The sequence below is a fragment of the Macaca nemestrina genome, chromosome 2, assembly GCF_043159975.1.
Source record: "Macaca nemestrina isolate mMacNem1 chromosome 2, mMacNem.hap1, whole genome shotgun sequence".
Taxonomy (NCBI): domain Eukaryota; kingdom Metazoa; phylum Chordata; class Mammalia; order Primates; family Cercopithecidae; genus Macaca; species Macaca nemestrina.
Window position 1 is genome coordinate 82,895,992 of NC_092126.1, and position 121,454 is coordinate 83,017,445.

Sequence of the window (121,454 nt, forward strand, 5' to 3'; positions counted from 1 at the left end):
GGGCGCGGTGGCTCACACCTGTAATCCCAGCACTTTGGGAGGCCAAGGTGGGTGGATCATGAGGTCAGGAGTTTGAGACCAGTCTGGCCAACATGGTGAAACCCTGTCTCTACTAAAAAATACAAAAATTAGCCAGGCGCAGTGGTGAGCACCTGTGATCCCAGCTACTCAGGAGGCTGAGGCAGGAGAATCACTTGAACCTGGGAGGCAGAGTTTGCAGTGAGCCAAGATCACGCCACTGCATTCCAGCCTGGGCAACAGAGCATAACTCCATCTTAAATAAATAAATAAATAAAAATTAAAGAAAAGTCTGATGAAAATGTTTTACCAAATGGAGAATATCAATAAAGAGAAAGTTTAAAACAAAAAAGAACCAAATATAAAATCTAGAGTTGAAAAGTACAGAAATAAAAAATTTGGTTGTGTGTGGTGGCTCATGCCTGTAATCCCAACACTTTGGGAGGCCAAGGCTGGTGGACCACTTGAAGTTGGGAGTTCAAGACCAGCCTGGACAACATAGTGAAATGCTGTTTCTACTAAAAATACAAAAATTAGCTGGGCGTGGTGGCAGATGCCTGTAATTCCAGCTATTCGGGAGGCTGAGGCTGGAGAATCTCTTGAACCCAGGTGGTGGAGGTTGCAATGAGCCAAGATCGCTCCACTGCATTCCAGCCTGGGTGACAAAAGCAAAACTATGTCTCAAAAAAAAAAAAAAAAAATTCACTGTAGGGGCTCAACACGAGATTTGAACTAGCAGAAGACGTAATCAGTGAATATATTCTGAAGAAGAGAGAGGGAAAAAGGAGGGAAAAAATGAACAGTACATCAAGAAAATGTGGAACACCATTATGTGCACCAATATATGCATAAAGGGATACCAGCAAGATAGAAGAGAAAAATAAACAAAAAATATCTGAAGAAATAATAGCTGAAAACTTCCCAAATTTGATGAAAAAGTTTAATGTAAACAAACATCTAAGGAACTCAGCAAACACTAAAGTAGGATAAATGCAAAGAGATGTAAACACAGACATGTCAAGAGCAAAATGTTGAAAAACAAAGAGAATCTTGAAGTCAGCAAGAGAAACATGGCTCATGTACAAGGGAACCCTAGTAAGATTAATAGCTGACTTCTCATCAGAAATGTTGGAGGCCAGAAAGCAGGCATTTCAAAGTGCTGAAAGAAAAAAACATGACCAAGAATCTTGTATTCAGCAAAACTATCTTTTTATTTATTTTTATTTTTTATTTATTTATTTTTTTAAGAGATCGAATCTCACTCTGTTGCCCAGGCTAGAGTGCAGTGGTGCAATCTCGGCTCACTGCAAGCTCTGCCTCCCGGGTTCAAGCAATTCTCCTGCCTCAGTCTCCCGAATAGCTAGGACTACAGGTGCACACCACCATGCCTGGCTAATTTTTTGTATATATATATTTTTTTAGTAGAGACGGGCTTTCACTGTGTTGCCCAGGCTAGTCTCCAACTCCTGAGCTCAGGCAATCCACCCACCTTGGCCTCTCAAAGTGCTAGGATTACAGATATGAGCCATTGCGCCCTGCCCAGCAAAACTATATTTTTAAAATGGAGACGAAATTAAGACATCTTCAGATAAGCAACAACTGAGAGAACTTGCTGTGAGCCAACACACCTCGTAAGAACACGAAAAGAAGTTCTTCAAGCTGAAAGCAAGTTACCTCAGACAGTAAATCAAATCTACATGGAAAAAGAAAAGAAAAAAATAACAGTGGTAAAGGTAATTATGTAAATAATTATGAGTGTGTATAATTACATATTTTTTCTCCTTTCTTTCCTTAACTCATTCACATATGAATATAATTGTATTTTTGGATCGATAACATATAGATATGTGACATATTTGACAATAACTTCACAGAGAAGGCAGGTAGGAATAAAACTGTATCGGTATAAGGAAATAATACCAGATGGTAACTAATCTACAAAAAGAAATGAAGAGCACTAGAAATGGTGAATAAAAAGGTTAACATAACAAGCTCTATAAATATATGCTTGCTTTCTTGTCTTGTCTTAGCTTCTTTAAAATACATAAAATTACATAAATAATTATAACAACTGTTTGGTTTGTAACATATATATGTAATATATATTACAAAAATATTAGCAATATGGGAGGGAGGAATCATTACATAGAAGTAATATTTCTATATCTCATTGGAATTAATTAGCATAAATTTGAGGTAGATCCTGATATGTTTAAAAAGTATAATCTAGGGCCGGGCATGGTGGCTCACACCTATAATCCCAGCACCTTGGAAGGCTGAGACAGGCAGATCACGAGGTCAGGAGATCAAGACCATCCTGGCTAACACAGTGAAACCCCATCTCTACTAAAAAATACAAAAAATTAGCCGGGCGTGGTGGCGGGCACCTGTAGTCCCAGCTACTCAGGAGGCTGAGGCAGGAGAATGGCATGAACCTGAGAGGCAGAAGTTGCAGTGAGCCGAGATCATGCCACTGCACTCCAGCCTGGGCAACAGAGCGAGACTCCATCTAAAAAAAAAAAAAGTATAATCTAAGCCCTAGAGCAGTTACTAAGAAAATAACTCAAAATATGTATGTTTAGAAAGTCATTGAAGGTATTAAAATCATCCACCAGAAAATATTCATGCAAAGGGAAGCAGTAAAGAGTAATAGAGGAACAAAAAACACATGAGACATAGAAAACAAAGAGTAAAATGGCAGATGAAATTCCAGTCACATAAATACATAAAAATTAAATGAATTAAATAACTTTTTTTTTTTTTTTTTTTTAAGATGGAGTTTCACTCTTGTTGCCCAGGCTGGAGTGCAATGGTGCGATCTTGGCTCACTGCACCCTCTGCCTCCCAGGTTCAAGTGATTCTCCTGCTTCAGCCTCCTGAGTAGCTGGGATTACAAGTGGCCACCATCACACCGGGCTCATTTTTGTAGTAGAGATAGGGTTTCACCATATTGGCCAGGCTGGTCTCGAACTCCTGACTTCAGGTGATCCACCCCCTCCTTGGCCTCCCAAAGTGCTGGGATTACAGGTGTGCGCCACTGCACTCGGCCAAATAACTTTTGTTTGTTTGTTTGTTTGTTTGGGACAGGTTCTCATGCTGTTGCCCAGACTGGAGTGCAGTGGCGTGATCTCTGCTCACCACAACCTCTGCCTCCCAGGCTCAAGCGATTCTCCTGCCTCAGCCTCCCGAGTAGCTGGGATTACAGGCACATGCCACCACGCCCGACTAACTTTTGTATTTTTAGTAGAGACGGGGTTTCTCCATGTTGGCCAGGCTGGTCTTGAACTCCTGACCTGAAATGATCCACCCACCTCAACCTCCCAAAGTGCTGGGATTACAGGCATGAGCCACTGTGCCGGGCCAAATTAAATAACTTAACCAAAGATGGAGATTGTCAGACTGGATAATAAAACAAGTTCCAATGGTGTGATATTATATATACAGGATATACACTTTAGATTTAATGATGCAAACAGATGGTAAGTTAATTTTTTTTTTTTTTTTGAGACGGAGTCTTTCTCCGTCGCCTAGGCTGAAGTGCAGTGGGGCAATCTCGGTTCACTGCAAGCTCCGCCTTCTGGGTTCACGTCATTCTCCTGCCTCAGCCTCCCGTGTAGCTGGGACTACAGGTGCCTGCCACTGCGCCCAGCTAATTTTTGTATTTTTAGTAGAGACGGGGTTTCACCATGTTAGCCAGGATGGTCTCGATCTCCTGACCTTGTGATCCGCCTGTCTCAGCCTCCCAAAGTGCTGGGATTACAGGCGTGAGCCACCGTGTCCAGCCAAAGAAAAAAAAAATTTTTTTTTTTTAAGATATACTGGCTGGGCACAGTGGCTCACATCTGTAATCACAGCACTTTGAGAGGCTAAGGCAGGCGCATCACCTGAGGTCAGGAGTTTGAGACCACCCTGGCCAACATGGCGAAACCCTGGCTCTACTAAAAATACAAAAATTAGCCAGGCATGGTGGTGTGTGCCTGTAATCCTAGCTACTCAGGAGGCTGAGGCAGGAGAATCGCTTGAACCTGGGAGGTGGAGGTTGCAGTGAGCTGAGATCATGCCACTGCACTCCAGCCTGGGCAACAGAATGAGACTCCATCTCAAAAAAAAAAAAGATATACCATCTAAACAGCAACCTTAAGGGAGCTGTAGTGGCTATATTACTATCAGAAAAGATAGACTTTAAAACAAAAAAATGTTATTCAGGTATGGTGGAATGCACCTGTAGTCCCAGCTACTCAGGAGGCTGTGGTGGGAGGATTGCTTGAGTCAAGAAGTTTAAGACTGTAGTGTGCTATGAGCGCATTTGTGACTAGCCACTGCACTCCAGCCTAAGCATCATAGTGAGTCTCCATCTCTAAAAAAATGAAAACAAAAAATGCTTTCCCTGATAATCACAAGTAAAGCTCCATCTTTCAGAGAAAGAAAACTTATTTATACAGTGGTATTGATGCAAATTATCAATATGTACAGATTCTCATAGCTGACAAAGTAAGCAGTAAGCCTCCTCTGGAAACAATGGTCACCTTCAAAGCATGCTATGAGGTCAATGAAGAAGGATTTTTCAAAATGCTAAGGAATCATGATCAAGAACATTTTCCATGTCTTACCTTTTCATTTCTCTATACATTTTCACTCCCTATATGACATAAATTTCTTTTTCTACAGCATTACAAATTTGTCACAAGCCTGCTAAATTTTCCACTAGAAATAACGTATATTCCATAGTTAATCCCTCCGTATTAAACATGCTGATGCAGGTCTCCAATTGGTGAAAACCTGATACCAAGTTTTCAATGGGATTTTTGTTTGTCTGTTTAAGAGATGGGGTCTCACCATGTTGCTCAGGCTGGCCTTGAACTCCTGGGCTCAAGTGATCCTCCTGCCTCAGCCTCTCAAAGGCTGGGACTACAGGCATGTAGCCCTTTGCCTGACTCAAGGGGAATTTTTAGTAAGAGTATATAATCCAAGTCTGTAGCAGTTGGAGGATGTCGTACCACGCTAAAATGTCACACATAACTGATGACTCAGTCCCCCAAGCCTATTTTATCATCGTAAAGAAAGCTATTTCTTTGATTATTCCAACTCGTTCAGCACCAGGACTGCTGTAGGGGCTGGATTCATGCTACCTGTAGTTGCAGTGTAAATTATGTGTCAGAGCCAACATCCTAGGAAAGTCAGAGACTAGGTTACAAGGACGATTCTTTCTAATCCTTGGTAAGCCAGTTTTTAACAGAATGAAATGCTCTTGGATTGACTGACTTGATTGGGTAAGTATTCATTATGCTCTTGTTCCATGCAAGGGCAGTCTACAAGGGCCTAGATATGGGGGCCCCCAAATAAGAAAAATCGGTTTTTCATCCTATCTTCTGGTTGACTTTCTTCCTTTATTATATTTGTTACATATGTTATTAAATTATTTCCATAAAAGAGGTTACGCTGAGCAGGTAACCAAATTCTTGTTCCCCAAAAAGACATGTATAATTTAGACGATTTATGCAATTAGAAGATGGGAGACTTAATCAGATAATAAAGTCTAGAACGTGAGAAAGCCCAGTCATTTCCAGGACCTTCAGATGCCCAAGCTGGATCCAGGTTTTCCACCCCAACAGCTCCAGGGAGCACGCTGGAGAGAGAGACTTCACCAACGGGAAGGCGCGGAACCCTACGCGCAAGGAACCTCAAGTCCCAGAATGCCATGAGGACTCCAAATCCCAGAAACCTGCACGCAAATCTATCCCGGGTGCCAAGTCGGCCGACCGCAGGCGTGACCAAGTTGCGAGGCTAGGGTGAGGTGTCGTAGAATTTGTCCCTACCATTGTTCCTCCAGGGAAGAGACTTTAGTGATCTAGAGCTGGTCATTGTCTCTTTCACAGCTCGCGTGAAAGCACCCCTTCTGGCCTGTTTGATGCCATAAGCAGCGTCTCCCATTCCCTCTGTCTCCTTTCTCTGCCCCCGTAAGGATGGTTCAGCCCGGCATTGAGGCTCCTTGAGCTGGCTAGATGGTTGCGCCCGCCCTACCCCGGAATGTGGGCCTTTGGAGCGAGCGAAGTGGGAGGGACCGACGCAGGAGGTGTCCTGGGCCCGGGCGGCTGTAGAGGCGGCGGCGCCTACGGGGAGTGGGAGGAGCCGCGCGGTTCCGGCTGCTCCGGCGAGGCGACCCTTGGGTCGGCGCTGCGGGCGAGGTGGGCAGGTAGGTGGGCTGACGGCCGCGGCTCTCCGCCAGGCGCGGGCGGCGGAGTCCCCCACGGGGTCCGGAGCGCCCCCCCGCACCCCCGGCCTCCAGTGTTGAGGCGGGGGAGTGAGGAGATGCCGACTCAGAGGGACAGCAGCACCATGTCCCACACGGTCGCAGGCGGCGGCAGCGGGGACCATTCCCACCAGGTCCGGGTGAAAGCCTACTACCGCGGGTGAGTGTCCTGGGGCAGGGCGGTGGGCGGGAGGGGACAGGCCGGCTCCACTCGGCATGGAGGAGGGGAGGGTGAGGGGCTGGAGGTGTTGTAGGCGGGTTGGGCTGGGCGGGCGGGCGGCTCCGGTGACTCAGGGCGAATGACGAAGTGATGGGGGTGGGGGCGAAGCAAGGGGACGCAGGACTGGAGGGGTACCCAGGTATGGCAGTGCGGGGACCCAAGGGGCCAGAGTAGGGTCCGAGGAGGAACCTAAGGGATAGAGTAGGTGCACCTGGTGTGGACGAGAGACTCGTCTACTGAGAGCTTTGTAGTGGCCTTGCATCCTTAAGTCTGGGTGTATTTGGGGTTGCGAGTTGAGGATTCCAAGCGGTGCTTTAGTTAACTCTGTTTGCTGTGGGGATAGAAAACGGGACTACTTCAGTTAGCTGGCCGTTTTGATTACCAGCAGGTCTAACGCCTCTTGTTCTCTTAGATATATCTTCATCCCCGTTGTGTTCACGTAGTGTATCTGCACTACCAGTATATTAGACATAGGGGTTGTATTTAAGAATCAAGTCGATGCGTTTTCAGGGACGTGCAGTGGGTACTTATGTCTCGTCAAGATTAAGTTGCATGTGTGTAAATCAAAATTTTGTGAGCCTTTCTTTCTCGGTGTTGTTTCAACGACTACCCGATAGGGTGAGATACTGCAAAGTGAGACTAGCCTAGTTGCAGTTTTAAATTCTCTGATCTTCACTCTTACTATGGTTACAAGAAAAAACCCAGTTCTGAGTTCATTGTGTTAAATCATTTTCTGTCAGTGACGCAAAGTGTCCCCTTCCTTTAAATTCAGTTGTGGTTTGAATTTTTTTTTTTTTTTTTTGAGATAATTATGTTTAGGAGCATTAGAAATGTGAAATGTTAGTGTGACCATAAAGGTTTGAGACTGAGAAGTCACAAAAAACCCAGCTACTATGACTTGCCTTACTGCTTGTCCAGGTAGAAGTAAATTGCTTTAAAAAACTCAAGCAGTGGTAGGTTGAAATTGTAGTGCATACTTTTACATTCCTGAGAGGATCAGTGAAGATAGCAAACTCTCAAACTGCCTCTCTTGTTTTGATTTCAAAGAAAATCTAAGCCCCTAAATGTTGTGTTGATTTGATGTAAGGACTTACTAGTTTGCTGCCATGAAGCCTCTGGCCTCTGTTTATTGTTAGCCTGACTGTATGCAGGAGTAGTTTATTGGAGTTATATAGGACAGTATGATACCTTTGTGTTTAAACAGGTAAAATTGAATAAGGAGATTTTGATTTTAAATCAGTACCAAGAAATCTGTGTATATTTTTTTAAAGTTTGTAGTTGTCACAAGAACTGTTTTGACTTGAGGATGGTCAGCCATGAACTTTGCAAGGTGAGAAAAAAGCTTCCTTTGCTTTTTTTAAAAACCCTTACTTGTAATTTGATGAATGAGATGTTTCACTTTATTTTATTTTGTTTTTGTTTGTTGGTTTTTGAGACAGGGTCTTACCCTGTTACCCATGCTGGAGTGCAGTGGCATGATCTTGGCTCACTGCACCCTCTGCCTCCTGGGTTCAAGCAGTTCACTTGCCTTAGCCTCCCCAGTAGCTGGTATTACAGGCATGCGCCACCACACCGGGCTAATTTTTGTATTTTTAGTAGAGACGGGGTTTCATCATGTTGGCCAGGCTTGTCTTGATCTCCTGGCCTCAAATGAAGCGCTCGCCTCGGCCTCCCAAAGTGCTGGGATTACAGGCATGAGCCACTGCGCCTGGCCCTAAGGCTTTCAGTAAATTCTTGGCTTATTAAATTGAGATCATCTTCTCCAATGAGTCTATGAAAGGTAAGAAATTAGTGCTTCTTTCTATTTTCCCATTTATATTAGTTTGACACATGTAAATAGGCCTAGTTAGTAAATGAAAATCGTTGTAAACTTCTCCTTTGAGAAGAAATCAAAGTCTTGCTGTACTTCATGAATTTAGATAGCAAATTATCTTAGCTTATTGCTCCAGTTATTAAAAAGAAGAGAATAAGGACATACAGCTTCTGTAGTGTTTGACTAAAAATTTTCGAAGACATTCAAGGTAACATTGTCTTCTAAAATCTGTGAAATTTTGCTGAGGCACAGATAACCTCTTGCCCATTGTATACTGGTCTTTGTTCAGTGAAAGCTTTCTAATGGTACCTTCATTTCAAGCCTCATTTAAAGACAGTATCAGCACTCTAAATTGTACCAAATTTCTGTCCTCTGAAATTAGATCTGTTAAGATTATGTGTTTGTATAGTCTTAAACTGATGATTGTGGTATTACATAGTCAGCTGCTCATTAATATAGATGAAGCTAAAATGAGTCACGGACAAGGATAGTTAATAAACAGGTTGGCTAACTAGAACACCTACCTGATTTTAAAATAGAAAATGCTTCCTTTATCCAAGAAATGTAAGAACATTCTGCATTTGAAAAAGTTTTCTTTTCTCTCCAATCTTCTGAAGGGCCATTATTACATAGCATTTCCTCTATCCCTCTACCCTTTTCTTTCTTTCTTTCTTTTTTATATAGAGACAAGTTCTCACTGTGTTGCCCAGGCTGATCTCAAACTCCTGGGCTCAAGTGATCCTCCTGCCTCACCCTCTCAAAGTGCTGGGATTACAGGTGTGAGCCACCGTACCTGGCTCCACTACCCTTTTCTAACAATATTTCCTTCCAGTGAATGTTGACTCATTTAATAGCCAGCATTTTTTAGTGAATAAATTGCCCTCTCTTTTCAAAGCTGTGTATAGTGTTGTTATTCTGTTAAGCTTGATCTCAGTGAAAACGTGTTATCTCTAGATCAAATAACATTTAATTTTTTTCTAGTTTTTATTTTTATTTTATTTTATTTATTTATTTTTTTGGAGATGGAGTCTCGCTCTGTTGCCCGGGCTGGAGTGCAGTGGCGTGATCTCAGCTCATTGCAAACTCCATCTCCCAGGTTCAAGAGATTCTCCTGCCTCTGCCTCCTGAGTAGCTGGGACTACAGGCGTGCGCCACCACGCCCAGCTAATTTTTGTGTTTTAGTAAAGACGGGTTTTCACCATGTTCGCCAGGTTGGTCTCGAACTCCTGACCTCAAGTGATCTGCCCACCTCGGTCTCCCAAAGTGCTGGGATTACAGGCATGAACCATCTTGCCCAACCAATTTATATCTAATTTTTAAGCAAGAGATTAATAGCACTGAAAATTCAATTTTATTGGACACCACATCTTAGTTAGATGCCTTTCTCATGGCCTGCACTAGTCGTTTCCTAGCAAGGAAGGTTTCCAGTGAGGGGCCTTCAATTATTACCTAGTGTTATTAGTTTGGAGGAAGAGAAACAGGTTTTGCTAATTAGTGATAAACTGTCAATGTATGTGCTTATCCTTATATAAAATTACTTGAAATTATGGGATAGACTTTACCAAGGCAACATCTGGACTGCTCGTAACTTTACATTATATGTGTATGGAAATTTTTGCAGAAAGCTTGTAAAAGTTCTTTTTAAACCACTGCTGCCAAGCAGTAATAACAATACAGAGGATTCCTTCTGTGCACATCCAGAAATAAAAGATTGTTAACTCTTTGCATATTTGGAATAGCTGCTTCAGTGAAGAAGTATGTAGAGTTTTTCTTACTGTGAACAAGTCTTGGCAAGACTTGTTTTTGAAAGAAATGCAAGATTATTTTAGAAATATACTTTAGTAATGGTTCTGAGGAAATACAAGTAGTATCTTGAGGGTTGGGGGGATGTTAGCTGATTGGTCTTGGAGCTTCAGCCATGGCACCTAACCCTAGGGCAGCTTATCCATAGCTTGGCCAGAGAGAGAAAAAAATAGAGCATGCTAGCCTGGTGCCAAAAAACCAAAACCAAACACAAAAAACCCTCAGAAATTTGAATGAGATAATATGGAGATAAAATTGGTCAGCACTGGGAACTGAAGCTGGAGTTGCAGAGAGAGTCTGATGAGGCCAGAACTGACAATGTGCAAATGAAAGTTGTGAAGAAGCAGAAACTGAGGAAGCAAAGGAGAAAGAAGCAACTCTGTATAGAAAAATTCTCCCCAGAGGTCCTTAGTTCATGATGGCTTTTGAATGCAACTCCCACCCCCCCTTTTACAATTTTAGTGTCTGTTGTTTTTTTTTTTATGATTGAAATGTGCCTACTTTAAACATGAATTTTAAAAATTCCGATCTTGCTTAAGATTTCAAATATTACCAGAGATTATTCAAACTGAGTTTAGTAAATATTGTTGAACATCTGTAATCCAGGCACATGATGCTGTCGTAGCGCAGAGAATGCAGAGATAGGTAAGGCTCTGCCTTTAAGGAACTAAGAGACTTGCGGAGGGAAAGACATGAGTTACAATAGAAACAATTAAATTTGAAATACGTATGTAAGGTATTTGCAGGAATGGATATTGGGGAGGAGTTTGGGATGATGGAAACCTCCCTGGAGGAAATGTCTGAGGCTTTTAAAGGATAACTAGGAGTTTGCCTGGTGAATAATGATGTTAGATGGGTGTTATAGGCATTAAACAACCACTAAGTTTGGAGAATTAAGATCAGTTTGGTTGTTAGTCTCATATTCATTCCTTATTAGGATATAAAGTATGAAGTAGGCACTGGTGAGAGATGAGGCCAAGAAAGTTCATAGGGGCTAGATTGTGAAGACCCTTGAATGTCATACTGCAGAGTTCAGACTTTTTCTCATTGATGAAAATTTTAAGTAAGAGAAATACATAATCAGATTTCCATTTTAGAAAGATAACACTTGAAATCAGTATGGGAGATGGATTGGTGATGGGTGAAACTGATTTGGAGGCTTTTGAAGTAGTCCAGGTGAGAGATTTTTTTTTTTTTTTTTTTTTTTTTGAGACAGAGTCTCGCTCTGTTGCCCAGGCTGGAGTGCAGTGGCCGAATCTCATCCCACTGCAAGCTCTGTCTCCCAGGTTCACGCCATTCTCCTGCCTCAGCCTCCCGAATAGCTGGGACTACAGGTGCCCACCACCTCGCCCAGCTAGTTTTTTGTATTTTTTAGTAGAGACGGGGTTTCACCATGTTAGCCAGGATGGTCTCGATCTCCTGACCTCGTGATCCGTCCGTCTCGGCCTCCCAAAGTGCTGGGATTACAGGCTTGAGCCACTGCACCCGGCCCAGGTGAGAGATTTTAAGGAGAGAGAAAAGAGTATATGGATTCAGTGGAAATTTTAAGGGGTAGTATCAGTAGAATTAAAGGTAGTCTTATGGGGGTGACGGGAGTTGGGCAATCATAGGTTTCTTGTTTAAGAGAGACTGGGGAGGCCGGGCGCGGTGGCTCAAGCCTGTAATCCCAGCACTTTGGGAGGCCGAGACGGGCGGATCACGAGGTCAGGAGATCGAGACCATCCTGGCTAACACAATGAAACCCCGTCTCCACTAAAAATACAAAAAAATTAGCCGGGCGTGATGGCGGCGCCTGTAGTCCCAGCTACTCGGGAGGCTGAGGCAGGAGAATGGCGGGAACCCGGGAGGCGGAGCTTGCAGTGAGCCGAGATCATGCCACTGCACTCCAGCCTGGGCGACAGAGCGAGACTCCGCCTCAAAAAAAAAAAAAAAAAAAAGAGAGACTGGGGAATGTGGAAGAGATCTGTGGGAGAAGTTAATTTATTGGCTGAAACAGTTCCCTGAATTTTGAGTTCGAGGTGCTTATGAGGTATTCAGGAGGAAATGTCAGAAAGAACGGAACAATTATTTATTGTCTGTCTGCTCTATGTTGCAAGCACTGTGCTTGACAGCTAACCTATGTAGGAATGTGACTGAGAATGATAATAGAAACAAAAATGACACCAGTGGCCAAATACAGATCACAAAGGCAAGGCACTAAAACTAAATATTAAAAATACAGAAATACAGAAAGAGGCTGGGTGCGGTGGTTCATGCCTGTAATCCCAACATTTTGGGAGGTCATGGTAGGTGAATCACTTGAGCGCAGGAGTTGGAGACCAGCCTGGGCTGAATGGGGTGAAACCCTATCTCTACAAAAAAATTAGCCTGTTATCCTAGCTACTTGGAGGGTGAGGTGGGAGAATCACCCGAGGCCAGGAAGTCAAGGCTGCAGTGAGCTGTGATTGCACCACTGCACTCCAGCCTGGGCAACAGAGTAAGACCCTGTCTCAAAAAAAAAATTTTTATATATACACACACACACATAAAGTTCCCCTGTAGTCTCTCACTCCCACCTTATTTTATTTTATTAGTTCATTTTTATATATTTAAAGGGTACAAGTGCAAATTTCTTTCTTTCTTACATGCTTATATCATGTAGCGGTGAAGTCTGGTCACTTGGTGTACCCATCACCTGAACAGTAAACAGTAAAACCTAGAAAATTACCTGTACCCGATAGGTATTTTTCAACCCTCATGCCCCTCCCACCTTTTGTAGTCTCCAATGTCTGTTATTCCCTCTTTATGTCCATGTGTGTCTTTTGTTTAGCTCTTGCTTATAAGAGATTATGTTGTATCCGGCTTTCTGTTTCTGATTTTTTTCACTAGGGATAATGGCCTTCAATTCTATCCATGCTGGTCTAGAAGACGTGATTTCATTCTTTTTTATGGCTGTCTCGCTCCCACTTTCTAGAGGTAGCCATCGTTAACAGTTTGGGATATTCCATATCATATCGGTATATTTATAAGTATAGATATATATGTGCATACACACACATAGACATACCCTTTCATTTTTCCAATAAATGAGTTCATATTTCCACACATGCATCTGCAACTTGATTTAAAAAATCATGGTCATCTTTCCATGCCAGGATAGACAGACCTCTTTAAAGATGGTAATATAGTGTTCTACAATTGTTGTTGTTGTTGTTGTTTTAAGAGACAGAGTCTGATTCTGTTGCCTACGCTGGAGTGCAGTGGCATGATCTAGGTCCTTTGCAGCCTCAACCACCTTGTCCTCCCACCTTAGCCTCCTGAGTAGCTGGGATTACGGTGCATACCACTAGGCTCAGCTAATTTTTTTTTTGTATTTTGTAGAGACAGGGCTGGTCTCCAACTCCTGTGCTCAAGTGATTCTCCTGCCTCGGCCTCTCAGGGTGTAGGAATTACAGGCATGAGCCATTGCACCCAGCCACCATAATATGTTTAATCTTTTTTCGGGTTGATGAACATTTAAAGTTGTCTTCATCAACTCACTATTTCAAATAATGTTGAAGGAATCTCCTTATATTTAATATATATTCTTGCAAATATAGTCAAAGATATGCCTATCTCAAAATTTGATATTGTTTCCCAAAAGAGCTTAATTTACATTCTTAACAGCAGGACTAGTGAAACTTCTTCCTTATATTCCCATTGCATGTTATCTGTCTTTTAAATTTTTGACTGTCGGATTGGCAAAAAAATGGTAACTTATTTTTACAAGTATCTTTTATATATTAATGATAATTTATATTTCTTCTGGATTGTTTATTCCTATTTTACCCATTTGCTGTTGTATTATTTTTCTTATTAATTTGTTGACAGGACATTGACATTTTGTTAAATTTGCCAGCGTTTCCCCAATCTGTTGCTAGTCTGGAGTTTTTTGTTTTTATTTAATCAAATCTGCCCTTTTTAAGAATTTCCTTGATAGTTTCTGGACTTGCTGTCTTAGGTAGATATTTTTCATTTAAAAATATTCTATTTTTCTTCTATTATGCAACTTTTTTTTTTTTTTTTTTTGAGACAGAGTCTCGCTTTGTTTCCCAGGGTGGAACCCAGTGGTGTGATCTCGTCTTACTGCAACCTTTGCCTCTTGGGTTCTAACAATCCTCCTGCCTCAGCCTCCTAAGTAGCTAGGATTATAGGTGCACACCACAACACCCACGCCACAACACCCAGCTAATTTTTGTTTGTTTTTTGAGACAGTGTCTTGCTCTGTCGCCCAAGCTGGAGTGCAGTGGCATGATCCTGGCTCACTGCAGCCTCTGCCTCCTGGGTTCAAGTGATTCTCCTGCCTCAGCCTCCCAAGTAACTGGGATTACAGGCATGTGCCACCATGCCTGGCTAATTTTTGTATTTTTAGTAGAGACAGGGTTTTGCCATGTTGGCCAGGCTGGTCCCAAACTCGTGACCTCAAGTGACTCACCTGCCTTGGCCTCTCTAAGTGCTGGGATTGTAGGTGTGAGCCACTGTGCCTGACCTATTATGAAACTTTTAAAGTGATTATCTTTTCAGTGAATCTGGTATTTTGGGGTTTAGTCATTTATAAGGTACTGACACAACTTTTTATTTTTCAAAATTTATTCTAATACCATTATTGGACAGATTGTCCTTTTATCACTGATTTGAAATGGTAACTCTGTTATATACTAAATTTCTCACAATGTGCATAGGTACCTTCTGTTGTTTCATTGATTTTAGGGGAGAGATCTATTTTTGCACATACCACTATTGGTTTAATTATTGTAGTATTATAGTTAACTTTGATATATGTTATGGAATGGCTTGATTCATTACTTAATTTTTTTCTTTTTTTTTTGAGATGGAGTCTTGCTCTGTCATCCAGGCTGGAGTACAGTGGCATGATCTTGGCTTACTGCAACCTCTGCCTCCCGGGTTCAAGCGATTCTCCAGCCTCAGTCTCTTGAGTAGCTGGGATTACAGGCAAGGCGCCATCATGCCTGGCTCATTTTTGTATTTTTAGTGAAGACAGGGTTTCACCATGTTGGCCAGGCTGGTCTGGAACTCCTTACCTCAGGTGATCCATCTGCCTTGGCCTCTGAAAGTGCTGAGATTACAGGCCTGAGCCACTGTGCCCGGCCTGTTCCTATATTTTATAATCATGTGCTTTTGTTAATGGGGTCTTCTCATAGACCTATTATATACTGTTTTCTTTTTGTATGTTTAAATTAAACTTTCCACCTTACTAATAATTTACCTGTCTTAGAATTTTTAAGGTAGATAATGTCATCTGCAAGTAGCAGTTTTGCCTCTTCTTTTCTATATCTTATTTATTTATTTATTTATTTTATGTTTTCTGAGACAGAGTCTCTGTCACCCAGCCTGGAGTGTAGTGGTGTGATCTCGGCTCACTGCAACCTCCGCCTCCCAAGTTCAAGTGATTCTCCTGCCTCAGCCTCCTGAGTAGCTGGGATTACAGGCACGCACTACCATGCCTGGCTAATTTTTGTAGTTTTAATAGAGATGGGATTTCGCCATGCTGGCCAGGCTGGTCTTGATCTCCTGACCTCGGGTTATCCACCCACCTTGGCCTCCCAAAGTGCTATGATTACAGGTGTGAGCCACTGCACCCAGCCTTTTTAATTTTTTTAATTTTTTTAATTTTTAAAATTTATTTTATTTTATTTTATTTTATTTTATTTTATTTTATTTTTGAGACGGAGTCTGGCTCTGTCACCCAGGCTGGAGTGCAGTGGCGCGATCTCGGCTCACTGCAAGCTCCGCCTCCCGGGTTCACGCCATTCTCCTGCCTCAGCCTCCCGAGTAGCTGGGACTACAGACGCCCGCCATCTCGCCCGGCTAGTTTTTTGTATTTTTTAGTAGAGACGGGGTTTCACCGTGTTAGCCAGGATGGTCTCGATCTCCTGACCTCGTGATCCGCCCGTCTCGGCCTCCCAAAGTGCTGGGATTACAGGCTTGAGCCACCGCGCCCGGCCTTATTTTATTTTTTGAGACGGAGTCTCGCTGTCCCCCAGGCTAGGGTGTAGTGGCGTGATCTCGGCTCACTGCAAGTTCTGCCTCCTGGGTTCACGCCATTCTCCTGCCTCAGCCTCCCGAGTAGCTGGGACTACAGGCGCCCGCCACCACGCCCGGCTAATTTTTTTTGTATTTTAGTGGAGACGGGGTTTCACCGTGTTAGCCAGGATGGTCTCGATCTCCTGACCTCGTGATCCGCCCACCTCAGCCTCCCAAAGTGCTAGGATTACAGGCATGAGCCACCGTGCCCGGCTGCCTTTTTTATTTTTAATCATTGGCTAGGATTTTCTAGACGGTATTGAATTGTAGCAATAATCTCTTATCTTAGTGAAATATAATAGAAAAATTTCTGTCAATTAAAGAAAAAAACTTTTAAAGAATTAAAGTTAGTGTTATTCAGAAATGTTACTGAGACCAAGTGCAGTGGCTCACGCCTGTAATCGTGCCACTGCACTTCAACCTGGGTGACAGAGCGAGACTCTGTCTCAAAAAAAAAAAAAACCTCAGCCAAAAAAAAATGGAACAAAAGAAAAAGAACTGTGATAAGTATTTGGCACTTTTTTTTTTTTTTTTTTTTTTTTTTGAGGCACATTCCTACTCTGTCACCCAGACTGAGTTCAGTGGTATAATCACGGCTCACTGCAGCCTTAACTGCCCAGGCTCAAGCAATCCTCCTACCTCAGCCTCCCAAGTAGTTGGGACTGTAGGCACGCACCACTATGTCTGGCTCATTTTTAATTTTTTTGTAGAGACAAGGTCTGCCTATGTTGCCCAGGCAGGTCTTGAACTCCTGTACCCAAGCAATCCTCCCACACTGACCTTTCAAAGTGCTGGGATTATGGCATGAGCCACTTTGCCTGGCTGCACTCATTTATTTTCATTTATTTTTCATTTTTTGAGTCAGTGTCTTCCTCCATCACCCAGGCTAAAGTGCAGTGACATAGTCACAGTTCACCGCAGCCTCAACCTCCCAGACTCAAGCTGCACTTATTTTTATTTAGTCTTCATGATAATACTCAGAGGCAGATGTGATTATCTCCATTTTTCAGATGATAACATTGAGACTTAGTAACCCACAATACAAAGCTGAGTGTGTTTTTTTTTTAAGAGACAGAGTCTTACTCTTTCGCCCAAACTGAAGTCCAGTGGCTCAATCATGGCTCACTGCAGCCTTGAACTCCTGGGCTCAAATGATCTTTGTGAGTAGCTGGGAATACACTATGCCTGGCTAATTAAAAAAAAATTTTTTTAGAGACAGGGTCTTGTTCTGTCACTCAGGCTGGCCTTGAACTCCTAGGGCGATCCTCCCACCTCGGCGTCCTGAGTAGGTGGGATTACAGGCGCAAGCCACCTTGCTGAGCCAAAACTGGGCCTTGAACTTCAAAGAGATTTCTCTTTTCCCCTTATTACATTGACAAAGCTTTATAACATTGCTTTTTTACTTTATTGTCAAATTCATATTTCATAATTGTTATTTTTGAGTTCACTATCTTTTTGATTATTAAAAGGTGGAAATTGCTTTATGACTTTTTTATAGTTAATAATTTGGGAGGTGATTCTTTGAGATTATATGAATACTTTAGTCCCCCAAAACATTTTGCCCAATGGTCTTACCATTCATGGATAATCTTGCCTAAACCAATTATTATAATGGTTATTGCAAATAAAAGTATTTTTTCTGAATAGTCTAATTTAGGAGAAAAACTTACAGTGAGGTAGCAGAAGGACTGAATTTGATTCTTTTGGGGGTTTATTTTTTAAAAGCAATTAGTCCTAAGGAAAAACTTTATAATAGATTCTATATTTTAGAATATAGGCACATTGAAAGCAGTTTGTCTTCTGAAACTCAATAGCAAAATTAAAAATGCTTAAAAAAATTCAGCTAAAACCATATCTAAATTCACCATTTTGGGAATCTTTGTGATATAGGAGACTATATTCTGTTGAAGATCAGTGGTAAAATAATTTGTGCTAATGCTGAAGTTAAACTAGGAAAAAAATCATGCATGCATAATTTGTTTTATACCTTTAGAATGTAATATCTTTATTTTGCAGCTCATTTTTAGCTTTGGTACTGTAACAAGGATCTGGTGATTGTGGAATGTTATGAACATAGTGGTTTCGCAATTACTGAGAGAAGTGTTTATATAAAACTCCCTTGAATGTTTTAGTTCCTGGAACTTAAGGAGTGGTAGTTGATAAAGCATAACTCCTTCATTGAGTCTCTGATGGGTGTCTATACTTGAACTTTTTTTTTTTTTGAAACAGAGTCTCACTTTCTCGCCCAGGCTGGAGTACAGTGACGTGATCACGGCTCACTGCAACCTCTGCCTCCTGGGTTCAAGAGATTATCCTGCCTCAGGCTCCCAGGTAGCTGGGATTATAGGCACCCACCACCAAGCCTGGCTAATTTTTGTATTTTTTTTTTTTTTTTTTTGAGACGGAGTCTCGCTCTGTCGCCCAGGCTGGAGTGCAGTGGCCGGGTCTCAGCTCACTGCAAGCTCCGCCTCCCGGGTTCACGCCATTCTCCTGCCTCAGCCTCCGGAGTAGCTGGGACTACAGGCGCCCGCCACCTCGCCCGGCTAGTTTTTTGTATTTTTTTAGTAGAGACGGGGTTTCACCATGTTAGCCAGGATGGTCTCGATCTCCTGACCTTGTGATCTGCCCGTCTCGGCCTCCCAAAGTGCTGGGTTTTTGTATTTTTAGTAGAGATGGTGTTTCACCATGTTTGCCAGGCACCAGCCTTGGTCTTGAACTCCTGACCTCGAGTGATCCGCCCGCCTCAGCCTCCCAAAGTACAAAGTATAGCACCTGGCCTATACTTACACATTTTTTTTTTTTTGAGATGGAATTTTGCTCTTATTGCCCAGGCTGGAGTGCAATGGCTCAATTGGTTCACTGCAATCTCCGCCTCCCGGGTTCAAGCGATTCTCCTGCCTCAGCCTTCTGAGTAGCTGGGATTACAGGCATGCACCGCTACACCTGGCTAATTTTGTATTTTTAGTAGAGACGGGGTTTCTCCACGTTAGTCAGACTGGTCTCGAACTCCCAACCTCAGGTGATCTACCCGTCTTGGCCTCCCAAAATGTTGGGGTTACAAGCATGAGCCACTGCGCCCAGCCTTATACTTACACTTTCAAGTATTACACAGATGTTTTAAAAGTATTTGTATGTTTTGATAAGTGTTTTTTAGCTTTTGAAAAGTAAAATTTATGTAAAAGCCTTGCTGTTTACAAATGTTTACCTATGTGTTAATTTTAAATGTGGACTTTGATAAGGAAGTTATATTTTCATGATATCCAGTGTAACTAATTTTTTTCCCACTTATTCAAGAAAGATAATTTTACACTTATTCTTTGACAGAGAAATTCTATAGAAATTTTCTTCTTCTAATTTAATTCCAGAATACATTCAACCCTATGCCCTCACACTAGTAGCCTTGAGGGTTCTTTGACAGAAAGATTGCTTTAAAGCAAGCAATTCTCTTTTGTCATTAAAATAAACTATTTTCTATTTTTATTTTTAAAAACTATTTAAAACAGTATAATTATTCAAGTGTATATATATGTATTTGATTTTTTTTTTTTTTTTTTTTTTTTTGAGACAGTCTCCTCTGTTGCCCAGGCTGGAGTGCAGTGGTGTGATCTCGACTCACTGTAACCTCTGCCTCCCATGGTCCCAGCCTGAAAAAGGATCCTTCCACCTCAGCCTCTTGCTAATTTTTTTTTGTATTTTTAGTAGAGACAGGGTTTCACCATGTTGCCCAGGCTGGTCTTGAGCTCCTGGGCTAAAGTGATCTGCCCAGCTCAGCCTCCCAAAGTGCATGAGCCACCATGCCCAGCTTGATATTTTAATTTTTACTTTAATGAAATCATTTACTGGAAGCAGTGCATGTTGATGCACACACAAAATGACTGAAGTTCATCAAATTGTCAAGCATTCAGTAATATGTAGATCATTATTTTTAATCATTTTCAAACTTAAAACTCCTTTTCTTTTTCAGGGATATCATGATAACACATTTTGAACCTTCCATCTCCTTTGAGGGCCTTTGTAATGAGGTTCGAGACATGTGTTCTTTTGACAACGAACAGCTCTTCACCATGAAATGGATAGATGAAGAAGGTGAGTGGTAAAGGCAGGGCTGCCTGTGTAAGCATTTTATTTAAGATCTTATTCTATCATTTGTTCTAAAAATATAATAAGAGTCCTAAAAAGTTTAAAAGGAAAGACTATTAGAAATTTGATGTCATTCTTATTTTTTCTTAAAGTATTTAAAAGAATACTGAAGAGTACAATCTTTGTTTTGCCCCTTTTATACCAAAATGATGTGAAATTAACTTGACTTTTTTTTTTTTTTTTTTTTTTGAGACAGAGTCTCTCTCTGTTGCCCAGGCTGGAGTGCAGTGGCCTGATCTCAGCTCACTGCAACCTCTGCCTCCCAGGTTCAAGCAATTCTCCTGCCTCAGTCCTCCGAGTATCTGGGACTACAAGCGTGCGCCACCATGCCTGGCTAATTTTTGTATTTTTAGTAGAGACGGGCGTTTCACTATGTTGGCCGGGCTGGTCTCAAACTCCTGACCTCATGATCTGCCCACCTCGGCCTCCCAAAGTGCTAGGATTACAGGCATGAGCCACCTTGCCCAGCCTAACTTGACTTTTTTAAGCATGAGGTAAGCATCTCATCAAATAGTGTGATATTTTACTTTAATTTTGTTTTTTATTTGAATTAAATTTTTGTTTATTTATTTATTTATTTATTTAGAGACGAAGTCTCGCTCTGTCACGCAGGCTGGAGTGCAGTGGCGTGATCTCGGCTTACTGCCAACTCTGCCTCCCGGATTCACGCCATTCTCCTGCCTCAGCCTCCAAAGTAGCTGGGACTACAGGTGCCCGCCACCATGCCCTGCTAATTTTTTGTATTTTTAGTAGAGACGGGGTTTCACCGTGTTAGCCAGGATGGTCTCGATCTCCTGACCTCATGATCCGCCCACCTCAGCCTCCCAAAGTGCTGGGATTACAGGTGTGAGCCACCGTGCCCAACCTTTTTTTTTAATTTTTAAAGACAGGGTCTTGCTAAGTTGTCCAGGCTGGTCTCTAACTCCTGGCCTCAAGTAATCTTCCCACCGTGACCTCCCAAAGTACTGGGATTACAAGCATGAACCACTGCATTCAGCTTCACTTTATTTTTTTAATTTAATTTTTTTTTTTTTTTTTTGAGACAGAGTCTGGCTCTGTCGCCCAGGCTAGAGTGTAGTGGCAGGATATCAGCTCACTGCAACCTCCGCCTCCCAACTTCAAGCAATTCTGGTGCCTCAGCTTCCCTAGTAGCTGGGATACAGGGGTGCACTACCACACCCAGATAATTTTCGTATATGTAGTAGAGATGGGGTTTTGCAGTGTTGCCCAGGCTGGTCTTGAACTCCTGGCCTCAAGTGATCTGCCCACCTAGGCCTCCCAGAGTGCTGGGATTACAGGTCTGGGCCACCACACCCGCCCCCCAGCTTCACTTTAATTTTGAATATGTGTTGTCTTACATTTTAAGAGATTACGTGTTTTTAAGCTGAATATTACCTTAAAGAAAATTTATGGAATGAAAGTGATTTTGACAATCATTATTTCAAAGTAGCGGCAGAAACCTGATACCTCAGTGACTTGTACTCAGAAAACATTTATCATATATGTAGGCTTATGCCTGTAATCCCAGCATTTTAGAGGCTGAGGTGGGAAGATTGCTTGAGGCCAGGAGTTCGAGAAGAGCCTGGGCAACATTGTGAGACCCTGTCTCTACAAAATGTTTTTAAAACTTAACTGGGTACGGTAGCGGGCACCTGTGGTCCCAGCTACGTGGGAGGCTGAGGTGGTAAGATTGCTCAAGCCTAGAAGGTCAGGGCTGAAGATGGGCCCTGATTGTGCCACTGCACTCCAGCAACAAAGCAAGCAACTCAAGACCCTGTCTCAAAAAAAAAAAAAAGGAAAAGCAAAAAAGAAGCAAATATCTGTGTTCTGAGGACAGACATTTCCTATCTTCAAACCCGTAGTCTGATTGGGAGATGGACACGTGTGTAACAAATGTGATAAATTCTGGAACATGAACGCATCGGGGCCTTGAGGAATACAAAAGAAGACACATCTGTAATACATCTGCAGTGTTTGACCTAAACCTATAACAGGGTAAAAGTTTTTGAGGTAGAGGAGGTGAGGAGAAAACCATATAGGCTGAAGAAGAATACATAGAAAGGCACAGGAATGTGAAGAACATGATGAGTGAAAATCTGTCATTCACTGTATCTGAAGTACGAAGTGATGAGGTATGAGTTTGGGCTAGACCCTCGCTACTCAAAGTGTGATCTACTGGACTTGTTAGAAATGGGGACTCTTAGGTCCCGCTGCAGACTACTGAATTGGCCTACAGTTTAACAAGATCCACGGGTGAGCTGTATGAATACAGAAATTTGTTTGAGAAGCGTGAGACTAGATCCCCAAGAGCTTTGCAGATCACATTAAATTTTATTTTACAGGACTGTTGTTGAAGTCTAGTTAAAAGGTACCCTAAAGGAAGGGTGGGTTGGGGGTGAGGGATAAAGGCCTACATATTGGGTACAGTGTACACTGCTCAGGTGATAGGTGCCCCAAAATCTCAGAAGTCACCACTAAAAGAACTTGCTCATGTAACCAAACACCACCTGCTCCTTGAAAACCTATGGAAATATAAAAAAAAAGAGAAGATACCCTAAATAGACTACTTTTGTACAATAGTTTTCTGTTAATTGTTATACAAATAGAATTTCATTTTAAGGAATGTCGTTATAATATTTAGCTCAATATTTGGGATAATTTCTATCTTCCCTGATATAAAGAGCTCTGGAAAGTCATTATTGAGGCTCCAAGCTATAGGTAAGTGCAAACACATTCTCATTTTTTAAAAGTGTTCCTGGAGTAATTCATGTTCACTGTTCAGGAAAAAAAGTAGTGCAAAAAATTATGAAATGTAAAAGAAGCCCCCTGTTTTTCCTTTTTTCTCTCTCTTCCCTCACCAATTCCCATTGTAAGAGAAGAATAGCTTAGTATATATCCTTCTATATATTTTCTATGCATTTGCAAACATGTATGTTTCTATAAATTCTTTATTAACAGTTTTATTAACATGACAAATGATATACAGCTGATATTTTGCAGTCTTGGTGGACATGGGGAGCTTGGGGCTCAGTGCCACCCCCCTTGGCCCTCCATGGCCTTTAAAAAAAATTATATGGGGCGGGGCATGGTGGCTCATGCCTATAGTTCCAGCGTTTTGGGAGCCTGAGGCCGGTGGATCACCTGAGGTCAGGAGTTCGAGGCCAGCCTGACCAACATAGTGAAACCCCATCTGTACTGAAAATACAAAAATTAGCTGAGCATGGCGGGTGCCTGTAATCCCAGCTACTAGGGAGGGTGAGGCAGGAGAACCGCTTCAACCTAGGAGATGGCGGTTACAGTGACCTGAGACTGCACCATTGTACTCCTGCCTGGGTGACAGAGCGAGACTCCATTTAAAAATATATATATATGTGTATATATATGTATATATATGTGTGTGTGTATATATATGTGTGTATATATATGTGTGTAGATATATGTGTGTGTGTATATATGTACATACACACACACAAATTGTTATTCAGTGTTTTCCTTTATAGTGTGCACTGGACATTTTTTCATTTCAGTGTATTTCAATTTGCATCATTACTCTTTTTTTTTTTTTAGTACTGCATAGTATTACATATTATAGATGTTTCTTGATTAATCCCTTATTGATGGACATTTGTACTATTTCTAGTTTTTCACTACCATAAACAGTATATAATGATTTTTTTTGTGTGACAGTCTCACTCTGTCGCCTAGGCTGGAGTGCAGTGGCTCGATCTCCTCTCACTACAACCCCCTCCTCCTGGATTCAAGCAATTCTTGTGCCTCAGCCTCCTGAGTAGCCAGGATTACAAGCATGTGGCACCATGCCTGCCTACTTTTTGTATTTTTAATAGAGATGAGGTTTCACCATGTTGGCCAGGCTGGTCTTGAACTTCTGGGCTCAAGTGATCCACTTGCCTTGGCCTCCCAAAGTGCTGGGATTACAGGCATGAGCCACCACTCCCAGCCTTATTTATTGATTTTTTAATATAGAGGCTGGGTTCTCACTATGTTGCCCAGTCTAGTCTTGAACTCTGGCCTTAAGTGAGCCTCCTGACCCAGCCTTCCAAAGTGCTGGGATTGCAGGTGTGAACCACTATGTCAAAACATATGTATATCAAAACATCATGTTATAAACCACAAATATAATTTTTGTCAATTAAAAAATTCAACTAGTTTTTCACACAACTACATGAAATGAGAGGATTTTTTCATTCTTGCCCTTACCAACCTTAGATATTATGAATCATTAACATTTTTAAAAATCAGTAAGTGAAATGCTAACCTGGTATTTTAAATTTTGCATTAAGAGGAAGGTTGAGTATCTTTATCTTTTTGACCTACTCTATCACAAAGATAGTTTAAATATGGTTACTTATAAATTTCATGAGTGTCTCACAGTATGTCTTCAGCCAGAAAATGAGACTATATATAATTTAGCACAGTGTGCAACTTATGCTTAGCATTCAATAAAATGCTTCTTATAAACGAATATTATTCTCATTTTAATCCTGTCCTGATCATTTCATACCATTTATTTGCTGATTAGAGTTGTTTTTCAGTCACTGATTTTCAAACTGCAGCACATGTAGGAATCACTGGACAGTGCTTTTTATTAGAAGTACTTAGTTTAGCGATAGTCCATTAAACATTTTTATAATACCTTTGTATTATCCTTGCCTGGAGAGTTCTGTTCCCAGATTGTCACCTCGCTGTCTCTCATCATTCAGGTTTTAACTTCTTGTCATGTCCTCCAAGAAGCCTTCCTACCTCCATTCACTTTGTATCTTCTTACCGTGTTTTTTTCTCTTGTTTTTCTGTTTTTGGTGGGTTTTTTTGTTTTTTGTGTTTTTTTTTTGGTATGGTAGAATGTAAACTCCATGAGAGAAGAGGTCTTGTCTGTTTCGTTCATGTTGGAGCTGCGTGCCTAGAGCAGTACTAAATAATATTATGCTCAAAAAATATTTGTGACTGGGTGCGGTGGCTCACGCTTATAATCCCAACATTTTGGCAGGCCAAGGCAGAAGGATCCCGTGAGCCCAGAAGTTTGAGACCAGTCTGAGCAACATAGTGAGATAGTGAGACCCTGTCCCTACAAAAAAAATTTTTTTTTAATTAGCTGGGCATGATGGTGCGCACGTATAGTCTCAGCTACTCAAAAAGCTGAGGTGGAAGGATCGCTTGAGTGTGGGAGATCGAGGCTGCAGTGAGCCATTGTTGTGCCACTGCACTCCATCCTAGGCAACAAAGCAAGACCCTGTCTCCAAAAAAAAGATATATTTGTGTGTGTGTGTGTGTGTGTGTGTGTGTGTGTATTTGTGAGTTGTACAAAAGTCTAGGAGCAAGCCTTTCCTGGTTTAATTTTACTTCAGTTATTGGAGACTTAAGCATTGGCAGTTACTGTTTGTTCTGTTTTTTTTTTTTTTCTTAAAGTAGCATATTTTAATTAACAGATGTACTTAGTAAATTCACTTTCTGATGAAACAGTCCTCTTATAATGCATTTCATACTTCTTTCTCCCTGAGTAGCTATTAAGTTTCCTAATTTTCTGGAGAAAGCTGTGAAGCTGTAGGCTTTGTCTTGTTCCAGTAAAAGGTTAAATTTTTCATTAAGGTCTGTTGATTCCCATGCGATCCTTCTTACCTTGCTTAATTCTGATACCAATCTTTTCTTAATTTTAGACATACAGAGCCAACAGTAATTATTATTATTATTATTTTTTTTGAGACGGAGTCTCACGCTGTTGCCCAGGCTGGAGTGCAGTGGCGCGATCTCGGCTCACTGCAAGCTCCGCCTCCCGGGTTCCCGCCATTCTCCTGCCTCAGCCTCCTGAGTAGCTGGGACTACAGGCGCCCGCCACCGCGCCCGGCTAATTTTTTGTATTTTTTTAGTAGAGACGGGGTTTCACTGTGGTCTCGATCTCCTGACCTTGTGATCCGCCCGCCTTGGCCTCCCAAAGTGCTGGGATTACAGGCTTGAGCCACCGCGCCCGGCAACAGTAATTATTTTTAAGTTACTTTCAATTATTTTTCAGTTGTAATTTTGTCACCTTTGGTTTTAATCATGTAGGCATTGGGGCATGTCGGTCTGATCTGGAGAAAAAAAATTCTGTAGGATCAAAGACAGGCCAATCATTTGATTTCTTTGGCATATGAGAAGTGCTGTTCCTCAAGCCAAACGTTTAATTGTTGGGATTTTATGTTGGAGCAAGTAAAGATCTTAAGCTTTCTTCATCTGTTTAAAGAGATTTAAGACAACTGCCTTTTTCCCTTACACTCAAAACCAGTCTTAGTGATTTGTTTTACTGTGGAAAAACTGGTTTGCTTAATCTAACTAAACATTTTAGAATGAGTAGTAATTTTGTAACCATCATGCCACTCTCTTCTTGCTCATAAATTCTTGTGTAACAAAAGTGTGGGACAGGGAATGACAAATGTGACTTGATTTTTTTAACAAAGGTGAGTTTTCAGTTTTTAAAAAAATTTTTAATTGACAGATAATAATCGTATATGTTCATGGGATACAGTGTGATGTTTCAATATATGTATATGTTGTGGAATGAAAAAATCAGGGTAATTAACACACCTATTACCTCAAATGCTTATTTCTTTGCGGTGAGGACATTTAAAATCCACTGTTTTTGTTATTTTGAAATACGCAATACATTATTATGAATTGTAGTCACCATACTGTGCAATAGATCACCAGAACTTACTACTCCTGTCTAACCACAACCTTGTACCCTTTAACTGGCACCTCTCCTTTCTCTATCTAACCCACTCCCTCCAGCCTCTAGTACTCTATACGTGTATGAGTTCAACTTTTTTAGATTCCACATATCATGTGGTATTTGCCTTCGTATGCCTGGCTTATGCTTATTTCACTTAGCATAATGTCCTCTAGGTTCATCTGTGTTGTTGAATATGACAGAATTTTCTGCTTGAGGCTGAGTAGTATTCCATTGTGTATATATGCCATATATATTGTATCTGTTTATCCATTGATGGGCATATCTTAGCTATTGTGAATGATGCAGATGCTATAGTGTAGTTCACCTTTGTTTTGAGAGAGAGAGAGAAAGAGAGAAAGAGAAAGTCTCACTCTGTTGCCCAGGCTGGAGTGTACTGACGCGATTATAGCTCACTGCAGCCTCAAACCTATGGGCTTATGGGATCCTCCCATCTCAGCCTCTTAGCTACAGGTGTGTACCACCACACCTAGCTACTTTTAAAAAATTATTTTGGCTGGGTGCAGTGGCTCACACCTGTAATCCCAGCACTTTGGGAGGCCGAGGCAGGAGGATCACCTGAGGTCGGGCCAACATGGAGAAACCCCATCTCTACTAAAAGTACAAAATTAGCCGGGCGTGGTGGTGCATGCCTGTAATCCCAGCTACTTGGGAGGCTAAGGTAGGAGAATTGCCTGAACCCGGGAGGTGGAGGTTGCAGTAAGCTGAGATCACGCCATTGTACCTAGCCTGGGCAACAAGAACAAAACTCCATCTCAAAAAAATTTTTTTTTTGTAGAAACAGGGTCTTATTACATTGTTGCCCAGGCTAGTCTTAGCCAGGAGTTGAATTCAGCTAACTCTTTGGCTGAATGTGTAGCCAATGCTACTTCACCTATTTAGATAGCAGTATTATGACTCCAAACCTGAAAACTGAAAAATTAATTTTAACAGCCAGGCATAGGGTTCATGCCTGTAATTCCAGCACTTTGGGAGGCCGAGGCTGGAGGATCACTTGAAGCCAGGAGTTCAGACCAGCCTGGGCAACCGCGAGACCTGTCTACAAAAAATAGTAAAGACGATTAGCTAAGTGTGGTGGCATGAGCCTTTAATCCCAGCTACTTTGGGTGGCTTAGCCCAGGAGGTTGAGGCTGCAGTGAGCCAAGAGTGCACCACTGAACTCTAGCCTGGGCCACAGAGTGAGACCCCATCTCAAAAGAAAAAGAAAAGACAAGAAAAAATTAACAGCAATTAGAAAAGGAAAGCTAAGTACCTCCAAGCATATCTAGTTTTGTAACTTTTGTTTGAAGAACTTCCTTTAACATTTCTTTTGTTTTTGTTTTGTTTTGTTTTGAGATGGATCCTTGCTCTGTCACCCAGGCTGGGGTGCAGTGGTGTGATCTCGGCTCACTGCATCCTCGACCTCTGGGGTTCAAGCAATTCTCCTGCCTCAACATCCTGAGTAGCTGGGATTACAGACACCTGCCACCATGCCCGGCTAATTTTTGTATTTTCAGTAGAGATGGGGTTTTGCCACGTTGGGCAGGCTGGTGTTGAACTCCTGACCTCAGGTGATCTGCCTGCCTCAGCCTCCCAAAGTGCTGGGATTACAGGAGTGAGCACCTGGCCTCTTTAACATTTCTTATAGAGAAGTTCTACTGGTTATAAATTATTCATGTTTTTAATTTCACTTAAAAATAAATGTATTGAGGTATAATTGACATATAATAAGTTATACATATTAAAACTTTACAGTTGGATGAGTTTTGATACCTAGGAACCCATCAGCACAGGCAAGATAGAGAATGTATCTGTTATCCCCAAATATTTCCTTGTGCTTAGCAGCACCTCACTCCTGCTCTTTTGTCCTCAGGCTACTACTAATCTGCTTTCTGTTACTACAGATTAGTTTGCATTTTTTAGAGTTTTATATGGGTAGAATTATACAGCATGTACTTTTTGGTGGGATGTGTGACTTCTTTACTTAGCGTAATTGTTGATACTTGTATTAGATGTGTGTATCAGTAGTTCATTCCTTCTTATTGCTGAGTAGTATTCTGTCCTGTGGATGTACTACAATTCATTAATCTGTTGAAGATCATTGGGATTGTTTCTGGTTTTGGCTGTTTTAAAAAAGGTGCTGTGAACAGTCATGTATAAGTCCTTGTATGGAAATATATTTCCATTTTTCTTGAGTCAATACCCAGAAGTAGAATAGCTGGATCATGTGGTAGGTATATATGCTGCTTTTATAAAATGGGAAAAGAAGATTTGGAAAAGGAGATGAGATGGGGCAGTTCATCCCAGGCACATCCTTGGGCAGATGGTTTTTAGTAGGGAATTCACATGGAAGTAGAGGATCAAGAAATTGATTCCTTTTAAAAATTGTCTATGCCTGTTCGTCCCTGAAAAGTTTGCCTGCACTCCAGGGGTACCGTTTTCCAATTAGAAGATAGCTGACTAGAGATGTCCCCAACTACTTCTCTTATTTCTGGCCTCTGCCCCTGCTCTGTTCTTCAGACAGACCTTATGCCCAGGAAATTCTGGCTGCCATCTTTTATACACCAGGCTGTCTGGAGGCCTGGGAGGAAAAGGAATTAGACTGGGGTTCACCTGGGAGAAACCCTTGGCAGTGGTGGAGTGGGGATGGATTCAGAGGTGAGGTGTGATACTATAATGTAATGAAAAAATATATCTGCTATTCATCACTGGTTCCTGACAGTGCCTAAAACCCTTGTTCAAGTAAAAGGTTAGATTTTTCATTAAGGTCTGTTGATTCCCATGAGATCCTGAGTAACAGAAGTGAGAAGAGCATCTTTTGTTATTTATGATAAGCCCCTGCCAACCAAACCTTATTTTATGCTAATGAGGTGGCTCTTGGCTTCTGGTTGCCAGAGGAATCAACCATGTGGTTAGAGAGTTGGGACCTTCAGCCTACCTCCCCCTTATTTCTGGGGAAGGCAGAGGGGCCTGGAGATGGAGTTAATCACCAGCGGCCAATGGTTTAATCAGTCTTGCTTAGGTAATGGGACCCCCTTAAGAACCCAAAATGTAGGGGTTCAGAGAGCTTCCTGCTCGGTGAACAAATCAAGGTCCTGGGAGGGTGGTACCTCCAGACCAACTTGGAAGCTCTGCGTCCCCCCGTACCTTGCCCCATGTACCTCTTCATCTGGTTCTTCATTTGTATCCTTTATAATATCCTTTATAATAAAGTGTTTTTGGAGTAAATTGTTTAACATGAGGAGGGGGTTGTGGGTGTAGGGGCCAGGGAAAAGCTTCCCCATTGCTCTCCAAAGATTTGCTGAAAAATCAACTTGCTGGCAGGGCGCGGTGTCTCACGCCTGTAATCCCAGCACTTTGGGAGGCCGAGGCGGGCGGATCACAAGGTCAGGAGCTCGAGACCGTCCTGGCTAACACGGTGAAACCCTGTCTCTACTAAAAATACAAAAACATTATCTGGGCATGGTGGCGGGCACCTGTAGTCCCAGCTGCTGGGGAGGCTGAGGCAGGAGAATGGCATGAACCCAGGAGGCAGAGCTTGCAGTGAGCCGAGATCGCACTACTGCACTCCAGCCTGGGCGACAGAGCGAGACTCCGTCTCAAAAAAAAAAAAAAAAAGAAAAAAATCAACTCACAAGAGGCAGATTAATTGGAGAAAAGTCATACAGATTACAGATTTTATTACACGAGGGAACCACAGAGATTACTCACCCCCTAGTGGGGTTCGGAAGCATATGTAATATCCTGGCAAAACAGGTTGTATGGCTGGTCCAGGTGCAGTGGTGTTTACAGCTAATTGATCACAGCCAGTTACAGATTTCTTTGTTCCTTCTCCATTCCCATTGCTTCACTTGAGTAGCCTAAAAAATAAATTAATTAAATAAAACAGGTTATAGGAGAAGGGAAAAGAGAAATTTTGTTGTGGGGATTACTAGGAAGAATGAATGGATCAGGGAAGGGAGATTAACTTGTACATTATCTTGTGAAAGGATCTGTAATCTGTGTAATTACATTCTTGGTCTTACTGGGAGGGGAAGACAGAACAGTTGTTCTCCTTGGTGGGTCTGGATTTTGGGCTATAAAGGAACTTCAGAGAAGTCATTCTGGCTTTGGGAGAGGTCAGTTGTAGGGGTGCGTGGTTGGGGGAGAAAGTCTGAGAAGTATTGGTTACTGAGTCCCAACATGGGAATGCCCAGTTTGTAGCCAAGTCAGACTAATTTGGCTGATTTGTGGCTGATTTGAGGATCCACTACTTGCAATTAGCATCTGAAGTGGGGGGCAGTCTGTGGGACTGAGCCCCTAAACCTATGGGGTCTGTGCTAACTCCAGGTAGTATCAGAATTTAATTAAATTGTAGGACGCTCGATTGGTCTCCACAGAGAATCAAAGATCTGCTTGTGGAAAACTCACACATCTGGTGTCAGAAGCATTGTGAGTGGAGAAACAGTTTTTTATTTATGAGGCAAGAGAGGCTGTGGGAGTCTTGAGGCGGTATTGGGGCCCTTAGACGCTGTCATCTGCTCCAGTATCTGGGAAGGTCTGTCCTCCTCATTGGCATCCCATCTCCAGTTGCCCTGTCTTCCTCTCCCTCATAGACCACTGCTCACATGGAGTACGCTTATGATCCCCACACTGTTTTCTCCTCACTCTCACTTCTCCATCCGTAGGCAATCACTGATCTGCTTTCTGTCACTATTGCATACATATAAATGACAAAATGTAGTGGGTTTTTTTGTTTTTGGTTTTGAGAGAGAGGATCTCACTGTGTTGCTCCAGTTGGCCTCCAACTCCTGGGCTCAAGCAGTTCTCCTAGCTGAAACTACAGATGCACACCATGACTCCTGGCTCAAGCATAGTGTTTTTGTGCTTTTTAATAAATGACATTATGTATCCCATATTCTGAAATGTCTCTTTTTTCTCTGGATGTTATGTCTTTTTTTTTTTTTTCTTTCTGACACAAATCCTTTCTTTGTCCCCCAGGCTGGAATGCAGTGATGTGATCATGGTTCACTGCAGCCTACCTCCCAGGCTCAAGCAATCTGCCTGCCATAGCCTCCTGAGTAGCTGGGACTATAGGAGTGCTCCACCATGCCCAGCTGACTTTTTTTTTTTTTCTTTTTGAGATAGAGTCTCGCCCTTGTCGCCCAGGCTGGAGTGCAGTGGCATGATCTCAGCTCACTGCAACTTCCGCCTCCGGTGTTCAAGTGATTCTCTTGCCTCAGCCTCCCGAGTAGCTGGGATTACAGGCACCTGCCACCATGCCCAGCTAATTTTTGTACTTTTAGTAGAAATGGGGTTTTGCTATGTTGGCCAGGCTGGTCTCGAACTCCTGACCTCAAGTGATCCACCCGCCTCGGCCTCCCAAAATGCTGGGATTACAGGGGTAAGCCACCGGGCCCAGCCTAAATTTTTTATTTTAGTTTTTGTAGAGATAGAGTCTTGCTGTGTTGCCCAGGCTGGTCTCAAAACTCCTAAGCTCAAGTGATCCTCCCGCCTTGCTCTCCGAAAGTGTTAGTTAGGATTACAGGCGTGAGCCACCATGCCCAGCAGGTGTCTTGAGATCTGTTAATGTAGTTAGGGAACTAGTGTACCCTTTAAAATTTTTTTATTGTAATTAAATATAAATAAGAAAATTTACCAGTTCAACCACTCTTAAGTGTACAGTTCAGTGGCATAAGCACATTCAGTGTTGTACAACTATTACCACTATCCATCCATTTCCAGAACTTTTCATCATCCCAATCAGAAACTGTACCCATTAAACAATAGCTCCTTATCCCTCCTTTTGTAGTCCCTAGTAACCTGTGTTAAACTTTCTATGAATTTACCTATGCTTGGTCACCTTTGTTTTTGTGTTTTTGAAAGATGATTGTGATTGGTAAATAACTGCAGGTTGGAAGTTTTTTTATCTCTCAGGACCCTGTCTTACAGCTTGCATTGTTTCTGATGCAAAATCTACTGTCAACTTCCTTTCTGTATGTGAAGCATCTCTTCTCTGGCTGCTTTTAAGACTTTTTTTTTTTTTTTTTTTTGGAGACAGAGTCTCACTTTGCCACCCAGCCTGGAGTGCAGTGGTACAGTCATGGCTCACTGCAGCCTTGACCTCCCAGGCTCAAGCAATCCTCCCACCTCAGTCTCCCAAGTAGGTGTGCGCCACCATGCCCAGCTAATGTTTTAGTTTTTTTTTTTTTTTGTAGAGATGGGATCTCGCTATGTTGCCCAGGCTGGTCTTGAACTCTTGGACTCAAGCAATCCTCCTACCTTGGCCTCCCAAAGTGCTGGGATTACAGGCATGAGCCACTGCACCCGGCCTTAAACCACTGTTTAATCCGGTGTTTTAAAATTGTTTTAGGTGGAGGGTTATGCTATTCCATTTACTTCATCTCTCCCAATGTAAGCGTTGAGGCTGGATGCAGTGGCTCACGCCTATATTCCCAGCACTTTGGGAGGCCGAGGAGGGTGGATCACCTGAGGTCAGGAGTTTGAGACCAGCCTGACCAACATGGAGAAACCCCGTCTTTACTAAAAATACAAAATTAGCTAGGTGTGGTGGCACACGCCTGTAATCCCAGCTACTTGGGAGGCTGAGGCAGGAGAATCGCTTGAACCTGGGAGGCGGAGGTTGCAGTGAGCCGAGATTGTGCCATTGCACTCCAGCCTGGGCAACAAGAGTGAAACACTGTCTCCAAAAAAAAAAGTTGAGGATGAGCAGCTTCATGGGATGGCATGTATTTCTGTAAACACTGACTTACACCTCCCAGAAAAAGGAAGCAACAAGCCAAAAATTCACTACTATTGTTATTGGGCCTAATAGTGAAAGGATGACCACCTAAAAACTATGGCATTCTTGGAAAATTTTTGCAAATCTGTATTTTAAGCTGTGTAACCCTTTAAGGGAGTACAGTGACTTTTGCAAATGGTTTAGTGTTCTGACTGTATATCCAGAGGCAGGGTGGCAGCACGACGGTCCTGATGGGAACAGAGAGTGAGAGTCTGTGAGTCTGTGGCCAACTCAGATGTCTGGGAGAAGAATGTGTGACACTGTCTCAGAGGTTGCCAACTTTGGTATTAGGCTGTGTTCTTTGAAATGTGGGGCACTGAATTTAGGCATATACTGAAATAACTAAATAAAATGAGAGTTACATGTGTGTTTCATGTTCTATATCCTGTCAGGTTGTCTCATATAAATAATTGGATTGTGAATATTTACCTAACTTTTTGAGGTCTAATGCCCTAATTTGCTTTTGTTTTTATAGGTAAAAAACAACAGCAGCAACAAAAACAAAAACAGTAGATGTGTTGGGGAAAACAAGAAAAAAAACCTGCTGGTTTAATATACAGATTTCATTACCTTGAAATTCACTGCACTGAACAGGTCTCATTCTGGGTGTATTCCTGCTCTAGGATGTGAATTTGGACTTTTGTAATAGAGTGGGCTTTGAGAAATAGCTTTTCTGCTCATTTTAGTTTCATGATGACTGCTTGGAATGTTTTGCTTCACACTTATGCATTCAGTTTTATCAGGCATTAAGCAGTCGGCCAAAACAGGTAATGCTTGAACTGAAGACATTCAGTCCAATAAAAACAAAATGGATTTGAACATACGTAGAGTCAGTAACTAACTCTTATTTTCGTACTTCCTTATGGTTATTCAGAAGTGGTAGTCTCTAGGTACATTTTGAAAACAAGTACTTGATCTGGCTTAGATTTCAACTAAGAGCAAGCAGATACTGGCCTGATAAAAAGATGATGTCCAGCAAAAGTGAGATGGTTAGAATTGGCTTTTTTCATTCATAGACTACTACAGTAAAATCATCCTAACTGCAGAAGTCACTTGAAATATGGAAATCACAGTTTGCAATGTATTGGATTTGGTTCAATCCTTTTTTGCTTTCTGGGACATCAAAATTAGCCAGTGGGTCTAGGGAAATCTGGACTTAATGTTTTAATGTTCAGAAGCCAAGATGCTTATAAAACACTCATTGGTATCATTTATGACAGAGAGAGCACGCGCATGTGTGTGTGTGTGTGTGTGTGTGTGTGTGTGTGTGTGTGTGTATCTTATTTAAAAAACAGTCTGGACTCAGTTTTCTCACCTGGAATATTAGAAATGAAGTGTTGGCTGGGCGTGGTGGCTCATGCCTGTAATCCCCGCACTTTTGGAGACCAAGGCGAGAGGATTGCTTGAGCCTAGGAGTTTAAGACCAGCCTGGTCAACATAGGGAGACCCTGTTTCTACAAAAAATGAAAGGGAAAAAAAAGCCAGGCATGGTGTCATGAGCCTGTGGGGTTCAGCTCCCACCTTGGAAGGCTGAGATAGGACGATTGCTTGAGCCTGGGAGGTCAAGGCTACAGTGAACCAAGATCATGCCACTGCATTCCAACCTAGGCAACAGAGTGAGACTTTGTCTCAGGAAAAAAAAAAAAAAAAAAAGGAAAAAAAAAAGAAATAATGATACTGACTTTCATATTTGTGGCAAAATGAGAGAAATTTACATAACTGAAAAAGGGAGTCTTTTTTTTAATGACTGACTTTATTTCTTTGAGAAAAAATAAAACAGACTTGTAAACTTTGCTCCTGCTACTTTGCAGGCAAACTTACTTTTGTAAAAATGCTAGACTCTGGCCGGATGTGGTGGCTCACGCCCATAATCCCAGCACTTTGGGAGGCTGAGGCAGGTGGATCGCCTGAGGTCAGGAGTTTGAGACCAGCCTTGCCTCTGTTTCTACTAAAAAATACAAAAAAAAAAAAAAAATTAGCTGGACGTGGTGGTGCACACCTGTAATCCCAGCTACTAGGGAGGCTGAGGCAGGAGAATCACTTGAACCTGGGAGCTGGACGTTGCAGTGAGCTGAGGTGGTGCTACCACACTCCAGCCTGGGTGACAGAGTGAAACCAAAAAAAAAAAAAAAAAGCTAGACTCCACACTCTTTAAAAAAAACTTTACTAAGATATAATTCACCAATGTAGTGTACAATTCATTGGTTTTTAGTATAATCACAGAACTGTGCAGCTGTTATCACCATCACTTATAGAACATTTTCATTACCAACCCCCCCCCAAACAAAAAATCCCGTATCTATTAGCAGTCACTACTTGTTTCCCCGCTATCCCTTTCTCTGCAGGCCCCAGACCTAGGCAACCACTAATCCACCATCTGTTTCTATAGATAGACTGATTCTAGACTTTTCCTATACAGTGTCATTACTAATTCCTTTTATGGTTGGATAATATTCCGTTGTATGGATATACACATTTTATTTATCCATTCATCAATTGATGGACAATTGGCTATTGTGGGTAATGTTGCTATGAACATTTGGTTACAACTTTTTGTATATGTTTTCATTTCATATGGTAACTGTTTAACCTTGCAAGGAACTGCCAGTTTTCCAGAGTGGCTACACCATTTTTCCAATTTCTCTGCGTACACTTAGACTTATTATTTATCAGTGTACTGAGTTTTGATCAAAAATAGTGTATCTGTGTAATGTGGTTAAATCATGTTGACCTCACTCTTTTTCATCTAGCCTCTTAAAATATCAATACTAAGACATTTATAAAATGAGCATATGAAAACCAGTAACTTTCCTCCCTACAGATTGAAAATATTCAATCAGAAAGTATATTCAAAGAAAATATTTAATCTACAGTAACAACATAAAAACTGGTTTTTGAAAAAATCTAGTAATAAACCTGAGAGAAATTTGAAGAAACTACATAAACAAAAAACTAAATAGAGTGTCATAAAATGAAACTTGAATGAATGGTTTGGGAAAAAGCCACATTATACAAAGTGAATTCCCTACATATCAATCTGTAAAGAAAATATTTCTCCCAAATTTCCAACAGGATTTTAAGTCTGACAAAAATTTCATCAGGAAAAATAAATGCTCAAAAATAAAAGGAAAATTTTGAAAAAGGAAGTTTGGAAAGAGAAGACTTTTCCTAATTTTGTATACAAGAATAGTAACAACTGAGAGGAAATATTTGCAACATTTACAACAAAGGATTACTATCTCTATTGTACAATAAATGTCAAGAATAGATGAAAAATCTACATAATAAGGTATAAATAGCCAATTCATAAATAACAGGCTCAAAAATCACTAATAATTAAAGAAGTTTTAAAATACTAAAGTGAGACATCACTTTTCACCTATTGGATTGGAAAATGCAGAATATAGTAATTATCTGTAAGAAATTAGGTGTGATGGCTCACACCTGTGATCCCAGCACTTTCAGAGGCCAAAGCAGGTGGATCACTTGAGGTTAGGAGTTCAAGACCAGCCTGGCCAGCATGGTGAAACCCTGTCTCTACTAAAAATACAAAAATTAACTGGGCATGATGGCGGGCCGCCTGTAGTTCCAGCTACTCAGGAGGCTGAGCAGGAGAATTGCTTGAACCAGGGAGTGGAGGTTGCAGTGAGCTGAGATCATGCCACTGTACTCCAGCCTGGGCAACAGAGTGAGACTGTCTCAAAAAAAAAAGAAAGAAAGAAATTAGGAAAGGTACACTGTTGGTCGAATGAATGTATGTGTCATAACTCTTTTGGGGGACAGTTGGAAATACTTGGCCAAATTTTAAATGGGCAGACTTTTTTTGTTAATTTTTTACTTTAAGTTTAATGGATATATAGTAGGTGTATATGTTTATGGGGTACATGAGCTATTTCGATGCAGGCATACAGTGCATAATCATGTTGGGTAAATGGGATATTCATCACCTCAAGCGTTTATCCTTTTTTTGTGTTACAAACATCCCAATTACACTCTTAGTTATTTTTAAATATACAATAAATTTTGTTGACTGTAATTACCCTGTTGTGCTGTCAAGTACTAGATCTATTTTTTTCTTTTTTACTTTTTCTAACCTTTTTTTTTTTTTTTTTTTTTTTCTGAGACAGTGTCTCACTCTGTTGCCCAGACTGGAGTACAGTAGCATGATCACAGCTCACTGCAGCCTTGACCTTCCATGCTCAAGCAGTCCTCCTGCCTCAGCCTACTGGGACTACAGGCTTGAGCCACTATTCCTGGCCATTTAAAAAAAATTTTTGTAGAGACGGAGGTCTCACTATGTTGCCCAGGCTGGTCTTGAACCAAATACTAGATCTTACTCATTCTGTGTGACTATAGTTTTGTACCCACTCTCCACCACTATCATTCCCAGCTTCTGGCAACTATCATTCTACTCTCTGTCTCCATGAGTTCAATTTTTTTTTTTTTTTTCTTGAGACAGAATCGCGCTCTGTTGCCCAGGCTGGAGTGCAGTGGCACAATCTCGGCTCACTGCAAGCTTCGCCTCCTGGGTCCACGCCATTCTCCTGCCTCAGCCTCCCGAGTAGCTGGGACCACAGGTGCCCACCATGACACCCAGCTAATTTTTTGTATGTTTAGTAGAGACAGGGTTTCATTGTGTTAGCCAGGACGGTCTCGATCTCCTGACCTCGTGATCCACCCGCCTCAGCCTCCAAAAGTGCTGGGATTAACAGGCGTGAGCCACTGAGCCCGGCCGAGTTCAATTGTTTTAATTATTAGCTTCCACAAATGAGTGAGAGCATTTAAGGTTTGTCTTTCTGTATCTGGCTTATTTCACTTGACACAGTGTCTTCCAGTTCCATCCATGTTGTTGCAAGTGACAGGATCTCATTCTTTTTTGTGGCTGAATAGTACTCCCATTGTATTGCTAGACACTTAAGTTGCTTCCACATCATGGTTATTGTGAATAGTGCTGCAATAAACATGGGAGTGTACATATCTCTTCAATATACTGATTTCTTTTGGGTGTATATCTAGCAGTGGGATTTCTGGATCATATGGTAGTTCCATTTTTAGTTTTCTGAGAAATCTCCGTACTGTTCTCCGTAGTGACTGTACTAAAGTATATTCCCACCAACAGCATGTGAGGTTTCCCTTTTCTGCATATCCTTTCCAGCGTTTGTTATTGCCTCTCTTTTGGATAAAAGCCATTTTAACTGGAATGAGATGATATCTTGATGTAGTTTTGATTTGCAGTTCCCTGATGATCAGTGATGTTGAACACCCTTTCATATATCTGTTGCCATTTGTATGTCTCCTTTTAAAAAATGTCTATTCAGGAGCCAGGCATGGTGGCTCACACCTGTAATCCCAGCACGTTGGGAGGCTGAGGCAGGCAGATCTCGAGGTCAGGAGATCAAGACCATCCTGGCTAACACGGTAAAACCCCCTCTCTACTAAAAATTCAAAAAATTAGCCAGGTGTGGTGGTGGGCGCCTGTAGTCCCAGCTACTCAGGAGGCTGAGGCAGGAGAATGGCATGAATCTGGGAGGCGGAGCTTGCAGTGAGCCGAGATTGTGCCACTGCACTCCAGCCTGGGAGACAGAGCAAGACTCCATCTAAAAAAAAAAAAAAAAGTCTATTCAGGGTTAGGGATGGTGGCTCATGCCTGTAATCCCACCACTTTGGGAGGCCGAGGCGGGCAGATCACTTGAGGTCAGGAGTTCAAGACCAGCCAGGCCAACATAGTGAAACCCTGTCTCTACCAAAAATACAAAAATTAGCTGGGCGTGGTGGCACGTGCCTGCAATCCCAGCTACTTGGGAGGCCGATGCAGGAGAACCACTTTAACCCAGGAGGTGGAGGTTGCAGTGAGCCAAGATTATGCCACTGCACTCCAGCCTGGGTGACAGAACAAGATCCGTTTAAAAAAAAAGTCTATTCAGACTTTTGCCCATTATTTAATCAGATTATTAGATTTGTTTTCCTATTGAGTTGTTTGAACTCCTTGTATATTCTGGTTATTAATCCTTTGTCAGATGCATAGTGTGCAAATATTTTCTTCTGTGGGCTGTCTCTTCACTCTTTTGATTGCTTTGTTTTGTAGAAACCTAAGTTGATGTGATCTCACTTAACTATTTTTGCTTTGATTACCTGTGATTGTGGGGTGTTACTCAAGAATTACTTGCCTGGACCAATGTCATGGAGAGTTTCCACAGTTTTTTCTTTTAGTAGTTGCATAGTTTGAGGTTTTAGATTTAAGTCTTTAATTCATTTTGATTTGATTTTTGTATATGGCAAGAGATAGGGGTCTAGTTTCATTCATCTGCATGTGGATATCCAGTTTTCCCAGCAGTATTTATTGACAGTCTTATTTATTGAAGACTGTCTTTTCCCCAGTTTATGTTTTTGGTAGCTTTGTAAAAAATGAGTTCACTCTAGATGTATGAATTTATTTCTGGGTTCTCTCTTCTGTTCCATCAGTTTATGTGTCTGTTTTTATGCCAGCACCATCCTGCTTTGGTTACTACAGTTCCGTAGTGTAATTTAAAGGCACAGAATGCGATTCCTCCAGTTTTGTTATTTTTGTTCAGGCTAGCTTTGGCCATTCTGGGTCTTTTGTGGTTCCATATAAATTTACAATGATTTGGCCGGGCGTGGTGGCTCAAGCCTGTAATCCCAGCACTTTGGGAGGCCGAGTCGGGCGGATCACGAGGTCAGGAAATCGAGACCATCCTGGCTAACATGGTGAAACCTCGTCTCTACTAAAAAATACAAAAACCTAGCCGGGCGAGGTGGTGGGCTCCTGTAGTCCCAGCTACTTGGGAGGCTGAGGCAGGAGAATGGCGTGAACCCGGGAGGCGGAGCTTGCAGTGAGCTGAGATCTGGCCACTGCACTCCAGTCTGGGCGACAAAGCAAGACTGTCTCAACCAAAAAAAAAAAAAAAAAAAAAAATTTACAATGATTTTTTTTCTATTTCTCTGAAGAATGTTATTGGTATTTTGATAGGGATTACACTGAATCTGTAGATTGCTTTCAATCTACAGATGTCCAAATGTAGTATGGAGATTTTAACAGTATTGGTTCTTCCAATTCATAAACATGGAATATCTTTCCTTTTTTTTTTTAATGCGTGTGTCTTCAGTTTCTTGCATCAGTATTTTATGATTTTCATTGTAAAGAAAGGATCTTTCACTTTTTTTTGTGTGTGTGTGACAGAGTTTCGCTCTTGTTGCCCAGGTTGGAGTGCAATGGCACGATCTCAGCTCACCGCAACCTCCGCCTCCTGGGTTCAAGTGGTTCTCCTGCCTCAGTCTCCCGACTGAGGATTACAGGGATGAACCACCACGCCTGGCTAATTTTGTATTTTTAGTAGAGACGGGATTTCTCCATGTTACTCAGGCTGGTCTCGAACTCCTGACCTCAGGTGATCCTCCCGCTTCGGCCTCCCAAAGTGCAGGGATTACAAGCATGAGCCACTGCGCCAGGCTGAGATCTTTCACTTCTTTTGTGATATTTATTCGTGGGTATTTTATTTTATTTGCAGTTACTGTTAATGGAATTACTTTTTTGATTACTTTTTCAGATTATTTGCTGTGGCATATAGAAATGCTACTGATTTTTGTATGGTGATTTCATATTCAACTTTACTGAATTAGTTTATCTGTTCTAACAGTTTTTTTTGTGGAGTCTTTAGGTTTTTGCAAATATATAAGATTATATCATCTGCAAACAAGGATAATTTGACTTCTTCCTTTCTAATTTGGAGACCCTTTATTTCTCTTGTCTCATTATGTTGAATAACCATGTTGAAAATGGGCATCCTTGTCTTGTTCCAAATCTTAAAGAAAGACTTTCAATTTTCTTCCATTCAGTATGATACTAGGTGTGGGTCTGTCTTATATGGCTTTTATCGTGTTCAGCTATGTTCCTTCTATCCCCAGGTTTTTTAGGGTTTTTGTCATGAAAGGATGTTGAATTTTACCAAATGGCTTTTTTTTTTTTTAGCATCAATTGAAATGATCGTATGGTTTTTGTCCTTTATTCTGTTGTATCACGTTGTATCAATGTGATGTATCACATTGATTGATTTGCATGTGTTGAACCATCCTTGCATCCCTGGAACAAAGTCCAGTTGGTCATGATGAGTGATCTTTTTAATGTGTTGTTGAATTCAGTTTGCTAGTGTTTTGTTGAGGATTTTTGCATCAATGTTCATCAGAGATACTGACCTGTAGTTTTCTTTTTCTTTTCTTTTCTTTTTTTTTTTACGTATCTGTCTGGTTTTAGTAATACTGACAGGTATTACTGGATCTTAGAATGAGTTTGAAACTATTCCCTCCTCCTCCATATTTTGGAATAGTTTGAGTAGGACTGGTATTAGTTTTTCTTTAAATGGCACTGAAGCCTTTGGGTCCTGGGCTTACCTTTGCTGAGAGACTTTTTATTATGGCTTCGATCTCACTACTTGTTAGCAGTCTAGTCAGGTTTCAGATTTCTTTGTGGTTCAGACTTGGTAGGTTGTATGTGTCTAGGAGTTTATCCATTTCTTCTAGGCTTTCTGATTCATTGGCATACAGTTGCTCACCATGACCTCTAATGATCCTTTGAATTTCTGCAGTATCAGTTGTATTGTCTCCTTTTTCATCTGTGATTTTATTTCTTTGGGTCTTGTCTCTCTTATTTTTAGTTCGGTTAAAGATTTGTTGATATTGTTTATGTTTTCAAAAAATCAGGTTTATGTTTTGTTGATCTTTTGTGTGTTTTGTTTCAATTTCATTCATTTGTGTTCTGATCTTTATTATTTCTTTTCTTCTACTAATTTTGTGTTTGGTTCGTTCTCGCTTTTCTTGTTCTTTAAGATGCATCGTTAGTTTGTTCATTTAGAACCTTTCTCATTTTTTTGATATAGGCACTTATTACTTGCTATAAACTCAACTCTTAGTACTGCTCTTGCTGTATCCCATTGGTTTTGGTAGTATGTTGTGTTTCTATTTTCATTTTCTTAAGAAATTTTTCAATTTTCTTCTTGATTTTGTATTGACCCACTGGTTAATAAGGACCATATTGTTAACTTTCATGTGTTTTTGTAGTTCCCAAAGTCCATCTTGTTACTGATTTCTAGTTTTGTTCCATTGTGGTCAAATAAGATACTTGTTAGTTTGTGTAGGTTAATAACAATATTTGGATTATACTAAGGAATTTTTATCTAGAGTTATAGAGATTTTGTCAGAATGCTGCCATGGTAGAGAATAAGTGGGTGGGTATATAGGGAAAAACAACATTTTGAAATATGTTTCAAATTTTCCAGAATAAACAGTTAAAAAGAACAGTTGGTGAACCTAGAAGAATAGTGTTTTACAAACCTAGACACAGGATTTCTATAATACTCAGTGGGCAACTTTGTCAGGGGCTACAAGAGAGATCACCTAGAATAAGGACTGAAAAGATGTCCTAGGTTTCAGCAGCTGGTTTCATGACCTTTGCAACCACAGTTTTGGTGTAGTGTTGGGGCTAAAACCTGGCAGCAGCATTTTGAGAAATGTGTGTAAGATAAGAACATGGAGAAAGGATATGATCACTATGTGAAAAAAAGTTGTTTCATTGTAAAAGATTACAAACTTATGATTTTTAAAATATTAAAGAGAAGTATGTAGTGAAAAAAACAAAGACCCTGCCGCTTTTCCTTTCTCATCTTCTCACCTGTTTCCTCCAGTTTTAGTCTCTAGTTTTACTCTTGAGATTTGTGGCTACTGAATGAATGGAGTGTCAATCTGAATGGGAAAGAGATTTTTTTTTTCCCCTGAGACAAAGTCTCGCTCTTGTTGCCCAGGCTGGAGTGCAGTGATGTGATCTCGGTTCACTGCAACCTCCGCCTCCCAGGTTCAAGTGATTCTCCTGCCTCAGCCTCCCAAGTAGCTGGGACAACAGGCATGTGCCACCACACCCGGCTAATTTTTGTATTTTTAGTAGAGACGGGGTTTCACCATGTTGGCCAGGCTGGTCTCGAACTCCTCAGGTGATCCACCCACCTTGGCCTCTCAAGTGCTGGGATTACAGGTGTGAACCACTGCGCCTGGCCTGAAAGAGGTTTTTGAGAGGGAGACTCAGAAACTCCTTTGCCTGATAAGAGCTAGGAAATAGAAGGAAAGAAAAAATGGAAATGGAACTGATGAGCTCAGAAGATAAAAGGAAGTAGGGATGCAGTGGTCAAGTGGGAGGAAAAAAAGGAAGAGGCACTCTTCTTTGAGAAGCCAGGAAAAACGACTTCGTTTTTCTTTCTCGATTAGCAGACTGAGCTGTATGCTGGTGGTTTGGATAGGGTTGGTGGCATCTAGTGTATAGTAACTACAGGAATTAGCAAATCAATGGCAGAGTAAAGGACTCACTCTCACTCGCTCAGGTTCAAACTAGGCTCTAAATGACTTCTTTTTTTTTTTTTTTTTTTGAGACAGTCTTGCCTTGTTGCTCAGGCTGGAGTGCAGTAGCACAATTTTGACTCACTACACCCTCCGCCTCCTGGGTTCAAGCGATTCTTCTGCCTCAGCCTCCTGAGTAGCTGGGACTATAGGCACACACCACTGTGCCTGGCTAATTTTTGTATTTTTAGTAGAGATGGGGTTTCACCATGTTGCCTTGGCTGGTCTCGAATTCCTGACCTTAAGTGACCCGCCTGCCTCGGCCTCCCAAACTGTTGGGATTACAGGCCACCACACCTGGCCTGAATGACTTTTTCATTAAGGAATGCCATAGTCCAGGCAGATGTGCCACCTCATTGATTGCCAGGGATGACTCAGTTGTCTGGCTAGTTGGATAAGAGAGTTGTTTCTTCCATCCCTTCTCTGTGTGTCTGTTACTAAAACTGTTCATTTACATTTCATAGCAGCTCAAGTGTGACTGTTCTTCCATAGTTTTGTAGCTTTTCATTTCTGTGACTCCTTTGAGGAGGCTCTGTCATGTGAAGGGAAAAATTTGATAAAATGATTACATGGAGACTTGTAACTAATCATATTGTGGCAATGGAACTACTTTCACTTCCTCTTTTAAAGAAACAAGTAACAGAAAGCCTGCTCTTGGCCATACCCATTAGACACATAGCAGTAACTATTTAAACTGTGGTCAGTAGCCAGGCATGGTGCTGCACGTCTTTGGTCCCAGCTATTCGTGAGGCTGAGGCAGGAGAATTGCTTGAACCCAGGCGGAGGTTGCAGTGAGCCAAGATCACATCACTGCACTCCAGAATGGGCAACAAGAGCCAAATTCCATCTCAAAAAAAAAAATGTGGTCAGGAATAGATTCTGTTTGCTGTATTTGGGATATATACAGTGTTAAGAACAAAATGGCCAGGTGTGGTGGCTCATGCCCATAATCCCAGCACTTTGGGAGGCTCAGGCGGGAAGATTGCTTGAGCCCAGGAGGTCAAGGCTGTAGTGAGCCGTGATCCTGTCACTGCATTCAGCCTTGAGTGACAGAGTGAGACCCTGTCTCACCAAAGAAAACCCAAAGAACAACATTTTATATCTATATAAATTAGTGTCTGTGAACCTCATGTAGTATTTTTGTACAAATAGAAATGGAAGTTATGTTACCTACTTCAGAAAATTGAATTGTCTAAATAAATATCTAAATATTTGTCCTTAAGCCAGGCGTGGTGCTTCACGCCTATAATCCCAGTACTTTGGGAAGCCAAGGCAGGCGGATCACCTCAGGTCAGGAGTTCAAGACCAGCCTGGACAACATGGTGAAACCCCGTCTCTACTAATATAAAAATTAGCTGGGTATGGTGGTGCATGCCTGTAATCCCAGCTACTCGGGAAGCTGAGGCAGGAGAATGGCTTGAACCCGGGAGGCAGAGGTTGCAGTGAGCCAGGATCATGCCACTGCACTCCAGCCTGGGCGACGAGAGCAAAACTCCATCTCCAAATAATAATAATAATAATAATAATAATAAATAAATAAATATTTGTCCTTGTCACATATTTATGTTTATAAATATGAGTTTATTTTTTCTCAAAATTTACATTATGAAATTTGTTTAGTAATCATCACATTTAGGGGTTTTAAAGTGACCATTACTTTACCTTTGTATTTTTTAGGAGACCCGTGTACCGTATCATCTCAGTTGGAGTTAGAAGAAGCCTTTAGACTTTATGAGCTAAACAAGGATTCTGAACTCTTGATTCATGGTAAGAGAGTAGTCATTTCATACTCGTCCAGAGTGATAATTTCTTTGAAATCACTCTTTATTCTTGACCACTTTGAAACATAATCTCAATGTCATTTTCTCAGTCTCTGTGACTCATGCCTAAGTAATTGTCCTTATTTAGTAGTTTCTCACATGCTATAGAAGGTAAAATTAATCTGCTTCTTACAGTCTGGGGAATTTTGTGATCTCTGTATGTCTCGTTGGATATTAAAATGTGATTTCTTAGTGTATCATAGCAAGTTTATGATGTAAGTTAAAAATTGAGAGTCTAGGGAATCTAAGTCATCTACTTGAAATTTTATAATGTATACAAATAGTGACCTCCAAAGGTAAGGTATCTTAAATATCCTTTCTTTTGCTTAAAGGTTAATAGTGAAACTATTTACATGATTCCTATATTTATTTTTGGGACAGAGTCTCACTGTCACCCAGGCTGGAGTGCAGTGGCATGATCTCAGCCCACTGCAACCTCTGCCTCCCAAGTTCAAGTGCACCTCAGCCTCCCAAGTGGCTGGGATTACAGGCGTGCACCACCATGGCTGGCTAATTTTTGTATTTGTAGTAGAGACAGGGTTTCACCATGTTGGCAAGGCTGGTCTCGAACTCCTTGCCTCAAGAGAGCCGCCTGCCTTAGTCTCCCAAAGCACTGAGATTACAGGCATGAGCCACTGCACCTGGCCCATTTACGTGATGCTTTAGAGGCATTAGTATGTTTAAACCTCGGCAACCTCGCCGGGCGTGGTGGCTCACGCCTGTAATCCCAGCACTTTGGGAGGCCGAGGCGGGTGGATCACGAGGTCAGGAGATTGAGACCATCCTGGCGAACACGGTGAAACCCCGTCTCTACTAAAAATACAAAAAATTAGCCGGGCGTGGTGGCGGGTGCCTGTAGTCCCAGCTTCTAGAGAGGCTGAGGCAGGAGAATGGCATGAACCTGGGAGGCAGAGGAGCTTGCAGTGAGCGGAGATCACGCCACTGCACTCCAGCCTGGGCGACAGAGTGAGACTCCGTCTCAAAAAAAAAAAAACAAAAAAAAAACCTCAGCAACCTTGAGATGTAGGAAGTGGCATAAAAAGAAGTAACCTAAACTCAGTTATCATATATGTAACTGGCACATTGTAGACCTGGATTGTGAATCTAGGAATTCTGATTCCAAACTTGTGTTTATTTCATTCAACTATGCTAACCCTCAAACTTTTTTTGTCATGTAAAACTTTTTTTTTTTTTTTTTTTTTTTTTTTTTTGAGGCAGTTTCTCTTGCTCTGTTGCCCAGGCTGGAGTGCATTGGTGCAGTTATAGCTCACTGCAGCCTTGACTTCCCAGGTTCAAGCGATCCTCCCACCTCAGCCTCCTGAGTAACTGGGACCACAGGCACTGCCGCACCACTATGACTGGCTAATCTTTTTTTTGTGTGTGGAGATTGGATATCACTACGATGCCCAGGCTGGTCTCAAACTCCTGGGCTTAAGGAGTCCTACCATCTGGGCCTCCCAAAGTGCTGGGATTAGAGGTGTCAACCACTGTGCCCACCCAAGAACCTCTTAATATACTGCATTTAATTGCAATGTATTGGCAGTATTTCATTGAACATTTTTGAGAGCTGTGAGACCAGACTTAGGAAACTTTTAAAAAAGTGAAACAAATGTAAATCTTTCCTTAAGTATAATGAATCATTTCAGTGCCTTGTTACTATTTCTTTGTATTTTCCTTTACAGTATATATTTTTTTAAAAGCAGTGGTTTCATTTTATCCTTTTTTTTTTTGAGACAGTTTCACTCTGTTGCCCAGGCTAGAGGGCAGCGGCACAATCTCAACTCATTGCAACCTCGGCCTCCTGTGTTTAAGTGATTCTCATGTCTCAGCCTCCGAAGTACCTGGGATTACAGGCGCCTACCACCATGCCCAGCTAATTTTTGTATTTTTAGTAGAGATGGGGTTTTACCATGTTGGCCAGGCTAGTCTCAAACTCCTGACCTCAGGTGATCTGCCTGCCTTGCCCTCCCAAAAGTTTTGGGATTACAGGTGTCAGCCAGCACACCTGCCCTGATTTTTTCTACCTCCAGAATTTGACATAGTGACTCACAAGCGATCCATAATGTACTTTGTTGAGATTCTAATAGGACTTTAAGAATCTATCTTTTTGTCATCTATTTCCAGAATAAAATTACAGTGAATGCATAAAGAAGTGATTGATGAATGGTATTAAACAGTCAGTTTTAAGTCTTACTGCCTTTTAATACTACATCACAGATGCTTTCAGAAGCTAGCTTATGTTTCAGCTTTTAAAAATATGCATTAGGAACTATGCTTCCTGTAGTCTGTGCTCTTTATTAAGCTATGTCCTTTAGTACATCACAGACTAGCAATAGCTGACTAGATATTTATAAATACATTGTTGCTTTATATTCTACCTTGTTATAAAAATGGTTTGGAATCAGTATATAAATTTATAGTTTCTAATATAAATTTACATTTTTGATTTTGGTACTGTTTCTGGTGTTAATTTATTCCTAAGTTTAGTATACATCTTTTAAAAACTAGTATTTTATGTTTCATATTTGTATACATTTTGTAATTTAATTTTCATCCTTCATTGTGACAAACTTGTCCCACTATACCAACGATTTAACGAAATGCTAGTTAATGATTTATTTAAGGATAAGAAAATAGTGATGTAACAGGGACTGGAATTAGTAATTTGAGCTTCTGATGCTTTGGTTTTTTGTTTTGTTTTGTTTTTGTTTTTGTTTCTGAGATGGTGTGTCACTCTGTCGCCTGGGCTGGAATGCAGTGGCATGATTGCAGCGCACTGCAACCTTCGCCTCCCGGGTTCAAGCGATTCCTGGGCCTCAGCCTCCCAAGTAGCTGGTATTATAGGCATGCCACCATGCCAGGCTAATAGGCTAATTTTTTTTTGTAGTTTTTGGTAGAGACAGAGTTTTACCATGTTGGCCAGTCTGGCATCTCCTGACCTCAAGTGATCTACCCACCTTGGCCTTTCAGAGTGCTGGGATTAGAGGCGTAAGCCACCGTGACCAGCCTAATGCATTGTTTATAGATATGTTTGTTTTTATAAGACTTAAAAAAATTTTTTTTTTTAATATCAACAAAGCAAAGGCAAATAAAACCTTCTTTTATATGGCCTTGGTAAAGTGAATCCCTTTGGCAAATAATATTGACCGCATGCTATCTTGTCTCAAATGAAGAGAGGGTCAGGTTGAAATCTGGGTCAGTGTCTTTTACATTTGAATTTTAAATTCTGTGTAATTTGTATGTTTTAAATATGCTGTTAACTCATGTTCATTTATTTTCTTTCAGTGTTCCCTTGTGTACCAGAACGTCCTGGGATGCCTTGTCCAGGAGAAGATAGTGAGTGTTTATATACATACTTTTACAAGAGTTACTATGCTATGGTACAAGTGAAAAAGAAATCAGAGATAGAATTTTTAGCTAGGCACAGTGGACAGTGGCTAATGCCTGTAATTCCAGCACTGTGGGAGGCTGAGGTGGGAGGATCGTTTAAGCCTAGGAGTTCAAGACCAGCCTGGGCAAAAAGTGAGACCTTGTCTTTCCAAAAACACACAAAAAAGTTAGCATGGTATGTGCCTATAATCTCAGCTACTTGGGAGGCTGAGGTGGGAGGATCCCTTGAGCCCAGGAGTTTGAGGCTACAGTGACCCAAGGTCGCACTACTGCACTCTAGTGTGGGTGACAGAGACAGGCCTTGCCTCAAGGAAAAAAAAAAAAAAAAAAAAGGAAATAGAAGTTCTAATTCATTTGATTTATTTTCCATTTTTCAGTCGGTTTAAAATATATTAGTGACTGCCCAAATGCTACTTTTGCCAGATCAAATTCAGATAGTTCTTAGTTACAACTTACATGATTGTCTGTTGCACATATGAAAGGAAAATTAAGTTAAATTTAAGTTTTAAAATTTAATTTTGGAAATGTTCAAACCTATGCAGAAGTTGAAACAACATTGAAAACAAGGATACCTATATATCCTTTGCCCAGATTTACCAATTTTTAACATTTTCCCTGTTTGCTTTATCTCTGTATCTATGTCTATGCATGCACAGTTATACATAACAAACACACTTGTGTTTTTTTTTGTTATACCACTTGAGAGTGACATGACACTCAGCGCATGTCGTTAGGAATTGGCTTTTATTTTTCTGCAGTTTTTTTTTTTTTTTTTTTAACAATTACTAAGTCACTGTTTTTTTTGTTTTGTTTTGTTTTGTTTTTTTAAGACAGAGTCTCGCTTTCTCACCCAGGCTGGAGTGCAGTGGCGCAATCATGGCTCATTGCAACCTCCGCCTCTGGGGTTCAACAATTCTCCTGCCTCAGCCTCCTGAGTACCTGGGATTTACAGGCGCTGCTAACATGCCCAGCTGATTTTTGTATTTTTAGTAGAGTTGAGGTTTCACCATGTTGGCCAGGCCGGTCTCAAACTGCTGACCTCAGGTGATCCACCCACCTCAGTCTCCCGAAGCTCTGGGATTATAGGCATGAGCCACCACACCTGGCCCCAAGTCACTTATTAAATGTCTTAAATATTGCAGACTTCCTACAATTGACCCAGAGAAATGTGTATATTTATTAGATCTCCAACTCCTAGTAACTTCAGGTAACCAACCATAGTCCACAGTGGAACAGTGATTCTTACCCTTGGACACATTAAAATTGTGGGATGCAGGGAATGATCAATGCCAGATTTCCATCCCCAAGCCTAATGAATTAGTCTGTAAGTGAGACCTGGACATCTTTGTATTTTAAAATTAACTCTCAAAATGTAGCCATTGGGGTCCACGGCGTGAGCTTCACCTGAGAACTGGATAGAAACTGCACTCAGGCCGGGTGCAGTGGCTCATGTCTGTAATCCTAGCACTTTGGGAGGCTGAGATGAGCAGATCAACTTGAGGTCAGGAGTTCAAGACCAGCCTGGCCAACATGGTGACAGCCCATCTCTACTAAAAATACAAAAAAGTTAGCCAGGTGTGGTGATGCATGCCTGTAATCCAGCTACCTAGGAGGCTGAGGCAGGAGCATTGCTTGCACCTGGAAGGCGGAGGTTGCGGTGAGCTGAGATCACGCCACTGGGCAACAGAGCGAGACTCTGTCTCAAAAAAATACTGCACTCCAATCTACGTGATTCATAAACTCTTGGACTGGGGCTGAGCTACCAGGTTTAACAAGCTCTTCAGGTGATTCTGATGCACACTACAGTTTGAGAACCACCACTTAAAAGCTTCCCCAGGTCAGGAATTGTTAATAGAATTTCTTTGGAATATCTAAGCCAATGGTTACTATTAATGAGATGCACTCTAAAGAGTCCAACTACTCTTTGTTCTAATGTGATTTAAGTATGCAAACTTATGTTTGATTATAAGTTATTGCTTTTGGTATTTGGCATAATTTACTAATTGTGGGTATTAGGCAACTCAATTTCATTTGTGGTTTCTGCACATGCTCATGACTTTAGAAGGAATAGTGGTAAATGTTTTGCTTTTAATTAATTAAAATAGCTCTAAACTTTCAATTCTGTATTAAGCTATCCTAAGAGTTCTAATTGAGAGCATTGCAACTGGTCTTTAGTATCTTAATTTTAAATAGTAAACCCATTGCTACATTTGGTTTAAAATATGACTTTGGGAACCTAATGTAATATTTCTGTGGTATTAACTATTACTGTTATTACCATTACTGTGGGATGTTATTATTAATGACTAATAGACAATATATATGATAGCGATGGACTTAAAAATATGAAGGTGGACTAGATTTGATCATTTGGAACCTCTTTCTCTAACTATACTTAAGAAACATATTAATATAAAGACCACTGGATGAAAAGTTGTTGGGGAAAAAGATATGCTTCTGGTACAAAATATCTCTTTACAGATAGTTACAAAGAGTGAAATGTACCTTTACAATGAAGAGATCTAGCAGTCAATACCTTTAATGATTATTGAACATCAGTAGTGGGAGTTGATATTCTGACATTTGTGTACCTTATGAAAGGTAATGAGATAAGAAATACACAACACTACCTATGTATTGTTTTTGCCAAAGGTATTTAATACTGCCTCTAATTGTAAGTAAACAGACAAACCCAGAATGTGGGATGTAATATAAAACAACTAACCAGACTCTTTAAATAAATAATAAATAAATAAATAAGTCAACATCATGAAAAAGAAGTAGCAACAAATAAGGCAGAGTGAATGTTTTAGAATGTTAAGGAGACCAAAAAAGCATGATCAAATGCAGTCCCTGAATCTTGATTGCATCCTGGATAGAAAAAGTGAGCTTTGAAAGTCACTTTGGGGCCGGGCACAGTGGCTCACGCCTGTAATCCCAGCAATTAGGGAGGCTGAGGCAGGCAGATCACTTGAGGTCAGTGTTTGAGACCCGCCTGGTGAACATGGCAAAACCCCGTCTTTACTAAAAATACAAAAATTAGCCGGGTGTGGTGGTGTGTACCTGCAATCCCAGCTACTTGGGTGGCTGAGGCAGGATAATTGCTTAAACCCAGGAGGCGGAGGTTGCAGTGGGCTGAAATTGCACCACTGGATTCCAGTCTGTGTGATACTATGTCTCAAAAAAGAAAGTCACTTTGAAAGCAGTTAGGGAAGTTTTGTATATGAATTGTATATTGGTCGATATTGAATTAATATTGATTTTCTAAGACATGGTAATGGTATTGTGGTTAGGTAGAATTGGGTCGAGTGGAGGGGGTGGAATATCCTTAATCTCAGACAATGGATACTTGGGTATTTAAGGGTATTTAAGGGTATTTAAGTGTCATGATATCTGCATTTAATTCCAAGTAATTCAGAAAAAAAAAAAGTATGTTTTTTTATAGTGAAGAAAGTAAATATGACAAAACATGAATAATTGGTAAATCTCGGTGGAAGATGAAGGTGTCTATTCTTTTACCTTTTCTGTGGGATTAAAAGATGTTCAAAATAAAAAGTTGGAGGAAAATTTTTAAAAAGAAAAGCAGTAGTAGGCCGGGCGCGTTGGCTCACACCTGTAACACCAGAACTTTGGGAGGCCGAGGTGGGTGGATCATCTGAGTTTGGGAGTTCAAGCCAGACTGACCAACATGGAGAAACCCCGTCTCTACTAAAAATACAAAACTAGCTGGGCGTGGTGGCGCATCCCTGTAATCCCAGCTACTCGGGAGGCTGAGGCAGGAGAATCTCTTGAACCTGGGAGGTGGAGGTTGCAGTGAGCTGAGACTGTGCCATTGCACTCCACTCTGGGTGACAGGTGACAGAGCAAGACTCTGTCTCACAAAAAAAAAAAAAAAAAGACACGCAGTAGTAGTCAAATATTTATACCCTGTGGATTATTTTTGTCTGGTCCCTTGATGAATCTATTTTACTTTTTGACGTTCACGTTTTTATCAGTATTTTTTTTTCTTGCAATGAGTATCATGAAAAAAATTACAGACTTAATTATAAAATGACTTTTACTCACACTTGCTCTTTTTTCTTTTTTTAACTATTACTCTCTCTTCAGAATCCATCTACCGTAGAGGTGCACGCCGCTGGAGAAAGCTTTATTGTGCCAATGGCCACACTTTCCAAGCCAAGCGTTTCAACAGGGTAAACGTAGTTTGTTGAATGATGATAATGTGAGACAGCTATTTTTTTCCTTTCTGCTATGAAAGAAAGGTAGTTTGTTATTAAGTCTTGTTACACACTTTTAAATACATAAGTAACATGACCTTACGTTTCCAGTTTGCCTGAGGCAGTATGCCTGTAATTTTTAATAGCATCTCTTTTCACTCTTAAAAATGCTCCAGGCCAGGGGTGGTGGCTCAGGCGTATAATCCCAGCACTTTGGGGGGCCAAGGCTGCCGGATCAGTTGAGGCCAGGAGTTCAAGCCTGGCCAACATGGCAAAACCTTCTCTCTATTAAAAATGCAAAAATTAGCCGGGTGCAGTGGCGTACGCCCGTAGTCCCAGCTACTCGGGAGACTGAGGCAGGAGAATCACTTGAGTCTGGGAGGCAGAGGTTGCAGTGAGCCGAGATTGTGCCACTGCACTCCAGCCTGGGCAGTGGAGCAAGACCCAGTCTCAAAAAAAGAGCTCCAGATTGGATGATTAATTATTCCACATAATATACCCTAGCTGTAAGAAAATTGGATTTTAAAATATAATTTAAGGCAGCCAGAAAACAAGCAAGGTTTATTTTCTTTATTTAATCTTTATTTTGCCAGTTAGTGTTGTAATTTGATTTTCACGGTTTAGAAAATAATAATAGCAAACACTTATCTGGGTTGTACCAGGCACTTTTCCAAATGCCTTATATACATTGATTCATTTAATCCTTACAACAACCCTGTGAGATAGGTACTATATATTTCCACTTTATAGATGGCAAAACTCAAGTGCAGGGCTGTTAAGTAACTTGCCCAAGATCATACAGCTAGTAAGTGATAGAACCAAAGTTTGAAAGCAGCAGTCTGTCTTCAGAAGTAAGTTATTAATTTATTATTTATTTATTTATTTATTTATTTATTTTAAAGATGGAGTCCCGCTGTATCACCTAGGCTGGAGTGCAATGACACGGTCTCGGCTCACTGCAACCTGCATCTCCTGGGTTCAAGCGATTCTTGTGCCTCAGCCTCTTGAGTACCTGGGACTACAGGCGTCAGCCAACAGGCCTGGCTATTTTTTGTATTTTTAGTAGAGACGGAGTTTTACCTTGTTGGCCAAGCTAGTCTCAAACTCCTGACCTCACCTGATGCATCTGCCTCAGCCTCCCAAAGTGCTGGGATTACAGGCATAAGCCACCATGCCTGGCCAGAAGCGAAGTTTTTAAATACTCTTGATAACTGCAAATTTTGGATGCTATTTCCATTCTAAAATTAATGCCATGTCTTAAATTAATTAATGTAAATAGAAACCACCACCTGAAATCCCTCTCCAAACTCTTTTACTTCCAGTAGCACTGACATTTAAGAAGGCTTTGAGGCTGGGTGCAATGGTACCTGCCTGTAATCCCAGCACTTTGGGAGGCTGAGAAGGGGGAACACTGAAGCCCAGGAGTTCGAGACCAGCCAGGGCAATGTAGTGAGATCCCATCTCTACAAAAAATACAGTCATTAGTGGGGCATGGTGGTGCACACCTGTAGTCCTAGCTACTTAGGAAGCTTGAGCCCAGGAGGTTGAGGCTGCAGTGAATCAAAGTGACTCCACTGGACTGCAGCCTGGCTGACACTGTCTCTTAAAAATAAATAAATAAATAAATAAAAAGAAAGACCGAGCGTGGTGGCTCACACATGTAATCCCAGCACTTTGGGAGGCCAAGGCGGGTGGATCACCTGAGGTCCAGGAGTTTGAGACCAGCCTGACCAGCATGGTGAAACCCCGTCTCTACTAAAAATACAAAACATAGCCAGGTATGGTGGCGCATGCCTGTAATCCCAGCTACGCTGGAGGCTGAGGCAGGAGAATCACTTGAACCTGGGAGGTGGAGGTTGCAGTGAGCTGAGATTGTGCTACTGCATTCCAGCCTGGGCAACAAGAGCAAAACTGCGTCTCAAATTTAAAAAAAAAAAAAAAGGGAAGGAAGGAAGGAAGGAGGGAGGCTTTGAAATGAAAAGTCACTTTAGGTTATTGCTCTTTAAGAAAACAGAGCTTTGGTTTGACCTCTGAACAGCCTGCAAGGTTAATGTTTGCTTAGGAGTCCTTCGATGGCTTTTTCTGCCATGTATATTTCTAATTTAATTCACTTTTTCTGTTTTCATTATTCTGAACTTAATTATGTAAAGACTGAAAATTCTTAGACTTAGAAAGAAATGTGGTTGCAAGTTTCACTGTCTGTTTAAAATAAGCTCTGTTTTTCACTGACCTTCATAGCTTTTAAAAAATTTTGTATGAAGAAGCTTTGTTTTGCTTTTGTTTTTGCTTTTGTTTTTGTCATGGGCTGACAGTTGACACCATGACAAAGGGAATTGAGTCAGCAAACTGGGAAATGATTATGACCTTCTTTTTGGTTAATAAAATATTGTTGAATTACTCTTTTCAGCGTGCTCACTGTGCCATCTGCACAGACCGAATATGGGGACTTGGACGCCAAGGATATAAGTGCATCAACTGCAAACTCTTGGTTCATAAGAAGTGCCATAAACTCGTCACAATTGAATGTGGGCGGCATTCTTTGCCACCGGTAAGATACAGTTGTCTGTCCTTTTTTTTTTTTTTTTTTTTTTGTTAAGAGCGTGCTTGATAACACTACTGGAACAGAGTGCTAAAATAGGGAGGTGTTCAGGAATTACGACACAACAGAGTAGCTACAGAGTGTGGGTAGGAATACCTTACATTCCTGTTAACATACCTTGAACTTTGGAACTTCGAAATATCTGTGGTAATATTTGTTTGTGGGATACAGTTAGCTTCTTTGACCTACTATAAATTCCTCTGGTCTAAATTAGGAAAATATAGAGAGAACCATTTAAGAGACTTTTTCCCCCTCTCCTTTAATCTGAACATATTAGTTTATAGCTCACATTATTCTGGCATCTCTCCTAAGCAGATATCAGGTAAGAGTCAAAGATACCATGTTTGCTATTTAAAGTGTGAGATTACTGGGGAGGAAAGCATTTAAAATTTTTATTTATCAATTTCTATTTTAAGTATATAAATAAAATATGTTTGTTAGAGAAAAAATACAGAATACGGATGAATTAAAAAAAATTAAGTAAAAGTCCACATATATTCTACCATCTAAAGGTAATTGTCATTTGGTGGATATCCTTCTAGAACTTTTCCTGTGCAAATTTATATGCGTAAACATTTTTAATTTTCCATATGGAAAAAATGTAAACATGTATAAGAGTAGGTAGAACACTATAATGAACTCCCATGTACTAGAGACCCACATCCAACAGTTATCAACTCATGACTAATCTTGGTTTCATCTGTACCCCCATTCACTTAACTTCCCCTTGCCCTGTGTTATTTTCAAACAAATCTCAGACGTATTTCAGTATGTACCTCTAAAAGAGAAGGACTTTTTAAAAAACTAACTAAAAAATTCCTTATGTAAAATATCCAGTAAGTGTTCTCATAAATATTATAATTTTGTTTTTATAGTTTTCATTATGAATCAGGATCCAAATGAAGTCCACCTGTACAATTGATTGATCTCTTAGATATTTTTTAACTTACTGGTTCTTTCTTCATTTATCGCTCTCTCTTCTTTTTTTCCTTACAATTTAATTGTAAAAGAAACATTTGTTTGTCATTTACACTGTTGCAGAATTTGGCTCATTACTTCTCCATGGTTATGTTCAGTATGTTATTGTCTTCTTTATTCTTTTTTTTTTTTTTTGAGACAGAGTCTTGCTCTGTCACCCAGGCTGGGGTGCAGTGGCCGGATCTCAGCTCACTGCAAGCTCCGCCTCCCGGGTTTAGACCATTCTCCTGCCTCAGCCTCCCGAGTAGCTGGGACTACAGGCGCCCACCACCTCGCCCGGCTAGTTTTTTGTATTTTTTAGTAGAGACGGGGTTTCACCGTCTTAGCCAGGATGGTCTCGATCTCCTGACCTCGTGATCCGCCCGTCTCGGCCTCCCAAAGTGCTGGGATTACAGGCTTGAGCCACCGCGCCCGGCCGTCTTCTTTATTCTTTTGTCTTGTACAGTAGTTGGATGTCCAGGTTTAATTAGATTCTGGGGTTGGTTGGTTTGTTTTTTGGTGGGTTGTTTTTCAGTCAACTTTACAGAGGGTTGTTTATCTACCAGAGGGCACATGTGCTTGCATGTGTCTTTTTATTGTTGTTGTTTTGAGACAGAACCTGGCTCTGTCTCCCAGGCTGGAATGTAGTGGCGCGATCTTGGCTCACTGCAACCTCCGCCTTCCGGGTTCAAGCGATTCTCCTGCCTCAGCCTCCCAAGTAACTGGGATTACAGGTGTGTGCCACCACGCCCAGCTAATTTTTATATTTTCAGTAGAGACGGGGTTTTGCCATGTTGGCCAGGCTGATCTTGAATTCCTGACCCCAGGTGATCCACCCACCTCGGTCTCCCAAAGTGCTGGAATTACAGGTGTGAGCCACTGCACCTGGCCAATCTTAGTGAACTTTCTGGCAAATCTTACTTCCTTAAGGATCCAGAATTAGAATTACTGCATTAAAAGATACGCATTTAAAAAGATACCTGGATGCAGCTTGTCTAAGTGCATTGCCTGTCAATTAGCCCTGCTCCACAAGGAACAGTCAAAAAAAGAAAGAAAGAAAAATACCCGAATGCATCTTTCTAAATTGTTCTTTAGAATTGTTATTCCATGTTTATTCATGGGACTTTCTTTGGACATTGTGAAAGCAGGTTATTACTGGTAGCTCTTTGATATTAGAATTCTTTAATTAGTTCATATAAGCTTAGGAATGGGTTTGTAGTAAAGGGGAAAATCCAATCTTAAGGAAAAACAGAAGGCTGAATATTTCCAACATAATTTATAGAGATTACTGTTAATACTTTTAAGTATTATTTGGTGACATATGGAAGGAAAGGGGGCAGGGTTAGTGATTATATTGGAAATTTAGGATGGGGTTAAATGCATTTAAAAATCCTTAAGCTTACTTATGAGCCTGTCTTTAAGGCAGCCTTGAAGTGCTAACTGTATCATTAATGTTCTTTCTCAAGTTTACCTTTTCCTGCTGGTATTCATTAAATGTGAGTCTAAGAATAAATCAGTAATAACTTGGGTTTGAATTTACCTTTTTCCTGAGATTATTCGCCGTTATTTGGGTAAGTTAGTTTCTAGGAAGTATTTTTTTTCTCTTTTTTGGGGCCACTGACACCCTTGAGAATGTTCAGGAAAATGAGAAACCCACAAAATTTTACATGTAATTTTAAGGTGTTTTTGATATCCTGAAATCTACCCCTGGGCCCCAGCTAAAGAATGCATATTCCAGACACCTATTTTTGCCAAAGATTTGAAGTGGAGCTTGAAGGAAGAATAGGTAGTGTTGAAGAAAAACAAAGCAGAATATATGGCAGTTTAATCTGATTTCTAATTGGTGGTCTGAAATTAGTTTTGTATTTTCTTTTCTGTAAAATGTGACTAACATTACCTCATTCATAGCAGTATTGTATAGTTTCATAAAACAAAATTAAGAGTAAATATAATTCTCACTTAAGTTATATTCTTTCAAAATTAAATTTTAATATGCTGTGTATTGTTGAAATAGTGTTGTTTCTGGGTGTAATAGAGGTACTCCACTGAGTTACTGTGTCTTTGGAAATGTTTGTAGGAACCAGTGATGCCCATGGATCAGTCATCCATGCATTCTGACCATGCACAGACAGGTAAGAGCGGTACTGGCACAACCCATTGTTCATTCACAGAGTAGCATGTAAAGACTTACTTAGGTGACTCTCTTACCCAAGTTTAACAGCATTTATTTCTTTCCAATTAAAAGTAAATACATATATTTCGCTGTGGTAAAATCACACAATTTAACATACACATTTGGCATTTTTAAAAGACAACTGTGCGCTGGGTATGTTGGCTCACACCTATAATCTCAGCACTTTGGAGGTAGAGGCAGGAGGATCCCTTGAGCCCAGGAGTTCAAGACCAGCCTGGCCAACATAGGGAGACCCTGTCTCTACTTAAAAAAAAAAAACAAAAAAGTTACGTAAACCACAACAGATGACTATTTTTTCTAGTTCACATAAATTTCTTTTGAGACTCCTTTAAATTCAGCAAACTCAGTTTTTTTCCATAATGAAAACCATGAAGCTGATTTTGTGACCCATGTTGACTGTGTTCAGGTGACTTGTTTTTTTCTTTTTCTTTCGAGACAGAGTCTTGCTCTGTTACCCAAGCTGGAGTGCAGTGGCGCGATCTTGGCTCACTGCAACCTCCACCTCCCAGGTTCAAGTGATTCTCCTGCTTCAGCCTCCCGAGTATCTGGGATTACAGGTTCATGCCACCATGCCCAGCTAGTTTTTTTGTATTTTTAGTAGAGACGAGGTTTCACCATGTTGGCCAGCTGGTCTCGAATTCCTGACCTCAGGTGATCTGCCCGCCTTGGCCTCCCAAAGTGCTGGGATTACAGGCGTGAGCCACTGCGCCCAGCCGAAGTGACTTGTTTTTATTAAAAGCTTTATTATCAGAAGTAGAAATTAGGTGAAAGATAGAGAGATGCAATATAGGAAATTCCAGGAAGATGGTATAAGTGAAAATGTTAGATAGGTACAAAACCTTAAACACGTATCTGGGAAATTTGGAGAGCAGTGAAAGGAGGTAGAACAGCATGATCTTCTTTGGACTAAATCAAGAAAGGGAAAACAAGGGAGTTTTTCTGGAAAGACAAGATGCAATCTCCTAGTCATAGAAGGATCAGCTCTATGAAATGTAGGCTGTGTTTTTTTGCCCCAAGTAGCTTTAAGAAGTAGAAGTTCCATTCTTGTCTGTTCTTTACTTGACCATTGTGGTAGTCAGGAAAATTTTGAGTACAATGGAGTGAGAAGTGAAAACCAGAGGTCCTGTATCTCTGTGTCTTAATCATAGTAAAAAGTTTAAGCATATCTTATAGAGTCATTCATTTAGAAGGAAGTGTTTGATTAATTTGTAAAAAAGAGAAATGTTTTAAAAATAACACAAGTACTTGTTAAACGCAGTACTTGGCTACCGGATTGTAATGCTTACTCTCTTTACCCTCACTAAAGATTGGGATTTAACTATTGTATTTACATACAATTTGTTATTAGTAGGACAGGTATTCGGTTTTAAATAAGGAAATTTATTCAGAAGTAAAATCTAAAATAAAAATCAGGAGATAATTTTTATTTCAAACTCATTAATGGTTGCTGTTTTTTTCTCCCTGTACCTTTTTTTTTTTTTTTTAATGGGTTTTTAGTAATTCCATACAATCCTTCAAGTCATGAGAGTTTGGATCAAGTTGGTGAAGAAAAAGAGGTAAGATAATTTGTCTTATTGTACATTATGTCATTAGTTTTTTAATAAGGCTCAGGAGTTTAAAAGTATGACATATTGACCTGCTTAGACTTTAGATCATAATGGTGAAATACAAAAATGATTTGTGATGATTCCAGAGTTTTGTCCTCATTTAATTTACTAATTAAATCACTAATTTAAAATAGGAAATAATTTAGTGGGATAGCTTATTTTCATTTTAAAATAGCTGAATCTAAAAATCACAATGTATTTGATACTGTTTAAAATACTTGGTAGTATTGTTTAAAATATGTAGTAGACCCTTCCATTTTGTGCCTGAATTGCTTATTTAGATAACAAATGATTAAACATGTTAACTGTCATTATTTTTTTGACTATTATTTTATCAGTTTTTAAAACAAAACAAATTCTTAATTAAAATTATTTGATTACAATAATAATCAGTTTTTTGAAAAAAGCTTATAGTGAAAAAGATGATCATGTCTCACACCTTCCACTCCCAGTTTGACTTCTTAGCAACCTTTTAAACCATTTCTAGTTACGTCCATAATGTTTGTATTTCTGTTTTTTAATTTTTCATTTTTGTGTATTTCTGGATATGAAAGGTTTAGTTCACACTGTTTCTTTTTCCCATATCTTTCTTTTTTTTGAGTTGGGGTCTTGCTGTGTTGCCCAGGCCATAGTGCAGTGGTGTGATCATGGCTCACTGCAACCTTGAACTCCTGGGCTCAAGTTATCTTCCCACCTTAGCCTCCCGGGTAGCCAGGACTGTAGGCATGCGCCACCACACCCAGCTAATTTTTTCATTTTCTGTTTTGTAGAGACAGAGTCTCACTATGTTGCCCAAGCTGGTCCCGAACTCCTGGCCTCAAGCATTTCTCCCAGCTCAGCCTCTCAAAGTGTTAGGATTACAGGCATGAGCCACCGTGCCCAGCCAAAAATTTCAAACATAAATAAAAGTAAACAGAATAATACAACAAAGCCTTTGTATCTATTGTTAGTTAAAACAACTATCAATTCATGGCCAGCCTTATTTTGTCTACTCACTTCCCTCACTCCTGTATTATTTTGAAGAAACCTGTAAGTCACCTGTTTGATGTTATGTTTTAGTTTCTTGTTCTGTTTGTCTGAAAAAGTCTTTTTTTCTTTTTAACTTTTTTCTTTTTTTTTTTTTGTGAGACAGGATTATTGCACAGGCAGCCGTGCAGTGGTGCAGTGATGGCTCACTACACCTCAACTTCTTGAGTTCAAACAATCCTCCCATCTCAGCCTCTCAAGTAGTTGGGACTACAGGCATGTGTCACCACTGGACCCTTATCACCATATACAAAAATTTACTCAAGATGGAATAAAGATTTAAATGTAAGACCTCACACTATAAAAATCCTAGAAGAAAACCTAGGAAATACCCTCTCAACATTGGCCTTGGCAAAGAATTTTTGGTTATGTCTCCAAAAGCAATTGCAACAAAGCCAAAAATGGACAAATGGGACCTAATTAAACTACAGAGCTTCTGTGCACCAAAAGAACCTACCAATAAACAGACAACCTACAGAATGGGAGAAAATATTCACAAACTATACATCCAACAAAGATCTCATATCCAGAATCTATAAGGAACTTAAAAACAAAAAACAACCCCATTAAAAAATGAGCAAAGGGCCAGGCATGGTGGCTTACATTGGTAATCCCAGCACTTTGGGAGGCAGAGGCAGGCAGATCACTTGAGGCCAAGAGTTTGAGACCAGCCTGGCCGATGTAGTGAAACCCCATGTCTACTAAAAATACAAAAAAGAAAAAAATTAGGGCATGGTGGCACACACCTATAATCCCTGCTACTTAGGAGGCTGAGGCATGAGAATCATTGGAACTGAGGAGGCAGAGGTTGCAATGAGCCAAGATCATGCCACTGCATTCCAGCCTGGGCGACAGAGCAAGACTGTTTAAAGAAAGAAAAAAAAGGTGGGGGGGAACAAAGGACATGAACAGACATATCTCAAAATAAGACCTATCAGCAGCCAACAAACCTGAAAAACCATTCATCATCACTAATTATCGAGAAACAGAAATCAAATCCACAGTGAGATACCATCTCACACCAGTCAGTATAGCTGTTACTAAAAAGTCAACCTGGGCGTGATGGCTCACACCTGTAATCCCATCACTTTGAGAGGCTGAGGCGGAAGGATTGTTTGAGCCCAGGAGTTCAAGAGCAGCCTAGGCAACGTAGTCTTTACAAAAAAATAAAACATTAGCCAGGTCCAGTGCTGCCCCCCTGTAGTACCAGCTCTTCAGGAGATTGAGGTGGGAGGATCGCTTGAACCCCAAAGGTCGAGGCTGCAGTGAGCCGTGATTGCGCCACTACAGCCTAGGTGACAGAGTGAGACACTATCTCAAAAAGAAAAAAAAAAAAAACTCAAAAAACAACAGATTCTGGTGAGGCTGCAGAGAAAAGGGAATGCTTATACACTGTTGGTGAGAATGTAAACTAGCTTAGCCACTGTGGAAAGCAATTTGGAGATTTCTTAAAGAACTTTAAACAGAGTTACCGTTTGACCTAGCAGTCTCCCATTACTGGGTATGTACCCAAAGGAAAACAGATCATTCTGTCAAAAAGACACATGCACTTGTATGTTCATCACTGCACTGTTCACAATAGCAGAGACATGGAATCAACCTAGGAGTCCATCAATAGTGGAGTGGGCAAAGAAAACATGAAACCATGTGTTTTGTGGCAATATAGATAGTACTGGAGGTCATAATCCTAAACGAACTAACGCAGGAACCGAAAACTGAATACTACATGTTCTCACAAGTAGGAGCTAAACATTGAGCGCACAGAAACATAATCATAGGAGCAGCAGACGCTGCTTGCGGCGGGGGCAGCATGGGTTGAAAAACTACCTATTCAGTACCACGTTCACTACCTGGTTGCAATATACCCATGTAACAAACACACACACATAGCCCCTCTAAGATAAAATTTGAATTTAAAAAATATTACAGGGCCGGGCGCGGTGGCTCAAGCCTGTAATCCCAGCACTTTGGGAGGCCGAGACGGGTGGATCACAAGGTCAGGAGATCGAGACCATCCTGGCTAACACAGTGAAACCCTGTCTCCACTAAAAAATACAAAAACCTAGCCGGGCGAGCTGGCGGGCACCTGTGGTCCCAGCTACTCGGGAGGCTGAGGCAGGAGAATGGCGTGAACCCGGGAGGCGGAGCTTGCAGTGAGCTGAGATCAGGCCACTGCACTCCAGCCTGGGCGACAGAGCGAGACTCCGTCTCAAAAAAAAAAAAAAAAAAAAAAAAAAAAAAAAATATTACAAATAACACTTTTACTGTTTCTCTAGAAAATGCAGTGCTTGGCACACTTTAAATTCATTCCTCTTCCATTCCTGCCTTTGGGTGCTATTATTGTCAGAGTTTAAAATTCTGTGTGTGTGTATATTTGTTTTTTTAAACAGTTACTCCTTATGTAGATTTACCCACATTTTACCCTTTTTGTTTTTCGTTCCTTCCTACATCTTTGTTCTTCTATCTGAGATCATGCTTTTTCCCCTTCAAGAACTTTAGTTTTTCCTTTAGTGAGTGCCTACTAGTGATGGATCCACTCAGTTTTTGTCTGAAAATGTTTTTCTTTCACTTTCACTTTGTGAGCTGCTTTTGCAGGATAGAGAATTCTAAGTCAGCTGTTTTCTTCTCTTTTAGGCCCTTTGAAGATGACGTTTCACTGTTATGTGGCTTCTGTCATTTCATTCAGCCTTATTATTGTGTCCGTGAAGTTTACTCTGCTCTTTTTTGCTCCACTTGATTCTCTCTTATAGTTTCCAGTTAGCCATATTTCAAGTCTATATGTTGACTTATTTTCTTACAATTCTCTTCTTTGTTAACCTGCCCGAACGTGGTTTCTTTTCATTCTGCTTTATTTATCCTTGTGTGTTAGTCTGTTTTGTGTTGTTACAAAGGAGTACCTGAAGGTTGGGTGTTGCGGCTCAAGCCTATGATCCTAGTACTTTGGAGCCGGAGGATCATTTGAGGCCAGTAGTTCGGGACCAGCCTTGGGAACTTAGCAAAACACCCCATGTCTACAACAAATAAATAAAAATTAGCTGGGTGTGGAAGCACATGCCTGTAGTCCCAGCTGCTTGGGAGACTGAGGCAGGAGGATCACTTGAGCCCAGGAGTTCATGGCTGCAGTGAGCTATGTTCGTGCAACTGTACTGCAGCCTGGGTGACAGAGCAAGAACTTTTCTTAAATAAATAAATGAAGGAAGGAATAAAGGGATACCTGAGGCTGGGTAATTTATACACGATTTATTTGGTGCACGGTTCTGCAGGCTGACCAATAAGTATTGCACTAGCATCTGCATCTGGTGAGGGCCTCAGGAAGCTTTCAGTCTTGGCAGAAGGCAAAGGAAAAGCAGGTGTGCCACATGGCAAGAGAGGGAGCACCAGAGTCAGGGGAGGTGCCACACTCTGAACTCACTCATTAACCACACAGGAATGCACAAAGCCATTCATGAGGAATCTGTCCCTGTGACCCAAACACCTCCCACCAGGGATCACATTTCAGCATGAGATTTGAGATTTGGAGGGGTCAAATATACAAACCGTATCACCTTGTTACCAAAACAAATTATTATTATTATTATTATTGACAGGATCTCACTTTGTCACAGAGGCTGGAGCGCACTGGCACAATCACAGCTCACTGCAACCTCGACCTCCCTGGCTCAGGTGATCCTCCCACCTCAGCCTCCCAGGTAGCTGGGACTACAGTGCACACCACCAACACCCAGTTATTTTTGTATTTTTTGGTAGAGATGAGGTTTATCCCCACATTGCCCAGGCTGGTCTTGAACTCCTGGGTTCAATCAGTCCACCTGCTTCAGCCTCCATAAGTGCTGGAAATACAGGCATGAACCACTGTGTGCAGCCCAAATTATTATTTCTAAATTTTTAAGTTGTTGTTCTCACTCAGTTTTTCTAATACCCTTCTTTCAGTTTTGTGCTTGCAGGTTTCTTTGTCTTTCTCAGAATTTCCTCTTTGCTTTTCTTGGTATTCTTCACTTCAGAGATTTCATACTTTATTCTCATGGGTCCCTTGTATGTTGATGATTTTGCAGGCATCTAATAAAAGACTGTCTTCAGGCTTCTCTGTAAATTGCCAGAAGCTTACATTTGTAGTTGTGAATGAATTTTAAGGCTTACTATGTCGTCCCAGAGGGGCCTTGGTATTCTGTGGAAAAGAATGTCTTCCATTCGCTGAACTACTTCTTGCTTGTTTTCTGTCTATAGCATCCAAAAACGCCTCTGAATGTGCGTTCTCACTAGCTTACATTTTATGCATCAAGCTTCCAGCAGACTCTTTCATCTTGATGTCTCATTATAATTTCTGAATTTATTATGAAAAATCCAATCGTTCTCTCCAGTAACTTTGTCAATCTTATCCTAGCCACACACTTGACGTTCCCTGTCAGTGGTACCCCCAATCTCTTGGTCACCAAGGTTAATGTGTTTTTTAAATTCCTGCATCTCTATTGCCTCTCTACCTGAAAGTTATCATATCCTTTTTAAGACGTCCTTCAATATTTTTGTGATTTCAACTCCCTCCCCACCTATTCTTATTACCATCCCTCTTATCTCAAAATTCATCCATATAATCTGGGTAGTTAGATTATATGGTTTGGAATGACATTTGAAAACTATTAAGAACTTAAAACATATTTCTGTTAGGAAAATATCTTTAAATCGTTACAGGTACAACTAGGTGTTAGAAATATAATGTACTATGCAAAGCATTTCCCATTATAACTCTGATACAAATGTTCTCAACAGGCAATGAACACCAGGGAAAGTGGCAAAGCTTCATCCAGTTTAGGTCTCCAGGATTTTGATTTGCTGCGGGTAATAGGAAGAGGAAGTTACGCCAAAGTACTATTGGTTCGATTAAAAAAAACAGATCGTATTTATGCAATGAAAGTTGTGAAAAAAGAGCTTGTTAATGATGATGAGGTAAGCACTGCGTATTTTATTGTTTCTAAACTGCTTAAGAATACTATTCTTTTTTTTTTTTTTTTTTTTTTTTGAGTTTCACTCTTGTCACCCAGGCTGGAGTGTTAGTGGTGCAATCTTGGCTCACTGCAACCTCTGCCTCCCAGGTTCAAGTGATTCTCCTGCCTCAGCCTCCCAAGTAACTGGGATTACAGGCATGCATCACCATGCCCGGCTAATTTTTGTGTTTTTAGTAGAGATGGGGTTTCACCATGTTGGCCAGGCTGGCCTCGAACTCCTGACGTCAAGTGATCCGCCTGCCTCAGCCTCCCAAAGTGCTGGGATTGTAGGCATGAGCCACTGCGCCCGGCCAAGAATACTATTTTAAAGAAAACCTCTATGTTTGTGCTTTATTATCTCATTCTGCTTTTCTAAATATGTGCTAAGTAAATGAAATATATTATTTCAGTTTACTTTTCTTATAGACTGTATAAGATATTTAAAGTAATTTGATTATTATTAGATTTTTTTAGGAAAACAAAAATCAAACCACATTATTATCAGGAGAAATACTTGAGCTTTGTAAAACTTTTCTAGACAGTTTTATAATACTGAAAGATTTACTAGTGTTATTTTTCTCTTTGTTTGTAAATTTTCATTTCATGATTATCAAAGGTTTTGATATTTAGCCTAGTTAACCATTGCATTTGCAACCATTGAATTGCTCAGAGCAAATTTATCATTAATTGTGATATCAGTTTGACATAGCTTTCTTACATGTTTCAAAACAGGATATTGATTGGGTACAGACAGAGAAGCATGTGTTTGAGCAGGCATCCAATCATCCTTTCCTTGTTGGGCTACATTCTTGCTTTCAGACAGAAAGCAGGTAAGATTGAAAGATAATAGAATGATTACTGGGCTTCATATTTTTGGTCATATTACATAGTTAGAACCTTCCTGCTCTAATTCATGAAGTAGACATCATGGAGGACGCAACAGTGTTAGGCCTGTAACTTCCTGCTAATAATACTCACATCAGTGATACCAGTTTGATATTAGATCAGCATTAGGAAATGACGTACTTTAGGCAGAAAAAGAAATAGCCATGTCATAATTATGGCAATAGAAATCCAACCTTTTAAATATCCCCAATATTCTAGTTTTATGACTTAAAATTTTCTAGAGTTTAACAAGGAAGAAAAATACCTTGATAGTCAAAAATTACTTATTTAGCAAATGCTGAAATTAGGATATTAATGAGTGACTCTGGGTTGCAAGTGGTACTACTTTAGAACAGAAGTAGTCGGTTACAAAATTATTATCATGCTGGTTTACTTTCTTGTATCTTCCGTATCTTCTGTACCCTAGATACTCTTTGTTTCCACCAAAATTTTGGCATCTTTTTAAAGGCTAAATAGTAGAGAATGCTGTCTGTTGTGATGGTTTCTGAAAATGCAAAGTTACACTACCTTATTTTGGATCTTGATTTCATGGGTTCTCCCCTGTGTTTTAGATTGTTCTTTGTTATAGAGTATGTAAATGGAGGAGACCTAATGTTTCATATGCAGCGACAAAGAAAACTTCCTGAAGAACATGCCAGGTGAGTTTTTGTTTACTGTTTGTGTTGTTTTCTTTTTGGGGCCTTGTGGCTTTTTATGTGCAGTGGTTGAAACAGTAGATAAATAATTTATTTTTCTACAATTAATTCTTCATAAGTCATGCAGAGGCTGAGCTAAAAGTTACTTTACATTATATATGAAAGTGTAAAACACTTAATATATGTGTAAAACAATTATAATGTATATGATTTTACATTTATACACATACATGTACATACACATGCACACAGTGCTTCCTAAGCAATTGAAAAGTGTTAACAGTATTAAAAGGGAAACCTTTAGTCTACTAAAACCAATCTTTTTCAAATATTTTGTCTGTTTAGCATCAGCCATTTAAATAATTGAGACTAATAAACACTTAATTAGTCTTTTCAGGTTTGTAGTGGTCTCTCAGAGAGTTTTTCACGATAAAAGTGCTATTCATATATACTTGAAAGTAATTAAATGATCCCTCTGGCTGGGCACAGTGGCTCACACCTCTAATCCCAGCACTTTGGGAGGCTGAGGTGGGCAGATCACCTGAGGTCAAGAGTTTTGAGACCAGCCTGACCAACATGGTGAAACCCCATCTGTACTGAAAATACAAAAATTAGCTGGTTGTGGTGGCAGGTGCCTGTAATCCCAGCTACTCAGGAGGCTGAGGCAGGAGAATTGCCTGAACCCAAAAGGCGGAGGTTGCAGTGAGCCGAGATCGCACCACTGCACTCCAGCCTGGTGACAGAGCAAGACTCCGTCTCAAAAAAAAAAAAAAAAAAAAAAAGAGTATTGAATATTAATTTTGTGCCCTTGATTTGATATTAATATACAAGATTGTAAATTGTTTATGAGTTGGAGGAGATTGGTGGGAAGGGATCATGGCCTTGAGTAAAAGGTTTAATCCATCAGTACCATGTTTTGTTTCTTATTCATAATCAGCGGTAATTCTCACCCTTTCCTACTTCACAAGAGTAATGCCAAAATGAAGCACGTGAGTTTGTGTATGTATGTAATTATCATGCAGGGAACAAATATTAGAAATTTCATTTAAATTAAAAACTTTTGGAAAATTTGCTACTTCATTATTGCTTGTCAAAAAGTGATAATCTTTAATTTCATAAGAAGATATAAATTGTACTTATCTAATCTTGAGGCCAAGCTGGGTTTTTTATTTGGGTTTTGTTGTTGGTCTGGTGTTCATTTATTTTCGTTGTGTATTTATGCCTTATCAAATGGTCACCCTTCTAGCAGAGCCACAGATGATATTTTGAATTGCAAACATAGCCAATATTTGTTCCTTGTTTGTTCAGTTGAATGTGGGAAAGCTAGTCTGGTTTTTACTATATTAATGTGCCAGTTCTGGTTTTATACCATCTTTGCTTTTGTGAGGACGAAAGCCCAGGATAAGGGCTTAAGTTCCCAAATCACAGAATTAAGTAGCTCGAAGGTGTATGTTATGTCCCTCCACACATGATCATGATCATATGCCACCAAAGCAGCCATACATCAGCTCAGGCGTTCCATTTTCATTATTCAGGCCAGAAGTTCTGGGTTGTCACCAGTGAGTTGGTAGCAGTTTTTTAAAGTTCTTCGTTTAATATTGAATTTTATAGTTGTAGAGTATTTTCATTTAATTCCTTTTCTAAAATCTTCATGAGGATTTTATGGTTTTGAGTAGTCAACTCGTAGTATTCTTTCTATTCTCGACCCCATCAGTGGTTCTTAGCCTTCTCGGGGGATCATGGGTTCCTTAGAGAAGTGATGAAGCTTTGAGGACTCTGTAGATACAGTGCATGTACATTTGTGCATACACCTTTGCCCCCAGTTGTAGAAGTATGGACTGCCTGAAGTTCACCCAAGGACCCAGATTAAGAACCCCTGTTTGAGACTTATCAAATTAATAGCTTTATGAAAAATGTGAGTTTAAGTTAGACAGGAACTTTTACAATTGTGTCTTGGGCTCAGATGTTTTAAAGTGGTTCTTCAGTTCTTTTTTAAAATTTGTTCCTAAAATCACTGGGAGAAAAAAATATGTTTTGATATGAATTTTTGTGTTTCCGGTTACAAATGTAGAACTTAAATATGGTTGAATCAAATGACTTATTTTTTATTTTATTTTAGATTTTACTCTGCAGAAATCAGTCTAGCATTAAATTATCTTCATGAGCGAGGGATAATTTATAGAGATTTGAAACTGGACAATGTATTACTGGACTCTGAAGGCCACATTAAACTCACTGACTACGGCATGTGTAAGGTGAGGAAAATTTTCTAGTTATTTTAAAAGGTCTTCAGCAGCTAGTAGTCTTTGTAAAATAACTTCATGTTTAAAGATGGGGAAATGATTACTAATGTTGCTAATTTACTTAAGAAACTTTGTGGAATTCTAGCACAAAGACAACATTTGTAAAATTTGTATCTTCTGTGTTATGTGTACTAAAATAAGAGTTAATTTCTTTTTATTATACCTAACTTTTTATTTTGAAAGTTGAAATATAATTGAAGAAAATTTGGAAATAAAAATTGTCTGCAATTCCACTGCTTAACACAACCATTTGTATATGACCTTCCAATTTTTGCCGTTTAGTAGTGAATCTTATATAGTGCATTCAGGATTTTCCTCAGAAGTAAAACTTTTTTATATTTAAATTTTAAGCATATGACATAAAGCATAATAGGATAAAACAAGAATTTGAGTTACTCTCAGAATATGTCTTCTTTATTTCTTGATGTTTTATTCTTTTTATAACAGTGTTCCATTTTAAAGGTCTGATATTTTCCCACAAAATGCATAAGGAACTACTCCTTGTTAAGGTAACTGATACCAAATTATCCTCACATAGTAATAACAACAACCAGTATGTAAATGTGTGAATTGCATTCCCTGTTCACCTGTGGGAAGTGCCTCCAGAGTCTGGAGATTATCTAAATGCTAATAACATGGCATATGACAACCTAGTTGTATCGAAGATTTAACTTTATTATTTTTTCAGCATGCATTAAAGAATAAAATATTCACTTAAACTATGTTTGATTTCATGTACAGAATTCAGCCGCACTTTTCACATGATACTTATTAATTAATTAATTTTGTTTTTCTTTTTTTTTTTTGGAGACAGTCTTTCTCTGTCATCTAGGCTGGAGTGCAGTGGCACCATCTTGGCTCACTGCAACCTCCGCCTCCTGGGTTCAAGCCATTCTCCTGCCTCAGCCTTCCAAGTAGCTGGGATTAAGGTGCGCCCTATCATCCCTGGCTAATTTTAATTTTTTAATTTTTAAGACAGAGTTTTGCTCTTGCTGCTGGCTCCAGGCTGGAGTGCAATGGCACGATCTCGGCTCTCTGCAACTTCCACCTCCCAGGTTCAAGCAATTCTCCTACCTCAGCCTCTCATGTAGCTGGGATTACAGGCATCTGCCACCACACCTGGCTAATTTTTTTGTATTTTTAGTAGAGATGGGGTTTCACCATGTTGGCCAGGCTGGTCTCGAACTTCTGACCTCAGGTGATCCACCAGCCTCAGCCTCCCAAAGTGCTGGGATTATGGATGTGAGCCACCGTGCCCGGCCTTACATATTTTTATTATATAAGTTTTCAATCATAAACAATTAGAAAGCTTAGCGAGTGGAACCCCTGTGTACTTATCACTTATATTTGTGATACTCTTTTGATCTCTGTGTCATTTTTTTTCCCTGAGGGATTTTTTCTCATTTCAAAAAAAAGTGACAGTGATAGAGGAGTCTTATCCCCAAGAATAAATGAAACTGAACAAAAAACATGGAGAGTATTAACCTTCATACGAAGTGCACAAATTAAAACGAGATTTTTTTTTTTTTTTTTTTGGCCTGTGAGATACTGGTTTTAAAGTTAGAATAGTCTGTATGTATAAGAGTTTAAAGAAATGGGCCAGGCGCGGTGGCTCACGCCTGTAATCCTGGCAGTTTGGGAGGCCGAGGCAGGTGGATCACGAGGTCAGGAGATTGAGACCATCCTGGCTAACACGGTGAAACCCCGTCTCTACTAAAAATACAAAAAATTAGCCGGGCGTGGTGGCGGCGCCTGTAGTCCCAGCTACTCGGGAGGCTGAGGCAGGAGAATGGCGGGAACCCAGGAAGCGGAGCTTGCAGTGAGTCGAGATCGCGCCACCACACTCCAGCCTGGGCCACAGAGCCAGACTCCGTCTCAAAAAAAAAAAAAAGTTTAAAGAAATGGGCATATGTCACTGGTGTGTGTATAAATTGTTACAGCCAGGCGCAGTGGCTCATACCTGTAATCCCAGCACTTTGGGAGGCCAAGACGGGCGGATCACAAGGTCAGGAGATCGAGACCATCCTGGCTAACACAGTGAAACCCCATCTCTACTAAAATACAAAAAAAATTAGCTGGGCGTGGTGGCGGGCGCCTGTAGTCCCAGCTACTCGGGAGGCTGAGGCAGGAGAATGGCGTGAACCCAGGAGGCGGAGCTTGCAGTGAGCCGAGATCGTGCCACACAGCACTCCAATATGGGCGACAGAGCAAGACTCCGTCTCAAAAAAAAAAAAAAATTGTTACAAACCTTTTGAAAAGCAGTTTGATGGGGAATTGTCAGGAATCCTAAAGATGGCCATGTTCTTTGATCCAGTAATTCTGCCTCTTGGATATTCCAAGTAAATATTTTGGTTTATGAAGAGAGATTTCTGACTAAAACTTTTATTGTAGTTTATGATAGATATTATAAAGTCACTTAAGAAGATCTTTATTTTTATTTTATTTTTACTTTTTTTTTTTTTTTTTTTTAAGTAGAGACGAGGTCTCGCTGTGTTGCCCAGGCTAGTGTCAAACCCAGGAGTTCATAATGTTAGCATTTAGATAATCTCCAGGCTCTGGAGGCACTTTCCTCAGGTGAATGGGGAATGCAGTTCATACATTCACTTATTTGTCTTATTACTATGTGAGGATAATTTTGTTCCAGTTACCTTAACAAGGAAAGCAAGCCACAGCTCCTGGCTGAAGATGTTTATAAAAAATACGTAACACATGATGGCTCAGACCGGTAATCCCAGCACTTTGGGAGGCCGAGGCAGGCAGATCGCTGGAGCTCGGAAGTTCAACACTAGCCTGGGCAACATGGCAAAACTCCATCTCTACAAAAAATAGGAAAATTACACTTCCTTGGTTGTGCTTGTAGTCCCAGCTACTTGGGAGGCTGAGATGGGGGATCACTTGAGCCTGGGGCTGTAGTGAGTTGTGTTCACACCACTGCATTCCAGCCTGGGTGACAGTGAGATCCTGTCTAAAACAGAAAGACATAACAATTCTTATAATGCCTATAAAATGCTTATAATATAACATTAGGTGAAGTCTTAACATACAGAGTTGTCTGATTCTTTTATGTATCGTTCTGTTATGTAGCATCACACGTTGATTCTGTTTACGTTTCAGTATTTTTCAAGTTGTTATTTTAAAATGTTATGTTAAATGTGGTTACCAATTGCTTTACAGTACACTAATGCATTTTAATAACATTTTAAAATGTTATTTTTAAATAACAACTTAAATGGAATTACTGCATTGTTTAAACAATGAAAATGGGCAGGATGTGGTGGCTCGTACCTATAATCCCAGCACTTTGGGAGGCCCGGGCAGGCAGATCACTTGAGATCAGGAGTTTGAGACCAGCCTGGCCAACATGGTAAAATCTTATCTCTACTAAAAACACCAAAAAATTAGCTGGGCATGGTGGCACACCTGTTGGGACCATAGGAGACTACTCAGGAGACTAAAGCAGGAGAATTGCTTGAACCTGGGAGGCGGAGGTTGCAGTGAGTGGAGATTGCACCACTGCACTCCAGTCTGGGTGGCAACGTGAGACTCCGTCTCAAAAAAAAGAAAGAAAAAAAAAAGAAAGAAAATATAATCACAAAAATGAATTAAGACTTTTCTCTTGGCCGGGAGTGGTGGCTCACATCTGTAATTCCAGCACTTTGGGAGGGCAGGGCAGGTGGATCATGAGGTCAGGAGATCGAGACCATCCTGGCCAACACAGTGAAACCCTGTCTCTACTAAAAATACAAAAAAATTAACCGGGCATGGTGGTGGGTGCTTGTAGTCCCAGCTACTCGGGAGGCTGAAGCAGCAGAATGGCAAGAACCTGGGAGGCAGCTGTTGCAGTGAGCTGAGATTGCGCCGCTGCACTCCAACCTGGGCGACAGAGCGAGACTCCATCTCCAAAAAAAAAAAAAGACTTTTCTCGTTTTGTCTTTCTTAGTCTTTTGTTACCCTTACTGGAAAATAATATTGGCTTCTTATACATTTTCATTTCTTACAGGAATCCTCAATTAAGTTAGTCCAGGTCTTTGATAAATTTGAGATCTTTATTGAGTAGGTCTTTAAATCAAATGTCCTCCTACCTCCCTTTCTGCCTTTCCCCCTTCCCCAAGAGCTGCCTAGGGCAGGTGCAGTGGCTCATGCCTGTAATTCCAGCACTTTGGGAGGCCAAGGCAGGCAGATTACTTGAGGTCAGGAATTTGAGACCAGCCTGGCCAACATGGTGAAAACCCATCTCTGCTAAAACCACAAAAACTAGCCAGGTGTGGTGGCGCGTGCCTGTAATCCCAGCTACTTGAGAGGCTAAGGCAGGAGCATCTCTTGAACCCAGGGTGGGGTGGAGGTTGCAGTGAGCTAAGATCACACCACTGCACTGCACTCCAGCCTGGGTGACAGAGTGAGACTCCGTCTCTTTCTCTCTCTCTATATATATATATAAAATTAAAAAAAGAAAGTTTATGAGACATTCACCCTCCAAAAGTTTGAATGCTCTTTTATGACTTAGAGTCAACATTTAACTTACCTGAAGCTTGACTTCATGCAAGTGTTGGATGAATTTCTTTATAAAGATTGCAGAGGATAGTGATGAAAACTTGAATTAATATCTTTAGAGTTATGTTTGAAATGTTTTATGAACATTGATTTTTTGAGTGGAAACCTTTAGTGGTTTTATGAACTGATGTGCCTTTAAGTGTTTTTTTAATCAACAGAGGAATTCTAATAACATCTATGTTATGCTGTAGAAAACTCAGCAAGTGGACCTACATTCCAACATTCACTCAACAAGTGAATGATTAAGCATAACTGTTACAAGTTAACAGACTACATCTCTTACCTCTGACTAGTACACTGAAAGTACATGTCATTTATCATAAGAATGAACTGCCATTGCCAATAATAGAAAACAATAAAAACCATATTCACATTGCTAAAAATAGCATATAATGTCCCTTTTAGAAATCATTTAAAAAATTCTTGGAGTCACAACATATTACTAAATATTTATTCTAGATGTTTATAGCAGTGTTATATATAATAGGGTGAAATTTGAAGAAAAATATGTTCACCATGCCCAGAATATCTCTGGAGGGCCACATAATAGTGGTTGCCTCTAGGGAGCTGGAACTGGGTGAGTCAGGGACAAGAATGGAAGGAAGGGCCAGGCGCACTGCTCACGCCTATAATCCCAGCACTTTGGGAGGCTGAGGTGGGCGGATCACCTGAGGTCATGTTGGTCAGGCTGGTCTCAAACTCCTGACCTCAAATGATCCACCCACCTCGGACTCCCAAAGTGCTGGGATTACAGGTGTGAGCCACTATGCCAGGCCTGTATTTTAATAGCTACAGGATGGAAAAAATTAAGGCAAAACACACTAACGGGCATAGTAAAGGAACTACCCAATAATTAATGGGGCAATCACCAAGAAGTTGTAACAAATATAAACTTGCATACACTCAACAACACAGTCTCAAAATACAAAGAGTAAAAAAGGACAAAATTAGTATGAGAATTTCACAATCTCCAATCATGATAGGAAAAGTTAATATGAGAATAATCTATATTAGAAAATGATACATCACACATACTAAAAATCAGTAGGCAGAGAAAGATTTGGAAAGAAGCTAGAGCTTTTTTATATATATATATATGTAGAATATGTATGTCTATATGGGTGTGTGGAGTGAGGGAGAAGGAAGAGAGACATTAGAGAGAGCGAGACTCCCTGCATGTAAAGATTATATATCCTTTTAAATACACATGGGCTACTGGCCATATATTAGGTCATAAAGGAAATCTCAGTGTATTCCAATGAACTAATATTCAAACCATTCTCTGGCCACAAGGCAAAAAAAAAAAAAAAAAAATCAACAGGGCAGGCGTGGTGGCTCATGCCTGTAATCCCAACACTTTGGGAGGCCGAGGTGGGTGGATCATCTGAGGTCAGGAGTTTAAGACCAGCCTGACCAATATGGAGAAACCCCATTTTCTACTAAAAATACAAAATTAGCTGGGCCTGGTGACACACGCCTGTAATCCCAGCTACTTGGGAGGCTGAGGCAGGAGAATTGCTTGAACCCGGGAGGTGGAGGTTGCAGTGAGCTGAGATTGTGCCATTGCACTCCAGCCTGGGCAACAAAAGTGAAACTCTGTCTTTAAAAAAAAAAAATGTTCTTAGGAAAAATAAACAGAAGGAAAATATTGTAGTCTTATCAATGGTTGTATTAGGAGGTGAGATTTAAAATGCTTCTTTTCTTCATGAAATATGCCTTATTCTACTAATATTAAAATTTTGGTATTAAATTTTAACTTGTATGTAAATTATTTTAAATGCAAGTCTTACCTTAATTGAATCAACTCTAGCAACATCTAATGAGGACAGGTTTTCTTCAAGCTATTTAGTTGTGATCTGTGATTTTAATAATAAAGGCAGTTGCCAGGCATGATGGCTCACGCCTGTAATCCCAGCACTTTGGGAGGCCGAGACAGGTGGATCACTTGAGGCCAGGAGATCGAGACCAGCCTGGCCAACATGGTGAAACCCTGTCTCTACTAAAAATACAAAAATTAGCTGGGTGTGTTGGTGCCTGCCTGTAATTCCAACTACTCAGGAGGCTGAGACACAAGAATTGCTTGAACCCAGGAGGTGGAGGTTGCAGTGAGCTGAGGTCGTGCCACTGCATGCCAGCCTGGGCGACAAAGCAAGACCCTGTGAATAATAATAATAATAATAAAGGCAATTGTTCTAGTGAGTTTACTGTATCACTACAGATGCTGAACTTATATGATAGGTGAAATAGAAAGGGGAAATTTAAAACAGAATTTTTTATCTCATTCTTTCTTTCTGTTCTTTTTAATAAAAGGAAGGATTACGGCCAGGAGATACAACCAGCACTTTCTGTGGTACTCCTAATTACATTGCTCCTGAAATTTTAAGAGGAGAAGATTATGGTAATAAATAAATTGGTGGTATTATTTTAGCTATTGCTAGATGGGTGGTTAAATGTGGTGCCAATTGCATTACAGTACACTAATGCATTTTGATATCATCTTATTAATATAAGCATTCTTGATCCTTTTAAAAACTACACGGAGAGCCCCAGACTTTGAAATCAGAGACAGTGGGACCTTGACAGTATTTGGGGTTACCAAGCTCAATAATGTTTTATTAGTGACAAAACTAAGCAGTAGCAGGCACTATTCTAAGCAGTTTACATATATTAACTAAGTTAATCCTCTTAACACTGTGAGGTAAGTACTGTTAATGCTCCTTTTATAGATGAGGAAACTGACATACAGAAAGATTAAATAACTCGCCTAAGGTCAAGGATTCAGAACAGCACCCAGGTGACTCCAGAGTCATGAACCCCTGGAAGATTTTTCAGACTTCCTGTGATATTTCCCCCAGTAATCTGAAAGATGGTGGAAAGATTAACTGTATCTCAGGCACCCGAAGATACACCCGAGAAAACATTTGACTTTTTGGGTTTTGGCCCTCTGCCTTCAGCAGATATAAAGGAGAATGTGGTACTTGTGAAAGCTGCTCAGAGTCTGCATCCACTGTCCTTCACTGGTCTTTATCAGCTAGCAAAAGATCAAATTTAAGACCAAGGAGATAACTCTGAAATACAATTTAATTATATCCTCAACACACAATATTAGATATTGGGCATGAGTCTGAAAGTAGACATACATGGAAAAAGAAAGGTTTTTTCCTCATAATTTTATTTTTAAAATTATCTTTTAGGTGCCTACCCTTGTAAGTGAAGCATTTTTATAATCTTCAATGCCTACCATGATAGCTGGAATGCATTTAGTTTACTTTTTCATTGTTTCTTTTTCCTTTATGTGATAAAATCTCCAGTTACTAACTTTCAAGAATGCAAAGTGTATAATTTATTGCTTTAAAATTTCTTTCTGAAGGTTTCAGTGTTGACTGGTGGGCTCTTGGAGTGCTGATGTTTGAGATGATGGCAGGAAGGTCTCCTTTTGATATTGTTGGGAGCTCCGATAACCCTGACCAGAACACAGAGGATTATCTCTTCCAAGGTAATTTGGAGTATTTACAGAGGTTCTCTGAGAAAAACCTATTCTAGAGTACAAATGAGAGTGACTCAGGTTACTACTTTGAGTAAGAAGAATGAGCATAATCTGGAAAATATACTTCTGACTCATTGTATTAGGTTTTGTTGTTTTTGTTTGTTTTTGAGACAAGGTCTCACTCTTTGGCCCAGGATGGAGTGCAGTGGTGCAATCTCAGCTCACTGCAACATCCATCTCCCTGGTTCAAGCAATTCTGCCTCAGCCTCCCGAGTAGCTGGGATTACAGGCACACACCACTATGCTAGGCTAATTTTTGTATTTTTAGTAGAGACAGGGTCTCACCATAGTGGCCAGGCTGGTCTTGAACTCCTGACTTCAAGTGATCTGCCCACCTCAGCCTCCCCAAAGTGCTGAGATTACAGGCATGAGCCACTGCGCCCGGCCTCTGTGTATTAGGTTTTGATGTTTTTTAATACATTATTTCTTCTCTATAGTCTTCACTCCTGTTCACAGTTACCTTCTCATACTCAAAATCGTAACAGGGGTTATTTAGAATTATCCATCACAGACAGATTAGAGAAAGGAATCCTGTGGCTAGAGAGGATAATCTTTACACAGGGACCCTGAGGCTGGGTGCACAAGTTCAAGAACAGTATGAGGGGAAAATAGAGCACCAAGGTGATGAGTGATCAAAAGATGGGGAAAAAGGCCCCACATCAGGGAATATAAAGAATTGACAGAAACAAGCAGACAAGTACAGGGACCTCTAGCACGGAATCCAAAGAAGTATGAAAACTGCTGGCCGGGCGCGGTGGCTCAAGCCTGTAATCCCAGCACTTTGGGAGGCCGAGACGGGCGGATCACGAGGTCGGGAGATCGAGACCATCCTGGCTAACATGGTGAAACACCGTCTCTACTAAAAAATACAAAAAACTAGCCGGGCGAGGTGGCGGGCGCCTGTAGTCCCAGCTACTCGGGAGGCTGAGGCAGGAGAATGGCGTAAACCCGGGAGGCGGAGCTTGCAGTGAGCTGAGATCCGGCCACTGCACTCCAGCCTGGGCGGCAGAGCGAGACTCCGTCTCAAAAAAAAAAAAAAAAAAAAAAAAGAAAACTGCTATAAAATTCTACATTTAGTAATTAAAGCCATCACGGGATATAAATAGGCATGTCATATAACAGAAAGCCCAAATGGCCATGGAATATGTGAAAAGACATTCATTCTCACTAGCAATTAAGGGAATGCACATTAAATGTTAATGAGTTACCATTTCATATCGGTACATTTGATTAAAATATTAAAGTTGGATAATACCAGTGCTGGTGAGGATGTGGAGCAACTGGAACTCCTCTAGACTGCTGGTAGGAATGAAAACTGATGAAACAGCTTTAAAGAATAATTTGGCAATGTCCAATAAAATTGCATATTGTATATGCCAAGCATTTTACAAATGTTATTTAAACCTCATAACAATCCTATGAAGTATTTTTTTATTCCTATTTTACAGACCAGGAAATTGAGGTACAATCAGGTAGTCAAAGAATAAGACATTCATGTAAATGATAAATAGTATTCAGATTAGAGGCTTTCTCTGAGAAGAATGGAAAAGAAGGGGATTAGGAAAGTACAGGAGGCACTTCAGTTACATATATAATATCTTATTTTTTCTCCTGGAATGCCTTAAATATCTTATAATAAAAATTGAAAGATTGCACCCAGGCATAGTGGCTCACGCCTGTAATCCCAACACTTTGGGAGGCCGAGTTGGGTGGATCACTTGAGGTTGGGAGTTTGAGACCAGCCTGGCCGACATGGCAAAATCCCGTCTCTACTAAAAATAAAAGAAAAATTAACTGAGTATCATGGTGGGTTCCTTTAATCGTAACTACTCAGGAGGCTCAGGCAGGGGAATCACTTGAGCCTGGGAGGCGGAGGTTGCAGTGAGCTAAGATTGTGCCACTGTACACCAGCCTGGGCGAGACAGTGACACTCTGTCTCAAAAAAAAAAGAAAAAAGAAATTTAAAGATTGCCAGGTGCAGTGGCTCACACCTGTAATCCCAGCACTTTGGGGGTCCAAGGCAGGAGGATTGCTTGAGTGCAGGAGTTCAAGACCAGCCTGAGCAACATGATGAGACCCTTATATCTACAAAAAAAAAATTAAAATTACCCAGCCATTGCTGGCTGCAATGACTCATGCCTGTAATCCCAGCACTTTGGGAGGCTGAGGTGGGTGGATCACTTACCTTCATGGGTCAGGAGTTCAAGACCAGCCTGGCCAGCATGGTGAAACCCCATCTCTACCAAAAACACAAAACTCACTGGGCATGGTGGCACATGCCTGTAATCCCAGCTACTCAGGAGGCTGAAGTGGTAGAAGCGCTTGAACCCGGGAGGCAGAGGTTGCAGTGAGCTGAGATCGTGCCACTGTACCCAGCCTGGATGACAGAACAAGACTCCATCTTAAAAAAAAAAAAATTAGCCAAGCGTGATGGTGGCGCCTGTGGTCCCAGCTACTTGGGAGGCTGAGGTGGAAGGATTGCTTAAGCCGAGGGGGTCAAGGCTGCAGTGAGCTGTGATTGCACTACTGCACTCCAACCTAGGCAACAGAGCAAGACCCTTTCAAAAAAAGAGAAAAGATTAAAGCCATGTAAAAGTTAAATATAATACTATAATTTCTATCTTTCTAGTTATTTTGGAAAAACAAATTCGCATACCACGTTCTCTGTCTGTAAAAGCTGCAAGTGTTCTGAAGAGTTTTCTTAACAAGGTATAAACTGTGTATAAAAATATTTTGTGATTTGTCTCTTTATATATCAAACTGATCAGTAGCAGTTTGGGAAATGTAAAATTCCAAGACAGTAGAGAATGTAACTTTTTCAGTTTGACCCAGAATTTTCTCTTACCCAAAGAGTAATTGACAGCATTAGATCCTGAGATAAGTTAGTTGTCCTTTCCATTTTGGCAATAAAATTTACTCCCCAGCTATATATTACATATTTTGTGTGTGTGTAAATAATACATACCATATTCTCACATAGGGGAAGATTTAATCTTTGGGTTTAGCCATAATTGTACTTTGAACTCTGTTTCCATTTTTTCTGTGTCATTATCCATAGAATCTATTTATTACCATGTACTTTTTGAGCACATGGGCCACAGTGCTCCCTACAAATTCTCATGTCGAAAATGCTATAATTAGGTAAAATTCAGAAGAAATGAAATGCTATCTTCGGCTCTTAAAAATGTGAACATCATTCAATTGTTTGTTGCTGTTGGTAGGCTAGAGGAGTTTTAGAATCTAAGTGTGGTCTTGGCAATCATAAATTCTACCTTAAATAAATGGTATGATAGAAAGTTTGATGTACATTTACCTTCTAAGGTAAATAGATAATGAATTTTAATAAAATAAGAAATTGAAGCCTTTTTTAAAATGAACAATTTATGTGAGGAAAGATTTAAAATTGAAACCTAATTTTTCACATAGTGATGAAAAATGAAGGCAAGAGGTGTTGATATGCGAAATAAAATACCTTTTATCAGAAAGAAAAATGGGAACATATTCTCATTCATAGTAATGAATAAGCCAAGACTTTTTATAAGTTGCAGGCTTGGATTAAATTTGTAAGTTGGATTAATGTCTTACACAGGCGATGATTTGTTGCTGTAATTGGGCATGGGGCTTTTAAATTAAGCTAAAAACAAACTTCTGATGAAGTTTGGAGGTTTGCATGTTTTGACTGTCACACTAGGTCATACCAAAGAAATGGCTGGGTGCTGCTCAAATGATTCTGCTGTTCTCTTTTTCCTCCTATTTTTCTTTAGCAAGGAATTGGTGATGATTCTCTGTTTTAATTACATGATAGGTGGAGAAAGTGCCACAAAGAAATCTTACCTATCACAAGCTTCAGATAATTCAATTTGTTCTGGAGTTGTACTTTCTAGAAATAAAAGGTAGACCATTCCAACTTCAGAAATAAGACTATCATGTGAGGGCACAAAATACAGATCACAAAGATGATTTATTTTAAAGCATGACATTCACCCAATTCTTGAAACATTTCTTTCACCATAGGACCCTAAGGAACGATTGGGTTGTCATCCTCAAACAGGATTTGCTGATATTCAGGGACACCCGTTCTTCCGAAATGTTGATTGGGATATGGTATGTAAATTTTGATTACTTTCTCTATTAGGTTTCATTATTATCTTCAGCCAAATCTTTTTTTTTTTTTTTTTTAGGACAGAGTCTTGCTCTGTCACCCAGGCTGGCATGCAGTGGCACGATCTCGGCTCACTGCAACCTCTTATCTACCGGGTTCAAGCAGTTCTCCTGTCTCCGCCTCCCAAGTAGCTGGAATTACAGGCACGCACCACCACACCCGGCTAATTTTTGTATTTTTAGTAGAGATGGGGGGTTTCACGATGTCGGCCAGGCTGGTCTCGAACTCCTGACATCAGGTGATCCACCCACCTTGGCCTCCCAAAGTGCTGGGATTACAGGTGTGAGCCACCGCACCTGGCCTATCTTGGGCCAAATTTTATTGTCTTAGCTAACATATCACAGCTTTAAAAACTTAAAACCACTTTCTAGACTGCTTTCTAGAAAACTTTTAAAACAAAAAAAATCCTTTTTTTAAAAATGTATTGTTTTTTCTGAGATGGAGTCACATTCTATTGCCCAGGTTGGAGCGTGATGGTGTGATCTCTGCTCACTGCAACCTCCGCCTCCTGGGTTCACGCAATTCTGCCTCAGCCTCCTAAGTAGCTGGGATTACAGGCACATGCCACCATGCCCAGCTAATTTTTATATTTTTAGTGGAGACAACGTTTCATCATGTTGGCCAGGCTGGTCTTGAACTCCAGACCTCAAGTGATCCACCTGCCTCAGCCTCCCAAAGTGTTGGGATTCCAGGGGTGAGCCACCGTGCCCAGCCAAAAAATTGAATATTAATGTAATAAAGCAGGTTATAATGTTATTGAAGTCCATATCAATGTTTATACTTGTTTTTGTTTGTTTGTTTGTTTTTTTAAGAGAAACAGTCTCACTCCATCGCCCAGGCTGTACTGTAGCTCACGACAGCCTTGATTGAACTCCTAGGCTCAAGAGATCCTCCTGTGTTAACCTCTCAAGTAGCTGGGACTATAGGCATAAGCCATGGTACCCAGCTAATTTTCAATTTTTTTTTTTTGGTTTGTTTTTTTTGAGGTGGAATCTTGCTCTGTCTCCCAGGCTGGAGTGTTGTGGCACAATCTCGGCTCACTGCAACCTTCGCCACCTAGGTTCAAGCAATTCTCCTGTCTCAGCCTCCAGAGTAGCTGGGATTATAGGTGCACGCCACCACGCCTGGCTAATTTCTGTATTTTTAGTAGAGACAGGGTTTTGCTATGTTGGCCAGACTGGTCTTGAATCCCTGACCTCAGGTGATTTACGCACCTTGGCCTCCCAAAGTGATGGGATTACAGGCATGAACTGCTGTGCCCAGCCAATTTTTAATTTTTTAATAGAGATGGGGTCTTGCTATATTGTCCGGGCTGGTCTTGAACTCCTGGCCTCAAGTGGTCCTCCCATCTCAACCTACCAAGCAGTTGGGATTATAGGCATGAGCCACCATGCCCAGCTCATATCTGTAAATTATGTTCATCATTGCTAATATCATTGTACCGTGCTTCAGGACTCACTTTAATAAGGGAAACAATGAGTGCAGAGGAGAACTGTAGAGGTGCAATTTTTCTAATAATACAGACTTGAGCTGTCATCCAATATGTCTTTTCAGATGGAGCAAAAACAGGTGGTACCTCCCTTTAAACCAAATATTTCTGGGGAATTTGGTTTGGACAACTTTGATTCTCAGTTTACCAATGAACCTGTCCAGCTCACTCCAGATGACGAGTAAGTAATTCTGTACACTGAAATTTTTTTTTAAGTTTTTTGGAAATCCCATTTTTAGTGACTATGCAATGTTTCATGATCAGATTATACTATTAATTTTTTTATTTTTTATTTTATTTCATTTTATTTTATTTTTGAGACAGAGTCTCGCTCTGTCTCCCAGGCTGGAGTGCAGTGGTGCAATCTTGGCTCACTGAAACCTCTGCCTCCCAGGTTCAAGCGATTCTCCTGCCTCAGCCACCCTGAGTAGCTGGAACTACAGGCTCATGCCACGACACCCAGCTAATTTTTATATTTTTAGTAAGGACGGCGTTTGCCATGTTGGCCAGGCTGATCCTGAACTCCTGACCTCAGGTGATCCACCCACCTTGGCCTCTTAAAGTGCTGGGATTACAGGCGTGAGCCACTGCACCCGGCCTATACTATAATTTATATAACCATTCAGTTACTGGTATTTGAATCCACTGTACTATTATAAGTTTTAATAGTAACTGTCATTTTCTCCTTTGCTTTATCGTGCATTATCTCATTTTCACAACAACTTTGTAAACTAGTTAAATTGTCATCTTCATTTTACAGATGAGGAAACTGAGGCTCAGAGAGGTTAAGCAAAGTTACACAGCTATCAGGTGGTAGAGTCAGGATTCAAACCCAAATCTCTCTGTCCTGCTGCACTGTTTCCCATTTGACAAGGACTGTCTTTGTCTATCTAAGTTCCTGAGTATTGCCTTAAGATAGATTCTTAGAAAGGGAATTAGGTCAGAGGGTATTAACATTTTAAAGCTCTTGATATGTATTGCCAAATTGCTTTTTTTAAGGAATTACATTGAGTTATTAAATCCAGCCAGCAGTGAGCTGATATATTTTTTTGTACTTATACTGCATCTTTTAAAAATATACCTTAAAATAATTGGGGGATATTTTGATTATTTACCTGTTGTTACAGATTCATTCTCTCTAATCTCAAGGAGGCCCTTATTGTTTGGCAGTCATTTTACTTCTATCTTATTTCTTACCACATTTCTCCCAGCACCTGCTCCAAACAGTCTCTTCATTTCAGAAGCCTTCAGTTCTACTCCTTTTTCCATCACTGTTAAAGGATTAACCTTGTCTTATTTTGATGCGATGACTGATAACCTCTCTGGCGTGACCTTGCCTCCTTTCCAGCTGTCACCAGACCACCTTGCATCTCAGAATTGCTTTCTAATTCTTTTCAACATTTTCTTATTCCCTACTCTTGGAAGGCTCTCCTTTACAAGGAGCGTCCCTCCTATTTTCCTAGACCTGTTTCTGTAGTTTTCTCCAATATTTCATTTTGTCAGTTATCTTGTTATTGGACCTTCTTAGATTTATTTTTTTCTAGCTTGCTTCCCTCTGTGTAAGCATGCTCAGATTCTCTGATTTTTCCCCCTAACTCATAGTCCCTCTTTGAACAACCACATTTTTCCTCATTTTCATTTCGTCTTGAAGCCTCAAAAAAAAAAAAAAAAAGTCAATAGATGTTCATGGTCAAAGAAAAATAAATATGCAGCACCTCTAATCTAACTTCTTCAGACTAGTCAACGTTGATTGTCTTGAATTTTTTTTTTTTTTTCTGTCAACACTTCAACCCCTTACAACTGAGCCTGTCCTCCAGCTTTTGAAAGTTGAATCAGCCGGGCGCGGTGGCTCACGCCTGTAATCCCAGCACTTTGGGAGGCCGAGGCGGGCGGATCACAAGGTCAGGAGATCGAGACCACGGTGAAACCCCGTCTCTACTAAAAATACAAAAAATTAGCCGGGCGCGGTGGCTCAAGCCTGTAATCCCAGCACTTTGGGAGGCCGAGACGGGCGGATCACGAGGTCAGGAGATCGAGACCATCCTGGCTAACACAGTGAAACCCCGTCTCTACTAAAAATACAAAAAACTTAGCCGGGCGAGGTGGCAGGCGCCTGTAGTCCCAGCTACTCGGGAGGCTGAGGCAGGAGAATGGCGTAAACCCGGGAGGCGGAGCTTGCGGTGAGCTGAGATCCGGCCACTGCACTCCAGCCTGGGTGACAGAGCGAGACTCCGTCTCAAAAAAAAAAAAAAAATTAGCCGGGCGCGGTTGTGGGCGCCTGTAGTCCCAGCTACTCGGGAGGCTGAGGCAGGAGAATGGCGTGAACCCGGGAGGCGGAGCTTGCAGTGAGCCGAGATCGCGCCACTGCACTCCAGCCTGGGTGACAGAGCGAGACTCCGTCTCAAAAAAAAAAAAAAAAAAAAAAAAAAGAAAGTTGAATCAATTTCTTAATTTCTAAATTGTAAAGCATTTTGGGGTGAGTCCTCACCTCCCTTGATGAATATAAAGCATTTGGTCCTCATGGCTTTGCCTTGGGTGGCACTGCCTATTCTGGTTCTGTTTCATCTCTGTGACTACTTTTCTCTCATGTGTTTTCCCTGTCCCCTTGAGACCAGGATGCTTCATGGTTCTGTTCATGACAACCTTCTTTTTGCTGTATGCAGTTTGTACCTTGGAGATTTCAACCAGCCCTGTAGCATAGATACCAGCTAATTAAATGACTCTCAGTTAAATGGCAAATGGTTATTGAGCAAAAGGCGTTATGCTAAATACTAGACATTCAAAGATAAGACAGTCTAATCTCCCCAAAAGCGTCCTGTCTCCTAGAGGAGAAAGATGTGTACCAAATCATTATTTCTGACAGCATTGTGTATTAAAAGGAACACTGAATTTAATCAAAAGATAGGAGTTTGAATCCCAGTGCCACCTCTTACCAACTGGGTAACCTTGTATAAGAATTGCATAACTTCTCTGAGCCTGTTCTCGAATTGCCTACCTCATAAGGTTGCTGTGAAGAATAAATGCATGATGGTTTCTGAAGCACTTATCCCCTGCCGTTAGATCTCCTCAGCTGCATTTCTGTTTAACATGTCCCCCAGTTTGTCATCAAGCAGCTCAAATATATGAAGTCTAAAATCAAAGTAATGACCCTTTATGGTCTCTTTCTATTGTTCTCAATCAGTTCCTTTTTTTTAGTTACCTAGTTCTGCTCACACTACCACAGTGTGTTCCTGTCGTTCAGATTCCAGATGTCAGTGATTGTGGACTACTCCTTTTTCTTAACAGATTACATAATACCTGCAGCTGCCAAGTCTTTGTCTATGTTTTCATTATTTCATCATTTACATCAGGTCCTTCTTTTCTCTTCCCATTGACACATCCTAGTTCAGGCCTCATTCAGGTCATACCCAGAGTATTGTATCAGCCTCCTAATTGATCTTTACTCCTTCACTTTGCAACCTATTCTGTATGCCTTGTGAAGTACCACTCCAATTCTTGAACCCCTTTAATCAGAAACCTTCAGTAACTCCTTCATTGCCTATTAGGTAACATCTATCGTCTTGGCTAGCATTTAAGGCCTCCCCACATCTGCTCCAGCCTGACTTTCTAGTGATACCTCTCACCATAATACAAACAGTGTTCTCATCAGTCTTTGCTAGTCACCATTCACTAATAGTATTATTATCTCTGCCTCTGCCTGCTCATTCCTGTATATTTTCCCCTTCATTTTTACCTGTTGAAATCTTCCCATCTTTCAGAGCCACCTCAGATGCAACCAGATCTTTGATGGATCAAGGTGAAACTCCTTAGAAACATCACTGGCTTCTTTGATTATTAGCCATTATTTTTCTTCCAGCATCATCTGCCATCTAACACACTTCTATTCCTGTGTTCCACCCTAATAAATTACTTGCATTTCCCCAGACCTACCACAGTCTTTCATCATTCCATTTATTAAGTGTTTGCAAAATGAATACTGCCTTCCTTGATTTCTCCAACTAGAAGTCGCGCCTTTCTTTAGAACCGTGGTTAGAACAGGACTTAGCTTATTGTGTGTAAAATTTAACAAGTACTGCTTTCTCTTCCAGTATGAGTTACCTCCCCTCCTTGAAGGAAGGGACTGTATCCTCTGTAACTTTGTGCTTCTTAGTATGGCATATACATTTATGTATTAAATATTTGATAGCACTACTCACTGTGTATTAAAGTAGAAGCCAGTGTAACAAAATGACAACCTCTCCCCTCTCTGTGACCCAAGGTCTCCCTGTGGTGTTCTCTCCTCATTCCAGGTCTCTCAGTGTACTTGTTCCTATTGCCTTTTCCTTTTGGCTAACTACTTCTTGGCTACACCATCTAACATCTAGCTGTTGAGGTGACTACTAAATTGAATGCTAATTCAAACCTGGATGTTCACCTGTAACTAAGAATATTGTTCTGGTCCAAAGTTAAGATTAACTGGAATGGTGACAACTGGTGCCTTCTTTATTCGGTCCTCAGTTTCGAACTCCTTTTTGGCTCTAAACTTGCTTGTGGGATTATCGGGGCTTTTTAAATTTTCAGTACTCCATTCTTGATTTGTCTAGAAAATTTTGGGGATTAATCTAAAAATTTATAGATTTTCTTTCAGTACAGTTAGCCTAATTATTTGTTTTTTAATCTTATTTTACCATTTAAAGGTTGAAGAAATCTTTATTATGATGAAAATAAATTTATTTTTCTTTCAACAGTGACATTGTGAGGAAGATTGATCAGTCTGAATTTGAAGGTTTTGAGTATATCAATCCTCTTTTGATGTCTGCAGAAGAATGTGTCTGATCCTCATTTTTCAACCATGTATTCTTCTCATGTTGCCATTTAATGCATGGATAAACTTGCTGCCAGCCTGGATACAATTAACCATTTTATATTTGCCACCTACAAGAAAACACCCAATATCTTCTCTCATAGACATATATTAATCAATTGTTACATCTATTTTACTATGAAAAAGAAGTTAATACTAGCTTCCAGACAATCATGTCAAAATTTAGTTGAACTGGTTTTTCAGTTTTTAAAAGGCCTACAGATGAGTAATGAAGTTATCTTTTTTGTTTAAAAAAAAAAAAAGAGGCCGGGCGCGGTGGCACAAGCCTGTAATCCCAGCACTTTGGGAGGCCGAGACGGGTGGATCACGAGGTCAGGAGATCGAGACTATCCTGGCTAACACGGTGAAACCCCGTCTCTACTAAAAAATACAAAAAACTAGCCGGGCGAGGTGGCGGGCGCCTGTAGTCCCAGCTACTCGGGAGGCTGAGGCAGGAGAATGGCGTAAACCCGGGAGGCGGAGCTTGCAGTGAGCTGAGATCCGGCCACTGCACTCCAGCCTGGGCGACAGAGCGAGACTCCGTCTCAAAACAAAAAAAAAAAAAAGAAAAAAGAAAACCACTGCATTAAAAAAGTATCTGTTGCGTTAAGGCACGTAGTGGGATTACATCATAAACCTCCCATAATTTTTGTCATTATGTGTTAAATCATTTCAGGGTTTAACTTTGAAATAAAAGATTAATATAAAATGCAACAACTTTTTATATTACCTATTAGTTTTGGAGTTCTTTATGTTTAAAAATTCAGGTGTAAATTTTACTGCCTTGGATAAATAAATAATCGATTTTTTAAGGCAGCAGTTATTAAATTGCTAATAGAGATGCTGCTTGCTTAGAATTGGGAAATTCAGCTGAGTGCAGTGACTGACGCCTGCAATCCCAGCACTTTGGGAGGCTAAGGCGGGCAGATCACTTGAGGTCAGGAGTTCGAGATTGGCCTGGCCAACATGGTGAAATCCCGTTTCTACTAAAAATACAAAAATTAGCTGGGCATGGTGGCGGGCACCTGTAATCCCAGGTACTCGGGAGGCTGAAGCAGTAGAATCGCTTGAACCCAGGAGATGGAGTTTGCAGTGAGCCAAGATTACTCCAGCCTGGACAACAGTGAGTGAGACTCGGTCTCAAACCAAACCAAACAAAACAAAAACCAAATTGGGAAATTCTTCTTGAGTTAAAACGCAGACACTTTTTATTATAAATCAGATTCCAAATCATTAACTATTTTTGCAAAACTGGCACAAGTGATTTTTCTTTTTAAGTATATTAACGGGGTAGCTCCCTTCTAAGCCTATCCGTTTATGGGAAACTTTAACTGGAATGTTAATTTATATGATGCAAAGGACCAAGGATGCAGTTGAATGGAAAATTACTCAGTATAAAGAAAGGAAAAAAACAGAAATTTAAAATAGATACAGAAAAGTACAGTGGTCATATTTTTATTTCCTATTGGAGAGTGAATCCCCACAGTTGCTTTTTGTGACTTGATTCAAATGAGGCACTCAATATTGTTACCAAACTTGTAAAAGCATTCCATGTATTCAGTGGAGGCAGAATGTATAATATTTTTTCCTTATAATTTAGTATACAGGAAAATTATTTATTTTTTTAAGTAGGATATCTTAATTATCCTCATTTCTTCCCCTAAACCACATTTATGATTGGACCCTGTTTATTATAGAGTCTTTAGTGAAATCAGAAAAATAAAGTAGGCATGAATGTTCAGGACACACATATACACTCACACACATCACAGTATCAGCTCTTTCAGTGAGTTTTTATTAACTGATAACACATGTAACACATAGTAGAATACATTTCAGAGGCAGAGTTCCTTGGATTATTTTTTATTAATATTAGTGTTTAGCAGTTTATTATTTAAAGGGGTGCCAAATATAGCATCCTTCTGTTTATTTTAAATATTTTTTTAATGAAAAGGGACTTAAAAAGTAACCATGATTATCTAAATTACTTAAAATTTTTTAATCTTAGTAAGACTTAACTTTAGGAAATTATCTAGTTTAAATTTCAAATGTTTTAAAATTTGTAGGCATATAATAAATTATCTTTTTTTGGAGGGGTGGATGCTGCATTTCACTGGAAATGTCATTTTTCCAAAGTTTCTAGCTATGTACTCTCTTTCCTTCAAATAATGTAAGTCTGAAAGCAATGAAAACCTCAAAGGAAAATGTTTATATACATCCGCATGTTTATTTAATATGTTTCTCTTAACACCTGAAACTTCTTTTAAAACAAAAAGCAGTATTCACTTCAAATCATAAACTTAGAATTCTGTATTTGATGTCAGAAATATGTTTATGACCTTGCTTTTCAGTGGTGCTGTTTCCCATAGGGCATTAGTTCTCAGATTTTGGAATGTGAAATAATCACCTAGGAAGTTTGTTTAAAATGCACACTAGTGGGCCACCTTAGACTTCTTTTGGGGCCTTCGACACCTTCTTCAGGTTATTCTTTATGTTTGTCCTGTGGTTAAATATGAGTATTCATGATAAAACATTTTCAGAAGGGGTAAGCCGTGAGTTATTATCCACAATTGAAAGCAAATTTTGAATGAATCTTTAAGTTAGGTATCTACCTTCCCCCCAACCCCCTAAAGAAACCTCTCAGTAGTTTCTATCAATAATGTACAAAATGATGAGCATTTTTCTATGATGAGGTTTTAACGATTATTCAGGGTGGTCTTTTGTTTTTAAATCTTTTTTTAACTAATAATATTTACGGTGTATATTTTATACAGAAATGCATTGTAATGTTTTTAATTGTGTTGTTTTTTGCAGTCTTTTAAGTGCCATGCCAATTGTTTTTATATTCTATAAAAGTTCGCTGAAAATACTCAACAGGGGAATAGGCAGCGGACAGTCAGAATGGTTGGAATTTTGGCGTTCTAAGAAAAACTTTATTTTGCATAAGCATTTGGTCAGATCATTTTGTGCATATGCAGCCTGGATTGGATGTTAAGTAAATGCTTGTTCAGTGCTGGTACATTTACTTAAATCTGTTTTTATTTTTGTCATGTAGAATACTACTGTGGTCATCATAATGTTACTGTATTTCTGTACCTTTTTTTTTTTTTTTTTTTTTTACTTTGAAGTCTTTAAATAAAATGTATAATACCCATTGAGAGTGGATCATTTTTCACATGTAGTATATCAGAAATTTTTTTTTTTTTTTTTTTTTTTGAGACGGAGTCTTTGCTCTGTCACCCAGGCTGGAGTACAGTGGCGCGATCTAGGCTCACTACAAGCTCCGCCTCCTGGGTTCACGCCATTCTCCTGCCTCAGCCTCCCGAGTAGCTGGGACTACAGGCGCCCGCTACCACGCCGGGCTAATTTTTTTGTATTTTTAGTAGAGACGGGGTTTCACTGTGTTAGCCAGGATGGTCTTGATCTCCTGACCTTGTGATCCACCTGCCTCGGACTCCCAAAGTGCTGGGATTACAGGCGTGAGCCACCGCACCCGGCCATATGTCAGAAATTTGTATAAGAACAAAGAAACATCAAAATTTGTTCAAGAAAAAATGAAAATTTTAGAGTTTTGAATTTTGCTTTACTTAAAGCAGCATTCTGGTAGAACTGATGCTGTAGTATTTACATTTAATAATGTTACATTTAGCTGGACATAGTGGCTCACAACTGTAATCCCAGCACTTTGGGAGACTGAGGTGGGAGGATCACTTGACCCTAGGAGTTTGAGTTCAGCCTGGGCAATATAGTGAGACCCCATCTCTACAAACAGAAAAATAAGAAATTAGCCAGGCATGCTGGCAAAGTGCCTATAGTCCCAGCTACTTGGGAGACTGAGGTAGAAGATTGCTTGAGCCCAGGAGGTTGTGGCTGCAGTGAACTATGATCATGCCACTGCACTCCAGCCTGGGTAACAAAGTGAGACCCTGTCTCAAAAAAATTTGTAATGTTATATTTATTAATGTAGAGATTATTAAAAATTAGTAATTAAAATATTCTGCACTGTTTTATTTATTTTAGCAACGGTCTCAGTCACCCAGGCTAGAGTGCAGTGGCATGGTCATAGCTCACTATAACCTTGAACTCATAGGCTCATGGGATCTTCAGCTTGGAGTAGCTGGGACTATAGGCATACACCATGACACATGGCTATTTTTTTTTTTTTTTTGCAGGGGGTAGAGATGAGGTCTGGCTATGTTGCCAAGGCTGGTCTCAAACTCCTGGGCTCAAATGATCCTCCCAATTTGGCCTCCCAAAGCGTTTAGATTGTAGACATGACCACCACACCCAGCCCTCTCCAATATACAGTTTTAACTCATCTTTCCATTCATCTCTAATTGAAAAACAAACTCGTTAAGACATCAGCTGAACATAGAACACTTTAACTGGTTTTAAAACTGAAGCAAGCCTGGGTGCAGTGTCTGACGCCTGTAATCCCTGCACTTTGGGAAGCTGAGGTGGGTGGATCACCTGACGTCAGGAGTTCGAGACCAGCCTGGTCAACATGATGAAACCCGGTTTTTACTAAAAATACAAAAAATTAGCTGGGCATGGTGGTGGGCGCCTATAATCCCAGCTACTCAGGAGGCCGAGGCAGGAGAAGCTTGAACCTGGGAGGCAAAAGATTACAGTGAGCCGAGATCGCACCACTGCACTCCAGCCTGGGCAACCAGAGTGAAACTCCGTCTCAAAAAATAAACGGGCGCGGTGGCTCACGCCTGTAATCCCAGCACTTTGGGAGGCCCAGGCGGGCGGATCACGAAGTCAGGAGATCAAGACCATCCTGGCTAAGAGTGAAACCCTGTCTCTACTAAAAATACAAAAAAACTAGCCAGGCATGGTGGCGTGCGCCTGTTGTCCCAGCTGCTAGGGAGACTGTGGCGGGAGAATGGCGTCAACCTGGGAGGCAGAGCTTGCAGTGAGCCGAAATCACGCCACTGCACTCCATCCTGGGTGACAGAGCGATACTCCGTCTCAAATAAATAAATAAAACCGTAGCAAATTCAAACAGATTATCTCATGCTTTACAGTGATCTAAAATCTAATATTTCTTCTTTTTCTATTGTAACTAGTGTCCATATTGTAGCTAGTGTCTATATAAACAAGTCCCAGTGCCTTTACTTTCTTTTTTCTTTTCTTTTTCTTGGTAGAGGCAGGATATCGTTGTGTTGTCCAAGCTGCCCTTGAACTCCTCCATCTTTCTGCCTCAGCCTCTCAAAGCACTGGGATTACAGGCGTGAGCCACCATGCCCCATCTCTTTTTTTGTCTTGATTACAGTCATGAGCCACCACACCCAGCCTTTCCAGATAGGATAATTATTTTATCCTAATTTCAGCTCTTGCTTAAAATGGAGTTCTAGGCAGTATTAAGAAAGTGCTTTCCAGGCTATTCCCTGTATCATATCATAAATTTGGTTGTTTTCTGTGAGTTAGTAAAATCCTAAAACTGACTCCACAGAGGAACTTGAAGCTTTAGGGAAATTTATCATTAAGGCATTCCATCACTGGGATAACCAGTTTCTCCCCCAAAGGTAGAACCAATCTCCAGTCCTTGAAATTCAACAGCTTGCTTTGTGGACAACGCCCAACAATGAGTCATTTGGTCTATCTGAAGGTCTCCTTTCCTAGATTTGCTCTTGTTTACTCTAGGACTTAAGAATCAATTAAGAACCAGATGGCTGGGCACGGTGGCTGAAGCCTTAATCCCAGCACTTTGGGAGGCCAAAGCGGGTGGATTGCTTGAGACCAGCCTGAGCAACATAGTGAAACACCATCTCTAAAATTTCCTGGGCGTGGTGGCGTGTTCCTGTCATCCCAGCTGCTCAGGAGGCTGAGGTGGGAGGTTTGCGTCAGCCCTCAAGGGTGAGGCTGCAATGAGCACTCCAGTCTGGGTGACAAAGTAAGACACTTGTGTCAAAAAATAAAAATCTGAATAGTTTATATCCCTAGCTTATTCCAGAATATACTGGAATTTACTGTGCACAATGCTAAATAAGGCTAATAAAAACAACCTCTGCCGTTGATGTTAAACGTAGAAAACAGACATACTGAGATGTTCATCTCCACAATGAATAGTCCAGTGACAAAAGCCAAATAAATGCATCAAAATACACATTATGTAATCATGATGGTTCACTCATGAAACTACAGGAATTTTATTTAACATTCTTTTGTAATTAACGCTGGACATTTTTCAGATTTATGGTAGATTCCACAGCTTTCTGGGTTTATATATACACAATAAGAATAGAATCTTTTTTTTTTTTTTTTTTTTTTTTTTTTTTTTTTTTGAGACGGAGTCTCGCTGTGTCTCCCAGGCTGGAGTGCAGTGGCCTGATCTCGGCTCACTGCAAGCTCCGCCTCCCGGGTTCACGCCATTCTCCTGCCTCAGCCTCCTGAGTAGCTGGGACTACAGGCGCCCACAACCGCGCCCGGCTAGTTTTTTGTATTTTTAGTAGAGACGGGGTTTCACCGTGTTAGCCAGGATAGTCTCGATCTCCTGACCTCGTGATCCACCCGCCTCGGCCTCCCAAAGTGCTGGGATTACAGGCTTGAGCCACCGCGCCCGGCCTAAGAATAGAATCTTTAGATCAATCTCTTAACATACACACTATAAGATTGTTTTTGGCTTTTGTGCTGAGAAGTATGAATTGGATTTTGCCTGGGAATGGGAGAGCAGATTGTCAGATGCTTCAGCTCAGACTAGATCTTTTACAGTCCATCTCTGAAATTTATAATTAAAATGAATCCAGCTCAGAATTTAAGAGTGATTTTTGTGGCAGTGCAATTCATGTAGTAACTTGTGCCTTACTGGTGTTAATTTTATTTTTACTCCAATTACTACTTTTAGTATTTGTATGAATAAACAGATTATAAGTACCTAAGAATTAAGTGATTGTTTAGTGTGATCTTTTACAAGATATCTGAAAATGAAAACCCATGCCAGATGGATTCATTAGACTTGAGAGGGTTTTCATCAACAATGTAGCTGGTCAGAAGCAAATTCTAATTGTTTAAGAAAGAGGCTGTTGAAACGCTGTAGCAAAATTTTTGAAAATTTAGATGCTTTGTTTTTTCCATAAAAGGGAAGTGCTGGGTGGTTTCTAGAGGTAGTGCCACGTAACTAGATTTAAGACTCGCATGAGATAAACTATCTGCAATGTGGGTGGCGACACTTGATGACTTTTTACATTATTCATAATATAGGAATAAAAACATGTAAAGGAACTCAAATACAGAAAATACAGAAAATTAGCTCACATTTTATGGCCTTTTACAGAAAATTTTTTAAGAAAAAATTTTTTGAGGCAATAGATTTTTATTTAAACAGCCAGATTTTTTCTTTTTCTTTTTCTTTTTTTTGTTTTGAGACGGTAGTCTTGCTCTGTCACCCAGGCTGGAGTGCAGTTGTGCGATCTCGGCTCACTGCAACATCCGCCTCCCAGGTTCAAGCGATTCTCATGCCTCAGCCTCCCAAGTAGCTGGGATTGCAGGCATACGCCGCAACGCCAGGCTAATTTTTGTATATTAGTAGAGACGGGGTTTCACCATGTTGTCCAGGCTGGTCTTGAACTCCTGACCTCAAGTGATCCACCGCCTCGGCCTCCCAAAGTGCTGGGATTACAAGCATGAACTCCCGCACCCAGCTCAGATTTTTTAATTTAAAGATCATGAACGAACATGCATTTATGTACAGTTTGGCTCAAGTTTATCCAGTTAGAAAGTATTCATTTTCTAACAGGGAAATTTGAATCAGTGTGCTAAAGACTTACTACCTTCCTAGATTATTTTTATGTTTTACATTTTAATTTATGTATTTATTGAGGGCCTTATAATGTGTCTAGCACTATGCTAATTCTGTAGGATTTGGGAAAGTGTTATGTTAAATAATTTTTTGTGTTAGAAGGAATAAGTGCATTTCAGAAAAACTGGCCTAAAGTTTAAAAAAAAAGGCCTGTGTGTATTAGACGATACTTCCCATGATTGAAATAAAAATGAATGTTCTCCCCCAGTAGGGGGGAGTGCGTGGTAAGGGGGCAGGGTAGGCCTGGTAGACTGCAGTGTGCCTGGTTGGCAGAATACTGATTCTATCTGCTTCACCACCACCAGGGGCCAGTCTCTTGCTATAATGAAGGTCAGAGTTACCAGCACCATAGCCCTCTGGAGGAGCCAGTGTATTCACTACAGGCCGGTTACCTAGAGGTTCCAGGATTCTATCAGTGCTGATCATGTGTATTCTGATTTTACGGAACTATTAAAAGTCAGTATACCGGCCAGGTGCGGTGGCTCACGCCTGTAATCCCAGCACTTTGGGAGGCCAAGGCGGGTGGATTACTTGAGATCAGGGTTTGAGACCAGCCTGGCTAACATGGTTAAACCTCGTCTCTACAAAAATACAAAAATTAGCCAGGTGTGGTGGTGCATGCCTGTTATCCCAGTTGCTCAGGAGGCCGAGGCAGGAGAATCGCTTGAACCAGGGAGATGGAGGTTGCAGTGAGCCAAGATCACACCACTGCACTCCAGCCTGGGTGAGAGAACGAGACTCCGTCTCAACAACAACAACAACAACAACAAAAAGTCAATATACCCTTTGAACTGTTCTTCAGAACTCTAGTATGTTATCAGGGAACCTGGAAGATTTTGTAATAGAATTGCTCTGCCTGCTTTAACCATTCTGGATGTTAGAACTTCCATATAAATTAAACACAAACAGGGCCTGTTAAGTGCCAGGCACTGGAGATTCATCAAGCAAGAGTCTAATTGTGTCATGTTTCATCTGTGAAGAATACTTTCAGTTGAAATAAAACCAGGGCTGATTTTGGTCATTAAAACACAAAGGAATTCAATTAAAACAAAATCCAGGAAATTATCCACATTCTTTAGTTTTTGTAAACTTTATTTATTTATATTTATTCATTTATATTTTTTGAGACGGAGTCTTGCTCTGTTGCCAGAGTGCAGTGGTGCAATCTGGGCTCACTGCAACCTCTGCCTCCTTGGTTCATGCCATTCTCCTGCCTCAGCCTCCGGAGTAGCTGGGACTACAGGTGCTGCCACCACGCCTGGCTAATTTTTTTGTATTTTTTTAGTAGAGACGGGATTTCACTGTGTTAGCCAGGATGGTCTCTATCTCCTAACCTCATGATGCGCCTGCCTTGGCCTCCCAAAGTGCTGGGATTACAGGCGTAAGCCACCCTGCCTGGCCAGTTGTGAACTTTCTATATCAAATATTGCATGGCATTAAAATAGTGTCATTTACTATGACCTGGCATTCATATGCAAAGAAAAACTTTTTAAAAATAGTGTCACTCACAAATTTAACCCATGGATATTTACAGACACTCAAATTGTCAATTAGAAACATGATTTCAGAAGTGTTTTGACTATGTTGCTATTTCACAAACACTACTTTTTGGGAAAAAAAAAAAAAAAAAAAAGAGTTGGGTCTATGTTGGCCAGGAAGATCTTGAACTCCTCAGGTGATCCTCCTTTCTCAGCCTCCCAAAGATTACAGGGATGAGCCACCACGCCTTGCCCACTAAACACTTTTGTACTGGAGGTAAATATTGGAAATGTCTTTTCCCAAGGAAAGATATTTATCTTCTAATCCTATTGAAAATTAATTTTTACCATCCCTCAATTTCAGGCAGTTGTTTACCTCATTGCCCAAAATAACTGTACAATGTGCAATAAGTTGCATTAAACAACCTCAAATCTTCTCCACGAATTTTTTTCATCAACTTTAGATTTGTTGTATTATTGACAACACTTTACAATCTACTCATTTTAGCTAGGCGCGGTGGCTCATGCCTGTAATCCAAGCACTTTGGGAGGCTGAGGCAGGTGGATCACCCAAGGTCGGGAGTTCGAGACCTGCCTGGCCAACATGGAGAAACCCTGTCTCTACTAAAAATACAGAATTAGCTGGGCATGGTGGCGCATGCCTGTAATCCCAGCTACTCGGGAGGCTGAGGCAGAGAATCACTTGAACCCAGGAAGCAGAAGTTGCAGTGAGCCGATATTGCCCCATTGCACTCCAGCCTCAAAATAATAATATTAATAATAATCTGCTCATTTTAACTTGGTAGTAAGAGTAATCGGGAAGTATGAAATCTGTCCTATTACAAAGTACAAGAATTTTTAGGCCAGGTGCAGTAGCTCACATCTGGGATCCCAGCACTTTGGGAGGCTGAGGTGGGCAGATCACTTGAGGTGAGGAGTTCGAGACCAGCCTGACCAACATAGCAAAACCCCATCTCTGGCCAGGCGCGGTGGCTCAAGCCTGTAATCCCAGCACTTTGGGAGGCCGAGGCGGGTGGATCACGAGGTCAGGAGATCGAGACTATCCTGGCTAACATGGTGAAACCCCATCTCTACTAAAAATACAAAAAACTAGCCGGGCGTGGTGGCGGGCGCCTGTAGTCTCAGCTACTTGGGAGGCTGAGGCGGGAGAATGGCATGAACCCGGGAGGCGGAGCTTGCAGTGAGCCGAGATCATGCCACTGCACTCCAGCCTGGGAGACACAGCAAGACTCCGTCTCAAAAAAAAAAAAAAAAAAAAAAAAACCCATCTCTATTAAAAATACAAAAATTACCATGCCCACGCTTGGTAGGCTGGTTGGGAGGCTGAGGCAGGACAATCACTTGAACCCGAGAGGCAGAGGTTGCAGTGAGCCGAGATCATGCCACTGCACTCCAGCCTGGGCAACAGAGGGAAACTGTCTCAAAAAAAAAAAAAAGAATTAAAAAAAAATATTTTAAAATAGAAGGGGAGGCTGGGTGTGGTGGCTCACACTTGTAATCTCAGAACTTTGGGAGGCCGAGGTAGGTGGATTACCTGAGGTCGGGAGTTCGAGACCAGCCTGGCCAACATGGTGAAACCCCATCTCTACAAAAAATATAAAAATTAGCCAGTAGTCTCAGCTACTTGGGAGGCTGAGGCAGGAGAATCACTTAAACCCTGGAGGTGGAAGTTGCAGTGAGCCGAGATTGCGCTACTGCACTTCATTCTGGGCGACAGAGTGAGACTGTGTTTCAAAATAATAATAATAATAATAATAAATAGAGGGAGAAGCTGGTACCTTATAACCGTAATGAGGCCTGGTGTTTTTAACTTATGTTTGTTTTCAGTGATGCCAAAGGAAGTTAACTTTCCCAAAAGAAGTTACTCCTTATGTTAGGTCCAGTAAATGGAAATATTATTTATGGGTTATAATTGCTGACCTTGTCCAGACATGTGTTAAACATTTTGCATATGTCTCATTTAATTCGAACAGTCCTCTGACAGTGTTTTCCACCCCAGAACTACTGAACTGAAATCTCTGGGAGGTAGGATCTGGGACTAGCATCTCAGGTCAGTCTCAGGTTAAATTTTGAGAGCCACTAGCCTGTACGAATATGTGCTATTATACCCATTCAACAGACAGAGGGGGAAATAGATGTAAGGAAGTTAGGTAGCTTATTCATGGTCCATATGGCTCCAGTATGCCATTACCTCTCAAGAAAACAAACACAAAATTTGCTCAAAATATAACTTTCCGGCCAGGCACAGTGGCTCACGCCTGTAATCCCAGCACTTTGGGAGGCTGAGACAGGCAAATTTCCTGAGGTCAGGAGTTCGAGACCAACCTGGCCAACATAGTGAAACCCTGTCTCTACTGAAAAAAAAAAAAAAAAAAAAAAAATCTGGGTGTGGTAGTATATGCCTGTAATCCTAGCTACCCAGGAGGTTGAGGCAGGAGATCGCTTGAACCTGGGAGGTGGAGGTTGCAGTGAGCTGAAATCACACCACTGCACTCTAGCCTGGGTGACACAGTGAGATTCTATCTCAAAAAAAGTAAATAAATGAAAAATAAAAATACAATATCAGTCTCGCTGGGAAAAAGTACACACACACAACCAGTGCACTGTTTGTCAAAGTGTCTTGCTTACTTCTTGATGGCCATCTCTGGGTATCTGTTTAAGGCCTTACTCCCTTCTCTGAAACTGTCTGCATTGTCTCAACCCTGCCAGGCTTTTTCCATAATGTTGCGCTCTATCTTTCAGTAGTTTGAACCTCCGATGTCATGTACCTGTGAAATACACTTTCTCAGGCAGCCCAGGATCCCTTTCTTTTAAATTCTCAGAACTGGCCGGGCGCAGTGGCTCAGGCCTGTAATCCTAGCACTTTAGGAGGCCGAGGTGGGCCGATCACAAGGGCAGGAGTTCAAGACCAGCCTGGCCAATATGGTGAAACCCTGTCTCCACTAAAAATACAAAAAATGAGCCAGGCGTGGTAGCGGGCGCCTGTAGACCCAGCTACTAGGGAGGGTGAGGCAGGAGAACCACTTGAACCTGGGAGACAGAGGTCCCAGTGAGCCAAGGTTGCACCACTGCACTCCAGCTTGGAGGACAGAGCAAGACTCTGTCTCAAAAGAAAAAAGAGAGAAAAAAAGAAATTCTCAGAACTGTGTGGTATCCCATCATAAATGGATCCTATTGCCATCATGGGATATGAGCCTGTCCAACAAAATAGTACTGTTGCTGGCCTCCTCACTTGACTATGACTCTCTTGGATAAAAAAAGTCCAGGAGGCTGCTGATTTCTGGGAAAGGAGGGAGGGTGCCCCCGCGATACACACATACCTCTAATCCACTAGATGACTGCTGGGGTTAGATCTCTTGAATATCTTGGAATAGTTATATCCATATGCTAGTTATCTATGGCGACCATCCAAGATGTGCCTCCGGTAACCTAGCCTCCCTCCCGTCCTGCTCTGTTCTTGCCCTTACCAAACTCAACCTTCCCTTTGTCCTCCCCTCCTTTCTCCTGTGCATACTGGAACTCTCTTTCTGAGTAAATGAGCATCTACGTTCTCAGCTTTTCCGTTGCACTTTCCCCTCTGACTATCCCCTGACAACACTGTTTTTCTTGCCACCCTCTCTCAAGAGGAGGCTGCGTGTTCTCTTGGTGTTTTCCTGGGTTCCACATTCTGGCTCCTTCATGCTGCTTGTGTGCTATTATTCCTCCACCATGTGTAAAAAAAACCTACTTCTTTGGGGTTTACACTATGTGGCTGTGCCTCTTTGCCATATGCCACATTGCTGTTTATTGAATTTCATCTGAGGAAGGTTTGGCACCTGGGTCACTGATTGCGCTACCCCAAGGCCTTGCCATCCTTGATAACTTCAGTGTCTAAATAGGCCAAGGATCCGACTGCAATCAAACACCAAATCCCATCCCTTCCTTCTTCTTAGTGTGTCCTACCACACTTGTTTCCACCTATGGATCTTAACACATGTTGTCCCCATACCTTAATACTCTCCTTCCCTCTTTCCCCTTATAACCTTCAGGTTTGTGTCACTTCCCAGAAAGGTGTACTCAAGGCCATCTTATCTAGTGGTTCCCTCTGCTATTCTCTATCAATGACCCTTCATTGCGCCTCTTCCTCATAGTGTCTCTCACAATGTGTGTGTGTGTGTGTATCTGCTGGTTTATTTCATTGTCATCTGTCATTTCCAGCAATCTGTATGTCCCTCAAGGACAAGGCCATGTCAATTTCATTTACTTTTGGAGTCTCGGCATAAGAACAATGCTTGGCACACAGACCCTCCAGAAATATTTATAAAATAAATAAATAAATAAGTGGATAGACTTAGCTCTGTACTTTGAAAGGAGAGAGCTCCCATTGGCTCATGGTTCCACCATCAGTAGAGGTTGGCAAGGAAACTTTCACTGCTCCTGCTGGGTGAAGGCTAAGGAACCAGTAATGTTTTAAGGCAGAAGTGCAGAAGCAACAAAATATTTTTGGCTTCAGTTTTTAAAGTATTATGTTCTTTTTTTTTTCTTTCTTTCTTTTTTTTTTTGAGATGGAGTCTTGCTCTGTCACCCAGGCTGGAGTGCAGTGGCACGATCTCAACTCACTGCAACCTCCATTTCCCAGGTTCAAGTGATTCTCCTACCTCAGCCTCCCAAGTAGCTGGGATTACAGGTGTGCACCACCATGCCTGTCTAATTTTTGTATTGTTTTTTAGTAGAGATGGGGTTTTGCTGTGTTGGCCAGGCTGGTCTCGAACTTTTTGACCTCAAGTGATCTGCCTGCTTCAGCCTCCTAAAGTGCCTCCCAAACAATTAATAAATGCTTAGGAAAATACTTAGTAAGCTTGTTCTGTATTCCTGCACAAAGAGTATAATAGCACCATATTCTATAAGAGTAAAGCAAAATAAGTAAAATTATTGCAAGTAAACTAAATTAGAAGGCTTTTTATGAACTGGGCAGTTGTTGGAACTAAGCTGGTATGGGATTGTTAACTGACTGTAATGTACCCAGAATTAGAATTTTGATCCAGATTTTCACATTTCCCATCCCTTTTGGGGTTTTTTTTGGAGCAACAATTAGAGCTCATTGGTTGGTTTACAGGAATAACCAGGGTTAGCCTAAATTGCAGAAACAAACTGAAAAATAACTAATGAGACTAGAATTTAACAACGAGTATACCATAGTTTTTGAAACATAATATTTTTCTTTCCAGTTTTCCATTTTTATTAAAGACAAATTATAGTAAGACTGATTTGCTTTATTATACTTGATTATTTGTATAAAGTGCAGCAAGAATATTTTTTATATAGGCTTTTTAAAAATTGGCTTTAATGGAACTTTGCTCCGTAGATGGAATATTTTATTTTATTTTATTTTATTTTATTTTATTTTATTTTATTTTAAGATGGAGTCTTGCTCTGTTTTCCAGACTAGAGTGCAGTGGCACCATCTTGGCTCACTGCAACCTCTGCCTCCTGGGCTCAAGTGATTCTCCTGCCTCAGCCTACCAAGTAGCTGGGATTACAGGCGCCCGTCACTGCGCCCAGCTAATTTTTGTATTTTAGTAGAGATGGGCTTCACCATGTTGGTCAGGCTGGTCTCAAACTCCTGACCTCAGGCAATCCGCCTGCCTCGGCCTCCCAAAGTGCTGAGATTACAGGCATGTGCCATCGCACCTGGCCTAAATTTTACATTTTTAAGACATTTTATTTTACCGATAATCTTTAAAACTGTGTTTATTTTTAAAAGACTTCTGAAGTCATGTGAACAAAAAGGCATTAAAGTGTTTATTTTTCTGACAAAATATTTTATTTAAGCACTTATTTTTTAAACCAATTAGAGGTCTTTTACATATAAACATACAACACATATTAATACACAGACAGAAGATTTAGCAGTGTAATATTTTTCTATTTCTAGTTTTTTGTTTCATTTTGTTTTTTTGTTTTTGAGATGGAGTCTGGCTCTGTCGCCCAGGCTGGAGTGCAGTGGCGCAATCTCGGCTCACTGCAAGCTCCGCTCCCCGGGTTCACGTCATTCTCCTGGCTCAGGCTCCCTCTTAGCTGAGACTACAGGCGCCCGCCACCACGCCCGGCTAATTTTTTGTATTTTCAGTAGAGATGGGGTTTCACTGTATTAGCCAGGATGGTCTCCATCTCCTGACCTCGTGATCTGCCCGCCTCCGCCTCCCAAGGTGTTGGGATTATAGGCGTGAGCCACCGAGCCCGGCCTATTTGCCCGTTTTTTAACTGGATTACTGGCTTCAGGGCAGAGCCCTTGGAAGAACAGGGCCAGGAAAGCTTGCGTTTCTAGGGCCAAATAAGCAGCAAATAAACTGCCGAAAGCAAAGACAGATCCTCGAAGTTAAGGGTGCCATTTTATATTGGTTCCTGGATGCCCAAAAGGAAGGAAATACTAGGGGAGCAGAGGGTGCAGTGCTTCTACTCTTCATTTCATTGCAAGGCAACGCAAAGCCAATCAGCCCATTCCTCATGGGAGTTTTATTTCCTAGTGAGGCTGGGGTGTCTCCCTATCTTCTAGGTGGCCAAGAGCATGCTTTTTTGATTCAAGTATGCAGAGTCAAGTATCCCTCCATGGAGCTATTATTAGCCATCCCTGAAATTATATTTCCTACCTAGTTATTATATTATAAAACACCAAAGCCTTTTCATAATGTGAAGTAATTTCTGATATCCCCAAAACTCAAAACCATTAGATAACACAATGCAAACCAGAACAGAGCCTTTGATTTTTTAGAGAGATCTGTCTGCTTTTAATTCCTGGGGTTTCATGAAGGAACCAGAGGGTTTTTTTCCCAAAATAGAGTCTGTGGCTCCTCATCCGTTTTTCCCAAGGAGTCCCAGGCTACCAGAACTTACCTTAGGGCCCCTCATATGTGCATTGAGAGTGGCAAAACAAACAAAAAACGGAGAAAAATAATTCAGGCGACTGAGAAGAAAAAATTTTTTTTCCCAGAGACACAAGTTCCAAGAATAGAAAAATATAAAGGCCTTTTAAATATATCTAGAGCTTGTTTATCCACTTTTAATTAAGGTGACTTTCAACCATAGTGCTCTTTAAAAAAAAAAAAAAAAGAAATTTTTTCAGATCTCTTATTACCCGCCTTTAGCCATGCCAAGCCGCCAAAATCTCCAGCTTTTGAACTTTACCGAAGGTAACCTTCCGGGCACTTAGAGAAAGGAAAATTTAGAACAGTCGACAGAGAAGAGAATAGACAAGGTCACTTGGATATTACCCCAGAAATGACTTACTTCCTAGGTGGGGAATAGAACCTAGACCACCACTGTGACAGCATAAGATCCTAGTTACTGAGCTACAGTGGGCAGCATCCTGTGTGCCTCTTCTCAGAAGAAGTCTAGAGTAGTTAATTTTGAGCTTTCAAAGGCTTTTAACTATTTAATATGATTTTTAGAGCTAACTATGACACGAACCCTAAAATTCCTGTTCCCTGGAAGGCGGAGACCAAGAGAAAGTACCACCACGTGATTAAAAGGTCATGCTCCCAAGAACATAAAACAAAGTGGAGACTTCATCCAGTTTTTTTGTTTGTTTCAGGGACCTACAGCCAAGTTTCTTACTGACCAGCTTGCTGGGTCGTTTTGAAAAGCAGGCTTAACTTTTCAAAAGCTCAAGCCTGTAATCCCAGCACTTTGGGAGGCCGAGATGGGCAGATCACGAGGTCAGGAGATCGAGACCATCCTGGCTAACACGGGGAAACCCCGTCTCTACTAAAAAATACAAAAAACTAGCCAGGCGAGGTGGCGGGCGCCTGTAGTCCCAGCTACTCGGGAGGCTGAGGCAGGAGAATGGCGTAAACCCGGGAGGCGGAGCTTACAGTGAGCTGAGATTCCGCCACTGCACTCCAGCCCGGTCAACAGAGCAAGACTCCGTCTCAAAAAAAAAAAAAAAAAAAAAAAAAAAAGAAAAGCAGGCTTACAAGTGTTCTAAGCCCATGTTTTACTCTAAAGTACTACTCAACACAGAAAAACAAATTTATAGCACAAAATACACCAGTTTAAGATTAGCCTTAGAATTTTTTTCAGATTAATTAAAACTTTACAAAGGAGATAAACACTGATTTATTTATTTATTTATTTATTTATTTATTTATTTATCCATTCATTCAACCATTTTCACAGAGAGAGAAGCCAGAAATCTGACTGGTAGGAAATTCTTACCCTTTTGCCAGCATGCCAGGCTTCTGGGTCCCTTTCCCTGAGTGGCATTACTGATCAGACTTGTGGCACCATCGTCTTGGGGGCCAAGCCACATCATAAAGGAAAATTGTTTGTTTTTGTTCTGGCGAGAGCAAAATACATATGATGAAACAAAATACATGTGATGAAACAAAATACATGTGATGAAAGCAAAATACATGTGATAGACATGGCTGGGCGCGGTGGCTCAGGCCTGTAATCCCAGCACTTTGGGAGGCCGAGGTGGGCGGATCACGAGGTCAAGAGATGGAGACCATCCTGACCAACATGGTGAAACCCCATCTCTACTAAAAATACAAAAAATTAGCTGAGTATGGTGGTGCGCACCTATAGTCCCAGCTATTCGGAAGGCTGAGGCAGGAGAATCACTTGAACCCGGGAGGTGGAGGTTGCAATGAGCTGAGATCGCGCCCCTGCACTTCAGCCTGGGTGACAGAGGAGACTCCGTCTTAAAAACAAACAAACAAACACAAAACATAGACATTAGCTACTTTACTTAGCACTCAATATCAAACTGGCGAGCCTTAAATTTGCCCCCAGATGGGTCCCATCATCTTTGATCCAACCTCTGACTGGGAGTTTCAACCCGTGGTCTCTGGGCAAGATGGTCGCCTTGAGTAATAGAAAAAATAAGAAAGGGAAAGGAAAAGTAGAGAAGGAAAATAGCAAGGTGGGGAAGGTCAAATACTCAGGGAGGCCAGAGAAAGACCCCCTCATTGCAGCGACACTTTAAAGTTCAGGTGGCTGCGGCTGCTGTTGTTAAGGGGTTTTTCCCAGCAGTCCCACCAACTGTCAGGTTTCCCCTTTTGGGAAGGAAAAAAGCTCCCAATGTCCCACGATCCTGTACATGTCTAACCCTGTCACCCACAGCCATCAGCAAAGAGTGCAAGGCAGATTAACCCAAAGAGAATTGCAGTTAACATCCCATAGTGCTGAACCTGTTCTTAGCCGAGAGGGACTTTACCTAGAGGGGTCTCTAACCCTCTAAATCTCAGAAGAGACTCTAACGCTGCTAAGTTGGGTCTCTAACCCAGTCCCATTCTTTACCTGGGTATATACACTCTACTTACCCTAAGTCAGCCAATTGGTGAGCACAGATGATTTTCCTTTGGGTGGGGAGTCTCTTCAGTATGGTCCCTTTTGTGGTTTGCAAGAAAGATGTTACAGGACCACAACACTTACCCAAAGGTAGCCGCTGGGTCACGATTTCTGCACTATAGTCCCTTCTGTAGTCGCCAGAAATAAGTTACAGGACAGAGAAATACGTTACAGGAAAGGGGTCCTGATCCAGACCCCAAGAGAGAGTTCTTGGATCTCGCGCAAGAAAGAATTCAGGGCGAGTCCCTAGTGCAAAATGAAAGCAAGTTTATTAAGAAAGTAAAGGAATAAAAAAAAAAGCCTACTCTAAGGCTGGGCGCTGTGGCTCACGCCTGTAATCCCAACACTTTGGGAGGCGGAGGAGGGCAGATCACGAGGTCAGGAGATCGAGACCATCCTGGCTAGCACGGTGAAACCCTGTCTCTACTAAAAATACAAAAATTAGCCGGGCATGGTCGCACACACCTGTAATCCCAGCTACTTGGGAAGCTGAGCAGGAGAATTGCTTGAGCCTGGGAGAGGAAGGTTGCGGTGAGCCAAGATTGCGCCACTGCCCTCCAGCCTGGGCGACAGAGTGAGACTCTGCCTCAAAAACAAAAACAAAAAAACAAAAACAAAGGCCACTCTATAGACAGAGCAGCTCTGAGGGCTGCTGCTTGTTTATTTTTATGATTTTTTTAATAATATGCTAAACAAGGGGTGGATTATTCATGCCTCAACTCTTTAGAACATATAGGGTAACTTCCTGACGTTGCCACGGCATTTGTAAACTGTTTTGGTGCTGATGGGAGTGTAACAATGAGGATGACCAGAGGTCACTGTCGTCACCATTTTGGTTTTGGTGGGTTTTGGCCGGCTCCTTTACTGCAACCTGTTTTATCAGCAAGGTCTCTATGACCTGTACTTTGTGCTGACCTCCTATCTCATCCTGTGACTTAGAATGCCTTAACCGTCTGGGAATGCAGCCCAGTAGGTTTCAGCCTTATTTTACCCAGCTCCTATTTAAGATAGAGTTGCTCTGGTCCACCTGCCTCTGACACTATCACCAGGTAGACAGTGTTTGTTAGGACACTCAGTTGTTAACCACTGCAGAATTGCTTGGTTGTTGATAGGGAGAAATCCCCACACATTTTGGTGACCGGAGGGGAAGTATTCTGTGTTGAGTATTTTAACCAGTGAGAGCAGGAAAACACTTTGTTTTGTTTGTTTGTTTGTTTGTTTCCCCATCCTTTTCAAAGACTACATTAAATGCTAAGGAGAAAGGTAGCTAAAAGAGAAAGGCAGTTTAAAGACTTCATATAAAAGATAAAGCTAGATATTTCCTATACCATTCCAAAGCTTGTTTTGTCATTGTGCTCATATGACCTTTCCGTGTTTTTAACAGCGTTATAACTACATTTTGAAATGAGGATCTGTTTTAATAAAAATATGAAAGCTATAAAGAGAAATATGTATGCAGCCTAAAAGTTGGACTGACCAAAAAATTCTTTAGAGACTTATGTCTTGCCAGATGTGATGGCTCACACCTGTAATCCTAGTACTTTGGGAGGCCGAGGCAGGTGGATTGCCTGAACTCAGGAGTTCAAGACCAGCATGGGCAACATGGAGAAACCCCGTCTCTACTAAAAAAAAAAAAAGAAAGAAAGAAAGAAAAGAAAAAAATTAGCCATGCATAGTGGTGCGTGTCTGTAATCCCAGCTACTCGGGAAGCTGAGGCATGAAAATCGCTTGAACCTGGGAGGCGGACGTTGCAGTGAGCCAAGATCACGCTACCACACTCCAACCTGGGTGACAGAGTGAGACTCTGTATCAAAAAAACAAAAAACAAAAAACAACAACAAAAAAAACTTATGTCTTTTGGCTAAGTGAACCTGGAGAAGGAATTGTAAGTTATGGAATGATAGAATTTTAAAAGGATACGCTAGGTAGGAAACAAATCCTTCATTACAGAACTCGACTTATTTGAACTAAGAGGAGAAAAAACAAATGGATGGTTTAAAAGGAAATGTTTGACTGAAGCCTGCCTTCTGTACCCATAGCTACCTGCCCACAAGAATGTGGCTCCCTGGTGACAGCTGCACTAATTATAGAAAAACAAGTTGAGTGGAAGAAGATGAATTATGTAAATTTACATTGACTGAGGATCCTGCTGGAGCATTTAGGAATGTTGATTATTAAGAATAAAGTGAGGATTTTCTTACATTGAAAATCAATGAAAAGATGAAGGATAATTTGCTATAGTCTTAGAATAAACTCTGGATCAGCCAACATATCATTTATTAACGTTACTGTAAATGTTTTGCAGGTAACAGCCATTTTGTGGATTTGAGAGGAACTATCAAGTGGGTTTTAGGCTGCAAATTTACTTATTTTTTGTTTATATACAAAATGAAAGGTACCCCAAAAGTCACAGTTCTTGTAAACCCTTGCTGTTACATAAAACGGAAGTCTCCAACTATCTCTGCTTTGTTTTATGCAGCTTTCTTATTTTTAAGTATCAACCTAGCTTAAAAGCTGATGATTAGAAAACAATAAACAATGGAAAGCCAATCTTCCACAAGAAAACATTTTTTGTGTATTTCCAAAAATGGTCCATTATGAAATCAAATACCTTAATAAGCATGCTTAACATGAATCTTTACATCAGTAGAAATGTGACAAACTCAGGTTTAGTTAATATGTTGCAAAAGCAAATGAAACTGGTATTTAACATTTTTCTGAGTGAAATATTACTGAACACTTAACTGTGCTGTAGTTTTAAATGAATCCATTTTCCTAGGCAGACACACTGGAAATGCAGCTAAATTGTTTCAGCCGCCCACTCACTGAACAAACAAAACAAAACAAAAACTCAACCATGTATATTATTTGTTACATATCAGGAAGGTTAAGGGTCCGCCACAGAAGCAGTGCAATTCGCAGGGAATGTTTTCTCGCTCTGCATCAGATCATCACACTTCCAATAAGTGGAGAAAGCACTGTTACATCAGGGTCAGAAAACTGTGCTAATGCAAAATGTCCTGCGTTTACTGCCATTTTTAATTCCCAAATTTGTATATTTTAGTAACCTACAGTTTAAAACAGAATAGCCAAGCCTTTTTCCAAATGCAAATCTCTCTCAGAATTTTCGTTACACTGAAAATCCCTGAGCAGACAAAGGACAGCTTGAGAATACCCAAATGTTCACATTTAGCACTGACACAGCACTTTCATCTGTAACGTGCCTTACAAACATTAACTAATTAAGAGAAACAACACCCCTGCAAGGTATTTAGCAGGATGTAACAATGAAAATCTACAAGCAAGACAGCCAGAATGCATAAATCATGAAGTGTTAAATCAACATGACCTGAAAACCAGCAGGACTCCCTCCCTCTTTTCTTGCCATGACTGTCTTTTGGGAAAGGCAAGAAGTTAGATTTTATGCCACGCTAAGAGCGGGAGGGGGTGATGTCTGGGTGGAGGTGGATAGGAGGATTGTAATAAAATTCTAAGTATCACGTTTGCAAAGGGGAAATGTTCTACTAACTCAGAGAAGGGGCTTCAAGAATATAACCCTTTTAGAAGTGCCCCCAGAGCATACAAAATCAATACAGTATTTAATTAATCTACTACAGATTGACTTCACATAAAGAAGCCCCAACCAGGAGAGTTCCATGCTGGGAAACCAGACAGATCACGGTTGGAGGATATGAGTGGCCTGTATAATCTGCATTTTTTGTCCTTTCAGGGGATGGAGGAGAGCATTGTGACTGTCCTGTGGTCTGACTGCACAGACTTTGCTTGCTTGCTCTGTGAATGCGTCCTCAGTAGGTAACAGTATTAGACAACAGTAAGTGAAATGAGCTCCGTATCTTTTAGAAGAGGCAATGAGTGTTGTTCAGAAGAATTTGTGGTTCACGGCTCTGGAGGAAGACAAGAATTCTTTGGCCTGATAGAAAGATGACTGAAAAAAAGGAGAGGGGAAAAAAAGACTGGGATTCTAACTAGTTCTATGACCCCGTTTCTTCATGCTTGACATAGTTAATTAATTAATTAATTAATTTGTTTATTTATTTATTTATTTATTTTTTGAGAAGGAGTCTCGCCTTGTCGCCCAGGATGGAGTGCAGTGGCGTGATCTCGGCTCACTGCAAGCTCCGCTTCCCGGGTTCAAGCAATTCTCCTGCCTCAGCCCACTGAGTAGCTGGGACTACAGGGCCCGCCATCACACCCAGCTAATTTTTTTTTTTTTTGTATTTTTTAGTAGAGACGGGGTTTCACCGTGTTAGCCAGGATGGTCTCGATTTCCTGACCTCGTGATCCGCCCGCCTCGGCCTCCCAAAGTGCTGGGATTACAGGTGTGAGCCACTGCGCCCGGCCTTGACATAGTTTAATAAGCTCTACCTTAAAGTAGGTGCTAGAAAATTAAATGAAATGGACATAAAAGTGTTTAACTGAAAAGTAGTTGTTTAATGAATTGTAATTCACTTCTTACCACCTTGGGTGTACTGCGGAGATGAGGCAGGTTCAGTTTTGTCTCAACCCCAAGAGGTCTGTCATCAGAAGCAGTTCTAGAGGCAGGACTTGTCTCAGATGTCCACTAATATCCAGGACCTAATACCTAGGAACTGTGTTGTCCACCATGGTGGCCATGAGCCACATATACTACTACTGGGCACCTGCAATGTAGCCAGTCCAAAGTGAGATGCGGTGCCGCTGTAAACTACATGCTATATTGTGAAAACTTGCTTAAAAAAAGGAAAAATGTTTTATTTATAATTTTGATGTTGGTTACATGTTGAAATGAGAATATTTTGGATATATTGGATTAAATATAACATTAAAATTAATTTCACTTTTTTTTAAAATTGCGGCTATGGAAGACTTAAAGTTACATGTGAAGCTCACATTTGTGGTTCACATTATGTTTCTGTTGGACAGCATTGCCCCGGAACATAACTCTCAAATATATTGGATCACATACTTCATCAGTTTAAAAAATGTTTTAGAATGCATTCCCAAATATGTAAACTTTTTGTTTATAAAAATACTGTATATACATTTGAGAAAGCATGCAAAAATAGAAAGCAAAAAAGAATGAAGCTCGGCATGGTGGTGCATGCCTGTAATCCCAGCTACTCAGGAGGCCGAAGAGGGAGGATAGCTTGAGCCCAGGAGGTGAAGGCTGCAGTGAGCAATGAATGGGCCACTGCACTCCAGACTGGGCAACAGAGTGAGAACCCAACTAAAAAAAGAAAAGCGAATAGAAGTCCTGGTATCTTCTTCCCATACCCCACGGATCATCCTGTGTCCCCCTGAGTTGTGCACATGCCCCTTTGGAGGCTGCTACTTTAGAACTGGCTCTTGATGGGGCAAAAGACCCACCTCTCACACTCCTTTGCTGAGGAGGGAAACTGGGTAATTTTAATTGGAGAGAATCAAAATTGCAATAAAAATTGCAACAATACATAGATTACAAAGTAAATTAGTACAAATGTAACAAGAGAAAAGTGAAAAAATTAAAAAGGCTGCCTGTAGGCTCCCTCTGGCTACAGTTACAGAATTTTGTTTTGCAGGTGGGCAAGTAAATGAGGGGCCAAGTAAGAAGCAATGGGTTCTAGCAGGGAGGCTTTTAAAAGTAGAACATGACATAAAATTGGGAAGACGTCACTTGTTTGAACGAAAGATTGTGGGAGAGGAATAGGGCAGGCCCCAGTTGCTCCTTGCTACCTTCTCTCACCATCCCTCATACAGTAAAGAGGGGCGAGATCTGGGTTTCCAAAGGTTCTTTAAGTGAAGCTGTTTTCCTGATTTTCTTAGATGTGGAGGAGAGGAATGGGGGTGGAGAGAAGAAAGTTCTGGGAAAGCAGTAACTGCAACCTAAAAAGGCAGCTGTGTCTATGTTTTCAGGTTCTATGAGCAGAGAAATGCAAGTCCCACTCCATGTAGGGCCCCAAGAAGCAACAAGAATCTTCTGATGAGAGGTATTAGGGGATGCTAAGATTTTAGGTCAGCAGTGAAAGACTCCTCCCTGCAAGTCTGGCCCAAGAACTGAAGAGATTACAGACTTGGGCAAGGTGTGGGGACCTATGTGCACTGGGGACCAGAGGGTCTGCCCTGTATATTCAAGAATACATGAGAGGCCGGGCGTGGTGGCTCAAGCCTGTAATTCCAGCACTTTGGGAGGCCAAGACGGGCGGATCACGAGGTCAGGAGATCGAGACCATCCTGGCTAACACGGTGAAACCCCATCTCTACTAAAAAATACAAAAAAGGTAGCCGGGCAAGGTGGCGGGCGCCTGTAGTCCCAGCTACTCGGGAGGCTGAGGCAGGAGAATGGCGTGAACCTGGGAGGCAGAGCTTGCAGTGAGCTGAGATCCGGCCACTGCACTCCATCCTGGGCGACAGAGCGAGACTCCGTCTCAAAAAAAAAAAAAAAAGAAAGAAAGAAAAAGAAAGAAAGAATACATGAGAACATCTGGGACTCTTGCATGGCCTTAGGGAGAGAGAGAACCCCCAAATCATGACTGATTAATGTCCTGGCAGCAGAATTATTTGAATTAGAGACACGTAAAAATGTGATGTTTTTTAAATTTCTTCTTTTTCTTTTTTTTTTTTGAGACAGAGTCTCGCTCTTGTTGCCCAGGCTGGAGTGCAGTGGCGCAGTCTCAGCTCACTGCAGCCTCTGTTTCCCAGTTCAAGCCATTCTCCAGCCTCATCCTGCCAAGTAGCTGGGATTACAGGGGCCTGCCACTATTCCTGCCCGGCTAATTTTTGTATTTTTAGTAGAGACAGGGTTTCGCCACATTGGCCAAGCTGGTCTTGAACTCCTGACCTCAGGTGATCCACCTGCCTCGGCCTCCCAAAGTGCTGGGATTACAGGCATGAGCCACTGTGCCCAGCCCTGATATTTCTGAAGTTTCCGTGTTTTACAATTTAAGGACACTTATGGGAGATGAAAATTCAACACTTTTTACATGCACATGCACACACACACGCACGTGTGGGCACACAAACACACACTCTTTACCTCTCCTCTCTCCCCTCAGCATAGTTATACACAATTTTGGGCTAATGATAAGGTCTTTACATTGCTATGATTATGTCAATACTTTCCATAGCAGAACCAGGTAATGTATTATGATTTTTCCTTTTTCCTTCTTGAGTAACTTTTTGATTTTTCTTCTTTTCTTTTCTTTTCTTTTTTCTTTTCGTTGATGAAGTCTTTTTTTTTTTTTTTTTTTTTTTGAGAGGGAGTCTCGCTCTGTCGCCCAGGCTGGGATACAGTGGCTGGATCTCAGCTCACTGCAAGCTCCGCCTCCCGGGTTTACGCCATTCTCCTGCCTCAGCCTCCCGAGTAGCTGGGACTACAGGCGCCCGCCACCTCGCCCGGCTAGTTATTTTTTTGTATTTTTTAGTCGAGATGGGGTTTCACCTTGTTAGCCAGGATGGTCTCGATCTCCTGACCTCGTGATCCGCCCGTCTCGGCCTCCCAAAGTGCTGGGATTACAGGCTTGAGCCACCGCGCCTGGCCATTGATGAAGTCTTGCTCTGTAGCCCAGGCTGGAGTGCAGTGGCATGATCTCGGCTCACTGCAACCTCCGCCTCCCAGGTTCAAGTGTTTCTCCTGCCTCAGCCTCCAGGGTAGCTGAGATTATAGGCACGCACCACTGCACCCAGCAAATTTTTTATATTTTTAGTAGAGCGGGTTTCTCCATGTTGGCCAAGCTGGTCTTGAACCCCCAACCTCAGGTAATTTGCCCACTTCAGCCTCCCAAAGTGCTAGAATTACAGGCATGAGCCACCGTGCCCGGCCAACTTTTTGGGTTTTCCTACAGTTAATAAGTACCTTACAACAAAAATTTTGCTCAGTTTTCTAGTTACCTGTTTACCACTACTCACCTTCAAAACTTCTCACTAAATAATAAATCTCTCTCAACATGTTCAAACTTTAGGAAATGTGTCATTTTCTGTCACTTCTCATCCTCCTGCATTAATCTGGACCGGTACATGATTGTGATTCTGAGGCTTCCCTTCACCATCGGTCTCTCTTTGTCCTCTTTGCTTGCAGTTTTCGTCCTTGTGGATTTATGCTTAGTTTAGTCATTTACTTCCCTTTTTATGAGGATTCAGAAACATACAGACATTATTTTTTGGGGAGGGCTTATCAGGTACTGGAAACATGACATACCCTAGCCTGAGATGATTCCAACTATCTGCATGACAGTCAGATTTCAGAGTGGAAAGAAATGTCCTTGTAATCTCTAGTAATGCTAATTCTAGTCTACAGATAACACATTTAAGAAACTCATGACCACTCCTTTTGTAAGTTCTGGCAAGTAGCTCTTAGCCATATGGGAAAGTGAACACTGATGTGGTTGTTGGTCATTCATCTCAAAGAACCAAAGGACACTGTGGCCAAAAGTGGGAAATTTGAGTCAAAAACAAACTTTAATGGATTGAAACACGTAAAATATGCTCATGAGGACACAGAAAACTAAAACCCAAAAACTCACTTGTCATATGTTTGGAGGATGTTCATTATCCTGAAAATTGGTAAATAAAAATAAATAAACAAATAAATAAAACATCCTGCCTTTCCTGAAAAAAAACAAAAAAGTTGTATTTCAAGGTAACCAATAGATGATAAGCAAAAGTTCTTCCTTTTAAAAAATATTTCCAGCTAATACATGAAGATGAAATAAATGATATTGCAATCCCTAATGAAATAATGGATCCAAGCAATAACCATCAATGGCTGCTGAAACCACTTGCTGAAAACTGATTGGGGAACATTATAATAGATGGATCAGGCTGACAACACCTGAACACACTGATCAATCTTAATATTACAAGAGGGATAAGTAGCTATTATGTGTATCATATCATGTAAGAGAAAGTATACAAAACTGACAATAAAATCTTCTTGCCACAAAAACATCACATGTAATCTGATTAAGTCCCTAGATTTTACTACCATTCTCCATAAATTTTTTCTTAATAACTAAAGGGAAAAGAGAGGGAGGCCAAACATGATAAATTGGCATTATAGGGACTCAAAAGGATAATCAAAATTCAGAATACAAGAAACTCTATAAGACAAATGATACCGTTTTTTTTTTTTTTTTTTTTTTGAGACAGAGTTTTGGTCTCTTGCCCAGGCTGGAGCACAGTGGCGCGATCTCAACCTCCATCTCCCAGGTTCAAGCGATTCTCCTGCATCAGCCTCCTGAGTAGCTGGAACTACAGGCATGCACCACCACACCTGGCTAATTTTTGTATTTTTAGTAGAGAGGGGGTTACCCAGGCTGGTCTTGAACTCCTGACCTCAAGTGATCTGCCCACTTCAGGCTCCCAAAGTACTGGGATTACAGGCGTGAGCCACAGCACCCTGCCAAATGATAGTTTCTTCCACAAATAAAGTGCAAGAAAAAAGAAGGAATGCCTATAGATTACGGGACCTAAACACACTCAAGCACAGCATGTGAACCTTCATTCAAGCACAGAAACTATAGAAACAAATATTTATGAGACATCCAGGAAATGTGAACACTGGCTAGATATTTGATGATATTATATTAAGGAATTATTGTTAATTATTTAACAATTAAAAGTTATTGTTGGCCGGGCGTGGTGGCTCATGCCTGTAATCCCAGCACTTTAGGAGGCTGAGGGGGGCGGATCATGAGGTCAAGAGATCAAGACTATCCTGGCCAACATGGTGAAACCCCGTGTCTACTAAAAATATGAAAATTAGCTGGGTGTGGTGGCACGGGCCTGCAATCCCAGTTACTCAGGCGGCTGAGGCAGGAGATCACTTGAACTTGGGAGACAGAGGTTGCAGTGAGCCAAGATCATGCCACTTCACTCCAGCCTGGCAACAGAGCAACTGTCTCAAAAAAAAAAATAAATAAATAATAAAAATTATATATATAGATATATATAGAGAGAGTTAATTGTTTAAGGTACTATACTGGTATTGTGATTGTGGGTTTTTTTTTTTTTTTTAATTTTTATTGTGTTTTAAAGACTTCTTGCTGTTTGGGGATACATACCGAAGTAAAGAGAGGCTTATGTGACCTGCCTTCTTTGTTCCACAACTGTTATCCCACAGGGTTGAGTCTCTTTATAACAGAGTCAGAAAACTGGCATAGAGGCCCAGGAACCCAGGCCCCCTCTGACTCATCACAGAGCTTGACTTTGTGAGTCACCAGAGTCAGCCTGGGTCTGCGAGCCAAGGTAGATCCAGGGTAGCTGGTCACTGAGAAAAGTAGTAATTGCTGAGTATGAAAATGTTTCCCTGGGCCAGTGATAGGAAGTGGTGGGACCATGGTAAACTGAAGAGTATGCTCTAGCTGAAGGCATTCAAATTCAATGAAAGAAGAAGGTGGGCTGGGCATGGTGGCTCACCCCTGTAACCCCAGCATTTTGGGAGGCCGAGGCTTGTGGATCATGAGGTCAGGAGTTCAAGACCTGCCTGGTCAAGATGGTGAAACCCTGCCTCTACTAAAAATACAAAAATTAGCCAGGCATGGTGCCGGGCACCTGTAATCCCAGCTACTCAGGAAGCTGAGGCAGAGATTTGCTTGAACCCCGGAGACGGAGCTTTCAGTGAATCGATATCACACCACTGCACTCTAGCTTGGGCGACAGAGAAAGACTGTCTCAAAAAAAAAAAAAAAAAAAAAAAAAAAGAAGAAGAAGAAGGTGGGGAGAGAAAGAGAAACACTGAAGACCAAAGAAGTTACATTCTCCGGCCAAATTCATGATCCCTAAAGTAGACCTAAACCTATACTTGAGCTAAATCCAGACTTTGCTTGGGAGTGCAACTGTTGGCCATACGCATCTCCTTATAGTCAATACAAAACTCTAGCACTTCATCAGAGTGAATTAAAAATATTACGCCTCTCACTGACACAGCAAGAATGGCTAGGAAGTGCTCTACCAGGAAAAAGGCAATCCCTTGAGGAGACTGACTGTGTTGATTTAATGATAAGATTTTGTACACATAAGTGTGTCAGCCAGCACAGGCAACCCATGCAGGTGGAGGCTTAGAAGTCCCCAATCAGTACTGATAGCCCGCAGTCACAGTGAAGGGGTCCAAAGGACAGGCACCCTTTTGCATACAGACAAAGGGCATATTTAGACTGCCCAGTCATGGGAGACTTCCCTAGGCACTGAAAGAGAGTAAAGGCAGGGAGTAAGGGCCTCAGAAAGAGGCAAAAACCTACTTCTGCTTTTCGCTCTGTAATTGGTTGATTTTTTATTCAATTTAAAAATAGGGCCAGGCACGGTGGCTCAGGCCCATAATCCCAGTACTTTGGGAGGCCGAGGCAGATGGATCACCCGAGGTCAGAAGTTCAAGACCAGCCTGGGCAACATGGTGAAACCCCGCCTCTACTAAAAATACAAAAATCAGCCAGGTGTGGTGGTGGGTGCCTGTAATCCCAGCTACTCAGGAGGCTGAGGCAGGAGAAATGCTTGAACCCGGGAAGTGGAGGTTGTAGTGAGCCAAGACGGTGCCATTGCACTCCAGCCTGGGCAACAGAGCAAGACTCTGTCTCAAAAAAAAAAAAAAAAAAAAAAAAAGCTGAGATTTTTATGTATTTATTTTACTTTAAGTTCTAGGGCACATGTGCACAACGTGTGGGTTTGTTACATAGGTATACATGTGCCACATTGTTTTGCTGCACCCATTAACTCATAATTAACATTAGATATTTCTCCTAATGCTATCCCTCCCCCAGTCCCCCACCCCACAACAGGTCCTGGGGTGTGATGTTCCCCACTCTGTGTCCAAGTGTTCTCATTGTTCAGTTCCCACTTATGAGTGACAACATGCAGTGTTTGGTTTTCTGTCTTTGTGATAGTTTGCTGAGAATGATGGTTTCCAGTGTGATCCATGTCCCTGCAAAGGACATGAACTCATCCTTTTTTATGGCTGCATGGTATTCCATGGTGTATATGTGCCACATTTTCTTAATTCAGTCTATCATTGATGTACAGTTGGGTTGGTTCCAAGTCTTTGCTATTGTGAATAGTGCTGCAATAAACATACGTGTGCATGTGTCTTTATAGCAGCATGATTTATAATCCTTTGAGTATATACCCAGTAATGGGATGGCTGGGTCAAATGGTATTTCTAGTTCTGGATCCTTGAGGAATCGCCACACTGTCTTCCACAATGGCTGAACTAGTTTACAGTCCCACCAACAGCATTCCTATTTCTCCACATCCTCTCCAGCATCTGTTGTTTCCTCACTTTTTAATGATCGCCATTCTAACTGGTGTGAGATGGTATCTCACTGTGGTTTTGATTTGCATTTCTCTGTTGACCAGATATGATGAGCAGTTTTTCATGTGTCTGTTGGCTGCATAAATGTCTTCTTTTGAGAAGTGTCTGTTCATATCCTTTGCCCACTTTTTGATGGGCTTGTTTGATTTTTTCTTGTAAATTTGTTTAAGTTCTTTGTGGATTTTGGATATTAGCCCTTTGTCAGATGGGTAGATTGCAAAAATTTTCTCCCATTCTGTAGGTTGCCTGTTCATTCTGATGATAGTTTCTTTTGCTGTGCAGAAGCTCTTTAGTTTAATGAGATCCCATTTGTCAATGTTGGCTTTTGTTGCCATTGCTTTTGGTGTTTTAGTCAAGAAGTCCTTGCCCATGCCTATGTACTGAATGGTATTGCCTGGTTTTCCTCTAGGATTTTTTATGGTGTTAGGTCTAACATTTAAGTCTTTAATCCATCTTGAGTTAATTTTTGTATAAGGTGTAAGGAAGGGATCCAGTTTCAGCTTTCTATATATGGCTAGCCAGTTTTCCCAGCACCATTTATTAAATAGGTAATCCTTTCCCCATTTCTTGTTTTTGTCAGGTTTGTCAAAGAACTATTTTAAATTCTTTTAAAGCATCTTTTATTTATTTATTTAATTTATTTATTTTGAGATGGAGTCATATTCTGTCGCCCAGGCTGGAGTGCAGTGGCATGATCTCGGCTCACTGCAAACTCCACCTCCCGGGTTCAAGCAATTCTCTGCCTCAGCCTCCCGAGTAGCTGGGATTACAGGTGCCTGCCACCAGGCCCAGCTAATTTTTGTATTTTTAGTAGAGACAGGGTTTCACGATTTTGGCCAGGCTGGTCTTGAATTCCTGACCTCGTGATCCGCCCGCCTTGGCCTCCCAAATTCCTAGGATTACAGGCGTGAGCAACCGTGCCCGGCCCAAAGCATTCTTTTAAATGCTAAAAATTATCAGAAGGTGAGAGGAAGCCGTTACCAAAAAAAAAAAAAAAAAGGATTTAGGCTGTGTTTCAATATTTTGCTCATCAGGTAAGATTCTTATTTATTAGTGGGTTAGCAGAAAGACTCAATGTATCAACTTCTGCACTGTCAAGAAGGAATATTTATTGA

The 121,454-nt window shown here is 40.9% G+C and overlaps 1 protein-coding gene across 2 annotated transcripts; it reads left to right on the plus strand.

Moving 5' to 3' along the window:
• The first annotated feature begins 6,140 nt into the window (after positions 1 to 6,140).
• On the plus strand, positions 6,141 to 92,569 carry LOC105465838 (protein kinase C iota). 2 transcript variants are annotated; one of them, XM_011714472.2, is made up of 18 exons: positions 6,141 to 6,428; positions 20,132 to 20,253; positions 45,882 to 45,971; positions 49,310 to 49,360; positions 53,522 to 53,607; positions 56,039 to 56,179; positions 59,265 to 59,319; positions 60,879 to 60,937; positions 66,779 to 66,955; positions 67,726 to 67,823; positions 68,451 to 68,537; positions 70,654 to 70,789; positions 77,699 to 77,786; positions 78,759 to 78,884; positions 81,565 to 81,644; positions 82,950 to 83,039; positions 84,652 to 84,767; positions 89,314 to 92,569. In XM_011714472.2, exons 1-18 carry the CDS (start codon positions 6,328 to 6,330, stop codon positions 89,399 to 89,401), a joined length of 1,791 nt encoding a protein of 596 aa, XP_011712774.2. In that variant the 5' UTR covers positions 6,141 to 6,327; the 3' UTR covers positions 89,402 to 92,569. The 2 variants fall into 2 exon arrangements, with proteins under 2 accessions (XP_011712774.2, XP_011712780.1); XM_011714478.3 differs by lacking the exon at positions 6,141 to 6,428 and adding an exon at positions 7,790 to 7,818.
• Positions 92,570 to 121,454: the final 28,885 nt, after the last annotated feature.

Bases quoted from the DNA above. Each gene is read 5' to 3' on its own strand.
- LOC105465838 (XM_011714472.2), top strand. From the start codon at position 6,328: ATGCCGACTCAGAGGGACAGCAGCACCATGTCCCACACGGTCGCAGGC. The intron at 53,608-56,038 runs GTAAACGTAGTT...TACTCTTTTCAG, and splicing joins AAGCCAAGCGTTTCAACAGG to CGTGCTCACTGTGCCATCTG. The intron at 78,885-81,564 runs GTAATTTGGAGT...CTATCTTTCTAG, and splicing joins AGAGGATTATCTCTTCCAAG to TTATTTTGGAAAAACAAATT.